This window comes from Podarcis muralis, chromosome 4 (genome assembly GCF_964188315.1).
Source record: "Podarcis muralis chromosome 4, rPodMur119.hap1.1, whole genome shotgun sequence".
Classification (NCBI taxonomy): domain Eukaryota; kingdom Metazoa; phylum Chordata; class Lepidosauria; order Squamata; family Lacertidae; genus Podarcis; species Podarcis muralis.
In genome coordinates this window covers 99,110,984-99,255,162 of record NC_135658.1, presented here as the reverse complement: position 1 = coordinate 99,255,162, position 144,179 = coordinate 99,110,984, and positions in this window count along the sequence as shown.

Here is a 144,179-nt window from a genome sequence, read left to right as displayed (position 1 = left end):
ACCCATGCATTCACCTGTTGTTGTTTAGTCGTGTCCGACTCTTCGTGACCCCATGGACCAGAGCACGCCAGGCACTCCTGTCTTCCACTGCCTCCCGCAATTTGGTCAAACTCATGCTGGTAGCTTCGAGAACACTATCCCACCATCTCGTCCTCTGTCGCCCCCTTCTCCTTGTGCCCTCCATCTTTCCCAACATGAGGGTCTTTTCCAGGGAGTCTTCTCTTCTCATGAGGTGGCCAAAGTCTTGGAGCCTCAGCTTCAGGATCTGTCCTTCCAGTGAGCACTCAGGCCTGATTTCCTTAAGAAAGGATAGGTTTGATCTTCTTGCAGTCCATGGGACTCTCAAGAGTCTCCTCCAGCACCATAATTCAAAAATGCATTCACCTGCACATGTGTAAATATCTGAAGCCAAGACTCGCAACCACAGCGTGTACTCTTGTAGGCTGCTACTAGCAGCATCCATCCACATGCCAAGCTTGAACAAGAACCAGTCTCTCTATGACTAGCCTTGCTTGCCTTCACTTGCAACAGGTCTTGGAGTTTACATTTCCACAGCAATTGTGGTGATGTGCTTTTAAACACATGCTGGCAACAGCACAAGGAGCGGAGGAAGACTTAGGGACCAAAAGAGGTTTGTGGTCAGATTGCCCAATGTCCTTCAATTTGCTTAACATAAGCTATTTGGGGAGGGGGGTTGAATTGAGGCCATGGTGCTCAGGATGCATTAAGCCTCTAGCCTAACTGGAAGTGGTTCTCTGAGGTCTCAGGAAGAGGTTGTCCACATCACCGGATACTTTTCACCGGCAATGCCATGAACTAAAACTGGGACATTCTGCCTGCCTAGCTTGTGCTCTGCCACTCAGCTAAAAAAGGGGTGGGGAAAGTTAAACACCATGGTGACCTTGATCCAGCCCTCCTCCTACAACTGCATTTGAGCAAAGATAAAGGCATCAGGAGATCTAATCATAAGTCTTGAGAGCTAATGAAGTGCAATGGTCAACATGTTCAAATTCCAGCTCAGCTATGACGTTCATTGTCTTTTAACCTTACCTTCCACACAGAGTTGATGGGATAGTGGAAAGGAGTATGGAGAAAACCAGGCACACCATGAGCTCCTAAGCTCCTTGGAGGAAGGGCAAAATATAAATATCACATATACATATACATATACATACACATGTAAGTTTTACATCTAACTTGGTTCTAAAAGGCGACACCATGGAAACCCTGATCTATCCTAATGCATCCCTCTCCGCTTAAGTCACCAGCATTTTAAATGCAGCCTTAACTTTCCATAAATACTGTATTTAAACTGAAATTTAATTACTGTACTTTATCAGAAGCTATGTGAAGGGTGAATAAAAGGAAAATCTCACACCAGGGAAGCATGATGCACAGCTTGCAGTGAACATGGCAAGCTCCCATGTTTCCAGTCAAATGAGCCAGCCACAGGTGTAGCTAGGAAGAGCAGGTGAACAAAATCAAATGCTATTATGATGGGGAATAAACACCATGCCTTTGCCCATAATGTATTCATCTCCTGGCACATTACAGCATCTGTTGCACAGGAAAAAAACCGGGCAGTGTTGCTTTTTCTGTTCATTTTAGAGAAAAGCAGTTGGCTTCAGTTGGGCAGCCCAATGGTACCATTTTTGGAAGCCCTGGGTGGCCTTTTAAAACAATGTGCTCATGTCAAGTGAATGCAGCAGCAAAGGAGAGGAGTCACTTCCTGGAGCTACCTGGAGCTAAATGCAACTTCAATTCCTTGGCTAGCATCTGCTCCCTGTTTGTGGTCTGACGTTTACAATGCAATCTTATGCATGTCTGCTGAGAAGCAGGCAAGCCCCATTGAGTTCAGTGGGTCTTATTCTAATTGTGCATAGGTTTGCAGCCTTGGTCAAGTCAGATCAGTGGGGACGGAGTGTGGTGGTTCTGGCACTGATGCACGATTGGCATCAAACTGTTCCCCAATGGGTGTCTGTAGGCTCCATCAAGCTTCTGGAGCTTTCTCCACCCCAGTGTCATTTACTCTTAATTAAGGCCTCCAAAATTTCAAAAATAAGGTTAGGGACAATCCTGTGCACTTTTTATTCCTCATACCAACATCCATTATCTTGGTGCCCTTCTCTCACTGAAACACAACCTGCTGAAAGTTCACCTTGGCCTTCTGTAGGTCACATTCCTTGACTCTGAAACTCCTCCCTAGCTGTGGCTTCTGAAGCAACATCTTTTAATAAACCGATTCTAACTGTTTTCTTAATAGTTTAGGGCAGCTTAACTGCTCGATCAAGCTTTGTTTTGCAATGGATATGATTGTACTTGTGAAAAAACCGCAGCTCAAAGACATACCCCATTTACTCTCTGGATAAACAGTTTTGGTGGGTTGGAGGAAGGGAGGCTCCTAGACTTCAATGCACATGTGCACACTAAGCATTTTCCAAAAAGCATCCCCAAAGGCAAAGCTGAGAGGAAACAGGGACAGCATTTTGCCAGGGATAAAGCAGCAAGGAGCTGCTTGCACGAAATAAGGACAATTCGCCTGTGATTGGTTACTCCCTCTGCCCCCAAATATGGCCACATCATCATCCATAAGCTACCAGTTCTCATGATCTGTGTGGGATGAAGCAGAAATGCCTTTTTGCTTGCTGGCCTCTTGGCCATTCACTTGTGTGCTGCTGCTGATTTATAAGATTTCTAACCTGTCCTTCATTGTGAGGTCCCAGGGCGGGTTTGAGGTTGACTCTGTGGCCAGAATACCTCAGTCAGTTTGAGACATAGAGCAGCAGTACTTACCCTTCCTAAATGCACAGCGGTTGGTTCATTTAGTTGGAAACATGGGAGAAGTGCCATCTTTACTTGCAAGCTGTGTGCCTTGGCTCCCTGAAGTGAGTACTTCATCTTTCAGATATGTAAGCAGAGTTGTATATGTATTTATTTATATGCTTTCGTAGATTTTCACGGGTACAGGAATGCAGGTTTTGGTGTCCTCGGGTATCTTCCCGTGTAAAAGTTGGGGTGTCTAGGCGACGTTTCGACGAGGTCTCACTCGTCATCTTCAGGCTGGTGCTTTCGGCTTCTTGTTACTGGAACAGAGCAGGGTCTCAGTGTTTGAGTTCCTATAAATACTGTTGAGGAGGTGTGGCCTCCTATGTTCTGGGCAGAGAGGAAGTTCCCAGGCTAGTGTGCCTTTTCTTCTTTTGTTCCTTAATTGCTTGAGGGATATCTTGAGTGATTTCTTGAGTGATATCCTGAGTACCACTTAGGTGGGTCATTAGGTGTGGATTAGTTGCTAAAGCCTTTGTGTCTTGACCTCTTGAACTTTGTGAAGAGTTTTTCTGAGAAGATGGGTGTACTACATTTAGTTGTGCTCTGGCTTGGCTTCGTGTATAGGGGCGAGCTGTGGTTTTGTGGCCTGTGCCAGCCAGATCTGTGTAGGGATTGCAGGGGGGTGCAGCATCCGGAGGTGCCACCATGGTTTGGCTACTGGATGGTGTCTGTAATTTATCTGTGGAGAGGGTCTGGGTTTGGGTCTGGTGTGGTTGATTGGTGATGGCGTTCTGTGTGCCTCTGGATCTGGTGTCAGTTTTTGTGGGGAGGGCTAATTTCCAGATGTCTGGCAAGCGGGATGTGTCGTCACGCTTGTTCATGTTGTGAGGGTGTTTCTCTATCTCGATGGCTTCCATGATTATTCTCTTGTGGTGATGTTCCATGTTAGAGAGCAATTTGGAAAAAGAAGAAAAAACTTCCTCTCTCTTCCAACACATGAAAGAAACAGGACACGAAATTAATTTTGCAGATTCCAAATTGCTCTCTAACATGGAACATCACCACAAGAGAATAATCATGGAAGCCATCGAGATAGAGAAACACCCTCACAACATGAACAAGCGTGACGACACATCCCGCTTGCCAGACATCTGGAAATTAGCCCTCCCCACAAAAACTGACACCAGATCCAGAGGCACACAGAACGCCATCACCAATCAACCACACCAGACCCAAACCCAGACCCTCTCCACAGATAAATTACAGACACCATCCAGTAGCCAAACCATGGTGGCACCTCCGGATGCTGCACCCCCCTGCAATCCCTACACAGATCTGGCTGGCACAGGCCACAAAACCACAGCTCGCCCCTATACACGAAGCCAAGCCAGAGCACAACTAAATGTAGTACACCCATCTTCTCAGAAAAACTCTTCACAAAGTTCAAGAGGTCAAGACACAAAGGCTTTAGCAACTAATCCACACCTAATGACCCACCTAAGTGGTACTCAGGATATCACTCAAGAAATCACTCAAGATATCCCTCAAGCAATTAAGGAACAAAAGAAGAAAAGGCACACTAGCCTGGGAACTTCCTCTCTGCCCAGAACATAGGAGGCCACACCTCCTCAACAGTATTTATAGGAACTCAAACACTGAGATCCTGCTCTGTTCCAGTAACAAGAAGCCGAAAGCACCAGCCTGAAGATGACGAGTGAGACCTCGTCGAAACGTCGCCTAGACACCCCAACTTTTACACGGGAAGATACCCGAGGACACCAAAACCTGCATTTATTTATATTTATCCACCAATGTGAATGCTGCCAGGCCATTTTAGATGCTCTGGTGTATAGCTTCTTAAATATTTCCTCTCTCTCTCTCTCTCTCTCTCATGCTTCTGTTTATTTCCCCAACAGAATGAAATGACTTGTATGCTTTTTTTGTAAATACGACTGTCCATGTATTTAAGCATACGATACAATCTGTGCAAGATAATTTTGAACAGAAGGTACTGCACATTTGCAATATGCCACACTAATGCAGGCACCTTCCATTTTCATTCCCTTCATTTTATTTGTGTGTTTGGTGGGGGGGGGGGGGTTAAAAGGGAAGGAAGGAAGGAAGGAAGGAAGGAAGGAAGGAAGGAAGGAAGGAAGGAAGGAAGGAAGGAAGGAAGGAAGGACTTGGATAATATGGAGATACATTTGAGTTGGACAAGAAGATTTGGGTCAGGAGGGAGGTTTTAAGTATGCTTTTGCCAAATCTTTGCCATTTTCTGATATCCCTGAGTAGTGAAAGTAACAACAACACCACAAACTGGGGCAGTTTGTTCATATGACAATACACAATTCCCCCTTGATGTGTCCCTGATTAAAAAAAAAACGCCCACCCCCTCATAAGCTGCTATTTGCACTGGCATGGAAGTGCCGGTTCCCTCAGGGCCTCACCTGGAGGGGCCCCTGGTCTTTGTGGGGCTGGTCTTCCCCCGCCCCAACTTTGGCATGGTGGGAGGAGGTGCTTCAGCCCCATCTTGCCACAACAACTGCTGAGGACATGCCTGCATGGCCCTATCGCCCATTATGGGGGTGTGAAGTGGCAGAACTTGGGAGCAGATATGAGGGAGAACTTCTTCCCTCTGCTCCGTTCTCTGGGGCCTCTGCAGCAGTCGGTGCTGGATTTCCCACCCTCCCTTCTTCCATTTTTGTTTACTGACTGCCTGGTGGTGAGGAGGCATGCCCTTGCTGGACCTTGCTCTTTAGCGCTCAATTGGAGCAAACGTCCATTCAGGTTTTCTGCAGATTTCCGTTTGTTCCTATTCGACTTTAAAGAGGAGGTTTTTGCAGGGGGCAGAAAAGGGGATATGTGATGGCCTGGGAATCTGATTCAGAAGCTGAACCTGAGGAGTCCCAGCCTGCACAGGAGTCCCTGCCTCCAGGGCCGACTGAGCTGGGGCAGGGCCTTGATTCTGAAGCGCCTGCACCTGTGCCGGATCCTCAGGAGCAGACACCAGATGTATCCACTCTGGCTCCGGAGGTGATTGAAGACCCATTGCCTGCAGATGCGCCTCTCCCAGCCCTGTCAGGGGAAGGTGAAGCTGCCCCTGGGTCCAGTAACCCTCCAGCCTCTCCGGAGCTGCAGAGGCTCAGGGCAGAGAGGCGGAGGGAACTGGTTTCTCCCAGTAATAATAATAATAATAATAATAATTTATTATTTATACCCCGCCCATCTGGCTGGGCCTCCCCAGCCACTCTGGGCGGCTTCCATAAAAACCAAAAATACAATAAAATATCACATGTTAAAAACTTCCCTGAACAGGGCTGCCTTAAGATGTCTCTTGAATGTCAGGTAGTTATTTATCACTTTGACATCTGCCGGAAGGGCGTTCCACAGGGTGGGCGCCACTACCGAGAAGGCCCTCTGCCTGGTTCCCTGTAGCTTTGCTTCTCGCAATGAGGGAACCGCCAGAAGGCCCTCGGCGCTGGATCTCAGCGTCCGGGCAGAATGATGGGGGTGGAGACGCTCCTTCAGGTATACTGGACCGAGGCCGTTTAGGGCTTTAAAGGTCAGCACCAACACTTTGAATTGTGCTCGGAAACGTACTGGGAGCCAATGCAGGTCTTTCAAGACCGGTGTTATATGGTCTCGGCGGCCGCTCCCAGTCACCAGTCTAGCTGCCGCATTCTGGATTAGTTGTAGTTTCCGAGTCACCTTCAAAGGTAGCCCCACGTAGAGTGCATTGCAGTAGTCCAAGCGGGAGATAACCAGAGCATGCACCACTCTGGCGAGACAGTCCGCAGGCAGATAGGGTCTCAGCCTACGTACCAGATGGAGCTGGTAAACAGCTGCCCTGGACACGGATTTGACCTGTGCCTCCATGGACAGCTGTGAGTCCAAAATGACTCCCAGGCTGCGCACCTGGTCCTTCAGGGGCACAGTTACCCCATTCAGGACCAGGGAATCCTCCACACCTGCCCGCCTCCTGTCCCCCAAAAACAGTACTTCTGTCTTGTCAGGATTCAACCTCAATCTGTTAGCCACCATCCATCCTCCAACCGCCTCCAGACACTCACACAGGACCTTCACCGCCTTCACTGGTTCTGATTTAAAAGAGAGGTAGAGCTGGGTATCATCCGCATACTGATGAACACCCAGCCCAAACCTCCTGATGATCTCTCCCAGCGGCTGCATGTAAATGTTGAAAAGCATGGGGGAGAGGACAGAACCCTGAGGCACCCCACAAGTGAGAGCCCAGGGGTCTGAACACTCATCCCCCACCACCACTTTCTGAACACGGCCCAGGAGGAAGGAGCGGAACCACTGTATAACAGTGCCCCCAGCTCCCAGCCCCTCAAGACGGTCCAGAAGGATGCTATGGTCGATGGTATCAAACGCCGCTGAGAGATCCAGCAGAACTAGGAAACAGCTCTCACCTTTGTCCCTAGCCCGCCGGAGATCATCAACCAGTGCGACCAAGGCAGTTTCAGTCCCATGATGAGGCCTGAATCCCGACTGGAAGGGATCCAAATGGTCCGCTTCTTCCAGGCGTGCCTGGAGTTGTTCGGCAACCGCTCGCTCAATCACCTTGCCCAGGAATGGAAGATTTGAGACTGGGCGATAGTTGGCCATCGTGGCCGCATCTAAAGATGGTTTTTTAAGAAGCGGTTTAATAACCGCCTCTTTCAGCGGGTCTGGGAAGGCTCCCTCACGGAGGGAAGCATTCACCACCCCACGAAGCCCATTGCCCAGTCCTTCCCGGCTAGCTTTTATAAGCCAGGATGGGCAAGGATCCAGGAGACAGGTGGTTGGTTTCACTCGTCCAAGCAGCCTGTCCACATCCTCGGAGGTAACAGATTGGAATTGATCCCACTCAACTTGACTAGACAGAACTCTAGCACTCTCCCGCCCCGGCCCTGCTCCCACGGTGGAGTCTACTTCTTCCCGAATCTGAGCGATTTTATCTGCAAAAAACTTTGCAAAATCATTGCAGGAGAACATGTGGCCCGTACTGGGCCCCGATGTTGCAGGTGGTTCCGCTAAATTGTGAACCACCTGAAAAAGTCTCCTGCTGCTGTTTTCTGCAGATGCAATAGAGGCGGTGAAGAAATTCTTCTTCGCCGTCGCTATCGCCACTTGGTAGGCTCGACGTTGAGCTCTAACCTGTGTCCGGTCAGATTCGGAATGAGTTCTCCGCCACCGGCGCTCTAGCCGTCTCAACGATTGTTTCATTGCCCTCAGATCCGTGGAAAACCACGGGGCTGTCCGGGCTCCATGCAATCGGAGAGGGCGCTTCGGAGCCAAACAGTCAATAGCCCTGGTTAACTCCACATTCCAGCGGGCCACCAGGGATAAAGCATCCCCTACCACTCTCTGGAAACCATTTGGATCCATTAAGTGGCGGGGGCGGACCATCCGAATTGGTCCCACCTCCCTGCAGAGGGGATGGGTCGCAGAGAAGTCCAGTTGCACCAGGAAGTGATCTGACCATGGCACTTCTTTCGTTTCGCTTTTACTTAGTGTCAGATCACCAACATCCATAGAGGTAAACACCAGGTCCAAGGCATGTCCACGGCTATGGGTTGGGCCAGACTTATTCAGGGACAGCCCCATGGAGGCCATGCTTTCCACGAAGTCCCGAGCGGCCCCTTGTAAGGTCGTGTCGGCATGGATGTTAAAATCCCCTAGGACGACCAAGCTAGGTGTCTCCAGGAGAACATCCGCCACGACCTGAAGCAGCTCGGGCAGGGAATCCTTGGTGCAGCGGGGAGGTCGGTACACCAAAAGGAATCCTGTACTGCCCCTATTGCCCAACTTCCAGAACATGCACTCAGAAAACTGGGTCTTCCCAACAGGACGCCTGGTGCAAACTAATGACTTCCTAAAAATCACTGCAACCCCCCCTCCCCGCCCACATGACCTGGGTTGCTGTGCGTAAGAGAAACCTGGTGGACAAGCAGCGGCAAGGACAGGCCCATCTGCTTCATCCAACCAGGTCTCTGTTATACATGCCAGGTCAAATCCTCCATCCATGATCAAGTCATGGATGGCAGTGGTCTTATGAATCATTGACCTGGCATTGCACAGCAGCACCTTCAGGTCATGTGGGTATCCCTTGCTGATTCTAGTATCCATCCGGTCAGGACCAGACCCGGAGGCAGGAATAGTCCTCAGACAACGACTAAACCTGCCTCCTCTGTAATGACAGGGTCTGGTCTTAGCGTAACTCCTCCTCCTACCCGTGATCACTGAGATCGGTTGTCCCAGTGCATCCCGCCCTGTGGAACATGCCCCAGCCATTTTATGGGCTGGGGCCCACTCCCCGGCAGCCCTGAACCCTCCCCCTAAAAACAAAATAACACCTTAAACAAACAAACAAAACCAATAAAACAATACAAACGAAAAATGTAAAAATTACAAAAACATCAAAATAAAAAAAATAATAATTCCCCAAGCCCAACCAACATCCATCCCACCCCCACCCCGCACATACCAAAAATCCAAAGAATTAAAAAACAAACAAAAAAAACACATTTTAAAACAGGCCAGGAGAGGCGGGTCACCTGTGGGCCGGGACCACCCCTGGCCTCAGAGGAGATAAAGGCCAGTCAGCCCAATCCCAGGTTGCGGGAGCAATGTCGTTGGAAACATGTTTCTGCCAGCACCCAGACCTGTTCTTCCGGAGTTCCTGACCACGCCCGGCTTCTTGCTTTGGACCCCGCTTCCCCCTTGGTGGACAGTCTCCAGACCCTTGACCCAGGACCAGACTCTGACCACGCCTCACGGCAACCCCCCCCCCGGGTCCAGCACAGGATAATTGGACATGGAGTTGTAAAGCACGGACCATGCCTGAAAAAGCAGAGGGAAAGTAAGTGTGGGCAAGCCCTAAGTTAGAGCCAGCAATTTCAATGGGTCTACTCTGAGTAAAACATTTCATGGAACGGAGGGGGAAAACACCACCCAGGACTACCTTGCAATGATATGTAACCCCAAAATTGCACCCACTGATATTCTAAGGAAATTCTAGTGCACTGAGAAAAATGCGGAAAACTTGCAGCCTCCTTTGCAGGGGAAGAAAGGTTACAAGAAATAGGATAGGTTTCAACATAAGAAGGAAGGTGCAGCAAGCTTGCTTTCTCCTTCTCTGGAGGGTAGGACTCAAAACGGTGGCTTCAAGTTACAAGAAAGGAGATTCCTATTAAACATCAGGAAGAACTTTCTAGCTGTAAGAGCAATTTGACGGTTGAACGGACTCCCATGAGAGATGGTGGACTCCCCTTCCTTGGAAGTTTTTGAGCAGAGGTTGGATGGCCATCTGTCATGGATGCTTTAGTTGAGATTCCTCCATGGAAGGGCTTTAGACTACATGACCCTCTACAATTCTATGATTTTATTACAGTGGTACCTTGGGTTAAGTACTTAATTCGTTCCAGAGGTCTGTTCTTAACCTGAAACTGTTCTTAACCTGAAACACCACTTTAGGGTATGCTACAACAGCTACAAGAATACTTATCGCAAAGTACTGGAAGGTGCAAGATTTACCCACTCTGGAAGAATGGCAGATCAAGATGATCGACTGTATGGGATTGGCAGAAATGACTGGCAGGATCCGAGACCAGGGAGAAGAGTCGGTGGAAGAAGATTGGAAGAAATTTAAGGACTGTTTACGGAAATATTGCAAAATTAATGAGTTTTGAATGATGCTGGATAGAAATTAAGGGGTTTATAGCTGTAATGAGATATGGGGGGGGGGAATAGGGTATAGAAACAGGTTAAATTTATGGATAAGGATTTGCTGAACTAACAATTTAAATTGGAATACAAGAAGGGGAGGTATGAGGAAGTCAGTGAACTATGTTATTGAAAAATCGGTATTGTGAAACTTATGTGTTTTTAAACCTTTTTGCTTTTTTCTTTTTTGATTCTTTTTTACTGTATTAAATTTGAAAACTTTAATAAATATCTTTTTTTTAAAAAAAAGAAACACCACTTTAGCTAATGGGGCCTCCCACTGCCACCGCGCCACCGCCACACGATTTCTGTTGTCATCCTGAAGCAAAGTTCTTAACCTGAGGTTAGCGGAGTCTGTAACCTGAAGCATCTGTAACCACTGTACCACTGTATTAGTTTTCCTCCCCTCCTTCCCCCCTGCTGGTTGATGCTTTCCTGGTTTTGTGGTTCATTTCCTGCTCTAGCTTTGAGCCAGGGATGGAGCCTATCAGAAGCTAAAATTTGTTGGGTTTCGGAAACCCATTTCTGCTTCTCTAACAGAACATGGATTTATCCCCCAGCTCATGGACCACCTTAGACAAGTGAGTGGGACCACCACTCAGTCAAATTTCAAAGGAACTTCGTATCCTCATTCTTGAAATTTTTTTTTTGAAGATGCGCTTCCAAGGAGCGCACGGGGAGTGTGCCTTCCCCAAAACTCTCTGTAGCTGCGGATCAGTTGGTTGTTGGTTTCAGCAAGGCTCTTTGAAGGCTCTGCAGTGGGAGAAATGCTTCTTTAAAAGGAGCACTTTCCCCTCTGCTGAGAAGCAGCTGCAAGAGGCGTTTTGGATACAAACTGCTTTCCTAGAAATAATCTTTCTCAAATACTCCAATTTTAACAGAGCATGTATTTTCCCCTCTCCGCTCCATGGAAAGCAGCTTGTATTTAAAGCACTGGAAGAAGTCCTTTGAATCTAAGTTGTTTCCTGCAATCACCCCAGCATGAGTTTTTATTTGCACTGGCGGCCAGAAAATTAAGAGCGAAATTTGTGGCTCAGCTCTGACTGTTCTCCTCTCTTGATACGGCTTATAGCTAACCAAATAAAATTATTACCTGCCTACCACCAGTTCCAAAGGGGAGCTCCCTAGCGCAGCTGATCCCAGCTTGTTGCCAGCGTCTCAGTTGAGCGGAGCTCTCTTCAAGCACCAAAAAACCAAGTTTTCACTGCACTTTGAAGCCCCGGCAATCAGCTGATATTCAGAGACTTAAAGCACCTTGCATAGCGCTTTGCAGCCAGTGCTGATCCTCTTACAAGTCGTGCCTGCAAATCCCATTTTGGCCCAGTCACGGCTGTAGCTACCCCACACTGCCTGTCATATATGGGCATGGTGAGTGTGGCTTGGCCAAAGTGGCCTGGCAGACCAAATGAGTAGACATTGGTGGGCCTAATCAGGCATGTGGGCTGGATGTTCCCCACTCCGATGTATAGGATTGCGCTGTTAAATCTTGAGATCCCCTGAAGAGTATAATGGCTCTGAAGCCAATGTGTCCCATGCTTCCCTCTTCCAAGATAAGTGCTCTTTCTGTCAGGCAAAATGCTAGTAGATGTCAGAAAAGGAAAGGAAAAAAAGCCTAGGCTGACCTTTATCATGTGCAGCTTGTACGGCAGATTTGGCAAGCCAGCAAACATCATTTTTGGTTTTATGGCAGTGGTGTCTTAAATAGTAAGAGATTTGGAGGAAATGGGGTGGGGAGGGAAAGGAGAGAGGGAGAGAAGGAACAACTGACCCCTGCTCAGCATTTACTTAAGCAGAATTGGCATTAATAGAGTATTCTGTCAAAAATTCAAGTTCAGGAAAATGGATTGCTTTGTCCGTAGCAGCCGCTATCTTAGCAGATTGCACTGTCACCGCTTCATGCAGAGAGCATTGCAACACCATTAGTGGACATAAATAATGCACAAGCTCTTATGTGGTACTCAGCTAAGTGCATGGAAACCTTGGGCTCCCGTTGTCAGAAATTCAATGGATTAGTACCTAGATTTATTTTAAGTCTGTAAAGCACTTTGTTCTTGACAGCGTTCAAAGTAGAAAGAGTGCTATCCTGAATGTGCATCTTAATACTGTCACTCCTGTCTTGTAAGAGCAGATGATATATAGCCTGCAATACAGCTTTTTAATATTTAAAACTTTTCACTCGGCAGATGCAAATGTATAGATATTAATAGAGATCTACAGCTGCTTTATTGATCTGGAAATGCAAAGGGGGGGGGAGGTTAGCCTGTAAGGTAGGATCTGTTAAAAGAACTGTAGCATTTACAGATTTCTCAAATATATAATGTTATGCAAATTGCAACCATAATGATTTATTCTCTTTCGATGTGCCCTGATGACAGAATCATCTGAAATATCACATGCAAATCTCCACCACTGCACAAATGACACCGGCTTCAGTTCTAAGTCTTGCACTGGTATAATGCCCTTGTATCTTTGCATTTATGCCTTGGTGTATCCATAAGGCTGTGTCTGGCTGACAGCATTACAAAATATATAGCTGATCCAAAGCCCTCAAGGTCCCCAGTACACCGGCACATTTCTTGTGCAAGCCCAGGTTCTCCATTCATTTCCCTCCTGATTCATGTCCTCTCTAGCAACTCCTTCGTGGTGAACACTTCTTTTCTTTCAAATCTAAGCTCAAAACCCACCTTTTCTGTGAAATCCCCAACAAGAAACAAAGAAGGCATGCAGATGCATTTGTCAGTGTTCATCCTTTTCTATCTGTTCCTTTGCCTCTGTTGTCCTTTGCTTCTGTTACCTTTGGCTGGGTCTAGACATAGCAAAGAAGCGTTTCAGTTAAAGCATTGCAAATTTAAACAGGGAAAACAGGTCAAGAAAAACGGGACTCCACATCGCCATCTGGTGGCACAATGTTGCATCACATATACAACACATGTCAATCGCTTTTTCTTTACCAGTCTATCTGAGTCCTTTGTTTACCCTGTCTCCACTCTCAAACCTACCTCTTACAAACCACAGATGAGAAAGTAAATCTTTGTCTGGGCTGTACCACTTCAGGCCATAGGTGGGGTCTCACGTGACTGACTGCTGCCTCGTAGAAAAGCAAAATCCCACTTATGGGGTGCGTGCTACTTTCATAGTGGGTGTTTTAATTTTATACGGTGTGCATAGTTTTGTGCGCGTGTTTGTATGAAGGAGTCTTCCACCACATCCACGCCATAGCACATCTATAGGACTTTTACAGTCACGGCTTCTCCAAAAGAACCCTGGGAACTGTAGTTTTCCCTTCACAGTGCTACAATTCACAGCACCCCTAACAAACTAGGGTCCCCGAGGTTCTTTGTGGAGGAGAGCTTTAAATGTATGGTGTGACCTGTTAACTGAAAATTTACAGTCTTGGCAAGTCTACCACATCTCCAGAGGACTATTCCACACCCTCCAACATTTATCTGATGAAAATAGGGACGTCCCATTCCATAATGATATTTTTACTATTTATACCCCACACATCTTTCTGGGTTTCCCCAGCCACTCTGGGCAGCTTGGCAACATATATAAAAACATAATAAAACAATAAGCATTTTAAAAATCTTCCCTGTACAGGATTACCTTCAGACGGCTCGGGAGTTGGATAACTCCTTACCCTCCAACATTTCTCCAGTGAAAATAGGGATATTCTAAGGAAAAGTGGGACATTCTGGGCTCAAATCAGAAACCGGGGCAGCTTCTTTAAACCAGGGAAGTCCATGGAAAATAGGGACACTTGGAAGGTCTGCTGTTCAGGCACACATATGCACCATTGATTACTACCCGGCTGAAGCCTGTGGTACTTATTAATAATAATAATAATAATAATAATAATAATAATAATAATAATAATAATTTATACCCCGCCCATCTGGCTGGGTTTCCCCATCCACTCTGGGCGGCTTCCAACTGAATATTATAAACAATACAGCACATGAAGGCATCCAGAAGAATTTTGAATCTTGATCACCACTGAAGGCTGCTCACTTCAGACTGCCAGACTCCAACACATGGAAAGGAGTGACCAGGTAAGGTAAAGGTAAGGTAAAGGACCCCTGGATGGCTAAGTCCAGTCTGGGGTTGCTCTGGGGTTGCGATGCTGATCTTGCTTTCAGGCTGAGGGAGCCAGCGTTTGTCCACAGAACAGTTTTCTGGGTCATGTGGCCAGCAGGACTAAGCCGCTTCTGGCACAACGGAACCAGGATAGGACAGAAGGGGTGGATCCAGTGACCACGGCCTTGCTCTCCCCCTCCATGTAATGAATGGGGCTTTGTTGTTTACGAGATCCAGACCTCAGTCAGAAGGCAGCTTAACTAGTGCCTCTCAAAATCACTCATCAGAAAGGAAGTGTTAGCTGCCCTGGAAGAAAAGGGGGTGGGGTGGGGTGGCAAATTGCAGGTCCTCTTCCATGCCCTCCCCACCAAAAAAAACATGTTCTGACTAGGAGCCTGCTCAGCAAAATTGAATAGCAAGTCTCACGATAACACTTTAATCAAATTGCAAAAGCAAACTTATACCTAAACATGCCTATCTCCAGGAGTGTTGCTGAACATTAAATGGAACCACAATGTTTGTTTTTTTAAAATCAGAACGTTTGATATATGTTCAAGAAATTGTTCTGCCACGGTGCAGCAATCGTTCCGTGGGCCTTTTTCTCTCCGCTCCCCCCCCCCCCCCCGCTTCTGGCCTCTGGATGTGCTGGAGAGTTAAGCACGATAATCCCCCATGCGTTTGAGAGGCTAACAGCCCCCTTTGTGTAGATTAAAAGCAGTTTTCTATTGACACCGGGGTGGTAATGCAAGAACAGCAATATCTCATGTGAAGGTCAATCTTTCACAATGCCACTAAGACATAAAATCTTCATTTGAAATAATAACAGTTACCTTTTCCCTTTGGCTGCATGCTCCATGAATTTCCACAGAAGTCATTGAACCAGCAGGCAATGAAGTATTCATTACTGAACCCTACAATATCAAAGTCACAATATGTGCGTCATTAATGCCCATCGGGAGGGGGGGGGTTTGAAACATACTAAGGATATATCAAAGTATGCACACGATAACCTTCACAAATAATGTATGTGGCCGTTATCTTCAAACGAGTTAATCTGCAGCACGTAAATTTAAACGGCTGGCGTTCCTAAACACATTTACTTGGAAGTAAGTCTTGTGGATTTCTTTGAGGGTTTTGTTTCAAATAGATGTTACAGCATACATGCTTCTGCACATTACTGGGACTAAAGGAACACTACAGCCTTTCTTTTCATGAGACTGAAGTGTTTGTCCCCTAGATTTCAACAGGCCTGGTTCACACATACACATATTTCACTTGCTTTCTCTCAACTGAGAGGAATGGGCACCTGTGAACTAACTCCACTTAAAAGGACCACATTGCAGGAGTTAAGAGTAGTAGGCTGGCAGCACTTAATTTTGCACTCATTATGTATCCATAACTAGCCCTAAGAGCTGGTTATTGCTATTTATTATATAGTTTAACAATGCCTAAAATAAATCATGGTCTCTGACTTTTGGCTTTACATGGGGAAGTTGTTTCTTTAATACACTCTGCACATGTTCTGTTTTTTTTATTACAACATCCTTTCCAGGACTTCATTCCTGTCACAGGAAACATTCCGAGTTGAGCCCTTGTTGAAGGCAAGCTTGTAGTAAGGCACAGCACCAATTCTGTGAATGAAGAGCAAATAACTGTAAGGTGGGGAAAGAAACCCTTTTGTTAAGTTATCCTACTACAGTTAGAGACTCTGGGCCTCAGTTGTGTTTTGTACTAAAATAAAACATTACGTTTATTTAGGAAGAAGTAGTATGCACCTGAGAACACCTCTGACTCTATTAGAACAAAGGTGTGTAACTATTTGGAGGAAGAAAAACTGTTTGTGAAGATTAGCAGAATTTCTCAGAAAGGCTATGGGTACATTTAAGTTGCCACCTTAAATGGAAAGTTGAGAGATGCTGTTCAGGAGAAATGGATAAGCAATTGTGAGGGAACAAAGGGAATTTCAGTGACAGTAGATTAATTTCCCATAAACGTCATCTAACATTTGAGGAGAATTTGTAGAACCTGGTCAGGTAAAATGATAACAAGATAACAGCTTAAATAATTTTAATAAGATTAGTGACATTTCTCCACACCCGGTTCTTTTTATGCAAGTGTGGCCAGCGCTGGAGTATGAGTGCTAATTTGAGCCTTCATCCTGAATTAGTGTGCAATCTGGGCCCCCAACCTGATGTTCTTTGGCTCCCAACTCCCTAAACTCCAGCCAGCATGGTTACATGGTCAGGGATGATGGGTGCCAGAATCCAACATCTGTAGGATCACAGGTTGCCACCCCTGCTCTACTGCCAAAGCAGGAAATGAGAGAAAGGGACAGGATATATTTTTGACCTCTTAAACAGCATGGCATGGCATGGTAATACAGTATCTAGTGTTGGACAGTATCTCTGATCACATATTCCGCCTGCTAGTGACATACTTTGCTTGTCTTATCCATCACTTACTTGCTCTGCTTGAATTGACCAAGCAAGAACCTTCAAATTTGTTTCAAAATGCTGCTTTAGGGGAAATTCAGTGGCAACTCTGATATCCCAGGTAGGAAGCCCAGCTACTAGGCCTGCTTTGTCCAATGTCCTGACATTGGTGTGTGGCCAATCAGTAGCAGCCTTTCCATTGGCCTGCATAGAATACAAAACTAAGAAGCATCATATGCCTTCATCTCTGCTCTGAATTTAAGGCATAATTTATCTCCAAGATTTTTAGTACACCATTTGGAGAGGGTTGTTTGTTTGTTTGCTTGTTTTTGATCAAGCAATTTATAAATCTTATAAATAATAAGATCTTCAGCAGAGAGAGACTTTTGTGGGTTCCCTTGCCATCTGAAGCAAGGTTTGTGGGTACCAGGCAGAGGACCTTCTCATACATGGAATGCTCCCCCTAGAACAGGGATGGGGAACCATCGGCCAGCCTGCCAGGGAGTCCAGTTTGGTCCATGAGGCCATTTCCTAACAGACTGTTGTTGTTGTTGTTGTTGTTGCTGCTGCTGCTGCTGCTGCTGCTGTTGTTGTTAGGGCTGGACTACCAAAGAGGGACAAGAATCTGTGTCACTAAAGACATTATCTGTGCAAGCCTTAGGGAAAGGTTATAGCTCAGGGGCAGATCAGGCATTGCATGCAGAAGTTCCCTGTCTGAAATCCTGGAGAGCTACTGCCAGTCATTGTAGGCAATAGCTAGATGGACCAGTGAGCTAACAGAGCATTAGGCAGCTTCCTAAGCCCTTGAGACCAGTGTTCAAAATCAACCAGGTGCCCACCGATCAGAAGGTCTGCGGTTCGAATCCCCGCAACGGGGTGAGCTCCCGTTGCTCGGTCTCAGCTCCTGCCCACCTAGCAGTTCGAAAGCAAACCAGTTCAAGTAGATAAATAGGTACCACTCCAGCGGGAAGGTAAACGGCATTTCCTTGCACTGCTCTGGTTTGCCAGAAGTGGCTTAGTCATGCTGGCCACATGACCCAGAAGCTGTCTGCGGACAAACACCAGCTCCCTCGGCCTATAGAGCGAGATGAGCGCAACAACCCCAGAGTTGTCCGCAACTGGACCTAATGGTCAGGGGTACCCTTACCTTTTTATCAACCACTTGTGACCAAGTGAAGGTACCCTAGAACAGGGATGGGGAACCATCGGCCAGCCTGCCAGGGAGTCCAGTTTGGTCCATGAGGCCATTTCCCCCAATCCATACCCAACCACCGATATCACTGGTGATGTCAGCTGATGGGCAAGAACTTCTCCTTTAAGCGAGCAGGTGAGTGAAAGAACAAAGGACTGTGTACAATGCAGCCTTCTATCTCTTGTCCCCCACAACCCACTTGAAGAACCATGGAGCTGCTTCGAAGAGTGCCTTTGCCAAGTGTTTTAAGACAGGCTGCTTGGACAGGAGCGTGGAGATTGAAAGCGTTTTTGCAAAATGGCTGTTTGAAATGGCCTCCCCCCACCTTCAAACAGCTCTTCTGCAAAGCACATTCACACAGCCCTCCCCCCCACTCATGTCTGAGGTTCCAGCAGCTAACATGGGAACACAGGGGCTGCCTTAAATCCCTTTGCAAACAGCAGAAGGGCTTTGAAGCCATTGCAGGTTTCCAAGTGCTCTACAGCCAACTGGCTATCCAGCGCTTGCAAACCCTGTACACATAGCTGCCAACCGTCCCTTATTTGGCGGGAAAGTCCCTTATCCCAGCACTGTGTCCCGCTGCTGTCCCTTATTGATGACGTCCCTTAAATTTCCCGGGTTTCAAAGGAAGCAGCTCCTCTCCCTCCCTTCCTGCCAGCCAGGGAGGAGGGAGGCGCCAACTGCGTTGCTTGGCTGTGTTGCTCACCCAATAAGGAGTCTAAGAACGACTGGGGGGTGGAGCTTGCATGCCTTGTGCCGATCAAATCAGCTGCGTTGCCTGGGGACTCGCCTTTGCTCAGCGCTTCCCAGCGGAAAGGTGACAGTGGTTTTCCTTGCTGCATCCCCTTTGCCGGGTTGCTGCGCTGTGGGAACCACCGCTTGAGGCTTCGTTTGGCTGCTGGCTGGGCTTTCTGCCTTTGGCTCAGAGGGGCTCAGAAGTTGAACATACCTGTGCTCCGAAAATCCCTTATTTTGGCTGCTGATCCCTTATTTTCGTGGCTGCTGGTCCCTTATTTTCAAATCTGTAAGTTGACAGCTATGCCTGTACAATACGTTTTGAATATGTGTAGGGTCACCCAGCTGTCTATCATGTGATATCGTAATGTCCAATCAGGCCCACTAGATTGATCCTGATAAGGATCAGGCCCATTCAGCGAAATAGGTTCCCCACCCCTGCAATAAACACATGCCCACCTGGCATCTATTTTGTTGACCATTCAGTGCCAGAAAACTGTTTCTTTTCACAGGCCTTTGTGTTTTATTTTATACCTACTGATTGCTTTTATTTGGCTTTTGAGCTCTTGCTGCCTTTTTTTAGTTTTATAATATTTTATTTTCCGTTTCTTGTAAGCTACCCTGGACATTTATATGGAAGGTGTAGAAATGTCCATAATATATAAATCAAATAATAAAAATGGTCCAGATATTTTTCCATAGAAACTGCCAAACCTCTTGATTGCAATAATGGACTCATTTTTCCTTATCCAAAGCAATGGATTTGTTAATGGGCAAAGAAGGAACTCAGTTGCCACTGCACAATTACTTGCTTATTTTCTTAAAAGGGAGAAACCAAATTCTAAACCTGTTTGGAAGAAACTTCTGAGAAACATTCCCTGTGAATCCTACTCAGTGCCAGGGAAAATACAGTTTACACAATCAGAGATGCGCCTTCTTTGCTAACACAACTTTTCCAGCATTACTTCATATCTGCCACCCATTTTGCAAGCATTTGAAATACATCTTGGACAATGTTATTTTTCTTGAAGAAGAGGTGCCGGAACTTACCATGAACACTTCCTTTATTCTCTTTTCATACAAATTAAAAGGTTTTAAGACAGGTGTTCAGATACAGATTTTGCTGTTGGCGTGTTTAGTGTCAATCTACACAAAGCGTATTTGCTGTGTCAGGAAGATTATGGACATCACATGGCAAGGCAAAGTCTCAAACAAAGATGTGCTCTCCCAAGTCCACGTTCCCAGTGTGTTCACACTCCTGTCTCAGTGGCATCTACGCTGACTTGGTGATGTCCACAGAATGGAAGATGGCAGAAATCCCAAGGAAGTGCTTTATGAGGAGCTGGCTTCAGGCACCAGGCTTGTTGGCAGATCAACTCATAATAATAATAATAATAATAATAATAATAATAATAATAATAATAATAATAATATATTATTATTATTTATACCCTGCCCATCTGGCTGAGTTTCCCCAGCCACTCTGGGCAGCTCCCAATCAAATGTTAAAAACAGTACAGCATTAAATATTAAAAACTTCCCTAAACAGGGCTGCCTTCAGATGTCTTTTAAAGATAGGATAGCTGCTTATTTCCTTCACATCTGAAGGGAGGGTGTTCCACAGGGCGGGCGCCACTACCAAGAAGGCCCTCTGTCTGGTTCCCTGTAACCTCACTTCTCGTGATAAGGGAACTGCCAGAAGGCCCTCGGTGCTGGATCTCAGTGTCCAGGCTGAACGATGGGGGTGGAGACGCTCCTTCAGGTATGTTATATATATATATAACATACTCTATGTTATAAAGATGTCTGTAAACGTGACATAAAGGCTGGCAACATTAACAACACCATATGGGAATCCCTTGCAGATGACCACAGCACCTGGAGTGAGTCAGGTCATGTAGACACAGCAAAGACCAGAAGAGGAATGACTGCTGGGAGGAGCACAGAGAGAAGAAACACCATGGTGTATCTGTAACAGCAAAACCGGACCCCTTCATCTGCCCCAACTGCAATGAAACATGTCTCTCCTGTATCAGTCTCTGCAACAGGTGCTGTAACTCTCCAACAGTTTGCCTTTCCCCCAACTGCACAGTCTTCCATTGTCTCTCAAGACAGAAGGATGCCAGCAACAAGAAGGATGTGAAAGAAAATAAGACCTAGCAGTAAATTAGAATGGATCTGGATTACAGGGTTTCCAGATAAAACATTACAGGGCACGTCACAATCAAACACAAACACTTCTGAATTCCACTGTGCTCTTTCATTGAAATTGTCAGCAACTAAACCCAATGCACTTCACTTTCTAAAAGCAAGTTCCAATATGTTTAATGAGGTTTACTCCCAGGTAAACATGCACAGGATTGAAATCTTTAGGCTACAGTCCTATGGACGCTTAAGGGTTATTAAGTGCAATGGGTGGTGTTCAACCAAGTTTTACTCTGACTAGAACAATTGAAAGGAATGATTGTAAGTTATGCCCACTAATTCCAATGGGTCTACTCTGAATAACATTTAGCTGAATGTTACCCAGTGGGTCTAAATTCTGAGGAAAGCTCTGTAGGTGCGGGTTGTCCAGTGCTTAAGTGGCTGGATGAGGCCCATACAATTTATGGCCCGTACATTTACCATGGAGATTTTGCAACTGCAATTTGAGATACTTCATAGCCCAATTTTTCTCCACTACGTTAATGTGCCATTTGGGGGATATTATTAAAACAAGATGAAATGCTTGTGATTTGTGACATCACTTTTTAGAGTCTAATCCACAACCCGGTTAATGCTTGTATTATGATGATTTAGCCCAATTGGCACCAGTGTTTATGTCTCTGTGACACAATTATCTTAAATCCAACTATTCTGGTTTATCTGGCTTGGGAATTAGGTTGCTGAACCCTGAATGAACAGTTAAGAACCATCGTATAGTGCATCATGCTGGGTTTAAAACCAGGTTTTCAGTTTAATATGATTTACACATCTTATTGTTATTTTAGTAAGAAATTGTGAGATGGAAATCATACCTTGTCCCGTCTTGTGGGGTTTCGACATTTAAAAAATTACACATTTAAAACAATAGGTGGCGCTTTTCCCCTTCAATGATTGCTTTTTATCAGTTACTTGTGCTACTGGCAATGGGTATTCACGGGGATTTTTGAATATTTGGCATAAATATACAAAATAATAATAATAATAATAATAATAATAATAATAATAATAATAATAATAATAATAATAATAATATATTTTTGTCATACTTTTAAATTCACTCTGCTGAATGGAAAGGCTATTTTTCTGCACTGTCTCCCTCTCTCTACAGTGTACTTTTATAATGTACTGTTAATTCACTGTTAAGATTACAAATAACAGGACTTTTGCAAATTATTGCCCAGCCCTTTTGGAGGCTGTACAGTGACAACAAATTAGCACCACGCCATTATAAAACCCTGAAGGTCTTAAGGGGCAACTGAGCAACGTGGAGCGTGCATATATATTGTTATTAACCCTGAAACCATTTTCCAGATCCTACATGCACAAAATTCCGCTTGAGTTTGCCAACCCCACAGGAGCAAAGTGACCACATATGCATGGCCAAAAAACAAGAACTCCATCCCTGAGAGGGAGGAAAGAGGACACAGATTTGAAGGGGGTAAGCAGCAAATGCTTATATATAATTTTAGATAAAAATTTAGTAAATGGTATTGTTGCAAGTAAATGGTATTGTTGCAAGGGACGCGGGTGGCGCTGTGGGTTAAACCACAGAGCCTAGGGCTTGCCGAGCAGAAGGTCGGTGGTTCGAATCCCCGCGACGGGGTGAGCTCCCGTTGCTCGGTCCCTGCTCCTGCCAACCTAGCAGTTCTAAAGCACATCAAAGTGCAAGTAGATAAATAGGTACAGCTCCGGCGGGAAGGTAAACGGCGTTTCCGTGCGCTGCTCTGGTTCGCCAGAAGTGGCTTAGTCATGCTGGCCACATGACCTAGAAGCTGTACACTGGCTCCCTCGGCCAATAAAGCGAGATGAGCGCCACAACCCCAGAGTCGGCCACGACTGGACCTAATGGTCAGGGGTCCCTTTACCTTTACCTTATTGTTGCAAGCCACCCCTGTCTCCAAGCAGTGCTGGACTCCAGAGGTACCAGACAATAACCAAGCATTCCTGTTTCTTTCAGAATTAGGGACAGTGGAGACCGAATACCCTCCCAGTGTCCCTATTTTCCAGGGACGCTCCCGGAATTGTGAAAGCCACCCTGGCTTCTGATTTGACCCTTGAATGTCCTCGCCACCTGGCGAACCACATCTGGGGTGCTGACTCGGTGTCAGTCATTCTGCCCAAAGCAAAGCCCAAATGGCAGGAAGGCATTCTTATATGCAACGGCTGCAGCTCGGACTTGGGTGGCAAAGGGGTGGAAGGAAGAAGAAGTCCCGACAATAATAATACAAGAATTTGCTGATATGGCACAGTTGACAAATAGCCTGAGAGGCAGTTAAAAACAAAAATTTATGGGAAAGTGGGATAGGTATAAGATATATGTTCAAGAACACAGCAAAGGTTCGCTATCTATGCTAGCATTTGATTGACGTTGGAGAGAGACTGAGTTGAGAAATAAGACCAAGGGTACATATTGATATAAGAATGTATTAGACAAAATGTAAAGAAATACAGTGGTACCTCAGGATCCGTTCCGGAGCCCTGTTCGCATCCTGAAGCGAACGCAATCGGTATCCGCGTGTCTGTGCATGCACAGGTCACGTTTCGCCGCTTCCGCACATTCGTGTGACGCCATTTTGATCGTCTGCACATGCATGCACGGCGAAACCCGGAAGTAACGGACTCTGTTACTTCCGGGTCACCGCGGAGCGCAACCCCAAAATACTTAACTTGAAGCACATTTATCCCAAGGTATGACGGTATACAATAATAAGAGTACATTCAATTGTAAAAAAGGAATATACAATGGGGTAGACAGGAAGTCCAAAGTGTTGGTACAGATATGACTTTGGAATAGTTTTTTGCCCTTGTTTTTTTTCCCCTTTCCTTTTTTGTTATCTTTAGGTATATAAACTCTGTATATAAATTTTGTATACATGTTGAAAATTATATGATAATAAGCATTGTATTGTCATATGATATTCTTTACCGATGTAACATAATAATAATAATAATAATAATAATAATAATAATAATAATAATAATAATTTATTATTTGTACCCCGCCCATGTGGCTGGGTTTCCCCAGCCACTCTGGGCGGCTTCCATAGAAACCAAAAAACACTAAAATATCATACATTAAAAACTTCCCTGAACAGGGCTGCCTTAAGATGTCTTCTGAATGTCAGGTAGTCGTTTTGACATCTGATGGGAGGGCGTTCCACAGGGCGGGCGCCACTACCGAAAAGGCCCTCTGCCTGGTTCCCTGTAGCTTTGCTTCTCGCAATGAGGGAACCGCCAGAAGGCCCTCGGCGCTGGACCTCAGCGTCCGGGCAGAACTATGGGGGTGGAGACGCTCCTTCAGGTATACTGGGCCGAGGCCGTTTAGGGCTTTAAAGGTCAACACCAGCACTTTGAATTGTGCTCGGAAACGTACTGGGAGCCAATGTAGGTCTTTCAAGATGTGGTCTCGGCGGCCGCCCCCAGTCACCAGTCTAGCTGCCGCATTCTGGATTAGCTGTAGTTTCCGAGTCACCTTCAAAGGTAGCCCCACGTAGAGCGCATTGCAGTAGTCCAAGCGGGAGATAACTAGAGCATGCACCACTCTGGCGAGACAGTCCACGGGCAGGTAGGGTCTCAGCCTGCGTACCAGGTGGAGTTGGTAGACAGCTGCCCTGGATACAGAATTGACCTGCGCCTCCATGGACAGCTGTGAGTCCAAAATGACTCCCAGGCTACGCACCTGGTCCTTCAGGGGCACAGTTACCCTATTCAGGACCAGGGAGTCCTCCACACCAGCCCGCCCCCTGTCCCCCAAAAACAGTACTTCTGTCTTGTCAGGATTCAGCTTCAATCCATTAGCCGCCATCCATCCTCCAACCGCCTCCAGGCACTCACACAGGACCTTCACCGCCTTCACTGGTTCTGATTTGAAAGAGAGGTAGAGCTGGGTATCATCTGCATATTGATGGACACCCAGTCCAAATCCCCTGATGATCTCTCCCAGTGGCTTCATATAGATGTTAAAAAGCATGGGGGAGAGGACGGAACCCTGAGGCACCCCACAAGTGAGGGCCCAAGGGTCTGAACACTCATCCCCCACCACCACTTTCTGAACACGGCCCAGGAGGAAGGAGCGAAACCACTGTATAACAGTGCCCCCAGCTCCCAACCCCTCTAGACGGTCCAGAAGGATGTTATGGTCGATTGTATCAAAGGCTGCTGAGAGATCCAGCAGAACTAGGAAACAACTCTCACCTTTGTCCCTAGCTCGCTGGAGATCATCAACCAGTGCGACCAAGGCATAAGAACGTTAATAAATAATTAAAATGGCCAAAAAAAAAAAAATGGCACTTACCAGCGCTAGATCGAGCACTTTTTAGATGCAGACTTTGCTGCACTGTTCCGACACCCATTTCTGCCTTCAAATATACACACATGCACACAGGGGTGTCACCTGGAGCAGATCACTTCACCCTGCTCTATGGCAGGGCTGCCCCTTTCTATTGGATCTCAGAGATAGGAGATCTCATGTTGCATCTTTAGGCCTGGAGATGCAACATGGTAGGCCTGCAGTTGATGGTACAGGACTTGGGTGTGTGCTTAGTCTGACTATTAAAGGTAAAGGTAAAGGTACCCCTGCCCGTACGGGCCAGTCTTGCCAGACTCTAGGGTTGTGCGCCCATCTCACTCAAGAGGCCGGGGGCCAGCGCTGTCCGGAGACACTTCCGGGTCACGTGGCCAGCATGACATCGCTGCTCTCGCGAGCCAGAGCCGCACACGGAAACGCCGTTTACCTTCCCGCTAGTAAGCGGTCCCTATTTATCTACTTGCACCCGGAGGTGCTTTCAAACTGCTAGGTTGGCAGGCGCTGGGACTGAACGACAGGAGCGCACCCCGCCGCGGAGATTCGAACCGCCGACCTTTCGATCGGCAAGCCCTAGGCGCTGAGGCTTTTACCCACAGCGCCACCCGTGTCCCAGTCTGACTATTACAGGTCCCCTAATTCTGCAGCCTCTGGAGTAGCAACCTTCAGATGTTTCTCAAGGATGCTGTCTTCCTTAGCTTCAGTCCATGGTGGGGTCGGTCCTCTTCATTCTTCAAGGATGTGTGTCCTACATCTAGTTCTGAGGCTGGGAGCAAGTTGGTTCTCGCAACTTGTATGTATCCATAATATTCTCAGCCACTCTGGTTTCTGAGAAGTATAGAAAGCCTTGTCTTGCTATATATTGCTCTTGTTGACAAGGTAAAAACCAAACTATAATCTTCCATAACTTTAAAAAGTTGAATCAAATCACTCCAAAATCATCTTCCAGTATGAACTCATTTACATGTTTTCTTGATGTTGTAAATAACAACATCTTATTTTATATTTACACAATAGTCTGCATAACTATTATTTTAGCAAGGTTGGATGATTTGACTAATATTAAATATGTATGAATTTTCCATGCTGTTCCCTAGAGGCCTTCAGAAACAATATGCATTTCAATAGACTGATAAGCAAAGTTTAAATGTAAAGGCAAAGCCCTTAAGAATCCTGCAACTTTGGCGCTTTTGGTTTAATTGTTAACCTCTAATTTTCACCTCAAATAAACATTTAATAAATAATTATTACTGTAGGGTTTGCAAAGTTAAGTAAATTAATTGTAATCCCCCCCCACAACAGACTAACAGTTCTGCATCTGCCTTGATAAATATGACATGATTGATCTTAAGAGTATTGACTTTTTACAACCCCATTCATGCTGATGAATTAAAAATTTTTTCCATGAAGCTGTCCAAGTAAACTATTTACTGTAGCTTTAAAATCTAAAATCTTTCCAACTGTGGCTTTAAACTGAGGTTACTGGCAGCATTGGCAGCAAATAAATTGTGATTAACATATTAACAACATTAAGTAAATTATATGATACAGAGAAACCATTGCTGTTCTATATTACTTGCAGTTATCTCCCAGTGTACACCAGAAGGATCATGGATGGCCTGTTAACACAGCTTATTTGGCTATTGACAACATTACTTAGACTTTTCTTCAACTTGGTGGCTGCTTCTGTATCAACAGTGTGTGGTTTTAGCTGCTTTGAACACTCAGCGCAGCATCATAGACCTGGAGGAAGATGTTTTGCTGATGGGGACACACCAGGCACAATGTACCCTAATAAGGAAGGCACAACACCTCCTCCATTCCCTGTTAAGAAGACTATTACAGACATCAGATGGAGGCTTTTTCTCATGATCATCAAAAACCTTTTCTCTTCACCTCTCTCCTCCTCATTTTCTTTAAAAGCCTGAATAAGAGTTCTGGAAAACTCAAAACCTTCGTGACTTTTTATTTGGGCCTATTAACAGCTTTGCTCCTTGGTGCCTCCATAGAAGCTGGGGCGGAAGTGCCTTTGTACAACTTCAGCTAGTGTCCCAGCTGCGTGTTTCCCTGGATGAGGTAGGTCTGCCTTCTGTCACATATGCTTTGAGCATAACCTAGGGTTGCCATATTTCAAGAAGTAAAAATCCAGACACAGTTGCTGAGCTCTTTTTTTGTTGTTGTTTTTTGTTTTGCAAACGTCCAAAATTGCTGAGCTTCCACCAGGGAACACACAAGATATCCCAGACAATTACTATTACTGGTACATTCCAGTTGATATGGTGACCTTAGCATAACCAGCTTAGATTACTCCAGAACGCTCTATATGGGGCTACTTTGAGTAGCATTTGTCAACCTCAGCTATTGCAAAATTGGATTTTGTTCAATCTATGCTAGCTTCCAGTATTGTCTGATCGCAATTCAAAATGCCAGTCATTGCCTATAAAGCCCTGAATGGTTTGGAGCCAGGATATTTGAAGGGCTGCCTACTCCCACATGGATGTGGAGTAGCCACTGTATCCTTTCACGCTCTATCCTAGATCCAGAAAACAAACACTATTAACTTCCAATTGCTTGTAAACAGACATGTGCAACAACCAGTAGCCCTGGAAGAGGATAGACAACTCCTTCAAATACCACATCACCTAGTTCAATTGGGCCCAGAAGAGGTTAATAACTAAATCATGGAGACACCTCTGAATTGGCTGTACCTAGAGAAAGTTGCCATCACTCACCAGGAGTCTTGAACCAACTGCATCTCTGTACCATGATGGCAGAATTTGGAAATTTTTACAGAGCATCAACAACTTGGCCTAAACTTTTGTGAACTATCAGATTATCACACCTCCTTTTTGCAATCTCTCTTACTACAAACAACTCTACATTTCATTGGAAAGCATAGTGTCCAAGATATTATAAAAAAAACTCGCCTCAGGGATCTTATGTGTCTGGAATCAATAGTGTGTTATACCATTTTTGTTACTCTATGTTATATAAGCCACACTCAGGTGCTGAAAAAATCCAATAGTGATAATTTAATTTCTGTTGGTGATCTGCAATACTCTATGGAGCATCTTTTTGATATTAGCTCTATTACACTTATACAAGTTGAAATAAAGAGGCACTCCTATAGCAGGCAACAAATCCATTAGCACTCTATCATAAGCTCAGAAAGGTGCTTCACACAACTCACAGTTCTCTGCCAGCTGTGCCAACTGGCTCCAAACTGTTATTTCCTCTCTTACCAATAGATGGAAAGAGCCACCTCTTCAAATGCCGATGCCCGTTACATCCTGAGGCTGGAGAAGGATTCGCAGAACATCTCCTGTCATTACCTCTGTTGATGAAACATCAGCTAATCATCCTGGACTACCAACAAACCATCAGATTTACAAATGGCCTCCTAGCATGTATAGCACCTGCTTAGTTGCCCCAAATGGGGCTCATCAAAAGGCTCACAGAAAAATAAAATCAAAATTAATAATGAATGCATAGAATACTATTAAATTAGCCCCAGTCATTATGGGCAGCAGAAACTTAGATTGGAGAGCTGGGTTCTTTTCAAGGACACATCTAGGCAAAATCACTAGTGGGGGGTACAGAGCAGTGGCGTAGCGTGGGTTGTCAGCACCCGGGGCAAGGCAAGTAATTTGCGCCCCCTAACCCGTGGATTTGCGCCCCCTAACCCGTGGATTTGCGCCCCCTAACCTGTGGATTTGCCCTAACCCCAGATGTTGCGCCCGGTGCGGCCGGCCCCCCCTGCACCCCCCACGCTACGCCACTGGTACAGAGGGATGGTGCCCTAGGTAGAGTCTTGGGGGTCAGAAATAGACGCTTGGGGAGCCTCATTAGGTCTCTAGGCCTGAGGTTCTACACCTTGGGTCTCTTCTTCCCTCTCACCATCACCCCTTCCCCAAGCTTTCTTCTTCCAGCCTCTGGGCCCTGATTCAACTCTAGCCACACACATTCTTCATCACATCTAAAGAAGCACCCAGCTAATTTTGAGGGCCCAGATAAACACTGCAGTGTAAATTTGGGTGCACATCCAAACAGGTATCAACTCTGTGCCACCTTGTGCATATGGGTCTTCCTTATTACATTTGGACCATGAAGTCTACAGTTCCCAGCAAACAATGTTCCATGTCCAGTGGGTTAGAGCAGGTTTCATGGTATCGTTTTTTTCTATGAATTCAGGCAAAGTATTTTTAACTTCACATCTTCAGCTGAACCATATTAAACATTAGCTTCTGCATTGGTCCATTTTGCATTGCCTCCCTACCCCCATCCTGCTTCAAAAGACAAAAAAACAAACTCTCAGTATGTCAATCACAGTTTAGAAGAAATGCAATGTGACCCGTATATACATCTGATTATGTAGATTGCATGTAGACAAAGGGGATTTTTCCAGTAAAATCTCCTAAACAGAAGCTCAAGTTTATTTGTATGATGGATGTGGCAAAGGGAGGGGGAGAAAATAAAATTTGAGGTGACTCCAATGTGAGCCAAGTCATGTAATGAACCTATAAAATGCTTAGTGAGAGGCAGTCAGGCTTGCAGATGTGTTTACAAAAAGGAATGTTCTGGTTTCATATTTATTATGAGCTTCCACTGATTTAAGACTACTATATATTGAAACCTAATAAACAGCCCGTTATTTACATAGGCTTCAGCATAACACAATCTAACACAAAAGCTCTCCAGGACTGCATTATAGACAGAAGGCAATATAGCAAATAAAACATAAAGAAAAGCCCATAGAATTCAACATATACTGTAGTTCAGAAGCAGTATTGGGCGGGGGGGGGGGGAGTGAAAATCAATACCCTGAGAAAATAATAATATGAAGCTAGAATTCTTTAGTGTCTTTCAGTCAGTGTACTCTAGTTGCTGACAACCATCAAAGAGATGCATTTCCATAATATTTCAATAATAGGTTCAGGCAGCGATATCACAGATACTTAGTCTGTGTACAGACTTCATGTTTTTTAAACTTCTAAATATATGTGTAGAGTATAACTCCCTGGGGCCCTTTCTCTCTGAATTTACCAGTTTTGTGAAACAAAGCTGAACAGTAAGTTTTAACCGTGTTCCTTATTCCCTTTGCAAAGCAAGGAGAATCATCTTTTTCCACCTCTGACTTTCTCTCAGTCTGCTTATAATCTAAACGCACCGAGTGTTACCTAACATGTTGTCACCATTTATACATTAAAGGTAAAGGTAAAGGTACCCCTGCCCGTACGGGCCAGTCTTGACAGACTCTACGGTTGTGCGCCCATCTCACTCTATAGGCCGGGAGCCAGCGCTGTCCGCAGACACTTCCGGGTCACGTGGCCAGCGTGACAAGCTGCATCTGGCGAGCCAGCGCAGCGCACGGAAACGCCGTTTACCTTCCCGCTGGTAAGCGATCCCTATTTATCTACTTGCACCCGGGGGTGCTTTCGAACTGCTAGGTTGGCAGGCGCTGGGACCAAGCAGCGGGAGCTCACCCCGTTGCGGGGATTCGAAATGCCGACCATGCGATCGGCAAGTCCTAGGCGCTGAGGTTTTACCATTGCATTCCCTTACTCCCTTACTCATTAATATTATTGGGACACAGTTGTTGTTTTTTTAAAAAAATGAAGGACACTTGACTGAGCAGGAGAGACAGGACCCTGAACCAGTGCTTTTTCTCAAGAAAAATAGGTGCTGGAAATCACCATGAAGTCGTTGCAGTAAGTCGCCAGGTGACTTGGGTCAGCCTTGAACAGATGCCAGTTTTACAACAGCTGCATTCACCACTTGCAGAGAGGTGCTAAAAACAAGTTGTCTCCCTAGCTGGTTTGGGGGTCAACCCTGGTTCTGGTGCAGGTGCCCTTGTCTCCTTCATTCGCTTAGACTCAGGTAGATGGCTAGAGCAACTTGGAAGGGGTCTTGTGTAAACATTCTTGCATGCATGGTAGAGGCCTAGCTGGAAAGCTTCAAGCCCACTGCTGCTACACAGGAGATGGTTTGAAGAAAAGGAAATCTGAATTGGCCCTGCCCCGTAACTTGACCAATTGCTGCTTGGAGCGGCTAGCAGCTAGCTGGAGTCATAGATCTTTCAAAAAGTGTAGACTCACACATGCTGGCCAGCTTCCATTTTGTCTTGAAATGTTCATTTTGGGCTTCTCAGAAGTATGTGAAAGCAAGGAGTGGGTGGGGGAAGCACTGGCCCACAATGACGCCCACCTGAGAGGTACCAGAACTGCACTCTGGCACGCTCCAGCCAAAAAGAAGCACTGCCCTGAACAGAAAAATAAATACTGTAATGTCCTACAGGGTTATATGGTACTGCTTATGCCTCTGGCTATGATTGGTTGACAAGCTGGCCTTTCATAGCAGGTCCAGGTACTCAAATGGATCCGCAGCTGCTATTGGATTAGTCCCCTGTCAGTCCAAAAGTATCTTCTTGCCACTTGTTGAGCTGCCAGGAGAAGACAAGCAGAAGGTTTTTGCCAAAGGCCTTTGCTGACAAGGTCCGGATGCTGGAGAGAAACACATTCCTTGCTTGGTGCTTCCCAGACACAACTGGTTAGCTGCTGTTGGAACCTGGGTCACTTTGAGACAATGTGCTTATTGAGCATTCATCCTGATTTGTTTGCTGGGAGGTCATATCCAGGCACTTCCATACAGCACTTCTTTGTGGACCTAGTGCAGCTTCCACATACAAACATTTTGCAGTGTCCACACAATATTATCAAAATGACATCTCATATTCCCCACCACCATTTATTCTGGATTTATAATTTCCACTGGCATTTTTATTTATCCAGTTTTCCGTGGGAACAGTAGATCTGGATTAAACAAGGAAATGATACGGTATTTCGATGAGGATAATACTGTGTGGACACTATGTAAAACTCCCATGCATGAACAAAATTGTGCCGTGTGGAACTAGATTCTGAGCTAGATGTAACTTTGGCTTTATACAGCAGAACTCATCTTCAGTACTCCTGCACACAGCTTTGATACAGTGGCTTCACTTGACTTCCCTTTTTACATTTTATCAAGCTGGATATCTCCTTGAAATAGGCTAGGATTTGAAACAAGAGACACACCAAATCAGTAAATGAGGTTATATTGCTAATTACCATACTGTCTTCCACTACCTCTACTGTGTTACAATTTTTTAATTTTTTTTAAAAAGCCAAAAAAACAAAGTGACTTCCACTTTATCACGTAGATGAAACAGTTATCTTTCAGGGTTTGAAATTTCTGTGATCTTTATGCTTAATAAGCTCAGTAAAAGGCATTCAAATTACATCACTTTTGTCTTAGAAGTTAAATTGGGAAATATTGCATTCTCCGATATGATAAACTCGGTAGAAGATAAATTATCATGAGAAATAGTTTTAATTGATTTACCATAATAAAAGTTAGGCGACTTTGAAGTGCAAATGACACATTAAAATGAATCTACAGTATGTTGATAATAAAGTGGTTTCTTTGTTAATGGAATTACTGACAGCGCAGTTGCTTACAGGAGAGCCGTCTATTGTTAAGTTGGAAGCATTGATGGGAACCAAAGATACAGAGTATTTAAATTCAAGTGTAGCTCTTTAGCTACTGTTTAGATTCCAGCAGCGCTAGCTCGAAATGCAGCGCTTAAGTAACCAACAAGTGCTCATGATAAGAGTTGGTTTTGATAGACACCCTCCAAGACGAAACAAGCTCTGTATCCTTGAATCCATTTTATCTGTGCTCTGCATTAGAGTGTAAACTCTGGAGTTCAAGTCTTGACTCTGCCATGAACACAACAAGGGGCTGCCAAATCTCTTAATATGAATCATGAACACTCCTAGTACTGGGGATAATAGTACCGGCCTACTTTGTAGGATTGCAATGAAGATTGCATGCTCGCAGAACATTGCTGTTATTGCTATTCACCACTGGTCCTGATCTTGCAATTGAACTGTTATGCTGTAGTGGAAGAAAGACAGGAGACAGATGTGTTGGCCTGCAAGCAGCCCACAACTATATGAAGCAACTCAGCCAATAAGATACTTCACAAAAATGAATTGGATGACTAATAGAAAGATAATCAAGTATAGCAGAGCAGGGCAAGTGAAGATGATCCCATTGCCATGTGCGGGATTTAGACTTGAAAAGAGGAATGATCAGTAACTCAGTTCCTACCCACTGACTTGCGGTAGTGAGCTTAACCTCTGCCAATTTATGTATTTATCTATTAAATGTGTATTTCCCCCACCCCCAAGCAGCCCTGGGTGGCAAACATCGAAATGCCAAAATAGTACAACTCAAGATAAAATATTTAAAACACTTTAAAACAAGTTAAACCCATCTAAAACATATTGAACATCTCAAAACACTTACAAACAATCACATGCTCTTGCAGCTATTCATTTCACGGTTGCCATGGCCAGTATCTAGCAGGCATTAAATGCCAAAGTAAACAGGAATGCTTTTAAGGTTCTCTTGAAAGTCAGTAATGAGGAAGTTGCCAGGAAGGGCCATTCCGCAAACGGAGAACTACCACCAAGGCATTTTGCAGTTTGCCAACTGAGCCACAGCCAAAGGCCCCCCATGCTGATCATAGGGCCCGAGTTGGATGATACTGTGGGACAATCTTGCCAATCAGAAGGTCGGCAGTTCGAATCCCCGAGAAGGGGTGAGCTCCCGTTGCTCAGTCCCAGCTCCTGTCAACCTAGCAGTTCAAAAGCACAGCAAAAAGTGCAAGTAGATAAATAGGTACCACTCTGGTGGGATGGTAAACGGCGTTTCCATGCGCTGCTTTGGTTTTGGTGTTCCGTTGCACCAGAAGCGGCTTAGTCATGCTGGCCACATGACCCAGGAAAACTGTCTGTGGACAAACGCCGGCTCCCTCGGCCTGTAAAGCGAGATGCGCGCTGCAACCCCAGAGTCGTCCGCAACTGGACTTAACTGTCAGGGGTCCTTTGCCTTTTTTTTATACACCAGTATTAACACCTTGAATTGGGCTTGGTAGCTTACTGGTAGCCAGCACAGAGCTTTCAGAATCAGTGACACATGCTGGGCTGCCCCACCTGCCAACCCAGCAGCTACATTCTGCAACAGCTGTAGCCTCTGGACCTTCTTCAAGGGCAGCCCCATGGACAGCACATTACAGTAGTCAAGTGTGAGGTCTCTAGAGCACAGACAACTGAGGCCAGGCTATCCCATTCCAGAAATCAACATCACTGGTCAACTAGCCTAGTTTGGGTATCCACACTTTTAGCCACAGATGGGACTCCAGTGACAAGCTGGAATCCAGGAGTACTCCCAGACAATGAATTTTGTTCTTCCAGGAGGAGTGCAGCCCTCCCAAGGCAGGTCTTACACCTACTTTCCAGACACAAGAATCACCCACCCACAACACTTCTGTCTTATCAGAATTCAGCTGCAGGTTATTAGCCTCAATCTACCCCATCACTGCTTCCAGACACTCATGCAAAGTCTTCATAGGCTTTCTTGATTCAGATACAATGGAGAAACAAGGCTGTCTGTCATCAGCATCCTGATGGTGCTGTGCTCCAAATTCCTGTATGACAGCTCCCAACAGTTTCATATAGATGTTAAATAGCATAGGAGATAGGATGGACTGTTGCAGGTTTCAAAAGCCATGTGGCCAAGCTACAATTTCCCAATACTTTCTGGTGATGATCATGCAGGCAGGAGTGGAATACAGTTCCTCCAACTTCTATCCCTCTAAGTTATTCCAGAAGGACAATGGTGTCGAAAGCTGCTGAGACACCAAGGGGAACCAACAGAGTCACACTCTCCCTGTCTCTCTCCCAGGAGAGGGTATCAAGGAGGGCAACCACAGCTGTTTGAACACCAAAACTGGGCCCGAAGACAGAATGAAATCTGTAGAGATCATGGGATCTGTTTGGGCACATAAAGCCCTTTAAGAGTCCCACCAGGAGATCATGGGTGCCCCTTTCATTTTTCACTGTTTCCTACAATAAACAGTAAAGTTTTAATGAATAATTCAGATTCTATGACTGAGCCATGAGATTTCCTATAGCCGCAAGATCTTAGGACAAGGTGGACTGTCAGTTGTGCCTGCGATACATCACAAGGCATAAACTTATGCTAGTGCTGTATACAGATATGCCAGCACAAATGGTTCTGACTGTGGTGTCAAAACCAATTTTCACAAGTGGTTCCCACTCTGATCCTTAACATTTGCAAAAGAGCATCCATCTGGAATGCCAGCATCATTCATGTCATGGCTTCTGACACCGTACCAGAAATGCAATAGATTTGCCCTTCATCCTCAGGTTTTACATCAGGGCCCTAAGTGACTCTAGTGCCTGAAGAGGCACTTAGGTTTATGATACTGTGTGATACACTGTAACAAATATTCAATAGATGCAATAGATACTTTTCTAATTATCCAACTTTGTGGATAATTATCACTGTTGTGTTGCTTTTTCGCTTTGTTTTTGCAGTCATTTCCAAAGCAGAATTGGGGATTCCAACATTCCAAATGTTTTGATAGAAATAGTAGGATTTCAAACAGTCCTTCTTCCTTCCCATCTTCCCATTACTTTCTTTGTGTTACTATGTGGAACTCATTTTGGCTGCTTGGCCCCCCCCTTTTTTTAACAGCTTTTCTTTCCCAAATACACATCTACACATCCCTGATGCATTCATATATATATATATATATATATATATATATATATATATATATGCTTTCGTAGATTTTCACGGGTACAGGAATGCAGGTTTTGGTGTCCTCGGGTGTCTTCCCGTGTAAAAGTTGGGGTGTCTAGGCGACGTTTCGACGAGGTCTCACTCGTCATCTTCAGGCTGGTGCTTTCGGCTTCTTGTTACTGGAACAGAGCAGGATCTCAGTGTTTGAGTTCCTATAAATACTGTTGAGGAGGTGTGGCCTCTAATGTTCTTGGGCAGAGAGGAAGTTCCCAGGCTAGTGTGCCTTTTCTTCTTTTGTTTCTTAATTACTTGAGGGATATCTTGAGTGATTTCTTGAGTTGTATCCTGAGTACCACTTAGGTGGGTCATTAGGTGTGGATTAGTTGCTAAAGCCTTTGTGTCTTGACCTCTTGAACTTTGTGAAGAGTTTTTCTGGGAAGATGGTTGTACTGCATTTTGTTGTGCTCTGGCTTGGCTTCGTGTATAGGGGCGAGCTGTGGTTTTGTGGTCTGTGCCAGCCAGATCTGTGTAGGGATTGCAGGGGGGTGCAGCATCCGGAGGTGCCACCAGACCCTCTCCACAGATGAATTACAGATACCATCCAGTAGCCAAACCATGGTGGCACCTCCGGATGCTGCACCCCCCTGCAATCCCTACACAGATCTGGCTGGCACAGACCACAAAACCACAGCTCGCCCCTATACACGAAGCCAAGCCAGAGCACAACAAAATGCAGTACAACCATCTTCCCAGAAAAACTCTTCACAAAGTTCAAGAGGTCAAGACACAAAGGCTTTAGCAACTAATCCACACCTAATGACCCACCTAAGTGGTACTCAGGATACAACTCAAGAAATCACTCAAGATATCCCTCAAGTAATTAAGAAACAAAAGAAGAAAAGGCACACTAGCCTGGGAACTTCCTCTCTGCCCAAGAACATTAGAGGCCACACCTCCTCAACAGTATTTATAGGAACTCAAACACTGAGATCCTGCTCTGTTCCAGTAACAAGAAGCCGAAAGCACCAGCCTGAAGATGACGAGTGAGACCTCGTCGAAACGTCGCCTAGACACCCCAACTTTTACACGGGAAGACACCCGAGGACACCAAAACCTGCATATATATATATATATATATATATATATATATATATATATATTCACACACACACACACACACACACACACACACACACACTGTAGACTATAGCCTTTCAAATGTAAACAGAAAGTTTACATAAAGTTTCATGATGTATTTCCTTCCTAATTGGCTTTGCAATATTATTTTGTAACTTTCTTTTGAATTTTGTGTCCCACTTTAATTCCCAACTTCTTTAAAAAAGAGAGAGAGTGAGTGAGATGGGCAAATATAGTTAACCAGCTAGAAATACCAGTGTGTCTGCAATTATCCTTTTAAAACCACTCATGTATCCCAGATGCTTTCAGCAGGAAAGGCTCATATCTGATTTTTAGTACCTGTTTAAACAAAAATAGATGTTTATCTCTTTAAAAATTTGCCAGGATGCTGTCACTTCCCCATTTACTAATGTTATGTTGTGACAGAATGTGTCAGCATCTCACAGAAATGAAAAGAGATATAGTCCTCTATTTAGTGAAGCTGAAAAATATGTCGTCATCAATTCAGTGAAAAGCATCTTCCCATCTGCAAATGTGGGCAACTACAGGGATTCTAAGAGCCCGGTTTTTCTTAATGCTGTAAAGGAATTTAAGAGTACCATTAAAGTCACCCTCTTCCCTTTCCCAGCATTGCTCATACTCAACATCAGGGTATTTGCTTACTAAAATGACAGCAACATATGGGTCAGTTCCCTGTCTGAATGAGGTTTCCTATGGGAAGATATCGCTAGCTGACTGTGGTAGTTAGCAGCAACTTGTACATGCTACCTTCTTGGTCACCTTGAGTTTCTGCCATGTTCTTTGACTCAGAGCAGCAGAGAACTAAGAAGAAAGTGTTAAAAACACCTCTCAGCACATGACTATAGCTGCTGTCAGAATGGCAAAATGGTACAGTCAACTAGAGGCTTCACACCACATGGACTCTTGTGTGAATTGCCCCCATTTTAGATATGTGGTCAGTAGACCAGGGGTCAACAAACTTTTTCAGCGGGGGGCTGGTCCACTGTGCCTCAGACCCTGTGGAGGGCCGGACTATATTTTGAAAAAAATAATGAACAAATTCCTATGCCCCACAAATAAAATAAAAAGCACACATTCTAATGTAAAAACACCAGGCAGGCCCCACAAATAACCCAGAGATGCATTTTAAATAAAAGGACACATTCTACTCATGTAAAAACACGCTGATTCCCGGACCGTCCGCAGGCCAGATTTAAAAGGTGATTGGGCCGGATCCAGCCCCCGGGCCTTAAGTTGCCTACCCATGCAGTAGACTTATACATCACTCAAGACTGCAGGTAAAGGTCAAAAGTTTGAAAACCACTGAACACTGGGGAAACCAAGGGTAGCAGGTAGCTCCCTGCCCATCCTAAACTAAAGCTGATTTATACAGGGCATGGATCATAGGTAAAACTCTTCCCCATATAAACCATCAATGTGCACTCAGCCATATTTAAATGCACTTATCATGTGTGCACTGATAAGCCCATTCACATGTAATGTGTGTCTGCCAAGGAGACCCCCCAACTTGGCCACTGTTTGCTGACATGCCATTATGTACACAGAATTTGCTTGGGTATCATTTCACACTTTATTATCACTTCATTACTCAGAGCACAAAGACTTGTCGCAAGTGAATATGTGAACTGAGATAGTTGACAAATATTGCACTTGTGATGGCATTAGGCGAGGCAAAGGTTCTGCCTGCAATGGCTCATTCGCACATGCAAGGCATCACTTCGTGGCCTCACAAAAATCCCACTGATTATAAATGCTGGAAATGGAAGAAAGTGAGGCATGAAGTTTGCTGACACTTTCATTCCGCAAGACAATTCTTCAGATGGCTAATTAGGAACCTTCCCAAATCACTTGCAGTATTATACAGTTGCATAATCCCAACCACATCAGCCAAGATCTGCTCGATGGCGGAACAACCTGATTTTCCATAGAAATAATTTTTCAGTATGAGAATAAAGCAATTTGGTTGAAGTTGTGATGGGAAATCTGAACCACAGCTATTAATGCTGGAGCTTTCAAATGTCCATCTCTGCCTCTAGTATATCTTCCCAGCTCTCACCTGGATCTCATCTACAACTTCTGGTTTGCTTTCACCCAAGTCAGTTTAATCTAAAATACTATGAAGTATTGGTTTATTCTTTGAAGTAGACAATGATATATGCAATTAGGATAATATTGGTTATATATGTATTGTTTTTCATTTATGACTTCATGTTTAAAAACATTTACATCTGCCAAGCATGGCTCCACAGAGCTAGAGCAAACTGGTCTTCAATCATACCTTGTTTTTTATATGCCTGTTGTCTTTGTCCATGGAGTTTTCTTGGCAAGGATACTGGAGTGGCTTGCCGGTTCCTCCTCCAGGTGGATCATGTTTGGTCGAAACTCTCCACTATGACCTGTTCATCTTGTGTGCCCTGCTCGGCGTAGTTCATAGCTTCTCTGAGTTCTTCAAGCCCCTTCGCCACGGCAAGGCAGTGATCCATGAAGGGGATCATACCTAGGACCCATAATTGCCACTCTTGCCTGGAAAAAAAGGCAAGAGGCTGCGACCTCGGATACCAGACAGAAGGTCTCTTTCTGTCTTGATTTTACAAAATAACACAAAGCATGTGCAAGGTATTCTAAACAAAGATAAGCCTTGTAATGTCAGTAATATAAACCACCCTGGACTCTGTGCTTATTATCTGAGGAACTTCTTCATGTGCCTCCTCCACATGAAGTCCAGAGGGTGGCAACACAAGAATGGGCCTTCTCTGTAGTGGATCCCTGTTTGTGGAATGTTCTCCCCAGGGACGTTTGCCTGGCACCTTCATTATATATATTTTAGGCACCAAGCAAAAACCTGGCACTCTTATCTCAGAATATCCAGATGTAGGGGATGTGTTAACGCAAGACATGAGACCAAGCACTTTGAAATTTAACTCATTGTTTACATGATAAAAAGGTAAAGGTACCCCTGCCCATACGGGCCAGTCTTGACAGACTCTAGGGTTGTGTGCCCATCTCACTTAAGAGGCCGGGGGCCAGCGCTGTCCGGAGACACTTCCGGGTCACGTGGCCAGCGTGACAAAGCTGCATCTGGCGAGCCAGCGCAGCACACGGAAACGCCGTTTACCTTCCCGCTAGTAAGCGGTCCCTATTTATCTACTTGCACCCAGGGGTGCTTTCGAACTGCTAGGTTGGCAGGTGCTGGGACCGAGCAACGGGAGCTGACCCCGCCGTGGGGATTCGAACCGCCGACCTTTCGATCGGCAAGCCCTAGGCGCTGAGGCTTTTACCCACAGCGCCACCCGCATCCTTTTTTTGATATCACCAACCAAAAAAACCCGTCCTTTCCCTTGTTATGATGTCACTGCAAAAAGAAAAGGGATTGACACAGCAGAGGGCCTTTCCACTTTGAGGAGCATAGATTGGCATATTTGCCACCAACATGGTGGCTCTTAATTTTTCCTGGTGCACTTTACCTTTGTGATGGCACAGAATTTGGGAATTACTGGAGCATAATCAAGAGCAGGCAGGATCAGGAAGAGAACAAAACTGTTTGTGTCTCTGCAATGAGTGTCGGTTGTGGCTGCATAATGCATGGTTGAAGTGCAGGCAGGAGGTGGCAGGGCTGGGTGTGGAAAACCTCCGGGCACAATTCTGATTCACATATTTCATACTTTATCACGAGCACTCCTAGGCTACAGCAACCTCTGATTCTCTCTCTCTCACACACACACACCAACAAATGCAAAGAAATGCAGAGCCAAGGTCACTGTATACCAAATTGCTCAAAAACAAACACTTGGGGATTTAGGATATTTATTCACTGACCCTGAAATGTCAGCTTGACACAGCTACTAATGGAGCATACCTCTCTGCAAAGTTATTCCTCTACGCAAAGGTGCCACCAACTGTGAGAAGGCACCCGAGGTGCCTCCTGGAAACAATCTGCATATGTTATTTTATTGCTAGGTCTCATAAATCAACATTATAGGGAGGGGGAAATGAGTAGAATTTCATACTATTTTAGAACCAGGGGAGGACCAGAATGACACATTCTTGAGGGCCCCATGACACCAGCAGCATACTGCTTAAACTTTTAACTGTTTTATTGTGAGTGTGCTAACCTAATGAAGGTAAAAGAGAAGGAAGCAAGTGCTAATTTATCAACTAGATAATTAGTGTGTAAATGGAGTAGACCATCTAATACAATTTCTTAAAAAATATACATTTCTGGTTACATTCCTGTCATTTGGGGAAGCCAAATTTATGTGGTATTCAACCATCACCAGGGATAATCTCTGGGACATTTCTGGAGGCTGATGAAGATTTGGTTCTGCCAAGTATTCTTTTGTGCTACTGCTACTATTACTACTATAGGGACGTGGGTCGCACTGTGGTTTAAACCACTGTGCCGCTTGGACTTGCCGATCGGAAGGTTGGTGGTTTGAGGCCCTGTAATGGGGTGAGCTCCCATTGTTCAGTCCCAGCTCCTCCCCACCTAGCAGTGCAAGTAGATAAATAGGTACTGCTCCGGTGGGAAGGTAAATGGCATTTCCATGTGCTGCTCTGGCTTCGCCAGAAATGGCTTAATCATGCTGGCCACATGACCTGGAAAAACTGTCTGCAGAAGCAGACAAACGCTGGCTCCCTTGGCCTGTAAAGCGAGATGAGCACCACAACTCCAGAGTCGTTCGTGACTGGACTTAATTGTCAGGGGTCCCTTTACCTTTACTATTACTACTACTACAGCCTGAATATTAAGTTCTACATTTTCTAAACCTATTATGCATCCTGATTCTTGCACCTAGAATGCCAGTCTCTCAATCTATTTGACCCATGGATGTGAATAAGAAACGAGTCTTAAAAGGACAGGTGGAGCATTGCATGTCTCTGCTATTTATTGAATCACCATAAAGAATGCATGCAGGCATGCCCCAATGTCTCATTAATGCAATCCATGGGGAAGACGCATATCCCAGAGTTAGAGCACATAGATTAAGAAGCATATTCAATATTAGACACCTAACCTCCTATTTTAAAAACAGAACTGAGGCTTATGCCTACCAAACTCTTGGAGAGCTGCTACTGGTCAAAATAAGTGCTTAACTAGGATGGGCCAATGGTCTGATTTGGAATAAGCCAGCCTCATGTGTTCCAAAGTCCAAGGTGTCTTCTCAACTTCTTCTTGTGTGTCTGCTGTATGCTAGATCTTTCTTTTGATTTGCAGGATCATATTCCCAGTCCAGTTGAGAATGACAGCTACATATGCAATTTTTCCCAAGAACAACTAATGAGGGCGAAGACGTTTTAAGCTACTTGTACAAATTAGTTATTGTCCATTCTTTCAATTTAAAATGGAGACATGCACTAATTGCTTTATTATCAGGCAATACTGTGATTCTATTATGTTGTGGTGAGCTTTCAAGGTTGTCAATTCCAGATAGCATTGTTCTTTATCTCAACTATTATTTCAAGACAATGTGACAGGCTGAACACACACACACAAATGCATAATACTATGTGTCTCAGCAGCTGGGTGGTTAACATGCATCCTAATCACATGCTCATGCACAGTCATCCCTCCTCACATGGTTAGTTAAGCCCCATTTATAATGCCTGGGTAGGGCTTTAGTATTCTGAATATTCCATTTAGTTAACATGGCTAACAGTCACTGATAGCTCTGTTGTCTGTATGAATCTGACATATATATTGAGTCCAGCCATTACATATACTTAAGATCCACTGACTTGAATAGGACAAACAGCACAGTTCCAAGCGAGTCTATTCAGAAGTAAGCCCCATTCAATTCAGGTGTGCATAGGGTGGCAGCTTTAAATCCTTTTAACTGATTATTATCACTACTATTTTTACTGCTGCCGCTACTATTAATAGCCTGCCCTTCACCAAATGGTTCCAGGCTGGGTTACAAAAATATCACAATTTAAAACAAATACAAGTTACTTGAAGATCATAAAATAAAACCACAAAAGAACTATGGCAAAAGTATATGATGAGCAAAAGCATGGCACTGCACAACAGCAGGCTGACCTCTTTAACGTTAGCCTGGATTCAAACTGACATGCAAAATAATAATTATAGATATGCTAAAGGTAAAGGGATCCCTGACCATTAGGTCCAGGCGTGGCCGACTCTGGGGTTGCGGCGCTCATCTCGTTTTATTGGCCGAGGGAGCCGGCATACAGCTTCCGGGTCATGTGGCCAGCATGACTAAGCCGCTTCTGGCAAACCAGAGCAGCACACGGAAACACCGTTTACCTTCCTGCCGGAGCGGTACCTATTTATCTACTTGCACTTTGATGTGCTTTCGAACTGCTAGGTTGGCAGGAGCAGGGACCAAGCAACGGGAGCTCACCCCGTCGCAGGGATTTGAACCACTGACCTTCTGATCAGCAAGTCCTAGGCTCTGTGGTTTAACCCACAGTGCCACCTGTGTCCCATAGATATGCTACCCTTGTGAAAATTGCATATCTGCTTTTGCAGAGAAGTGTTTTGGAAACAGAAGGGCGTACCACAAAGGAAGGAATATAACACAGTGCTCCAGTTACTGAACAGAGCGTGGCTATTTCAAGAACACCATTCCTTAGCTTCTGCTGGAGCCTGGAGCCTGTGTGGGTCTTTTTCAAAAATTAGCTAGGTTGTGACGGTTAGCAGAAATAAACTGAGTGCTGAGGCATAACAACAAAATTGTATGCTGATAACCACCAGTGATGAGTCATGCTATGACTGGGTAAGAACCAAAATAATGGGGTCATGCTCCCATCCCATGTTTCCCAGAACCACAAATGTGATTGAATCACTTAATTTTCACAGCCTGTTTTGAACTCCTGGCACAAGGCGCTTATATGCATTGCTTATTTTAAGTGTGTTTGGATTGCTGGTATTTATATAATAATGTGGCTTGGGGTGGGGGTTGTGTATTGGATGAACATTTAAATGCTGCCCGATCATTTTTAGATCCTGACTTCGGTTTGTAGAGAGAAAGAAAAAACACAAACTACTTAGAATAGTGGAAAACATAGGGGTAAGAAATGTTATAATCCCGCTCTGTTCAGTGTATGGGAAGCATTTAGTTAATCCTGTCACCAGAAATAAAGAGGTACATCTTTCAAAAGTCATTCCTAGCGGTATAAAATCCAACAGGGAAACATTGGTGAAATGAACTGCAACAAGTAGAACTGCTATGATTTTGATACAAATCTCTAAACTGACATCTTGCTAAGAACACTGGTTTTTCAAGGAAGGCATTTTGTGACTGTTTCATAATATTATTCTGTGTATCTGACATCATTCTTATCTATGGGGAAATTGCACCAAATCTCTGATGAACAAGAATGTAGTGGCATAAATACTGGTGTTCAGCCCCCTACCTTAAGAAATGTGACTGATTTTAATGAAATTATCTTTGCTTTCCAATGAAATTCCACTGAATGGAGTTTGGATCTGTTGTATCTTACACCAGTATAACTTGTAGAGATGGAGGAAAAATTCAGTTTCATCCACATTTTAATGTGAACCAATGCAGTTTCATAGAATCATAGATCTGTAGAGTTGGCAGGGCTCCCGAGAGTAGGGGTCCCTGCAATGCAGGGATCTCAACTAAAGCATCCATGACAGATGTCCATCCAACTTCTGCTTTTAAACCTCCAGTAAAGAAGAGTCCACCACCATCCAGTGAAGTTCATTCCACTGTCAAACAGCTCTTACTGTCAGAAAGTTATTCTTGGTGTTCAGCTGGAATCTCCTTTCTTGTAACTTGAATCCATTGGTTCGTGTACTACCCTCCAGAGCAGGAGAAAACAAGCTTGCTCCATCTTCCATGTGACAGCCCTTTAGATATTTGAAGGTGGCTCTCTTCTCGGTCTCCTCTTTATCAGGCTAAAGATACCCAACTCCCTCAACCATTCCTCATAAGGCTTGGTTTCCAGACCCTTGATCATCTTGGTTGCCCTCCTTTGTACATGTTCCAGCTGGTCACTAACCTTCTTAATTTGTGTTGCCCAGAACCACAGTACTATAGGTGTGGTCTGGCCAAGGCATTTTTTACACATTTGCTGGCTTTAATTAAGTCAGCAACTATATTCCCCTTATTAGTCCTGCCCATCAGGTTTCAAGTTAAAAAAGAGAAACAAGGCCAGGTCCCCTTCTTGCCAGCTTCCTGTACCCCAAGACAGTCAGGTGTTTCCACACTGGGAAAGCCTAGTTTTTATTTCTAGCCCAGAAAGAAAACTGAACACACATCAAATCAGTATTTAAGCTTCTAGAAGATGACAAACCATGTTAATGAATCCTTATTCCCTTGAGGTTCATTATTTCTGTGGAAAGAATGCCTTGTTTGCAAAGGCATTTTTTTTCTGCCTGACCTTCAGTTCAGAAGCTCTGCCCACCTCTCAAGCAATCATTAAGTATACCTCTTTGCTCTTTATGTATCTTCCTGGCAAACTGAGTTAACAAGTTTAGCATTACTGCAATGCACTGCCCAGCCAATGCAAAGATACCACTTAGTATATGTTTGCTACTTAAGTAGAATCCTTGTTCATTTCCTTCCTTTGTTTTGATTTGCTTGTGCAAATTTGCCTGGTTAGAAAGTATCAGTTGCATTCATTTCCCAAAAGGCCATTTATTTATAGCCCTACCTAAGCTATTTGCTCAGTAGGTTCCGTGCTAAATTGAATGTTGTAACTGAGTAGTGGGTTACCTGTATATAGTGGCTCAAATTTTAGGAGACCAGAACTCAAAATATGTAGTCCAACTCTAGCACAGGGTTATTGTGTTAGAGTTGAAATAAGTGTTGAAGGCTGCAATCTTCCACACACTGACTTGGTAGAGAGAAGAGTAAGTGCCACAGTTTTTAACAACAACAAAAAGAGGTCTGGTACTGCATACCTTTGAGTACCCTCTGAAAAAAGCATTGCTTTTATATTTGTTGGAAGCCACCCAAAATCTGAATATCATATAAATACTATAATAGATAATTAATTTCATTGATAGGCTTAAATAGTAGATAATTAATGGTGACCAGGTTCCTTGAAAGAGCACCTGTACAGACCTGTAAAATGGCTTAGACCATCTGGATAAATTCTACTTATGTCACCAGACCCCACAAAATATCATTGGGCTGTAATCGAAAAATGGGCATTTTCTCCTATTAGCCCTGTATTATGAAATGCCCTTCCCTCTGCTAGACTTAAAGCAGCAACCACTGAACATATCTCCCCACCCCTAGCTTTCCTTGACCCATAAGATCAGACCCTGTTTTATTCGCTTGAGTCCCCCGAAATTGTGTTTTATTGTTTTATATGCTTTTCTACTACTCATTTGAGGATCTTGGAGAATCTCGTTTTCTACCTCCGCCCCCTTTCAAATCCCCATCTTTCCTCACAAACAGTGTGTGGGTTATTTGAAAAGTTTGAGAAAACATGTTTTAAAGCCCTAAAAATAAGTGCCAGAAAAATAATAAAAAAGGAAGAAAGGAATTTATTACACTTTTAAAAGGATATTATCACTTAACAAGTATCTTGACAAATGTTCAGTCATGACTAATAAAATAAGATTAACCATATGAATTGCAGCATTTTTTTCTCAATCCTCAATAGCATTTGAGCTGTAAAGTATAGAATCAATATTTAGTGTAAATAAGAAATTCTCTTTCATTGTTCCTGTGACGCATACTCGACATTTTGAAGGTAAGGAGAATAAAGTTGCAGGAAGCCACAATAATCCTTCCTGTAAATTTTTTTTACTGCAGAGAATATTGGACAGACATCAGTCTAATTAAGTCATTTCGGTTGTGTTTCCTGGATTTCCTTGGCAGTGACACCCTGTCATCTTACAGTGGCCCCAAGGCATTCCAGGAAGAGTGGTCATCAGGAAGTTACTACGGGTTCTCTTCACAGATATCGTGCCAGCTATACTTCCTGAAATATTCAGTAAGGTAAGGAGCAATCCTGGCCAAGTTCCTGGCCAAGTTGTGGGAATGTTGAGGGTGGCAGGAGAGGGTATATGGAATTATTAATATCCTTCCTAACGTGCTAGCAAGTTTCTTTATATAGAAGAGTTACATTCCACTTCTTACGCAGCAGAAAACTGGTTGCAGACTCGTGTGAGCCTCTTAAGGCAATTAACAATTCAATCTGGCTTGGCCAGATTGAGACATGTTCTATTATTCCTGGTAAGACCCCTTTTACCCCTCCTGAAAGAATGAAGACACCACAGTCTTATTCATAAGTAACAAAAAGTAGTTTTACTCATGATCAGGCAGAGCCCATGTGATCCCTGAAGGCAGGCTTTAGGCTTAAAGTTACAAACATGTACAAACAGGTTTACCCCATATGGGAGATAACCTGGGGGACAGCCCAGATGAATCAGGAAGTTCGCAGCACAAAAAGAAGATCAGAGAGAGAGAGAGGTGGCTTCGTGACTTGGCCTTTTACCAGGTCTGGAAAGGTCCCGCCCACCTACTAGTCACATGCAAGGAAGGATGCTCCAGCCAGGTATAACAAGAAGTTCAACTGACTGGACCAACATCCCTTGCATGACCACTCTAGCAAAGCAGGTAATGTTTTAAATCCTCACCTGGGACTTTCCTTCCCTGACAGCGCCATGACACTTGTCTGCTGCTGCTGCTGCTGCTGCTGCTGCTGCTGTTGTTGTTGTAGCAGTAGTAGTAGTATTGGGTTAGAACAAATTTCAGTTTTGAAAGCATCTAAAACAAATTACAGTCCCACAGATAGGTTGGCTCTGACTTGGCTCTGATTCAGGAAACCTTCCTCCTGTTAGCTGCAGTTGGGAATTAAAGAACCAAGAGGAGTCATACCCAGGTCTCACCAAGAGCAGCACACACGGAAGGAGGAAAAACAAGTCATTTGCTATAAGTATATAAACTAGCAGGTATTTTTTATGTTCTGGGAGAAAACTATAATATACAATTTATTCAGTGGAACCATCAAACACCCCTTTTCTCCTCATATGTTCCCATGTCAGAATAATTCCATGAGACTGAACCTTCTGTTTATCCAATTTTCTGCTTATTAGTAAGCCTGGAAATTCTCAGGACATTTCAGTAAATGAGGCTAACCAACGCCTGATGCATAACATTGAGATAAAAGCTGCAGGAGTGTTAAGGCAGATCTAAATGATGTTTAAGCCACAGATGAAATGTTTCATCCCAGCAAGGACCATAGAGAAGATTAAGCGTGACCACATGAAATGGTGACAATGGGCATAAAGTGTTTGGGACACTTATAGCTGGTGTTAACACAATGTAAAAGCAACAGGAGAACTCCAAACACTTATGTAGAAGGAAACAAAAGTATCTCCAAGAGCCCGGAGAGGATAAAGACTAGCCAACATCTTTTACTGCCAACAGATAGGGACTTGTTTGCTTTAAGTAAAAACTTCACTTATTTGCACAGCTAAGTGTCTGTGACTTATTCTAGCCTAAGTATTTCCATGGGAAACATTTGTTTAAAGACGGATGAGGATAGATTCAAAATCTAACCAAGTTTGAATGTGCTCAGTAACAATTGCCATTATGCTTAACTCCCTCTTCCATATTTCTCTTCCAAGCCACTCTATCCTCTATCAATAACCTTTTGCTATTGTTATAAATAATTGAAAGGTGATGGTTAATAAATATATATTACGAGATCTGTTGTTTCAGGAAAAAAGAGTAACGATTGCCCTGCATTGACAATATTGATAAGGCTTATTATAAAATTAATTATAAAATTAAATTAAAATTATAAAATCTAATGCTGTAGCTTAGATCCTAAGAACCAGGGGCAGAGTTCCAAGTGGGATGATATATTTCTACTGGTGTTCAGTACAGCCAACCTATGTTCAATACAGCTTGAAGTGTCTTAGTCCTGGCCTTGGAAAAATGTGGACAGGTGTGTCAGTTTCAGTTTCTTTTAGCATCACATATATTTACAACTAAAGTGCAGTTAACCAGATTTCTACTTCAGTTTGCATTAAATAAAAAGTCCTCACTTTTAAAAAAAGTCAGTAATTTAGTGCCCATTTATTCTATGCATTTGTGCAAGCATCTTCCATAAATGGACTGCATTTTTGTATGTTATTTTCATTAAAAATTGCATTTTTATGTAGACTTTCCCCTAATGTTCACATTTTTGGCTGAGGAAACCACATTGCAAAATTCAGAATTTCAAAGGAGAGTTGTGTTTCAGTTTTCATATTGTTTCAGGAAGTGCAAATCAGTTAGGCTCGTGTTAAAATGTGAACTAAACTGATTTTCTTCCCCCATCCATCTTTGTATGGGTCAATGGAATGAATAACTATTGAAAAATTGAGGGGGACTTTCCCCCTGAATCTGAGGCTCATAATACCCTAGGGTGAAAGCACACTCTGGCTCACTCAGTACAAACTCCACTCTAAACCAGGGCACATATCTTCATTTTCCATCTTTTTTCCTCTGTGGTCCAAATTAATGCACAGCAGCCCTGAATATTCAAACTGAAATGTAACTCAAGACAGATACTCTGCACTAAAGGCAAGCTATTTTTTTCTTCACATCATCAAACCAATATTTTATCTTGCAGAGATACAAGACATTATTGTTTAGCATGTTGTAATTTACACAACAAAACAAATGTTAGCACCCATGTCAGCCTCCTCTATCTGATAATCAAATGTTTTCACATTGAATAGGATTATACAAGCAGTGTGATTTGAATAATTAAATATATTTGTTTAAATAAACATAAAATAGGGGGTTGTTATTTTTAAGGGAGAAAAAGAGACAGCTGCCGTGTCAGTGTATAAAAAAAAGAGAGATCATTATCACCGTATACTGAAGGAGTAAAGGAGAATGAAAACCAACAGTTCTGCCATAATTATTTCATTCGGATATATATGTGGAGGGATGAAAGTGGGAGATCAGTAACAGATTGCTAGCGAAACAGAGAGTGTGCTCAAGCAGTTGAAGGCGATAACGTTTCAGAAAAGGAAAAGTCGAAATGCCTCAGAAAACATAAGTAAGCTAAGCATTTCTCTCTGTGACTTGAGGCAGGGCACCAGCAAAAAGAAAAAAGAAAAGGTAAAATGTACATTTTGTCAATTCAGTGCACAGTCATTGATCTCTGTTGAGTGTTGAGCCTAATGAGGCAAATAGAATAACATCATAATGGTTCTTTCATATGTGCAAAGTCTAGGCTTCAACTGTGGTGCAGAACTAAGCCACAGCTCATAAATAAAGGGACAGCCTTTGGAATGAAGAGAGAACTCTCGCTTCAAATGAACATGTGCAAGCGTCAGTCCCTGGAAAGGATGCTTATTGGCACCACACAAACACGTACGCACACCCAAACTCAACCCTCGCTTCTTTAATGTCACCATTAAAAGATGACACAAATATTTAATATTCACAAATATTAAAGCCGCCAGATATATTTCACAGACAGCTATAATGGCTGCTGTAATGTTAACAATTCCTTATTAATTTTTGTAGACAACAAGCCACTTGCTCAGGGAAATACACTGATTTGAACAGCACTAACTCAGGAACAAATTACTTCCACATCACAGCCTTCATCCTAGGGATATTGGGTTCACTGTGTTGTAGGTGAAAATCTCTGAAATGTTTTCCCGTTTGAGTTGCAATGTTTTAGTAGATAAGGCAATGGGTTTGAAGCAGAAGCCCATGGAGCGATCTCAGACTAATTGTCTCAAGGTTCCAACCTTCTTCTCAGAGCTTATAGTGAAAGGAATACAATTCCAGTGGAAGGAGCCAGAATCCAGAAGCTCAAGGCTGGGGTTACCAATATGAACCAATGTTCTGATTGTATATGAGGCAACTTCCTGTATTCCTAAAATTACAAGATGTGCTTGGTTATGATAACAGGAAACTTTACATTTGGGCCAGGCTGGTACCCAAAGTGAATGCCCCATTTGCTGCACTGAGCTCTTGGGAGAAACAGCTGCTGCAAATTTAATAAGTCTGTAAAAGATGAAAGTTCACTGGCCCTTTTTTGGTGGCTTCCATCAGTTACAAAAGAACCAGACATGGGAATTTACTGGCCTGGCAAACAAAACCATTTATGTATCAATGACTCGCAAACAATTGGACATTATCTCATCCCAATTCCCCTCTGATTTACTTTTGCAAAACACTTATTTTCCTCAGGCTGCCACTTGCATTATTACTTTTATTGTACTGAGGTTTAGAGGGGGGGACACACTCTAATGAGGGTTATTATAGACCTGTATAGAAGCAACATGAATATTCATGCTGAGGATGCTATTACAGAACTTGAAAAGTATTGTTCTGTTTTGATAGTTCATTGTTTCAAACTCTTCCTTAAATGATAGCTTAGTGGCAACCAATGGTCTAGGGGAATTTGATATATTAATCCTGACCTTTCTCTGAAAGAAAATTAGAAAATGTATATTTATCAGGCTCAGTACAATTTGCAAAGCCAAGAAGAGTTGAAGCGTTTCTTTTTTACAGAAGGCAATCTATAGTAGCACTACAATGGGATTACAGTGCAGGAGGCCACTGTGTACTCTTTCCTCATAGGGCAATAGATATTGCTTGTAAGTGCGTCTTATGCCCCTCATTTCCATTACCACATTTTGTGATTGTAAGGAAATAAATAAATGATATATGAGAGGAAGATACCAATGATATAGGCCACATCTGCACTACATATTTGAAGCACTGCGATAACACATTAACAGTTGTGTCTTCCCCCAAAGAATCCAGGTAGTTTGTTGAGGGTTGAGTTGTTAGGAGACCCCTAATTACCTCTCAGTGGTACAATTTCCAGAGTTTGCTGTATAGAGGGTTAAGCCACATGGGAATTGTAGGTCTGTAAGGGGAATAGGGACGCGGGTGGCACTGTGGGTTAAACCACAGAGCCTAGTACTTGCTGATCAGAAGGTCGGCGGTTCGAATCCCCACGACGGGGTGTGCTCCCGTTGCTCGGTCCCTGCTCCTGCCAACCTAGCAGTTTGAAAGCACATCAAAGTGCAAGTAGATAAATAGGTACCGTTCCGGCGGGAAGGTAAACAGCATTTCCGTGCACTGCTCTGGTTCGCCAGAAGCAGTTTAGTCATGCTGGCCACATGACCCAGAAGCTGTACGCCGGTTCCCTCGGCCAATAAAGCGAGATGAGCGCCGCAACCCCAGAATCGGCCACGACTGGACCTAATGGTCAGGGGTCCCTTTACCTTTACCTCTCAGCACCTTTAACAAACTACTATTCCCATAATTCTTTGAGGGGAATCTTTGAGTCGCATTCTAGTGCTTTAAATAAGTAGGGTGGATGGGGCCACAGAGGTGGAATTGTATACTTTTTCAGGTATACTGTTCCGCATGCCTAAATTACCTTCACAAGTACCATTAACTATGAACTCTGTTAACTAGCACAAAATGTTGGCATAGGTTTGGAGTATATCTGCCTTGGGGGGGTATTAACCACAAATCCCTATTTGATGTGTCTTGGCGTCAGTTGGGGATGGTAACACAGAACCCAGGTTTTGTGGCACAAACCTAGCTGAAAACTTTGGCTTAGGTTAGCGGGAGGACAGATTGGGAGTTTGCAGCTAATGGAGCTCTATCCATATAGGGTAACACAAGTCACATGCCCCAGCACCTCTGCCCCAAATCTTCCTGCACTGAGCCCTGGTTCCCAGTCACAGGACGGGATAGAAGTTTGTTCAGCCAAACTGAAGGGATGCATACAATATCCCTTCAGATCTTTTCACTCAATCCAGATGTGAAGCCTTTCTGCCAATATAATGAATGAGCACCTGAACAGGGTTGTTATGGGTGTAAAGGGGGACTCCGAAAATCAGCCTTTAGTTCAGTTTAGAAGCAGCAGCAGACAGAGCAGAAGATGACATATATCTGGTGAAATAAGAGGAACACTTCCAGTATTTTGTGATTTGGGCAAAATTAGCTGATAATTTACTCCCCAAAATCCAAAGATAATATGAAAGTGGTATACTATACTACCTATGAGAGCATCATTATTTGGGGAGGGGGCATTGGAAGAGTATGTTTTCCTTAAAGAACAAAATGCATATGGTATATATGCTTCCGCAGGGCCTGCAAGACAGAGCTGTTCCACCAGGCCTTTGGTCAGGGCGCAGCCTGACCCCCTCCTCTGGCAATCTGCACAGAATTTTGCTTGATGGTTGCCATTAATTTGATTTTAATTTGATCTAATTAATTTTATAATGAATGTTTTTAGAATGTTGGACTATTTTGTTTGTTGTTAGCCGCCCTGAGCCCAGCTTCGGCTGGGGAGGGCGGGATATAAATAAAATTTATTATTATTATTATTATTATTATTATTATTATGTACGTACATCAAATGCTGAACCAGCATTCTTCATTAAGTGCTTAGAATCTATTCCATTCTAATTTCAAAAGAGTCCAAATTGGTCAATGCTCAAGGTGCCCCATAAACTCTCTCCTACTGGCCAAATGATTAGAGAAAACTGAATATGCTGGGTTGATGGAGGCTTGAGGTCTTTCTTTGGCAGACTGAAAAATTGGACATTTTTATTTGCAAATAGATATTTGCTGATGGTCTGCTGTGTCATAGATGGAGTAACTGCAGCTATTTAGGACATATCATTAGGAATCTACATTTAATTATTTGCAAGATGCGAGGAATAATGGTCAGTAGCTTAGCTTTTATTTTATTTTTCTAAACATGTTTAATGTTATCCCTTCACACTTGTGTATGATAATTTTGATATCAAGTCCTGCACCTAAAGCAGGAAACATAATATTAACTATTCACAATTACTACAGTTGCTTTTCAATATTATAGTGCTATATCTAAGTGGGACCAACCATTACTTAAGGGGGCAAGCCACATTATGATAATCTTTCCTGGGCTGACTTACAAAGTCAGTTTTCTCATGCTGAGTAAAATTAACTGAATACTGCCCAGACTGTCTGGTTTTAGTGATACTGTTTTTCAGTTCCAGACTGGGACAAATACTACAAATCCTCAATTCATGCCTCCCCAGCCTGCTTGTAGCAGTCTGCAGCTGCCTTGACTCAATCTGGATTTGGCACAGATTGGCACAGGTTGCCCCAATTTGGTTTGGGAATTGGACAAATCGGTTGCGCAACCCACAGTCCACACCAGATTTTCTGCTTCTGACTGTGCTACAGGTGCAGAAGAATGCCAGAAACATCACCTTTGCCCAGGGAGAGCACAATCTCTGAAGCTCTGTTCAGAACATCAGTGTGTTCAACAAGCATGCAATAGAGACCATGGGGATTGAGGAGCCTCTTTTTGTTATGGAGGTTCCCTCTGTGTTTTAAAAACATTGGAAACCACAAATACAGGTGCTCCCTGCTCCACAAGGTCACCCTAAAACTTGGGGACAGTTACATGAAGGCCAAACGGGGACAGAGCTAACATGCTCATGCAGTCTCACTTGCATGGTTAGTGAACATGCTGGTTGAAGAAAGGTTGATTGACTGGGCAAAGGAATCTGTGAGTAAAGAAGAGTTTGGATTTGATATCCCGCTTTATCACTACCCGAAGGAGTCTCAAAGCAGCTAACATTCTCCTTTCCCTTCTTCCTCCACAACAAACACTCTGTGAGGTGAGTGAGGCTGAGAGACTTCAGAGAAGTGTGACTGGCCCAAGGTCACCCAGCAACTGCATGTGGAAGAGCGGGGAAGCGAACCCGGTTCACCAGATTACGAGTCCACCGCTCTTGACCATTGCACCACACTGGCTCAAGGGGAACATGGGATGCAATCTTAAGGGATACTCGGCAATTGTCTTTTCATCGTTCTAAAACAAGGTGGGGATACATGTTGCTCTCCTAATGCTGTCAGACTACAGCCAAGCTGTCTGAGGCTAATGTGACTTTGAATCAAAGAATAATAAAATTGTAGAGCTGGAAGGGACATCAGGAGTTGGACAGGAATCAAGGAACATCTGAAGGCCAGAGTTTCTAGAACTTGATGAAGCAAGTAAATCTCCAGGTAGGACTCAGAAATGTACGTTTCTGAGTAAAATGCTCTATTGCCTTTAATTCGGGAATAGGGAGGTATTATGAGAATACTTGAGCCTAGGGCTTGCTGATCAGAAGGTCGGTGGTTTGAATCCCCATGACGGGGTGAGCTCCTGTCGCTCTGTCCCAGCTCCTGCCAACCTAGCAGTTCGAAAGCACGTGAAAGTGCAAGTAGATAAATAGGTACCGTTCTGGCAGGAAGGTAAACAGTGTTTCCATGCGCTGCTCTGGTTTCGCCAGAAACAGCTTGGACATGCTGGCCACATGACCCGGAAGCTGTACATCGGTTCCCTCAACCAGTAAAGCGAGATGAGCGCCACAACCCCAGAGTCGTTCACGACTGGACTTAACAGTCAGGGGTCCTTTAGGTTTACCTTTATGAGAATACTGGGTTAGGCTTATGCATCAAGGGTGGTCATTAATGAGGAAGCTTCATTTTTAGAAGCAGAATGTCTCTAGGAACAAACAAAGGGGGATGGATGCTGCAGTGATAGCTCATGTATGCATGTGGTGGAGGCAGCAATGTGCGGCCAGTGAGCACAAAGCTGCCTTCATCAGGATGTGTATGGTGTTGGTGGCAAGTGAGGGGAGCTGCAGAGCAACATGTATCTGCAGACATGCCCCTGCCACCCCAGAGCCCCCCCCCCCCAAAAAAATTCTGCCACCTCATCCCGCCAGCCCCATCCTGATGAGCACAGGCTCGCCACCATCAAGAGGAGGCGGGTGTCCCCACCTCCCTCACAAGGCTCACTACTGGACCACTGGCTTTGCTACCTGCCTGTGAGCTTCCAGAGGCATCTGGCTGACTGTGTTCAGAATTTGTATATTCTAGACTAGAGAGATCTTGGTTTGCTCCAGTAAAACTTTATGTTGTTATAGTTAGCAAACCCTTCAATAACAATTTGAAAAACAGGTTATCAGGAAGCCTTTGATGCTGATAGTATTTTGCAACACAAGCACTCACAGTGGCAGCTTATACTTGACAAGTGGGACATAAAAACCCCAAACTACCTAGCAAACCTGCACCCCTCAGCCTGGATTCTGAGGCAATAAATGGACTCATGAGATCAATCATAAGCTCAGATTGGCTACTTTTCTTCTTGGTTTTGCCCGCATTTTTGGCATTCTGTTTTCTCCTGTTGAAAACTGTATAATGTGGAACTATAATGACCTTATAGTCAAAGTGACTTTTCTATGCATTGAAATTGTTGATTTCAGAGGATGACTAAGTACAGAATCCCATCTCCTTGAAATTTGTTTCCAGGATGTTAACTGCAAAGCAAGTTATATATAGCAGAAAATGCATGCTTAATTTGTGCAGAAATCATGGTGTGATGAATACAATTAAAAGCCTCAGAGGGAATAATTATATTACTGCATAAAGCTGGTGGATCTGAAATTGCTTGGTGCTTGGACTTTAAATCGGCCTGTGCTCCTGTTGGGAAAGTCATTCACGGTAGCAACAAAAGTGCAGTCGGAAACAGGAAAGTTTTTTCAAAGTCATGGAAGAAGAATTTATAGTCCATGGCCTCCACAGTCAGAAGCTACAAAGTGTAGTTCGTAAAAGAAAGGAAAAAGGGAAAGGAAGGACAAGTGCAGTACTGATTAACTATATTGCCATAAATACCATTTTTAAAAACCTCATAATTTTGTAATTGTAAATAATGATTCTATAAAGACTTTTCCAGCTTTTGATCATGCCAAACATCCCAGTCCACACCCAATTAAATTGAGGCCCAGTTCTAACAAAGAATGCCTGTAGCTCATTGGCAGAACATCCCCGGGCCTGACTAGGAAAGAGTCCTGCCTCCCAGATCCACTGCAAGGCTATGCAAGATAAGACTGTGCTGGATTAACTACTTTGATACAATGCATCTTCCTAAGTTCCTACCCTTGAAAGGGTTGGGTGTAAGTCAGTCCAGCAAAAGTGGCGCCTCAACTACAGGATCTTTACCAGCCGGTATCTGATGGTTGTGAAGACTTGTGTTTCCTGTCATTTCTCCCTGTCGCTTCTTAAGCCGAATGGAGGACCACATTGGCTCTGACAGAGCACATGGTCAGCCCCACCTGTGCTAATGCCCTGGCACACCCAGCACCATCGAGAAGAGCTGTAAGGACACCATTGTTGGAAGGGCAGCTCTGCAGCTTTATCCAACTATGCTGCCTGCAATCGTGTTGTATCACAGAGTAAATTAAACTATGCATTGCAGTGAAGGAGGATAAAAGTCAGTATAAAGGTAAAGGGACCCCTGACCATTAAGTCCAGTCGCAGACGACTCTGAGGTTGCGGCACTCATCTTGCTTTACTGGCCGAAGGAGCCGGCGTTTGTCTGCAGACGGTTTTTCCAGGTCATGTGGCCAGCATGACTAAGCCGCTTCTGGCGAAACCAGAGCAGCACACGGAAACGCCGTTTACCTTCCCGCCGGAGCAGTACCTATTTATCTACTTGCACTTTGATGTGCTTTTGAACTGCTAGGTTGGCAGCAGCTGGGACAGAGCAATGGGAGCTCACCCCCTCATGGGGATTCGAACCACCAACCTTCTGATCAGCAAGCCCTAGGCTCTGTGGTTTAGACCAGAGCGCCACCCGTGTCCCTATAAAAATCAGTATAGGGGTGGCTTTTTTTAATAATAAAAAGGCAACTCTGTGTCTACCACAATATGCACTTCTTTCCTTAAAGAGAAATGCAGGAAAACAGCAACAATGAATGGCTCTAAACAATATGAATTGGACCCAATTTAATCTTGTTGACTCAACCAGGTAATATGGTGGACCTCTGAAGTACAGAGCATTTGCCTCATACCTCAAGTAAGAGTCACTACGCACATCCTAGTATTAAACACATATGTGAGTTTTCCACAGTGTACTTAAGAAATAAGCCCCGTTTGTTTGTTTTAAAAAACCATACCGCTATTCCTACACAAATAATAGCGTGGTCCACAACAATCATACATAAAAGCATCGAGAGAGAGAAAATGAGTTAGAAAATAACTACTACCAAAAGTTATTCAAATATATTCTATTTCATATGCTGGGGAGTGCAGATGAAAAGCATGAAGCTGCCCTAAATATTCAGATAGCATAAATAACTTGCATTTTAATATCGTACAATACCAAATAAAGTGAGGATTCAACCATGAGTGAACAGTTTCTGGCACCACAGATGTAGTATGTGAAATGGACCTAGATTGGCATGCTTCTGTTGCAGCTATCAAACTCCACCCTAGGTTATCCCTTGAGAGACCTTTTAGCCCTTTTTAACACCCCCCAGACTTTTTGACCTACAGTTGTCTTATTCTTTTGGCAAGCTTTAGGCAGGCTGTTAGATTTATGGTTTGCTCTAATAGAATAAATTAACATATCAGAGTTAAATCCAACGTAGTCTTTCCATTTCCACAATGGCTTCTGTTTGTGCAACATAACTTCTCCTCCCTCTCCTTCACCTGTGAACCCCCTCCCCCCCAAAAAAAAACCCCTGCTCTGGGGTTACTCCCAACCCTCTGAAGCAGATCTGGAGGGGGCATCAGGAGGAGAGAGGGAGGGAAAGTTCTGTTGCACAAGTGGAACAGGTCAACTTGGTGGACACAACCCTGAGTGACTTTCAGCATACCAAAGGTGGAGGGGGGAGAGATGAGGAGCACAAGTAATGGAAATTATGGGGGAGAAATGCCAAAATTGTGCTAGCTAGGAATGTTTTGATCCAGCAGAATCAAGGTGATAAAAGCTCTTGGAAAAAGAAATTGTAAAGCAATTTACTTTGAAAGACGGGACCATGTGGTTTCTCCCGGGAAGCATTTTGTGAAGAAGTATTGTTTCTGTCTCTCTCCCCCCCCCCCCCCCCCGCAATGTCCATCCTTGCGTCCCCAAATTCTGCTAGAATCCACAGCATATAGCCTATTGAATTCCATTTGATGGGTGTAAAGCACTAAACCTGGGGACTTATTTTCACCAAATCTCTGTTGGATATGCACTTGGTTCTTTTTACCTTCTCTAACCAAATCTCTGGCTACTGTCTTAAATACAGGTTCTAGTGCTTTGGTGAACCCAATATGGTTGTCATATTCTGCAACCCATACTTCTCATTAAGGAAATCAAAAGATTAGCACTCGTGACATACCATTTTTGAACCCTGAAACTTCTTCAGATCTACAATTTCCAACTTTGCAGTATGCACTTCCTTGCTAGATTAATCCTCTCGCTACTGCCTTTTATATTGTCTATTGTCTTAAGAATTGCCACAAATTAGCTTATTCATATACTTTTCTACATCCTTTCTGGGTCACACTCTAGCCATCCACGTTTTTTTCTTATTCTGCTCCGAGCCTGTTGGACGTGATTCTCAGGAGGCAAGGAAGGTGTAACACATACAGTTTTGTTCCAGCCCATTTGATTCAAATCTATTTTACCCCTGCACTCTTTGAACAAAAAAAGAGGATGAAAGTCCCCAAGTGCATTGTACTGTCCACTTTCCCGCTTTCTGTTTCTTAATCTTTCTACATATCTTCACAGCAGACAAACCTTCAAACAAAATGCAGTCCTTAGAGAGAGATGAGTCGAGATTAGCATGTGCAATGTCCATATAATCACTGTTTTATTCAACACCTTTGAATGGATAAATCTTGCGTCCAATGGGACTGTGAGAAAAGGAGAGCAAACAATGAATTCCAATCAGGCTGCAAAGCGCCACAAATAAAACAGTGACAAAATACAGCTTCCAATTAAGAAAATATAAATGCAGCCAAATCTCCACAAACTCGGTGTAAGATTAATTTCCATAACAGTTGACACTTTTCCTGGTAATTCAAAAACTACACAAATATATTTAAAATATGAACACTTCTATAGTCAAGTATCAATTACCGTAACCTAATAGCTCTGTGTCATTTTCTGAGGTGTACAGCTCATAGAGAAGGGTAGGAAGGGAGAAGAGCCTAGAAGGAAGAAGATTTTGCAGTCTGATATCGCAGGAGGCAGGACGTGGGTGGCGCTATGGTCTAAACCACAGAGCCTAGGGCTTTCCGATCGGAAGGTCAGCGGTTCAAATCCCCGCGACGGGGGGAGCTCCCATTGCTCAGTCCCAGCTCCTGCCCACCTAGCAGTTTGAAAGCACGTCAAAGTGCAGGTAGATAAATAGGTACCGCTCCGGCGGGAAGGTAAACAGTGTTTCCGTGCGCTGCTTTGGTTCGCCAGAAGCAGCTTAGTCATGATGGCCACATGACCTGGAAGCTGTCTGTGGACATACGCCAGCTCCCTTGGCCTATAGAGCAAGATGAGCACACAACCCTAGAGTCGTCTGTGACTGGACCTAACAGTCAGGGGTACCTTTACCTTTATCGCAGGAGGCAGGTAATGTTATGTGGGCCTATTCTCTGTCCTGCCACAGCTCAATGGCTGGTCAGCTTTTATTCCTTTCCTTCTTCAACACCAGACTTATCTCTCCCACAGGAACTACTGGGAGATGTGGGTGATTTTGAAGTATACTAAGGAAATAAAATAAACAAATACTTTATTTGTAGCCCTGTGGTAGTTTCCCCATACCAAGATCAATCCTGCCTCTGAGAGGTACTCTTAGCAGAAGACAAAGTGTGGATTTAAGAGTCAAAGAAAGCAGCACGGATTTTTCCTCCTGAGATTTAAGGTAACTTTCCAGCTCGTAATAAAAGTATTTAAAGGTTTCTCTTGACCATGATCTCAACAAATGTAGACAAGCCTAATAAGGCCTGGCTAGCCTCTTATCTCAGGGATGGGAAACCAGTGATTCCAAATGTTATTGAACTCCAAAGTCCCATCAGCTCCAGCCAGATTGGTCAATGGTCAAGGATGATGGGAGTAGTAGCTAACCCCTGCATGATCCGCAGTGTTTCCCAAACGTTTTTGGGCAACGGCACACCTGTTTACCGGAAAAAAATCTCGCGGCACACCACCATTAAAGCCCCGCCCCCGTGACGTCATTCGGGGAGCCGGCGGCCCGGGCCTGAGCTGGAAGGAGAGGCGGTGCTTTTCGGCACAAGGCAATCGGCCTGGAATTGTTTCCCGCGCGCTGCGAAAGGGAACAGCTGCGGTCGCGCGAACCCTCCGGCGCTGGGAGGGGAAAGGGCGGAGTCGCAGAGCACCAGCTGGCCGAGCGGTTGCGCGCAGCGTTGCGCTTTTGGAGAGCGTGCGGCTGCTGCTAGGGGATCCGGGGACGTGAGCAGGCCTGGCCCGACCCGGGTTGAAGGAGGACAAGCCGGCAGCGCGCCAAGTGAGTTCGGTTGCGCACGACGGCCCCCGCTCCCCCCACCCCCGCCGGATCCTCGCCGCCGCCGCCTCTCGCCCGCCTCCCTCCCACGGCACACCACCCGATGTCTCACGGCACAGTAGTGTGCCGCGGAACACCGGTTGGGAAACACTGATCTACAGGAATCCTTTTATATCCCATGAACTATCATCATCTTGCTCCCAGTAGTATCCCCACCCCCCCACCAGCCACCCAAGGACCATCTTGTCCTTAGGATGGAGAAATACCTCTGACTTCTAAATAAATAACTGTTTCACTTTTTGTTATAGCATTTTGTAATCAATGTTTGTTGTGAACATTTGGCTGTGAGGCACAACTGCCGAGGGGTTGAGACTTGGAGAAGTCTGGATATATATTCCCCCCCCCCCCATATAACTGAGACGCAGATGCAGAACTGGGTGTTCTTAGAGCAGCAGAAGCAGGGCCAGTAGGACAGAGCATCTTTCCACCTGTCCCCCAGATATGCTTCACTGACCTCTCCAGCTCAAAAGAAAAGTGGGATTTGTGAGACGGGCCACTCTTACCTGACCAAATCTTAAGCCGCAAATTTCCCCGCCAGTTTTAGGGAACTGGAACATGGCAACCCCAGATGTGTTCCAGTATTCAATCCAATTCATTTTTTAAAAATATTGACAATGTAAGCTTTCTCCAGAGTTAATCTTGGAGCTATTTGCCTGGAAACAACTTTCCCCCAGACTGCACTCTCTCCTTAACTCCAATTCTATTAATCATGCTACAAATCCCCCTTTTCAAATGGAGTCTGCAGTGGTAGAGCCTAAAAATATGTTTACAACATGATTCAGTTAACTGAACAAACTGTCCTTATTGCAGAAACCTGTATTCCCATAAACGTTGTTGTGACTTAGTCTTATCTTTTGTAACCACACATTACTTGCCCTCTTCCTGGTCTTCATTAGGTCCAGCTGCTGAGCCGTAGGAAATTCATTTCTAGCAATAGCATCTGTCTCATTGGCAACCCCTGCTTTCACTTCGCTTGGCTCATGCTGCAATTGTCTTCAGGCTGTGAAATGATTAGGATGCTGATGTGATATCTTGTTCACTTGGAAAGGATACCATTGCTTTTAGCAAACTTGTGATGTGTACTCAGAGATATTCTGGCAATTTTCTCCCTAGAATGTGGTCAGCAAGAAAGAAAGCAATATTGCTTCATCCCTCTTCAAACACAGGCTCTTATCTTCCTTTGCATTTTTTTCAGAACAAGTTCACAGGAAACAAATGTGAAAGATGCCCATCTCAGGGCTGGGTAACTTTATGCACATAAGGGATGATCCATAACCACTTGCTGCTTCCTTCCATTCAGCTCCCAGCTGTGATGTTTCACATATGGGATTCCTCGTACCTGTTAAGCTCCCTCCTGTGTACAGAATTTGGCAGGATTTGTTACATAACACATTTGTACCTATGCCAGTTCACTAGATATTTGAGTCAACCCAATTTATGGAAAGCATGTAATTTGAGCTGGTCTTGGGGTTTAAGTGGATTCAATTTCATCCCCTTCTGTGTTGGAAAATGCTGTCAAGTGATATATTGATATGAAAATGTATCTACCAAGAAAGGTATGGAGTAGACTTCACCTTCATGGATTCCTATGCCCCTGCTATCATTTATTTATTCCTTTGCAATCTGGTAAACTGCTCTGATTAGGCAGGAAGGAATTGCATTAGACATTTCTAGAAGCCTTCAGAAATTTGGACTTCCGGGGGTAATCTGTGGCTTCTCATGCTGGTCCTTATTTGCCTGACTCCTGGTCTCTGCTTGCACATATCTTGCATCCCAACTACCCTAGGAACCAACTCTTGGGGGTCAAGGTCCCTTTGACTCCCCTCAATATTTGAGGGAACCAGGACCCCCACATTTGATGGACATTGACATTCAAATGGTGTGCATGTGTCACATCTTGTGTTTGATTATGCAGGATGGGGCTTACCTGGCCCCCCATATTTTATTCTAGTTGGCCCCCCTCCAACTACCTATGTCATAGTAATAATCTCCACCTGTATTCCAGCAATTCATTTCCTGCGATATCAGAATGTTTCTCTCCCAGTATTCTAGTACCCTGTTTCTTCTTCCTTAGCTATTTTGTTCTTCTACTTCTTTAAGTTGGAGATTTTTCAGCATTGGTATCAGCCTTGGTCTTGACCTAAGTCGACCAGTAGAGCTACAGTATACTTGGGATTTCTATCGAGAGAGAGAGTGGGAGAGGGAGAGAGGGAGAGAGAGAGAGAGAGAGAGAGAGAGAGAATGAATATTCCCGGTGCTTGGGCCCACAGCTGAGACCCTCAAACATGCCATTGATAGAAATTAATCATGAGGGCTGCACTAGATGTTCCCCCATTATTATTTCTGGATTGAAAAGTACTAATTTCCCTCAAACATTTACACTGACCATTTGAAAACCATGTTTGTTGCCATTTCACCCTTTTTATTTGTGCTTAACCCTCAATAGGCGATCCCAGCAAATCATGAGACCATATATCCAATTTTATTTGGCTGCATACTGAAATCACTGAGAAAAAGTTAAGCCAATACAGTGAGGGCAATGCTCCTGGAATAAATTAACAAGAAATGTGATAATCTACCTGACTAGATGAATCCTACAGGAGCTGTCATCACAAAATCAAAATGAGGTGACATTTTTTTGGCTGAACATGTTTGTGGGAACACTTAATTTGCCAGCTTATATTTATCAGTCATGTTCCCAGAATCAGCTTGGAGCATTTGCCTGATTCTTTGCATAGACTCAGTTTCTTCAAATTCCCCAGTAGATTCTTGTCCTGTTCTGCTGCACATCTATTAAATAGGGCACACATTTTTCTTTGTAAAGCAGAAATTTTTAATCTGACTGTGAAGCTAAATCAGTGGGTGTTAAAAGAAACTACCTCCTGGTGAAAAAAAGAAATGCCAGAATAATTGAGGTTTATGACTTCAGAGATGGGGGAGGGGGGCTTGTTCACATAGCCAGGATTAGTCTTGATCAGATAGATTCCTATAATTTTAGGAAGCTTGCTACAACAGAAAATGACAAATGATGTCATCATTTTCAAAGTACAAAACAATCAAACATTCAGCAACACTCTCCACCCACAAGTTGTCCTTTTACAACAAATTTGTTATCCATTCTACTTATTATAAAGTGAGAAGAAAGAAAAACTGAGGTAAGTGAAGTAGGCAGTGGAAACACAGACTCACCAAATGAGCACCGAGAGCATCTGAATTTGGATAGGTCAATTTATCTGTAATGGACAGTCCCTGCTCTCCTTTGTACACATCAAAATTTAAATTTAGACACCGACTTTCATCCAAAGATCACAGGGTGTATAAAAATACAATACATAGCATAATGACAAATAAAATAATAACACCACAAACGCACACACAGAGAGAGTTTAAAAGGCCATAAACAAGTTATTTAAGTTCTGCGTGAAAGCTGGAACCCTTTTTCAGAATTTTCAACGGTCTTTGTTTCATTATGAATGTCATGTTTCTGCATTTCTGCAATTCTGACTGTAAGGTATGCAAAACCTTGTTAACAGATTGCTCCTTATTTAATCCTACAAAGCCACTATCATCTGGATCCAACATTGCTATAAAGGTCATATGGTTATGTTGCACTAGTTACTTTGACAGCCTTCAAAGTAAGCAGTTATGTGCTGGAACAGAAAGTCTTAGAATCCAGCAAATTAGTTCTTATTTCAACCAATAAAGATGGCAATCATTCTGCAAGCCTGTTTTCCCAACTTAGAAACAAAAATTTATTTTGGGCTCCTGTCATTTGTAAGATAGTTTCTTAATGGGTTTCACTTCTGCAAATTTGTCTAGCAAAGCAAAAGCAGCAGAAGTGGGAACGAGGCTGCTCCCATTCTTGGCAGTAGCACAAAATGTATGCATAGCATCCCCTGGTGCCTCTTCATCCCCTTTTATTATTATTGCTACTAGTACAGATGTTTTGCAGCCAGTTCTTCCAACTACTGAACCAGTGCCAGACCCTCCTGGTGGGAATGGGATGTGTGCCAGCAAAGAAGTGTCAGGATCATAATCTGGGACTTGTAAAATTCACCTTTCTTCAAAAAGTTTCATAAAAACCATGAGACACTGACGTCAAAGAAGGTTGGTGCTGCTACTCAGTTAGTTTTTCTTTCTAAGTGCAAATCGCATGCACTTAATACTGCTGTAGAAATAATAGGTTAAGACCTGAAGCAACTGGAACTAATCCTGTTTTTTCTTACAGAGTGTAGAGCCATGGCCAGATTATAATGGTGGAATAGGTAAAATTGCATCATGACCCATGTGAGCAGTGGGCCCAGACTCTGAGCTTCCTTAAAAAATAAAAAAGCCTCTGGTCCTCTGAGAAGACTATAAAGCAAAATGTGCAGGGATACTTCTAAGCTATATCTGTGAGTTACGTTAACCTGACTGCTCCAACCTTTCAGTTAGTCAATGAATGAAGTGAGAACTGTGATGATTTCAAAAAGTTAAAAATGTGAAACCACATGATCATGAGGACTATTCTTAGTCCTCAAATGCTCCCACCATGATAAATTTGTTCATTGTTAAGATCCACAATAATTATTTTGTGGTACCCTTATTTAGTGTGCTCCTTTTGTGGGAAGGGGGTCCCTGTTTTGGGAAGTGCACCAGGGCCCACAATCACCTTAACCCAAAGTTGGGTACCTCACAATTTCTTCTCAATGCAGACATTCAGAAACGTACTGTCAAGGTCTGTGGCACTTGAGGATCACAGGCAAAACAGGCAACTAAACCACAAGACAAGCAAATAACATAAAGGACCTTTGCTACCCCACCTTCTTCTCTTATTCTTCTGGCAATGGGTGTCCATGGCAGGGGTCACCAACAGAGGCTGATATTCCTGTGGCAGCCATGAAAGGTCTCAAGTCTCTAAAATCCACAATGCACAAGAGAGTGTTTGCCATTCCTGCTCTGTTTGCATTGGCTAGACCTCTCCTATTTTGAACATGCCCCCTTATAGATGCTCATATTTCATTGGATACCAATATTGGACACCCATCCTTCTGTTCTGAACAGAGGCAGAGGCACTTTAGCCACAAGACAAACCAGAAGGTTGCCTACGGTGGCAAAATTGGGAATTGCCTGGTGTCATTGTCCATTATCATTATATCCTCTGCATGTTTATTTATTAAAATTGTTAGTTGCTTTATCTTGCCCGGGGCAACCCAAAGCAACTTACAACCAAACAAATAGACATTAAAGATATATTAAATAAAGATATATTAAAACCACAATGATAGTGAAATACAGAAGAAACATCCCACTAGCTTCTAAAAGGCCACAGATTAAGGCCAGAGGCCTGCCAACTGAGATATTGCGGGACTTCTCTGTGAGGGAGCCTTTTCTGTGGTGGTGCCATGGAGTTGGGGCTATGGAGACTGTATGCTAATATGTCAATCATGGAACCAATTGTTTAAAGCAGAGCTGGCGAACCTGTGGGCCTCTAGTGGTTGCAGGATTACAAATCCCTGCATCCCTGACTATTGGCCATGATAGCTGGGCCTGATAGAATTATATAATTCAGCAGCATCTGGAGAGCACCAAGTTAAAGTGTCCCTCCAATGAAGCATATTACAGATGCAGAATGTCCCAAATATTTCCCCTCAAGCTTTAGCAGTCTTGTTTATTCAAGCCAACCCGTTTATAGATGCAAAACTGAGATTTGCTTTTTAAAAAATTTAAGAGCTGTGAGTGTCCATAAATCAGTTATGACAATCATTGTCAAAGCAATCAATGAGCGAGGAATCTGCATTAATTCAAATAATATTGATAGCCACACGAGCTTGCATCAGTCTTCTGTGAAAAATGAGACATCTTCTTAAAAAAAATCAATATTTTCCCATTTATGTCACTCACTCGAAGTGTATCAATAATACATTACTTTGTACCTTGAGTGTCGGTGGCCTTTGAGATGCTGAGGGATCTTAACAGTCATATTTAAGGAAAGCGGAGAGGGGGGGAAGATATTCAAACAATGAGTTGCTAAAAAGCCTAAGGGTCCCATATTACTGTCCTCTGGTGTGTGTGTGTGTGTGTGTGTGTGTGTGTGTGTGTGCACGTGCTAACTAAAATATGTATGTGGAGCATTACTGGCTGAATGTATTATTTATAATTCATCCCTCAATCAGAGCGGCTTGTACTGTCTCTTTGTTGGAACCTGTTAAAGAGCAAGGCGAACATCCAAACTCACTAGTGACATCCTTATCTCTTCCTGGCCCATGTGAGCAGAAAAGTTATACAGGTGTGCACACTGTATGGCAAAAGAAGAAGAAGAAATACAAGTTGCAGAATTACAGCATCCATTCATCACAAAAGAAACATTTTAATTGGTTATAGGTGGAAAATATCTACTTGACAGTCAGTTTCTCACTTTTCACATAAGTGCTTTGCTGCTTGGATGCCTAATCTTGTTTAGTATAGGGAAAGTAATTTGACATGAAAGTACCTCGATGGCTGCCGAAAATTAATTGCCAATTAAAAAAGAAAAATGTTTGTGCTACTCTATAAACAAGCCAACATATAAACCTTTCAGTCTTGTTCCTTTATTTATGTCTTTGTAGATCTGGTTTCAAGCTATTTGCATACAATTTACAAATTCACATTATAATTCTCCAGTATATTTATGATTTTATAGTTGTATATATTTTACCTCAATGAAAAATATTTATTTCTGTGTACTGCTGTTGCTTATTATTTAACAAAAACATTTCATTACATTTGATAGTTTATGTGTCTTCTTTAGAATGAGACATTTTTATTTCTAAGTCTCAGAAGAGATTGTTTTTAGCTTATAAGTAACAAAAAGCAGGGTTTCCCCCCCTAACTTTTTAGCTTTCATAAGCTTTGAAGGTAAATACAGGCATGACCAACATATTAAGAAAGGTTTAAATTCCATGTTCCCTTCATACACATAAGCCACATGAAGTCTGGAAGTTTCTTCTAGTTCTTTCCTATTAAAAAGTTCTGAAATTCAAAAACAGAAGGCTCAAAAATATGACAATTCTAATACTTACAAATTTCCAAATTACCATGCTGCAGATATTTTTCGATCGTACAACTACAGTTCACTCTGCTAAGTACAATAACAGGATACCAGCTTTGCCCTGGAAACAAGTAGAGATGCCATTGAAGTTTGAAAAATCAGAATATGAATTCTGAAGGCTCATGAGACGCACCTTCAATACAAAGCTGAGTGTTATGGCCCAGAGTTAGGAATTTCCGGCATATACACAAAATTCAGACCCCCATTTCCTATGAAGCAGCAGTTCCAGTGGGGATGGGGCACCTCAGGCCTGGACAGATAAAACTGGCCACCCAAACCACTCTACCAGGCCCTCAGAACTTTCCCCTGCCACACCCTACTGGCCCTCACGTTTTTTTTGCCTGAGTGGAATAGGTCCTTCAACTCTGATAATGCCTCTTGCATACCTGGATGAAGGACAGAGGGGGTGTGGGTGTGGGTGGGTGTGGGTGTTGTAGAGAGGTCCAAAGGTAAATTTCATATTCATTGCCCCACCAGCCTCTGCCTCTAGCCCTGCCCACTACTGGTATGTTGGCCCTGGAAAAGAGCCCAGAAGGAAATGCAGTTTCAGACTGCAAAAAGTTCTCCACTCCCGAGCTACAGCATAACCTATGGCCATGAAAATGTCTCAGTGATTGACATGCCATTTTCCAAGGTCTGACGCTTGCAGGTCTCAAGTGACAAACTAGCAGTCCTTGGAATAGGTATTTAATCTCTTTGCTTCACAGCCTCAGGGTAGCAGCCCTCTGAAGAGTGTCACCTCCCCTCCTCAAATGGCAAGAAGCCAGATGAAACTTCCTTCTCTTATCATCTTGTTAACCACCACAAATACTCACATCTCTTCCTTTTTGAACTGCCTTGTTGGTAGTCTCTTCCTTGGGTTCCATCTCACCATAATGCATCCATCTCCTTGATGTCATTTGTTCACTGGCTGATGGCCATTGGTAACAGCAGCTTAGGCCCCCAACTCTCAACGGTCTTTTTTTTTATAGTATTTTTATTAATTTTCCAACATATATTAAACACAATACAATACACAATACACAAACAAACAGACCCATAAACACGTATAATTTCAAAACCTTCTTTTCATAAATCTTACTTCTCCGACTTCCCCATACTTCCCCTTTCTGCATCCCTATTTCAAAATTTCTTCAGCAAATCCTTACTTAATTTAACTAATTACTCATTTTTTTCCCTCCTCTCTTACATAATCATTTACAGCTGTAATCCTCTTTTTTTCATTACCCTTGACATTTTAACACTCATTAATTTTATAACAGTTCTTGAGATAAACTTTAAACTTCTTCCAATCTTCTTCCACCGTCTCTTTTCCTTGGTCACGAATTCTGCCAGTCATCTCAGCCAGTCCCATGTAGTCAATCACCTTCGTCTGCCATTCTTCCAGCGTGGGTAGTTCTTGTGTCTTCCAATACTTTGCTAAAAGGACCCTTGCTGCTGTAGTAGCATACATAAAAAACGTCCTATCTTTCTTTGACACCAATTGGCCGACCATGCCCAGGAGAAAAGCCTCTGGTTTCTTGTAAAAGGTACATTTAAGTACCTTCTTTATTTCATTATAGATCATTTCCCAGAAGGCCTTAATCTTCGGGCATGTCCACCAAAGGTGATAGAAAGTACCTTCAGTTTCATTACATTTCCAGCATTTATTGTTGGGCAAATGATAAATTTTAGCAAGCTTGACTGGGGTCATGTACCACCTATAAATCATTTTCATAATATTCTCTCTTAAGGCATTACATGCCGTAAACTTTATACCGGTGGTCCATAACTGTTCCCAGTCAGCAAACATAATGTTATGACCAATGTCTCCAACTCTCAACGGTCTTAAAGGAGGTGGCTGCTCATAGCTCCCTGTGAGTCTCAGTGGTACTCCCATGGCAGCTTTGTGGGTTCATGCAGCGGTCTAGGATCACACACAAGTATTGATTGCCGCAACCATTTCTGGCCACTCCATGGCCAGTGCTTGGAATTGAGCAAAGTTCCCCAAACTAGTTCAAAAATCTCTGAAGTCACTTGAAAGTAAAGGGACTCCTGACCATTAGGTCTAGTCGTGACCGACTCTGGGGTTGCGGTGCTCATCTCGCTTTACTGGTCGAGGGAACCGGCGTACAGCTTCCGGGTCATGTGGCCAGCATGACTAAGTCGCTTCTGGCGAACCAGAGCAGCGCATGGAAACGCCGTTTACCTTCCTGCCACAGCGATACCTATTTATCTACTTGCACTTTGATGTGCTTTCGAACTGCTAGGTTGGCAGGAGCTGGGACTGAACAACAGGAGCTCACCCCGTCCCAAGGAATCGAACTGCTGACCTTCTGATCAGCAAGCCCTAGGCTCTGTGGTTTAGACCACAGCGCCACCCGCTGTGGAAAGTAGTTCCCATAATTTCCAGGTTAATTAAAGACAAATTGACTTCATTTTGGGGTAGAACTTTGAATGCTTTCTAGTTCATCTTCATGTTCATTCCCTCCATTTCCACCCCAAAATGCAAGAGAACCAGACTTTTAGCTTTCATATTTTCCCCCAATGAAATATCGATTGGACATCTATACAGAAAGACAGAAAGCAAAACATGGAGGCAAATACTTGTCAGGTATGGGCAGGTATGGGCCACTGCTGTTGCTAAGGGTGCTTGGTATCTTAATCACTTATACTAAGCAATTGGAAGGAAGGAAGGTGAGGCATTTCCTGTATCTTCCCTGCTGAGAGGTTAATACTCTTCCAACAGGAACACAAGTACATGTACAGTAACAAAGCAAATGACATCAGAAGGTACAACACCAAGCAATTCACAGAGCCAAGAAATTATCGTTCCCCTTTTCTGTCTAATTCAGAAAGGCAAAAGTGTTAACATTGGCTGACCTAATTTATTGAAGGGGAACTGAGATTAGGAAATCAGTTTCCTAATAGGTTATTGATGGTGTTTCTCTAGGTCATCTGATTTGGTGTGTCAACTGATGTTATATGTTAATAGTAGTTTGCCTCCACTAGTAACCTAGCCACCACATTCTGCACCAGCTGCAGCCTCTAGGTCAGCCTCCAGGGTCACCCCACATACAGCACACTGCAGTAATTCTGCCATGAGGTTTCCAGTGCATGCACAATAATGTGCTATGACCCTTCTGTGAAGTATTCCTTGACGAGTATCAGCAAATGGTCAGCTGACACACAAGAGCCTAACCTGACCAAATCAGGTGACCCACTAGGGCAGTGTTTCCCAACCTTGGGCCTCCAGCTGTTTTTGAACTACAATTCCCATCATCCCTGACCACTGGTCTTGCTAGCTAGGGATGATGGGAGTTGTAGTCCAAAAACAGCTGGAGGCCCAAGGTTGGGAAACACTGCACTAGGGCACCAATGTGTAGGCTTTGTTACTGAGACAAGGTTAGATATAGAAAGGGGAAACTTTGCCTTGAAAGTAGTCATGAGCTAGGGGGCAGTTCCAATCCTGACTACAGGGTTTAAGCCTCCATTTACGGCTGTGAAGGGGAGGCCTATGATGTAACTGGGTTTCCCTTCTGAGTCGCTTTGTTACAGAAAAACCTAAAAAGGTGAGACATGCAGGCAATGTGATCTCGGGGCAATCTTCACAAGAACTAATCAGATCCCATCAATAACCTATTAGGAAACTGATTTCCTAATCTCGGTTCCCCTTCAATAAATTAGGTCAGCAAATGTTAACATTTTTGCCTCTCTGAATAACATAGGAAAGGGGGGATAATTTCTTTTCTCTGTGAATTGCTTGGTGTTGCCCCCTCCAATGTCTTAGGATGCTATTCTGTCCCCACTTTTCTACTGATATATTTCTCTCTTTTTCTGCAGATATTTTGTTGGCCTCTGTTGTATTGATTGTGGCTGCTGAAGGAGAAGGAGACTTCTGATTGTGTTCTGCTTGGGAGATTGTTAATGCAGAGCAAAGCTAGAGATGCTAAGCAGGTCACTGGACAGTCTTTCATAAATATTCAGTAGGAACAAACATCGTGAAAGACACTAATGCTGATAGAATTCACAGATATGCTAAGTAAGAATAAAGCATTTCCTGCAGAGAACTCCTGTTGAGACTATATGGCCTTCTGCTTTAATGAAGTTATACTATCGCCTAATGGAAAATGATGTCAACATCTTCCTTCCATACCATGTACTTTAATCCTTAAAAGATATATATTTTATCAAGTACATAAATTACTGGGATGATCAAGTGCTGAGCTAAGCTGTTAGCATGGCTTGTAATATAGTTCCCTTTGGCCGCAAGTGGATTTCTATCGAAATATATAAAACAAATATCTCATTTCAAGAATCAGAGCTATTTTTCATTGCAAAGCCAAGTTACTTCTTCCACTTGTTAGATACTATTCGAAAAGGCTCAGCTCTGCTTCTCAAGCTGTTACATATCTTACACGCTAGTTCCAGGATTGCATATTTGCCACAATCTAATGTGACCAAAGATAGAACCGAAGGTGGCAATATGCAGATCAGAGCAGGCTTGATTCCCAGTAGCTTCTGTTCTTTCATGGCGGAAATAAACAGGGTGCAAGATTCTTGGAGAATCCAACAGTCTTGCAGGTAGAGTTGGAAAAGAGGCAGAACTTGCTTCTCCCAAGAACTGCAATCACCAGGGACGTGGTTTGCATGTTCAGACCCAGAGACCTCCCCCCCCCCCAATAAATTCACACTTGACTCAAATTTTAGTTTTGGTTTTTGGCAGAATTTAGGCCACAACTTTATTGATTACAGAAAGTGAGTGATTGTAAATGCTCTGGTTCGACTAGCTCACTGCACCCTTGCAGGTAGCGCTGACTCAGAGCTCTATCATAGTTCAGCCAAGGGTGAACATCTGAGGTAGGTAGAAGGCCTGGGTACTGGCTATGTCCACTCCCCAGATGCTCCCCTGGTCTCAGGCATGGGCACAACTCCCTCTCGGGGGTTGATCAAATCAAGTTGAGTCCCCGGATTCCTTTAACAGAATACCCTTCACATAGGGATGGCGAGACCACTCTCCAATCCCTACCACCCGAACCATTGCCTATCCGCAACCTTACAAGTTGTGACGATTTGCTATGCAGCAGGAGAAACCCAAATGGCAACAGCCAATCAGCCAATCAACCTGCTGTGCCCCTGTCCCAAAGACAGATGACACATGACGGCATAGCAAGGTCAATTGCACAAAGCCCTAAAAATAGGGAGAGGTGGGCGGGTGTTCCAAATGCACATGCATGGGTATAGGTCCCTCAATCTGTTTAGACTGCACCCCATTGGCCAGATTGAACCCAACATTGAGGGACCTACCAATCGGGTGTTGTGGCTAACCAATCCAACCCACCCACAACACAGGAGGTCAGTCTCCAGGTCTCACTGCAATACATGCCCTCTTTTAGGGAGGACACAATTACACACTAGATATGCATACATGTCCCAGGAACATCCAGGAACAATGCTTTGCTCTGGGTACAGCCTTATGGCAGATATAGCCTAGCAAGGCATGGAGTTCAGTAAAACCCATACGGTAGAATTTACACAGGAGGCAGATCATTCAAACCCATTCTCTATCACTGTCTGCATTATTCTGGAGAGTAAAGTTTTGGTTTTTAAAAGCCTTACTAGTTTCAATTTATATTGACTCTTTAAAGTTACCTCAAGCTTTCAATGGTGATGTTTTAATAGCTGCTTCTATGTTCCTATTTGGTTTCTGAAGTCATTCTTATATAATGTAATTATGATCTTGTTTTAGTATAATTTTATAGGATGTCACCTTGAGCTTTTAGTAGAAAGATGACTAATAAATGCAGGAATGAATTAATATATCCTATCCCAAACGTGACCCTATAAACATCTCCCATAGAAGCCAATGGGAGCCACAAATTTCTGAGGAGGAGAATAAACCTACAACCACTCAGAGTGCAGTAAAAGGGGGTATTAAAGAGACCTTTGCTTGTGTCTCAAGTCCTGCAGGAGAAAGCATCTGAGATGCTCAGTGAGGAGGGAGACAGTGGTGTGCAAGCAGAAACTCAGATGAAAACTGCTAGCTGCACTTTACAGGCCAGTTCACAGCACTTTTGAAGTGTGCATCAACTCTCCTTCAGGTCATTGTAACCTGTCCTCCTGTAGTGTTAACTGCATAGCAGGTATTCTGTGGCCTTTTGATATTCATGAAATATCATTAGCCAGCACTGTTCCTCTGTTGGCAGTCACATAACTATAGCCACACAGTGAATCCCAAATTGGACATCTGCTCTCAGTTCATCCTGAAAGCATTTGCTCAGCAGAACTCAAAGAACTACACTGGAGATTAAAACAGGAACGCATTAATTCAAACATAACCCATCCTTTGTCTTTTTGATCTTGTACGGAGCTACTAGAACAAAGACGGCAAAACATAACTAGACAGCTTCACATATACACCCTTCTTCCCATTGATGGGAAGCTCTCTAGGCTGTCTTTAAATGGGTCAGCTATGTCTGGAGGTTGGGAGAGAAAGGATTAGAAGCTGATGGTGTTCTTGTAATAGCCCTTCTGTTTACGAATATGTAGACTGAGCAAGTATTAGAAGGGTTCGGAAGCAAGCACACAGGCCTTGAAATATTAATAGTAGCACCAGTGTAGTGGCCAGCACACAAATCATGAAGTATAACAATAAACAAACCTATAATTCTGTCCCCTTCGACACATTCCAGTGCACCAATTTCAGATCCATGGATTTGGTAATCTAGGAGATTGGAGCTATCCACAAATTAGTCATTAACATAGCACACAAACCCCAAATACCCACATCACAGAAAGCCTAAAAGAGTGGAGCACTTTGCGCAGAGTGGCATAAGAGAACTGTGTAGCATATTAGCTAGAATGAAATCTTCCCTCAGCCACTAAGTCAGCAGCTGCCAGCACACCATCATCTCTCAACCGCCGTCTCTCACTTCCCCTTTGCAGAATAGGATGGTGATACTGGCCTATTTTGAAGGGTTGTTTCAGCATTGCTTCAAAACACTTAGGTTGCAATCCTAAACACATGTAGAAGGGGGCAAGTACCAATGAACACAATCAGGCTTTACTTCTAATTGATGGTTTGCATGTTCAGACCCAGAAACCTCCCCCCCCCAATAAAAACACATGTGACTTAAATTTTAGTTTGGTTTTTGGCAGAATTTAGGCCACAACTTTATTACCGGTAATTACAGAAAGTGAGTGGTTGCACAGGCTCTGGTTTGACTAGCTCCCTGCACCCTTGCAGGTAGCGCTGACCCAGAGCTCTATCATAGGTCAGCCAAGGGTGAACACCTGAGGTAGGTAGAAAGCCCAGGTACTGGCTATGTCCACTCCCCAGATGCTCCCCTGGACTCAGGCATGGGCACAACCCCCTCTCGGGGGTTGACCAAACCAAGTTGAGTCCCTGGATTCCTTTAATGGAATACCCTTCACATAGGGATGGCGAGACCATTCCCCCATCCCCATCACCTGAACCAGTGTCTATTACAGTGTCCTTACAAGTTGTGATGATTTGCTACATGGCAGGCAAAACCCAAATGGCAACAGCCAATCAGCCAAATGGGGGAAATTCCTGCCGTGCCCCTGTCCCAATGACAGACGACACATGGTGGTATAGCAAGATCAATCGCAAAATGCCCTAAATATAGGGAGAGGTGGGCGGGTGTTCCGATGCACGAGCCAAAAGAGGAAGCTCTGGGTCACGTGCATGGGTTTATATAGGTCCCTTGATTCTTTGAGACAGCACCCCATTGGCCAGATTAAACCCAGCAATGAGGGACCTACCAGTCAGCTGTTGTGGCTGTCCAATATACCCACCCACAACAAGAAGGTCAGTTTCCAGGTCTCACCACAACACGTGCCCTCTTTTAGGGAGGACACGCTTTGTCAACACTCGCATCAGCCAATATTAGCATCATTGTCAATAGTCAGGGAGAAGGTAGTCCAGCAGCGTCTGTAAAGCCACAAGTTTTACAGATCTCTGGTCCAAAATGAAGGACATAGAATATAGAGCTGCAATGAATACTGATCACTTTTTAAGATTTGCCAAAAGTGTTTGGTTTTACCACTCAGGTTCAGAACATAATGGTTTAACCCCATTTTGGGGGGAAATTGAGCATGTAGTAGAACGACAAAATTTGAAAGTTTACAAATTGCCAGCTGTCAAATACTAAAAACAATGCACGTTATCTATCAAATGCTGTCTGCCCCAAACCACATCCTTTCTCCAAACATTAATATATATTTTACACCATCCTTCATCCAAACTGATTCCAAGGCAGTTTACAACAATATAAATAAAAAAATAAAATGAAGGCAGCCATTGAAGCTCTCTTAAGAGCAATGAAATATGATCCAAACAAGCTTTACCAGTTGAAATTCTGGAAGCTGTAGTTGAACTATCTTCACAGACAGCCCCACGTATAGCACATTGCAGTAATCCAACGGGAGTTTACAAGGCGTAAATAGCCATGACTAGTCTATCTGTGCCAGGAGTGGTTGCCAGTGAAGCTGTTAAAAGATGTAATGGCAAGGGCCATAGCTCAGTGTCAGAATATCTGACAAAAGACTCCCAGCATCTCCAAGCAGGGTTGGGAATGTCCTGTCTGCAATCATTGACAGCCACTTCCAGTCAGTAAAGACATTACTGAGCTAGAGAGCCAGTGTGGTGTAGTGGTTAAGAGCGGTAGTCTCGTAATCTGGGGAACCGGGTTCGCGTCTCCGCTCCTCCACATGCAGCTGCTGGGTGACCTTGGACCAGTCACACTTCTCTGAAGTCTCTCAGCCCCACTCACCTCACAGTTGTGGGGGAGGAAGGGAAAGGAGAATGTTAGCCGCTTTGAGACTCCTTAAAGGGAGTGAAAGGCGGGATATCAAATCCAAACTCTTCTTCTTCTTCTAGATGGATCAACTGTCTGGTTTAGTGTAAGGCACCTCCACTCCACCGATGCCACTGGGGCCTCTACAGTCAAAGAAAGATGGGTTGCGTTAAAAGAATGTAAAAAAAAACTTACACGTAGACCAATGTGCTTTCAGTATTCTGAGAAAGTACCTCTCTGAGTTGCAAACATAGTTGCTCTGTTATGGGGGCCCAGAGTTCGTTCCCTCTTGCTTTGTTGTTATGCTTGTCAACATAAACGAAAGGTCAACGTGACAAAATGTATTGGTTCATCTCTCTTTGTACATAACGATGTAAAGGGAAACTTGAAGCATAGTCCCATGTGCCGAAAGAAATGCTAAACAGATTTTCCTTAGTGACAAACATAGCTTCATTTACACCGTATGAGAGCCATCCTACAAAAGCAGTCCTAGACTTTCCTGGGACTAATATGAATCTGTTTATAATATGATTAGGCAGGCAAAGCACTCTTAAAGTGCTCTATCATTTGTTCTGCGACTGCTATACTGCTGTAGTGGGACCTCTTAGACTTCTAGTGGGTTGAAATAGCAATACTTACATGTGTATCTTATCTCTTAAAATGAAGACACACTTTGCCCACTGGCTTCGAATATGATACCAGCGCAACAAATACGAACAGATTCTTTTTTTATTAGCTGTAATTTTCTAACTCAAACAGGGGCATTCCACTGGAATCTCTGAAATCCCTGAATGCATTATTCAAAATGCACTTCCCCTCCCCCCCCAACCCTTTCTTTTCCCTCAACACTTATGAGATCAAAGAGAAGAATTTAATGCACATTTGTGACCATTTAGAATATACTTTCAAGGGGAGGCGTTACTGAGGGACTATCAAATAGAGTTCTATACAAAAAAAAATATGGCTAGGATTTCTGGAGACTTCTAGATTTGCATTTTCTTTGTAGTTTCATTAACATAATTGGAAAACAGATTTAATTAGTGTCTTAGCACTATTCATGTTGTTTTCTTTTCAGACTTGGGAGGATAGCGAGCAATAAGGTACTGACACAGCAATTTTGACACTCCATACATGTATGGGACGCGGGTGGCGCTGTGGGTAAAACCTCAGCGCCTAGGGCTTGCCGATCGCATGGTCGGCGGTTCGAATCCCCGCTGCGGGGTGCGCTCCCGCTGCTCGGTCCCAGCGCCTGCCAACCTAGCAGTTCGAAAGCACCCCCAGGTGCAAGTAGATAAATAGGGACCGCTTACTAGCGGGAAGGTAAACGGCGTTTCCGTGTGCGGCTCTGGCTCACCAGAGTAGCTTTGTCACGCTGGCCACGTGACCCGGAAGTGTCTGCGGACAGCGCTGGCTCCCGGCCTCTAGAGTGAGATGAGCGCACAACCCTAGAGTCTGTCAAGACTGGCCCGTACGGGCAGGGGTACCTTTACTTTACATTTTCATAGTATTCCCCCCCACCGCCCAATATAGGACTCAATACATTGACCAAACTCCTTCACACATTTCCTCAGGAACCTCCTGCTACCACTTCACATGCACCTGCAGCAGTGTGGGAGTTCCTTTATCTGTTGTGTGATTCCACATGGCTACAGTAGGTCTGTGAATATCTGACCCAAACAGGTGGGGCATGCTGTCTGGGCATTCCATACCCAATCGTTGTCAGGATAGTAATGCTCAAATGGTTAGCCATGTCAATGCTGGTTGGCAGACCTTCTCAGAAGTTGCAGCTTCAGATGAGAAAGTTCTTTTTCTATACAGCTTCTAATTCATCTCAAACATCCTTGGCTGGAATACATACGGAAATGGTGGTATGAAGTCAGTTATAAACTCAGGGAGAAGGTGTTGGTGGGCAATGAAGAAATGAGTATTAAAAAATGAGGATTCCTGGATGCCAAGATCCAAGTTTGGTGCAAGGATTCTTTGGTGAGAGAACCCCAACAGAGATTTAAAATCACAAAATAAGCAGCAAAGTAAAGTGTGGAAATGTAGGCTTTTAGACCTTTAAAATATACCCTTCCTTGTTCCTTTCCGAAGTTTCCCACTTCCCCTAACATAAAAAGAATACCACACTTTTAGTAAGTTAAAAATGGTTTACTTACAAACTCTCCAAAGGTCAGATTCATATGCTTTTCCATACAGCATTCAGAAAAGGTTGAATAGGCAGTAAAACTTGGTTTAGTTCCAAAGTGGTGAAAGTTCCTAAATTATTGTTATAGGAGCTCAAGAGAGGCTTGTTAGAGCCATGTGGTCTGAGCTGAGCATGTGGTCTCAGACCTCACACATTAAGCTTCTCAGGTAGACTGAGGGACAACAATAGGCCTGATTACCTTTCTCTCAAGGTGTGAGAGAGTGAAATCTTACTCTGTTGCATTAACCCCTTCATGCATTAATTAGACATAAGCATGTTGGTTATGTGAGGCTGGTTATCCCACAAAAAGAGCATTCACACCAGTGACAAGTTGCTTAGACTAAGGCATTAGCTCTGAGACGGGGCCTTTATAAGGTTTGGTGTGTTGGGATTGGCCCTTGGCAACAGCTGACAGGTTTAGGTACTACAGCCAAGATGGAGCCCTTGAAGCGTAAGGCACTGCCTTTCAGGCCATGTCAAAGCATGAGTGTCAAATGGTATAAGGATTAGACTAATCCACGGTAGAAAAGGTTATCAATGTCTACTAATCTTGCTGGCTTTGTACCACCTCCAAAATCAGCAGCAGAATGCCCATGTGCTCAAGTTCTGCTTGTGGATTTCCCATAGGCAACTGATTGACTACTTTGGTAAATAGGATGCTAGATTAAATAGGCTGGCCATTGTGAGGAATAGGCCATTGGTCCAATCCGGCAGGGCTCTTTTTATGTTAAGGCAAAACAACACACCATTTCCCCCAACACTGTTAATTCCTTACTCGGTTCTCTCTCTCTTTTTTTTTACATTTTAGCTTTTATTCCTAATTTTTCTCTTTACTGCTGAAAATGAAGAAGTGCAGGATTAAATGACTACAGGGAAATGGGAAAGGGATATCTGTCTCTGACCTCCAGGCCACCAATTCATATCAGGCCAAGTAATTAGCAGCTGAAAATTGTACCATCTGTTGACTGTTTAGGGTTATGAGAGAGAGGTGATAGTTTTAGTTATATTACTAATGGACAAATTAATTTAGCCCATGCACCCTCATTTGATAGATGTCTGGAAGAGGGAAAGATTGCATCAAAATATATAAATGGATTCTGCCAAGAATGAATGAAAGGGGGAGACTGAAATGGAAGTACATAAGAAAATTATTGTTCTTAGTAGTGGTAACACTGTAGTATTCTTACACTCTTGATGAGACAAACGTATTTCCTCTGTGTTTTGCTTCAGGCTTCCAAAAAGCATCTGACTGGCAACTGAGAGAACAGGATGCCGGAGGAGATGATCTAGAAGGCTGTTCTTATGACTTCAGGGTGACTCTTCAGTCTAGGTGCCAGTCCAGCTGTAAGTCAATCATGCTTAAGTTCCACTGGACAAGTTAGTGGAAGCTAACATAAGCCCTAATGATTTGATTTAGTTATCAGCTTTAGTGATATATGGGGACGCGGGTGGCGCTGTGGGTAAAAGCCTCAGCGCCTAGGGCTTGCCGATCGAAAGGTCGGCGGTTCGAATCCCCGCGGCGGGGTGAGCTCCCATCGTTCGGTCCCAGCGCCTGCCAACCTAGCAGTTCGAAAGCACTCCTGGGTGCAAGTAGATAAATAGGGACCGATTACCAGCGGGAAGGTAAACGCCGTTCCGTGTGCTGCGCTGGCTCACCAGAGCAGCGATGTCACGCTGGCCACGTGACCCGGAAGTGTCTGCGGACAGCGCTGGCCCCCGGCCTATAGAGTGAGATGGGCGCCCAACCCTAGAGTCTGGCAAGAGTGGCCCGTACGGGCAGGGGTACCTTTACCTTTACCTTTAGTGATATTTAGCTCTGCCTCATTCAAACTTATAGCCTCCTGTTGTTTTGGACTATACACCCCATCATTCTTGACCAAGAGGCAGGGGGTGATGAGAGTTGGAGTTCCAAACATCTGGAGGCCACCGGATTGCAGAAAGCTGCTTTAGCTGATTGTGGCGGCTGTTGTGGTTGTGGTTGTGGTTGTTGTTGTTGTTACACTTATTGTTATTATTATTACTCCCCTCTGGGCTACTACTTTACATGTATATTGTGCATTTATTACACCACTTAGCTCTATGTTACAAGGGAAACTTTCTTAAATATAGTGGGACAATCCCTTCAAGAAGGAGCAAACAGCCCCACAGTAATTCTTGTTTTTAAAAAAGCAAAGTTTGGGGGCTGTTACATGTTTCGCTTGTAATGCATAGTTCACACCAGTCAGGTGGCTTTGTGATTCGGTGGCAGAGTTCATCTCTCACCCCAAGGGTCCTCAATGGGATTTTCCCAGGTTCGGAGCAAACAGAGCAATAGAACAAGCGATGGCAAATGTATTCTACAGCATGAGCTCAACAAATGCAAATACAAATGCAGAATTGTTTTCTTCTAATTTTATGATAATGGATTCAACTTATTGAGAAGGCATAATCTTAACACCAATAATGCTTTTAGTAAGGGGCTGGATGTCAAATCATGAAAGTAATTCTGTAAGCCATGTGTTACTTTTAAATGAGGCAGATAATATATTCTGAACCTGCTATATGTCTTGCTGTAGCTCTTCTCAAGCATATACTTCTGTTCCTGTTCTGTTCTCTTTATAAAGCAAGGCCGATATCCAATGAAGACACAGCGTGAATCATGCCTGGAAAGAGCAGCAGAGACCCAGCGGCGGAGCTAGCTGCTCCGGCACCCAGAGCCACACACATGCCGTGCACCCAGGGGTGGGGCGATCACGCCCGGGGTGTGTGTTCCGGCATGGTGGCAATTGTGCTGGGGGGGTGCCATCCACTGCGGTGGCGATCGGATTTTGTCACCCCCCTCAGGGATGACACTCAGGGTGAACTGACCCCTTCCTAAGCCCCTGGAGAGACCTAAGTGTGGTTAAGCCCTGATATTACCAATTGTATTAAATTAAAGCAATATGCTTCACAACCATCTAGAGTCCTCTAAAGTATGACACCCACAGGTGCCAACATTCCTGCCAGCAACGCCTGTGTTCTTCTTCACTGAAGGCTAGAAGTCTGTGCCCTTATATATGTGTGAAAATATTGATATTGATACATTGGAAGGACAAAAATATGGTCTCTTTCAATCAATGGATAGATGACGTGACAACTCTTCAAACTCATGAACAAATAGCTTTCAGACGAAAGATGTATGAACAAATTTAACAGTGCTTGGAAAGTATTTATTGAAATCATAGTGACACACAAATCAATGTATATTTGAGGGGGGAAATAAGTTATTCTATTTATATATGTGTTATATTGTTCTGTAATCTTAATTATCTTTATTGTCATATTGTTATTGTTGGTCTCCTCTGCCTTTTAAAATGTTGTTTTCTTTCTTTTGCTTTCTTACTCATTGTAATATTCTTAATAAAAATTTAAATGATAAAAAAAATGAAAAGGCTATAAGTCATGGGCTAAAAAGACAGGTCCTCTTATAGATCAGTAGCCAGTTATAAAAAGAGAGAGGAGCAGCAATAAATAGATTCCCAATGGGAGGGTGTAAGAAAGGGAGTCCAAGCATCTGTGCTTTTTAACTTGATCATAAATGATCTGGAGATGTGAGTGAGTAGTGAGGTGCCCAAGTTTAGCTTCAAGGTTTTATAAAGCCAAAGGGATAGCAAAGACATCTATAAAGATCTCTCCAAACTGGGTAAATGGGCATTTAAATAGCTAATGCATAGCACACTGAGGCAAACAAAACCCCTAACTTCACATACAAGCTGATGGGATCCAAACTGGCAGTGACTAACCAGGAGAAATATATTGGAATCAACATGGATAGCTCATTGAAAATATTGGTCCAGTTATAGATGTAATGAAAAATGCACATTCCATGTTAGGGATCATTAGGAAAGAAACTGAAAGTAAAACTGAAAATAATATTTTTACTCAAATCTATGATACTAGCAGCCTTGGAAAATTATGTGTAGTTCTGGTCACCCTATCACAAAAAAAGATATTGTAATAGATAGTGGAAATGGTGCAGAATAAGTGCAGAAAATGATCGACCAAATAAAAAAGAAAGAAAAGGTGAAATGTTTGTCTAGAGAACAGAGAGAAGTGCTTTTCCCTCTCTCTAAATACTAGAACATGGAAGAAGAAAAAGAGGAGTTTGGATTTGATATCCCGCTGTATCACTACCCGAAGGAGTCTCAAAGCAGCTAACAATCTCTTTTCCCTTCCTCCCCCACAACAAACACTCTGTGAGGTGAGTGGGGCTGAGAGGCTTCACAGAAGTGTGACTGGCCCAAGGTCACCCAGCAGCTGCATGTGGAGGAGCGGGGAAGCGAACCCAGTTCCCCAGATTACGAGACTACTGCTCTTAATCACTACACCACACATGGAGTCGGCAAATGAAGTTGAACCATAGAAGATTCTGGTGCTTTTTTTCCTGGGGGGCGCAGGGGTACGCATACCCCTAAATATTTTGTGAATCTAAGTTTGGCCTCACTGAGGGGCAGTATTTCAATATGAGAAGGAAAATGAGAGAACACCTAAACATTTTTTAGGGGGGGAAACACTGGAAGATTCAAGACAGATGAATGATCGTATTTCTTTATGCAGCAGGCATTAAACTATGGAGTTTGTTACTGCAGGACATAGCAAACTTGGATGCAAACTTGGATGGGTTTAAAGGTGGTTTGGACAGATTCACAGAGGAGAAGGCTGTCAATGACTACTATGATTCAGCACCCCAGAATAAGAAGCAGCATGCTATTGAATACCACTTTCTGGGAAGCAACAGCACTCATGTCCTGGTTGGGGACCTCTCATACAGATCTGGTTGGCCACTGTAGGGAATAGGTTGCTAGACTTTGTATCACCTTGGATTGAATCATCAGGGCTCTTCTTATGTACAGTGGTACCTTGGTTCTCAAACCTAATCCATTCCGAAAGTCCATTTGACTCCTGAAACCATTCGAAAACCAAGGCGCCACTTCCGATTGGCTGCAGGAGCTTCCTGCACTCAAGCAGAAGTTCCTAAAAAACATTCACAAACTGTAACACTTATTTCTGGGTTTGCGGCATTCAGGAGCCGGTTTGTTCGGCAACTAAGCCTTTCGAGAACCAAGGTACCATTGTGCTTGTGTCCTGGACTCAAGAGGCCATTGGTGCAGGGCACACATTACAAACTAGCATGTGTATGTAATAATTAGACCTGACCCCATTTACCCTGGAAAGATGGACAAAATACATTTCATGGCACAATCTGAGGTTTCCATTCCCCACAAGGCAGTTGGGTGAGATTTAAGGGGCCTTAAAGAAAAAGGGTTAGAATCCAAGATCTGATTGGCACTAGAGACACCCAATAAAAAGTACTGGTGTGTTTGACATAGGTGGGAAAGATGCAATGCTGGTTGCCATATGGCTGATGCTTCCATTAATATTATTTCTGAATGCTCTTGATCACAACTGAATAACATTATATATAGTGGATTGAACTACAATCCATTCCCTTTATTGCTTATGACTATAAGCTGTGTGTGATGAAACCAGCAATAAAAAAACCCCTTTCCGTTGGTACACCTCTTGGAAGGCAGCCAAGGTATTTATTGCTATTCGGGCAATTAATGGCTTTATTGATCTCTTGTTTTCCCCTAGTAAACAGTGGATAAGCCATTTATTTTTATTCCTTAGTTGTAATTAATGCAAGTAGAGTTTGACTGATATTTGCTAGTATAGCACTTTCTGGATGAGAGAACATTTTGTTTTTCACAACAACTCTGCGATGGAACAAACTCGTTACAAATAAAGCATATCTGTTCATTATGTTTCCAAATAGAATACAACCGTACTACCAGTCTGAACATGAATATGAACTTGGTTTTTCATTGCTATGGTGCTGGTGGAACCCAAACCACATCTTCCAGTTCTCCACACAAGTTCAAAGATTATAGATGGAGACCATATTCTCAGGGTAAAATAACTGCCACAAGCCAGATTATATATACGCTAAGAGAGCAATCCAATGCCAAGTTCAACTGAGACCAGCAGTTTAGGATGCAGTGGATCTCCAGCTCAGCCAGCTAATTCCTGGCTCAGATAGCATTAAGTCCCAAATCCCGGCTCAGCTGGAGATTTGCTGACAAAACTTGCTCAACTGGCTGAGCTGATGCCGGCTAAGCCAAGGCTTGTATAAGCCCCCAGAAAAGAGGTGTGCTGGGAGTTGGGCAGGGACAGGACCAGACTTTGACTGGATCCTAAGCCCATTCAGCTTGGTCACTATTTTAAAAGCTTGTTTTAGACAAAGAAGCAGCAACAGCAGACCCACTGCTGAACAAGGTTTGGATCTGGTGTAACTACACGGCAGTTAACTAACACCAGAATGCTTTACGCCAGCCTCTTGCAGAAGATGCACAGAAAGAAGAGCCTCAGATGATGGTCACAGGGTCCAGGTCGGTTCATGTGGAGAGAGGTGGTCCTTGAGGTATGCCAGATGGAGCCAGAAGGATTACATGGCAGGGACATCTTCCTACCACTCTCTGCTTCTTTGTATATTCTTTGTAAATATACTAAATACCATTTTTCACACTGGGGACAAATATAGACAGTGACTGACCTCCATTTTGGGGGCCCCCAAGCTTTAACTGTTATGGGGCCCCCCTTTGCAACCAGCAACGAGGTCTGGGTAACCCCTGTCATCTTCTTCAGTGGGGTTGTACCATGACAGATCACAACTCTGTGCTACTGACACTCAAACTTTGGGATGATACACAACAACAAAATAATCAGTTTGAATCATGACTCAAATTGGGTCTATTGGGACCCAAAAAGTTGTTTCCAGGGCCCTTCTGGGATTAGAAGCCCTGGAGCCTAAGCTTCATTAGTTTCATAGTAGATTTTCCCTTGAATATGGGTTTAGGAATCCCTTGTTGTTGCAAAACAACCTTCGGTTCCAACCTTCGATAACCAAGTCTGTACTATTGAAGCTGACTACACAATGTTAACCACGATCAATACATAACCTGTAGTTTCTTGAGAAAAAACACCTGGTTTGCTTCAGTTTTCTCCTCAAACCAGCTTCCATCTGATTTGAAAATCCAAGCTGGACAGCTGTCGTTGGACAGCTGTTGCACATGCACAGATGGCAGCTTAACTGAATAGGAGTTGGGGGAGTTAAATGCTTGGGGTCCTGTCCATTGGGTGAAGACACCCCAGCCCCCATTCTGGTGTGTACAGCAACTGCAAATGAGACACGAAACATGCAGCAGTGAAGGGACAATTGTGTTTTAAGATGCTATTGTGTATACAGCCCAAAATTCAAATTCAGCTTTTGAATCTGCTAAAGTGGTCAAGCAGCAAGAGTGTGCTGAATAGTCACTCCCAGTACGTTTCCAAGCACAATTCAAAGTGTTGGTGCTGACCTTTAAAGTCCTAAACGGCCTCGGTCCAGTATATCTGAAGGAGCGTCTCCTCCCCCATCGTTCTGCCCGGACACTGAGGTCCAGCGCCGAGGGCCTTCTGGCGGTTCCCTCATTGCGAGAAGCAAAGCTACAGGGAATCAGGCAGAGGGCCTTCTCGGTAGTCACACCCGCCCTGTGGAACGCCCTCCCACCAGATGTCAAAGCGATAAACAACTACCTGACATTCAGAAGACATCTGAAGGCAGCCCTGTTCAGGGAAGTTTTTAATATGTGACATTTTAGTGTATTTTTTCATCTTGTTGGAAGCCGCCCAGAGTGGCTGGGGAAACCCAGCCAGATGGGTGGGGTACAAATTATTATTATTATTATCATCACTATTTTTGTTTCTGACAAATGAACTGATGCCTGGTTTGGCCATTTGGAAAATCCAGACCTTATGAAAATATCAAACCTTGCAAAATGATGATTAAGTGTTGCGTTTGATTTCAACACCCCACCTAAACTAGAGTGCCGAGCGCAACTGGGCTGTAATTTGTGGTGACTGTACTGAACAGGGCTGGCTCAAGACATTTTGGCACCTGAGGCGAACCACAAAATGGGGGTGGCACCAGGGAAGCAGGGGTGAGTGAAGATATACACCTGAAAAAAGAGGGAATAAAGATATATATCAGGAACAAGGGTGGGAGATGACCAGCAGGACCTCCTATTTCCCAAGATGCCACTGTAGAGGCAGCGTGGGATGGGGGGCTGTGGATCCTGCCACCTGAGATGGTTGCCTCGCTTTGACTCATGGATGGGCTGGCCCTGGTACTGAAAGGTTGAAATAATTACCTGTATTTTAGGGAAATCTGTTTTTCTGCTGTTCCGAGCTCAGCGACAAAAGCAGTCAAATACATCATAATTCCATGCTTTGCTGGTGCATAGTACTACTTACCTCTTCTGGCCCAGTTTCACCTCAGCTTCTACTGGAAACTCCAAGAATTCTTTGAAATTGTGATGGGTGGAAGCCCTTTCAATTTGTTGAATTGCTGGGTTTCATTTTGCAGGGAGAGGAAGAAAGAGGAAGTAACAAAGAAAAGGGAAATTTCCATTCATGCCAAGCCAACACTTGGAGAAAAGATGTCTGTGAAGAACGTTGTTTCGTTTGCAGACTTGGGCCCACCTTTCCGTTTGTTTAGCTATTAAAAATATGCAACCATACACCATTCCCGGCTCCTATTGCCTCTCCCTTTAGATGCATGCTGGCAGAGAATCATTATAATCAGTGCAAAGATACAAAGTCACAATCAGAGAGGAATTCTTGTTTACAGTAGAGGAGACCACACACTGTGATAGTTTGCATTAGAATCACAGCGGGGGAAGCATGAAAGGCTGGAGCATAAAAATAGATATGGGACTTTTCGGGTTTTCTCAAGTACCTGTCCAGTTATGATACAATCGTAAAATATTATAATTTCCTCCCCAGGTCCATTATTGCCGCTACACTGCCTACACAATCCCTTGATTTCCCGAGACTTCTGACCACCACAACAGGATACACGGCAGAAGCTGCCTGAAAGGCATTTTCTATTTTTCGCACGACAGCTGGAGGATGGGGATGTGCTTGGCTACAGAGAGAACAGGCTCATGGAATACGCGGAAATAGATCAAAAGCGCACAGCGAAAGTATTATGTCAGAGCAAGGTTATCCCTTCAGGTGATTAAAAAAAAGGTTAGCCTAAATGCAAAAACAAATCCCTGAAAGGAGTTTGAGGTGGGCGGGAGGGAAATCACCTGAAGCTTTCATTCTAATCTCAGGAAAAAGGAATGTTTTAATGTGGGGAAAGGGGACTCAAAGTCGCTTTAAAATCTAGCAACTATTCTCCAGAGATATACCAACTCAGAACGTAGCTCTAATAATCCATACAGCTGCTGAAATTTATTAGTCTTTTTTAAAGAAAAAAAGAACTATTATTAACATGCTAAGCTTTAGGCTATTTAAATTTTCTGAGGAAATCTGAGTAAGGAGGTATACAGGATCAGAAGGCTGCCTTCTTTAACTTTGTTCATGAACAAAGCTCTGTCAACCTGGTAATGAATATCTTCTGATTCTTTTTCTTTCTTTTTCAGGAGAAAGCACGTTATTTATTATCTGTAATGTTTCATCACCTATGTGAGGAATTTCCTGAAATACCCACTTTTTAAAAAATGTGGGAAAGATGTTTTATACTTTGTAAAGTGCTTTTTTAAACCATCAAAACAATTAAAATGTCACAATAAAGTAGAATAAGAGAAGAGAGAATACTTAAATATTCATCTACAGATCTTCTTCTTAACTCGGTCACCAGTATGAGGGGGGAAAACCTGGATAAATAGCTTCGTTTTCAGCTAGTGCCAGGAAGTAATCAATGTTGGCACTAGATGAACCTCAGGTGGGAGAAAATTTGATAGCTGAGGTGCCACTACAGAAAAGACCCTATTCTTGGACACCTCAATGTGGATGGCTTTTAAGTAGGGGAAGGCGACACACCAAACTGGGCAGGCCTTGCCAATACGTCCCTCTTCCTCCTTCAATTTCAGACCCTCCAAATGTCCCTATTTTCAAGGGACAGTCCCAGATTTAGAGAAGCCATCCTAGTTTCTGATATGATCCCAGAATGTCCCACTTTTCCTTAGGACGTCCCTATTTTTATCAGAGAAACATTGGAGGGTATAGTAGGATGTCTATTTTCCTCAGAGGGTATGGAGTTATGCAAGCTCCAAGACAAGGAGATAAGTACTTATACAACCTTTAGAAGACATCTGATGTTTGTACACTGCCTGTCTACATGGCTCCAATTACACACACACACCGTTCTGAGATAATTTTTTTCTACTTTTTTACTAAGAGATTGCTCTCTGAAGCTATGTTTAGTTTTCAAGTGATCAGAATAATAGATTCTGAGATATTACAGGGGGAATTCTGTGAAATTGAATGGGAGGACAGATTTTATATCTGTGTCTAAAGGCATCTGTGTCTGGGTAAGATTATGGTTTCCACAGTAAACCAACCTACCAAGTTTGAACTGAAATATGTTTTAAGCACCTCTGACATGTTTAGAATTCCAAACGCAGGTTACTGTGCAAAGTTTGTGTGTAGAATTTGAAAACAAATGTTTATAACCACCATGCCAATGATGGTTAAGATTTTATATTTAAAAATTTCGTTTTATTCTCAAGTTTTTTTGCAGAACATTTTAATATATTCTTGCTTTATTTGCTCTTATAATTATGTTTATTTTAAATTTTATTGGCCTGGTTCACATGAAACACCAGACCATAGTTAATATAAACTGAGGTTCATAAATCAACAACAAACCATGGCTTTGTTAATCTTTTAAAAAGCCATGGTTATTTTCAGTGGTCTGGGTTTGGGTAAACAAGTTAAACCATGGCTTACAAATTATGACATAGTGTTACATGTGAACCAGACTATTGCTTACTTGTTTTTTATCATGTCAAGTGGCAAGAAAATGATGGATTGATTAATATGAAAACAAGTTAAGCTTTCAGTTAGCATCTGTTTTTATGGAAAGTTGCTGCATCAGCACACTATTCACTGTCCAGCAAATCAACACATCAACGCTGTGTTCAAAGGGCTGCGTCCAGCTTGAGATTTTGTTCTTGGGTACCTGAGTAACAAATACACAGTTACTTCATCAGTTGTCTATGGTCCATTAGTGTATTATTAGGCATATCACTTTTTAAAATATGCAAAAGCAGTTCCCCAGTTTCCTAGCCATCCCTTCCAAGTATTTTTTAAGAGAAACACACTTGACAGTGTATGAAGATGCCCTCCATAACTGATGCTGCACTCATGTATTCTACCCAAGTACCAAATGTCAGGTGTGAAGTGATGCTTAAACTGAAGGACAGTGTGACCTGTATTTCAGTTAACTCCAGCAGATTCTGCAAAGTTAAGTGCCAGAGTAATGCAGGGAATTTGGGTCCATCTAATTGCCATAATAATATATTTACATGGATGTGTTGTGGCTTTGCTAGGAGTGCCATACCTTACACAATGCAGGGATGATTAGACCTGCAGTCCAACAACATCTGGAGGGTAACAGCTTCCCAATCCCTATCTTAACAGAAACATTTCTGTAGAATCAGTGGGGTTGTTTTTTAAAGAGACAGATTGCTAGGATTCTCCCCAAATCTTTAAGTACCACAGAGGCATCTTACTGCTTGACAAAACCTTTGGCAGCAAATTTGCTGAATCTTAAAAACAAACTAATTCTTTTGCGAGGCAGAAGGAGCAAAGCATGCAAAAGAATGAAAATTTAATATATATATAATTCTAAAAGAGCACCTAGCAGGTTGCAGTAATTAGGGTTGTGCACCATCCGTGGGAGTTGAAATACAGTGGTACCTCGGGTTACATACGCTTCAGGTTACATAAGCTACAGGTTGCTGACTCCGCTAACCCAGAAATAGTACCTTGGGTTAAGAACTTTGCTTCAGGATGAGAACAGAAATCATGCGGCAGCAGTGGGAGGCCCCATTAGCTAAAGTGGTGCTTCAGGTTAAGAACAGTTTCAGGTTAAGTACGGACCTCCGGAACGAATTAAGTACCTAACCTGAGGTACCACTGTACAATAATATCTGGAGGACCACAGGCTTCCCTTATCTGTTTCAAGCATCTATCTTCCCCCACCTATAATATAGGAAGCAGCTTCCCTACACTACAGGTCTGCTGTAAGGCAGATCTGCACAACTTGTGACCCACCAAGTCAAATGCAGCACACACCAGCCACATGTTATGGGTCTGCCAGATGTTTGCAGGTACACTTTTTTTTTCATTTTTGTATCAGCAGCAAAAACAAAAAGCTTATTTAGCCCTGTTGTCTCCCCCTCCCCCAGATGTTTGGCTTGGTGCATCACAGGCTATGCATATCTGTCCAGGTTATTAACATATGTATGTGAGTGAAATTGCCACATAAACACTATTCATTCTTGATAACCTGCCCTTCCTGGTGGCATAGATACTGACTGGATGCAGATAAGTCTATACCTGAAAAGACTGCCTCTTCCCATACAAACTGACCCAGACCCTGCGCTTGTCGTCTTCATCTGAAGCCCTTCCTTATGTCCCTTCTGTCCGCAGCGAAGTCAAAACAAAGAGTCCTCACAGTAAATGAATAAAACTTTACTGAGGCAAAACATACTTCTTTACAAATGCATAATGTAGGAGAGAAAGGTTAAACAGAAGATTAGACTAGAGAGCACACACTGAGCCCATTTGTATTTATCCGTTCTGGCTCCATGTGTCTTCCTGTAAAAGATACAATATTTGTGCAAGGAATGAGTCAGAGGATGAGTCAGAGTGAGCCAGCTAGCTGAATGAGTCTGCATTTTTCAGCATTTTTCAACACTTTCTACACTTTACTGCTTCTGCTCTCAAATTGTCACATGACATCTTCTCCCTGAAAGGTTCAGAGGGTGATAACATGAGAATGGGCCTTTTCTGTGGTGGCTCCCCATCTGTGGGATGCTTTCCCCAGAGAGGCTCGTCTGGTGCCGCCATTACATGAATTTAGGCACTGGGCAAAAATTTTACTCTTTACACAGGCCTTTGGCCATTAAATATTTTATGGCCTGTTAAATGGGCCGGTGTGTGTGTTGTTATGATTATTTTACTATTTTGCTGTGTATTATTATGGTCTGTATTGTGTTTCTATTATTATGCTGTGTAAATTATGTTCTTAATGTTGTACGCCACCCTGGGATCTTTGGCTATGGGCAGTACAGGCGTTCCCCCACTTGAGCCCAATAGACTTGATTCAAACCAGGAAATAGTGTGAGAGAGCTAGAGAGTTTTCGTGGCTCGTGAGGAGACCCTCCCTGAAGCCTGAAGAGAACTTCAGGAAGCCCCCAAGATACCAGAGGTGCAGCAGGTCTTTGTATAGTCTGCTCATTCTTCTGCCTAGCAGCTGATGTGTACAGTAGTGTAGCAACAGCCATTCTTCTGCACGTCCTCCAGCCTCCAACTGCCCCCAGAGCTTCAATTCTAGTTGGAGCGTTGTGTGGAGAGATAGTGGGAGAGAAAGCTGGAGCTCAGGGAAAAACCTGGGTGTTCAGAGGCTTTTTAGAGGGTTCTCCCCACTCATGCAATGTTCACTTACGCGAGCAAGGGCCCAGAAGGTAACCCCCACTTAAGTAGAGGGGAGCACCTGTATATAAATTGAAATCATCATCATCATGCTTGATCTTTTGAAGAGCAGCCCCTGATGCAAAGGTTAGCTAGTTCTAAAAGTAATTTGTGAAATGGCATGAGGATCTGCTGATCAAAGCAGGAAAAGTCAGAAATTTCACTGAAGATGCCTCAAGCAGGCTTAATCCTGACCAATATCTCAATCAGCAGTCATGGAACAAAAGTAATAATAAGGTGCCATTGGAGACTGGGCCTTTTCTGCAGTGGCTCCTCATTTGTAGAATGCTCTCCCCAGGGAAACTCACCTGGCACCTTCATTACATACCTTTAGGCACCAGGCGAAAATGTTTCTCTATAACCAGGCCTTTGGCTGTTGAAGATTCTATGGCTTTTTACATGTGTTTGTGGGAGGGTGGTTATTAGTTTGTTTTATTATGTATTTTGTGTTCTCATTTTGTATTTTTATGTTGTGAACTGCCCTGTGGTCTTCAGATGAAGGGTGGTATATTATTATTATTATTATTATTATTATTATTATTATTATTATTATTACTACTACTACTACTACTACTACTGTGGTACCTCGGGTTACATACACTTCAGGTTACACACTCCGCTAACCCAGAAATAGGGCTTCAGGTTAAGAACTTTGCTTCAGGATAAGAACAGAAATTGGGCTCCGGCAGCGCAGCGGCAGCGGGAGGCCCCATTAGCTAAAGTGGTGCTTCAGGTTAAGAACAGTTTCAGGTTGAGAACGGACCTCTGGAACGAATTAAGTACTTAACCTGAGGTAAAACATTATTATTATTATTATTATTATTATTATTATTATTATTATTACTACTACTACTACAACTACTACTACTTTTACTATTATTACATTTTTATTTTTATTCTTATCCCAGCTGGAACACTATAAAATCTAACCCGTGGCATATTAATAAAGGAATTGCATTTGGAAATTCCAGATCCCTATGGCTGCCAACCAGGGGTGAAGGGAAGCAATATTTTCTACACTGTTGACATGGCTAAATGGAAATAATTCATCCAGCACATTAGAAGAGGTACATAACAATATTTCTGATCATTCATTAAAAACCCTCAGACTAATATATTTCTTTGCCACTGCACAGCTATGCATGATTTCTCATTGTTCCATACTCAGCACCGTAACCTCAGAGTCCAATTTCAAATGCTAGCAAGCAACAATAGAAAAGCTTAAATTCTGTAGATAGCTAAATAAATTAAACATGCCACAACATCTAATTGCCCATAGAACAAGTAAAATTAGATTCACATAAGCAATATTTCTATGCTGCACTAGCTACCCTAATTGCTTGTGTAGAGAAGGATTATTACTTGGCAAAAGCCGGGCTCTAAAGTACTCAGCTTTTTAGGAAAGGACCCTGAGGAGTTCTGCAAGCAGCACTCACATACTGCTTTTTTTCTCCTAATACCAGCCATGTAATAAAATATACTTAATCGTTCAAATGAACTATAGTCGTAATGCAAGTGCTGGTTCATAAAAAAACCTCAGCTTAAGAACATCTGGGGTTCTGGAGTTCATGGTTATTTCAAAATCCAGAATGCTATACTCTGCTCAGCCAGGATCCAAAGAACTATGTTAAGCACACCCTATGGCACAAGTAAGGGACGCGGGTGGCGCTGTGGGTTAAACCACAGAGCCTAGGACTTGCCAATCAGAAGGTTGGCAGTTTGAATCCCCACGACGGGGTGAGCTCCCGTTGCTCAGTCCCTGCTCCTGCCAACCTAGCAGTTCAAAAGCATGTCAAAGTGCAAGTAGATAAATAGGTACCGCTCCGGCGGGAAGGTAAACGGCGTTTCCGAGCGCTGCTCTGGTTCACCAGAAGCGGCTTAGTCATGCTGGCCACATGACCCGGAAGCTGTACGCCGGTTCCCTCAGCCAATAAAGCGAGATGAGCGCCGCAACCCCAGAGTCGGCCATGACTGGACCTAATGGTCAGGGGTCCCTTTAACTTTTATGGCACAGGCATGCTTAGTGGGGGGTTTTTACAAACACCTATTGCTGGGTGGGGGATACAACATCTAGAACCCCTCCATCCTATGAGATCAAAATATTTTCGAAACTCCCCATGTCTTTTAAGTTATTTTAAGGTTTGCTCCTCAACCATATAGAACCAGTTGTATGCTTCTTGTCCCCACATCCTTATCTTGAAAGAAATCGGGATTTAAAATTTAAAGCACAAAAGCAAAATAATGCTCACTTAACTTCTGGCTTTTCGTCTCACCTTCCCAAACCGGTAGAAGCACATGGAACCTTTGATCCCTCAAATTCTCTTCCTTCCAATTCACTTGAGACTCATGTTGCGTGTATCCCGTGATGGTCAATGCCACAAATTCTGCACCTGATGGACAATTCAGGGAAGCAGGCAATGGATGCTGACCTGTTAGATGAAATGGGCACGACCCTGCCTTCCTCAGCCTGCCAGTCCCCTCGTTCCTTCCTTCTTACTCACAGCAAATCTGGGGCATGGTTGTGGGAGTCAGCTACCTCCATCTTAGTCTCAGTCTTGCCCTTGTAGGATTTGGAGAAGAAGAGAAGAAGAAGAAGAAGAAGAAGGGTTTGGATTTGATATCCCGCCTTTCACTCCCTTTAAGGAGTCTCAAATCGGCTAACATTCTCCCTTCCCTTCCTCCCCCATGACAAACACTCTGTGAAGTGAGTGAGGCTGGGAGACTTCAAATAAGTGTGACTGGCCCAAGGTCACCCAGCAGCTGCATGTGGAGGAGCGGAGACGTGAACCCGGTTCACCAGATTACGAGTCCACTGCTCTTAACCACTACACCACACTGGCTTCCAGAGAAAAGAATGGAGGCAATTAATTGGCTTTGCCTGTCATTGGCTCTGATGCCATTTACCATAGGGCTCCCTGCCTTTCCTCCCATCAATCCTGGTGAGCACACAGGGGATTAGTAATATTCTCCTCACCGCTTGCAAGCATGATTTTCAACTACTTCCCATTTGCATGTTCATCACTTGATGACTACATCCAGTTGTGACTTGCTGAGCTGCCGCAAATCAAACATGATAGCTAAATCTTCATGAAAATCTTAACACACATATCCTAAAACAAAATGGAGTAGCCACGAAATTCAGTTGCCGATCAAGACCTGGTTCACATTTGTATATTTGACAGCTGGTAGTTGAACTGGCTGGATTGACAAGAAATAGATGCAAGCTGGCATATAAGAGTTCTGTCTCTTTTGCAGATTTGTGATGGTCCATTCATAGATGGAAGTCATAACTGGAAAGTATAGTTATTAAATGATGGGCATGCATGCATGAACCAGCCCCAAGTTTATTGGGTTTTTTAGAGGCGTTTTTTTAAAAAAAAAATCTCATACCTGGTGAATAAGAAACCAGATAATTGAGTTACATGCTAAATAACTACTTAATAGTCATCTTTATTAACTCCTTAAAATGCTATTTATGGAAGGAAAAATGACCTAGCTTAATCAATGAATATAACAATTTTGGTAAAAATATAGGAGCTGTAAATACAATTGAATTTGTATTTCTACTTTTGGTAGTTTGCTTTTTAGATTACTATAGCTGACTATTTTTCGTACATCAGCTGCTTCCCAAGACAAAATGGTAGGGTGTGATTGAATACTATACTAAAAATCATTCTTATCAGATTACTGCTATCCCAGAACAGGGAAATTTGTCATAGAATAACTTAATTAGAGTAATTTGTCTCATTTAAATCACGATAGGTAGACCTGATCAAATATCAAGAAATAGTATTTATCAAATAAATTGAGGGGGAAATTGAGAAATACAGGAAATAATATTTTCCAAATGTTATTAATCTCAGTGCCTGTATGTAGACAGATGAAGGCTCATCTGGAGAGCACAGTCTCTCAATGGAAAGTAAGAGAACCACACAAAAAAGAGATTATTCTGCGTGTTTTCCCTCAACAGTTAATGGGAAACTGGATCCGACTGAAGTAAAATCTAAGTTTCCCTAGACTATATTGACTGATTCTGTGCAATTCAGGGATATTTTTCAAGTGGGGCCAGGATCTGTCTCTATATGTGCCTTACAACATGGGATACAACAGCAATAAAGCATCAGCTGGATAATTTCCAGTGGAGAAGCAATGGGCAGGGGAGGGTTCTGAACATGGGCTTCCCCCATGAACCCACCTCCACTCCACCCAAACACACTTCCAGTTCTAGAGCCTGATTGCGGGTAAACAGTTGTGGGGCAAGCTTGCAAGGGGAAAGCCAATGGATGGAGAAAGGCTTCAGCACCTTCTTCCGTTCTATCACTTCTCCCGCAGGAAATAACTTTCCATGCCACCTTTTCACTACAGTGGTACCTCTGGTTACATACTTAATTCATTCCAGAGGTCCGTTCTTAACCTGAAACTGTTCTTAACCTGAAGCACCACTTTAGCTAATGGGGCTCCCCGCTACTGCCGCACCACTGCCACAAGATATCTGTTCTCATCCTGAAGCAAAGTTCTTAACCCGAGGTACTATTTCTGGGTTAGCGGAGTCTGTAACCTGAAGCGTATGTAACCCGAGGTACCACTGTACTGTTCGGCAGCGACCTAAAGTCATGGCCTGACAACGATGCAGCTCCCCCCCTAACTGGTGGGTTTTCTTGACACTGGTGTGGTCAGTGGTGCTACTCAGTGGTATATGTTTGTAATAATGATTTGCATGGCAGCACACCTGTGAGCTATTGATGTTGCAGCACACCTGTATTTTAACAATGTAACTAATTAGAGGTGGAGTTTACCTGCTGCTCCGAATGCAGCGATGTGATAGGGTAATTGATTATTTTGAAAACTGAATTTAAGCTGACCAAATGCTTTGTATTCTGCTGGCTGGTTTAGAGTGGTGAGTTGCAGCTGTTTGATTATTATTTAAAATAAAAGATAAGCCAAGATACTGCAAGTTTTTATTCCATCACCCCAGTCGCTGCACAAACTCAGTTGGCGAAGAAAGTCCAACACTAACTTCCTCCACTCCAAATGTCTTCAAAAAACCAGAGTTTGGGAGCTTCCTTATGAATGCCCAAAGTACAACTTGCCCACACTTTATCTCAAGGCACAATGTGGGAAAAGGGGCTCCGTTTGGCTTGCCGAATCACAAATTATCCAGGGCTGTATTAGGACAATGAAAAATTCTGTAAGTGCAACTGATGTTAGTTGGGACATCTGCCCAAGGTCAGCAATCTCACATTCCTTCCAATAGTACAGCAAAATATTGTTATTATTTTGTAAATACATAATATATGAGCACATCCAAGTAGAGATTTAGACATTTTCATCTGAGTTTATGATTATTTGAAAGCTACTGAAAAGAAACCATCCACATTGTATGTGTGCCTCTAAATTACAAAGACAATTACACAGTTTAAGATAAACACAATAAAAGTCTAATTTTTGCAACTGGAGAGGTTTCTCCTTAATTGCTTCTAATCATTCCCAAAGAAAGAAAAATGAATAGAATTGCTAATGGCATAAGAATATTTTACCATTCATCAAGAATAATAAATGATTAGAGATTTCTGTACACACTGTACTAATTTTAATATAATTTTCTGCTTAAACATGATAACATGCTCTGAGGAAAGAATTAGAGAAATTAAGGATGTTGCATTGCAAAGAAAAGAACTTACTTCCACTGTGTAAATCTGGTGTAGGGGATGTCCTCCGCAGTTAAAACTCTTGGGCTTGATCGTTCAATTATGGCATATAGGAGTAGTTCACTGAGAATAATTTGTAAAAGGTCCGTACACTTTTTAAAAAGAAACCATCAAAACGTCCCTATTTCACTTTCTGTTTATTTATTTATTTTTGTCAACAGGATAACTGAGAAGTAACTTCTACACACCTACCTGGGAGTAAGTCCCTTTTAACTCCTGGGGCCTTTCTTCTGAGTAGACCTGTATATTTGATTCCACTGTCAGACGCAGAACTTGAGAGACATACGGATAACTTACAGAGAAATAGAAAAGGCACAAATCAAAAGTTAACCGTCAGAATACATTTTATCCCATCTCCTGAGATTAGAAATTTCTATCTTGCAATGAAGAAGAAAAGTTACTTTTGGAACCTCACATTGGATTAACATGTCACTCCCTTACCTCCTTCATCTTTCAACAAGTCCAGAAAATTATATGTCTCTTCAATTCCACCCCCAACCTTATGCTTACTATTGGAAGTCAGTTAGGTCCTCCTTATCCAGATTGTGGAAATCACACTTGATTTCTCCCTTACTCAGTTATGCTGTTGTTATCTAGTAACCAGAAGGAACACATGCCTATCTGACTACTTCTCCTCATCTCTCAAACATGCACACCTGTACCTACCTCCCCACCATGTGTGACACACACACACAAATGGATACATCCTTCCATCTATCTCTGCCAAAGTGAATCTTTTGCATGTGCACGCCCAGAATGAAGCCCAGCCCGACAGTCAGGAAAGGCCCTTTATGTGGCAACGTGTGTGATGAGTACGCAACAAATGGTCAAGAGCGGGGTGCCATTGCCGCTCCCTCCACCTTCACCATCGGCAGTCAAGAACAGCTTTCAGGGGCAAAACAAGCAAGTCAACATCAGCAGCCCACGGCTGGAAGCCAACAACCAGTCAGGATGAGTCTTTGTCCCGCTCCCCTGGCAATCAGGAATACCTCTGGGCTAGCTGACATCACACAACAAAGACGCAAGACCAAGACGCCATCCCCTTTTCCTTCTCATCCACCAACACTCAAGAAAGAAAGAAAGTCATGGCCGGCGGCACGTGGCTAGCAGCCAACAAACAACCAAGCCCAGGGGCTTGTCACTCCTCTCCTACATGAGGAAAGCCCCTTCATGGGGCCAAGCAGCAAGCAAGCTGCTCCTCTCCCCAGTCTTTCCACTGCGCACTGGTGTGTACTGGTGAGGAGAAGCATGAGAAATGAGCGGGCACTGTCACATTAATGTAAGTTGAGTTCCAGGGCACTGTGGGCCTTCCTTATGTCATGGACCCTCAGCTGGTATCCTAGCTGGCCCGCAACTGCCATTAGCCATGGGATGAGCATGGCTTCTCTTTATCACACCCTTCCCCAAAGCAGTTCAGGGTGTCCCATGTGGGGTTAATCTACCTCATGAGAAGAGAAAACTCCCTGGAAAAGACCCCGATGGGCCTTTTGAGGGCACAAGGAGAAGGGGACGACAGAGGACGAGATGGTGGGACAGTGTTCTTGAAGCTACCAGCATGAGTTTGACCAAACTGCGGGAGGCAGTGGAAGACAGGAGTGCCTGGCGTGCTCTGGTCCCTGGGGTCACAAAGAGTCGGACACGACTAAATGACTAAACAACAACAAACAACAATCCTGACAACAACCCTGTGGTGAAGCTTAGAATGATGAGAGGTAATGAGTGGTGCTGGACAGCCCAGTGAGCATGGAGCCTTGAGGGTGCCACAGGGGAAGTCACAACAATGTTGCAGAATGGAAGGGAAGAGGTGAGGGTGCTGAATTTTGGTGTCACACAGGGCACCATGGAAATTTGAGACCTCAAGGTCCGCCACTGCTTATCTTACTGTGGAAAATAGCTCCATTTGGATTTATTATTCTATGTTAAATATTTTAGAAACTGTACATCTCTAAAATCCCAGAAAAGTACCTCTCAGCCTTAGGTTATCAGTGAAATTGTTCTGGGAGATAAATTCTCCCCTTGCTTAACAAACAGCCTAGCTTACTTCTCCAAGCCTTTTGATATGCAAGTCGAAAAACACACATAGGAGATGGCTTTCTATGACTCCAGGGTTTGTGATAAAGTTCTTAATTAGCTGGAATTGATCACTTCCAGAGGGATAATAAGCATGTATAGTCCTCAAGTGTCCTTTGGATGGGAGGAGAACAAAGAGGTAACACTAGATTTGATCAGCATCAGGGGTTCTTTCCACAAAGCACTTCTTTGTGGGGGGAGGGATGGTGGCTGTAAGGAGGAGCCTCACCAAACAGCAACTGGATGTAAAGTAGTCCGTTGATAGCTGTGACAAAGCAGGCACATTGAGAGGGGATCTCGCAGATGCACAGATGCTAATCTATACACAGGGAAGCACATGGGGATTAATTCTGCTGCCAGTACAAATGGCTTCTGCAGAAAGGGACAGAGATACCTATTCAGGACCTGGGGTTAGGAATGCTTGCGGAATTAAGAGGTCTGTAAATTCTGATGCAAACGGACCTCATCCAAATTGACCTCATCCTTCTGGACAAAACGTGCAGATTGGAATCTGCACATTCCTTGGATTGTGTACCTCTCCCAATTTTGCAATACATTTCCTGGCTAATTTTCTTTAGGATGTAACACATTCTTAAATGCACACATTGAAATAAAAACCCTCTCTTTTATCTACGATGAAATGTGTATTTAAATATGCATGTAAACAGTTTGTGTGTGAGAGAGGGTGTGTGCAGATTAATGCAGAAACAGGATAGAATGGACCTCCGAATGAACTTCTATGAAACTGACGCAGGTCCAGAAACAGTCTGAGCTCTTCATTCCTGGAGCTCCTGCAGGGTGCAAATGCCACCTAACATCTGATCAGCACCTTCAGCGGAAGGCCCTTGGGGCATTGTTCCAAGGACTGGGGCTGTAGAACAATAGTTTCTCTCTGTACTCCCATGGTAGCCATCAGAGGGAGCTGCTGGCCATCCATCACACCAGATGTCCAGAGGGGAATACTGGAATAAACAATTCAGAAAGGGTCACATGGCCCAAGGGACAATGGGATCCTGCCTTTTAGAGGTGGCTTTGGGCTGGTTGATTAATCTGAGCAAGTTGTTAGCAGTGGTTAAACAGCGCCAGTTAGACCAATGTATAGGAAAGCTCTGGAAATATATATGTAGTTCAATAAAAGAGCTTCGTGACCAACACAGTAAAATATTAATATTTAAAGCCATTGTATGCCTTTATCTCCTGCTGATAATGGTATTCTTTAAAAGAGCTGTAAGAGACATTATGAACAGATGGTAGCTGGTTTTGCTTTATCCTGCATCTCTTCAAATCTGCCACAGAACCTCACCATTCATTAATCTTCCATAGGCTTCAGTAGTGCAGCAACTAAATCACACACACACACACAGAGAGAGAGAGAGAGAGAGAGAGAGAGAGAGAGAGAGAGAGAGAGCATAGTGCTGCTGTCAGGCTCAAAATTAAACCACAGTGCACCATGCCAAGTCTTTTCACCAAACTCCGCTATAAAACAGTTAGAAAAATAAACATTTCATTTGGCACTTGACCCAAGAGCACTCACTCTTGGAAGGGGAGGCAGCCATTACATTTCGGGCATCACACAGCTGATAATCAAAAGGCCAAATAAAAAAGCGGGGAGGACCATTGCTAAATTCTCCCCCAATTTCATTATAGAATGCTCGCCACAATAGTTATTGTTCTTGTGCAAATCCAGTTTGATTTAATAGGTCTCGAGGAAGAGGCGTATTTGGGTCCTGTTTCTATCCCCTCCCCATCTTTTTCTACCTCCATTTGAAGCAATAAGAGTTAAAAATATACTTTCAGTATTTGCATTAAGGTATTAATGGAAATACATTTTGAGCAGGAGATTTTAATAACATAGTGGCTTTCAAAACATAGAACATTATATACAGAGGGATTGATCTCTATATTGTCACACAGAAAAATGTGCACACAGTCTTCTACATTGGTTGTACTTGGACGTCAAGATAAACAACATTTCATTGTCATGGAATTGAGTCTAACCTATGCCTAGGTTTCCAAAGGCCCCTGCTTCCTTCTTCTCCTCAAACTGTGAGGAGATTGGAAGCTTCCATTTCCATTTTAAATGAGCCACAAGCCCTGTTCAGCTATTCCAAAAATGAATGAATGCGTAAAGTGTGTTGAGCATTGAGGAAAAAGATTTGAAGGGAATTTGTAAATGTGACTGACTGAACATGCTTAGAGTCCTCCCTGCAATAAGACATGCTAACCACACAGGGAGGCTTGCAAGAATGTTCAGGTGTGGCGCAGGCAGAACAGGGATATTAAACACACAGCAAGCTCATACACATTCTGCACACTTTATGCCATCCCATGTTCATTGAACATCTGTTGTTTAGTCGTTTAGTCGTGTCCGACTCTTCGTGACCCCATGGACCAGAGCATGCCAGGCACTCCTGTCTTCCATTGCCTCCTGCAGTTTGGTCAAACTCATGTTTGTAGCTTCGAGAACCCTGTCCAACCATCTCATCCTCTGTCGTCCCCTTCTCCTTGTGCCCTCCATCTTTCCCAGCATCAGGGTCTTTTCCAGGGGGTCTTCTCTTCTCATGAGGTGGCCAAAGTATTGGAGCCTCAGCTTCACGATCTGTCCTTCCAGTGAGCACTCAGGGCTGATTTCCTTCAGAATGGATAGGTTTGATCTTCTTGCAGTCCATGGGACTCTCAAGAGCCTCCTCCAGCACCATAATTCAAAAGCATCAATTTTTGGGGGATCAGCCTTCTTTATGGTCCAGCTCTCACTTCCATACATCACTACTGGGAAAACCATAGCTTTAACTTTATGGACCTTTGTTGGCAAGGTGATGTCTCTGCTTTTTAAGATGCTGTCTAGGTTTGTCATTGCTTTTCTCCCATCTAAACAGGACCAAAAGCACGATGGAACCCTAAACCGTGGTTAATCTTAACTATGGCTTGCTGAAGCTGGCTTGTTTGAAATAAAGCATAGTTCAGGTTAGCCACAGTTTTCCAGGTTCAGAGGACACGACAAGGTATGGCTTCAGGGGGTGGGAAACAGAAGCAAAATTTATGAACTCCTTGCACAGAGGAGCTGCAGTTTGTGAGCCTGGGGGAAGAATGGTGTTATAGATTTGGGGGGGGGGCCTCCCTAAACCCTAGAAATTAATAAATGCTAGAATTTTGATTATTTGGGGTATGATGGAAGAATACAAGCTGCAAAGGAATTCCTGGGCTAGCCTATGCAAAAGCTAGGGCCATTAAGGAGCAATATGGGGTCATTGAGGGACATTGGCAAGGTAAGAGAACTGTCTTTCCTCCTTGCCCTGAGGCTGGGTTTGGAAGGTTGCCAGGCTCACTGGGTGTGCAGTGACAGGAGAAGAGAGTCTTTAGAAAGGGTTGCTGGGAAGAAGAGGAAGGAATAAGGTCTGGGATCCATCTAGGGCAGGCTGGCTGAAGGCTGACTTGGACTCCTTGGCTGCACTGCTGTGGAGTATAAGCCCCTCTCGAAATGGCCATGCTGTAAGATCTGGAGTCCCTCCATGCAGACTGAAGATGTAAATAGGTGAATAAGTCATATTTCTTAAAGCTGCAACAGTCTCCGCTGTGTCTCAGTTCTCCAAAGGACCACAAACCCTGAGTGAGCGAGGGAAGCTGTTGTTGGGGGCAGGTCCAGTGCATATTTCCCTTCCATACATTGGTTCTAAGCAGAGTAACTAACTTCTATATGGGACTTACATAGAAGTCTGCTGATTGTGAATACTCAGCAGTAGACACAGAATGTACCAGACACCAAGAGTGTACTCTATTACATCAGCATTTAACATACATTTGCCATCAGATGTTCCTCAAATCCAAGAAACGGCATGCTACACTGATTTGAGAGTAGAAGGATCCTTTCTTTCTTGATTCTTTCTTTCCTTTGTTTTTCTGTGGAAAAAAAAGATTACATTTTTAGTTCACAAAGTTTTATTGACTAATCTCATCATTATCTTTCAAATGCAAATTTGAGGTTTTAATTTAGAAGTGGTGCTATCTTTTAATTGCATCAGTTTTAGTGGAGAATTAGTATTACTATGTAATCTCTATAATCTCTATAATTATGGAGATTTCTGCAGTGGGAATCATGAAGCTTCAGATATACTGTATCTGGGTTTCTCCATTTACTTCTACACTTAACTACTCCAGGTACTGGAGGTGATGTAACAGTGCGCGAAAAGAAGGGTCACTGGAAATTAACTGAGGGTTGCTAATATTTCAGAACAGCTTTCCAAATAATGATTAATTTAGGGTGATGTGCAATTCTACATTACAGGTTACAGAACATTTTCAATGCAGAGAACATCATTCAAATGTCTAAAATGTCATTTTATTCTGTAGCTATTATTTGCTGATATACCTTTGTTGGTATATTCTTGGTACACATTTACACAAGGATTGCACCATGATGGCAGCAACGCCTAAGATCTTGTCTGTGTGGATGAATCACTTCAGATCTTCCACTACAGACAGTACCTTCAGGTCACCCTCACGTTCGTTTCATATATTCCACTGCTGGTAATGTGTGTAACATCCCTTGATTCTCATCACAACTTGTTAATTCACAGCTGAATGTGTGAATCGACACCACAGATGAACATTGTGCTTGAGTTAAAGGGAGACAAGATGGAGGCAAGACATATATTCTGTGAATGGTTATGGCTGTAATTCAGACAGGTTATTCTTGTCAACATGAGGTCATTATTGCTATTATTTATTTATTACTGTAATCATGCTAGAGTAATGTGAGCAAAGAGTCAGTTTATCATTGTCCATAACTGAGACTGGGCATTGGATCAGTGCATCTCTTGCCGCACTTGTTTGAGCTATAAAGGAAAAACAAAGTTCCAGGTCATCCGCACTTTGAAAATGTGGTAGACCCCGCTCCGTATTTTCACACAGACGTTAGCATGGGAAGGCACAGTTGTTAAACTCTCACCATTATCAACTCCCGCCCGGAAACCAATGTCCCCACTGTAGAAGGACATGTGGATCCAGAATTGGCCTCCACAGTCACTTATGGACTCACTGTTAAAACCCTGTTTATGGAAGACAATCTTACTCGGCTACGAGTGATCGCCAAAGAAGAAGAGTATGGGTGATAACATCAAACCTTGTGGAACTGCACACCAGAGAACCCATGGGACTGTGCAACATCCCCAAAGGACCATCTTCTGGAGCCAGCTGTCCAGGCTTCAGCAGAACCACCACAAAGCAGTGCCTCTGGCTCTTCGGCTGGTTGGTCACTCCAGAAGGACACCATGGCCAATGGTATCAAAAGCTGTTGAGATGCCAAGGAGTATCAGCGAGATGCCAAAACTAGAAAATCTTTCTCATCCAACATTTTCTGGAGTGGTCAGGAAGTATAATAATCTTCATAATCTGTATAGACTGAACTATATAAATGCATCTTAAGAAGCTGTGCTTAACTTGTTTCCTCTTTCCTCAAGCATCATGACTTCTAGATTGTAAACCTGGGGGAAGGGACTTTCTTAGTACTGATTTATGCATACTACTCTGAGAAGAGGCATCAAACACCATAAATAAGCAAATAAATGTGGGTAAAAACATCACAACAGTCTGAATATACAATAGTAACCCTGTGATGAGAAAATGACTTGGTAAACTACTGCAGGTGTGCATTGTAATGGACCTTCTCCATCTATCCGCTCCTCCCAGTAAAGCGGGAATTTTCTTAAATTCTTAAGTAAGTGAGTATTTTGCTACAATGGATTGACAGAGAGTGACAAAATAATGATGAAATTACTGCTTCTTGCTATTTTCGAACCAACATTAACAGAGTTCTTGCGCACTACACAGCTTAGGCAATTTCAGAACAGAATAAGAAGGAGCAGCATCTTTATTTTTATGTTTCCCAGCATATAGGGTGATGTGATTCCAATAGCTTTAAAATGATTTTTGCCTAAACTGCCCATTCTGGAGAAATGTGTGTTTGCCACCAAAAGGTGGGTGCCCCCCCCCCCACTCCCCATCATGTTCATCTATTCTCTACCAAGGAAATGTGGGTCGGTGTCATCTGTGCGTCTTTCTATAACATATCATATGGGTCTTTCTGGCATTATATTTTACACCTACAGGGCAGCCTGCAGGTATTTGATAAGCATTCTGGTGTTGCAATCTGCATTGGTCTGCAAAGAATTATCTGGCCAACCACAGCTGGGGGAAGGGGCACAGTGGAAGAGGCTAGACGTTGCATGCAACCCCCCCCCCCCCCAATTCCAACCCTGGCATCTCCAGGCTAATAATAATAATAATATACCCCACCCATCTGACTGGGTTTCCCCAGCCACTCTGCCAGCTTCCAACAAAATATTAAAATACAATAGTCCTTCAGATATTAAAAGCTTCCCTAAACAGGCCTGCCTTCAGATGTCTTCTAAAAGTCTGGTACAGCGGTACCTCAGGTTAAGTACTTAATTTGTTCCGGAGGTCCGTTCTTAACCTGAAACTGTTCTTAACCTGAAACACCACTTTAGCTAATGGGGCCTCCTGCTGCCACCACACCGCCAGAGCATGATTTCTGTTCTCATCCTGAAGCAAAGTTCTTAACCCGAGGTACTATTTCTGGGTTAGCAGAGTCTGTAACCTGAAGCGTCTGTAACCCAAGGTACCACTGTAGTTATTTTTTCCTTTGACATCTGGTGGGAGGGAGTTCCACAGGGCGGGTGCCACTACCGAGAAGGCTCTCTGCCTGGTTCCCAGCAACTTCGCTTCTTGCAGGGAGGGAACCGCCAGGAGGCCCTCAGAGCTGGACCTCAGAGCAGAACGATTGGGGTGGAGATGCTCCTTCAGGTATGCTGGACCGAGGCCGTTTAGGCAGCGCTAGGAGAGAATCCTGCCTGAAATCAAGCCACTGCTAGTCAGTATAGACAATGCTGAATAAGAAGGGCCAATGGTCTGCCTCAGAGTAACAGTCGTTTGCTTAGGAAGTGGCAAATTGCCCGACCCTGATTTACAGTCCCCAGTTCAGTGGCTTCTTACAGATTTCCAAGTGCCGGCTGAAATTTAAACAATTAAAGGTTAATCAAAGACAAACTGTTTTGAAAAGAGATCATAGCACGATAGTACATTTATCTACTAATTGTCTGAAGCTAAATTCACAGAAAGCTTTTTTGTTGTTGTTGCATTCTGTTATCTGACTGCGGGCAATGAATTTCTAGTTGTTTGTTCTGGTAATAATCAATTTACGCATCAGGTTGCTTAGATGAGGCATCATTAGAAAAGCCTGATAAACGTGCACGATAGCATTATAGCAGCATTTTATCTTTGCAGTAGGGTGTATGCTGAGGGTAGCTTTGTGTGCACGGCTGCCACACTAAGAAGCGGGGGCACAGATGTGTATCCCAGACAGAACTGTGCTCCAGAAAAAGAGGTGGTCAGTAGAGATGGTCTCTTTGTCTGGAGAATGGTCTGGAAAGGAATTTTGCCGCAGAAACTGAGCCCGTCACTACCTGTGACATTTTATAATAGAATCAGTGCTAAGTGAAGGATTCACAGTGATGAAGCACATACAATCGAACACAGCATTACTTACAAACATCCTTCAGACATGTTAAATGCAAAAAAAGAGGTTCGCTTTCTTTCTTTTCTTCCTGCAACTCAAATGAATGAACATGTCAGCAATCTTTTTTCATATGATTAAAATGTAGAAGGAGCGTTAGGCAGGCTGGATAAAACTTCCCAAGGTTGCTGGGTCCAGTCCACAAGCTACCAGCCATCCCTGTTCTAAAGGTGTGCCTGTCAAATTTAAGGTAGGGATACAGAATTTCAGACTCAGGGGACAAACACAGCATTATTATTATTATTATTATTATTATTATTATTATTATTATTTACACACACCTTTTCCCCTGAAAAGGTGGCTTACAGAAAAAAAGAACAGCTAAACATATAGGAAAAAGCATTTTTTTAAACCCCTGATAGAATTAAAACAATATACATATATAAAATACATTAAAACCATAATTACAATAAACAAGCATGGCACCAGCTCCTTCATTAAAAGCAGTCAGTTCCCAAAAGCCTGTTGGAACAAGAAGGTCTTCATTTGCAGGCAGGCAGGACAGCAAGGAGGGAGCCACTCTAGCTTCTCCAGGGAGGGAGTTCCCAAGTCTAGGACCAGTCTCCAGTCTGGCCCTTTGGATTCTTCCTTGGGCCACTCATTCTCCTGAGCCACATCCCTCACCAGCCCAGATTTGCCTTGGTTGTTTTTGCCTGGCTGCAATGTGTTTGTAAACACTGATAAAGCCTCTTGCTTATCTGCGTGGAGAATGGAGAGGTTTGCTTGTGCGCATATGTAGACATTTGCTTTCTGTGCAAAGGTTTTATTAATTGATTGATTGGATTGGATTTGCATACCGCCCTTTCTCTTAAACTCTTGGGGCAGTTCACAGCATAAAGGTAAAGGTAAAGGTACCCCTGCCCGTACGGGCCAGTCTTGCCAGACTCTAGGGTTGTGCGCTCATCTCACTCTATAGGCCGGGAGCCAGCGCTGTCCGCAGACATTTCCGGGTCACGTGGCCAGCGTGACAAGCTGCATCTGGCGAGCCAGCGCAGCACACGGAACGCCGTTTACCTTCCCGCTGGTAAGCGGTCCCTATTTATCTACTTGCACCCGGGGGTGCTTTTGAACTGCTAGGTTGGCAGGCGCTGGGACCGAACGACGGGAGCTCACCCCGCCGCGGGGATTCGAACCGTCGACCATGTGATCAGCAAGTCCTAGGCACTGAGGTTTTACCCACAGCGCCACCCGCGTCCCTTCACAGCATAAAAATACACAATAAAACCACAAAGTACACAAGAACAAAGCAAGAATCCCTCCTGCTCCCACAAACACATTTAAAAGGACAAAAGACTGTTAACCTTGAGTAGGCAATGCGGCCAGTCCAGGAAACAGCGTGTTTTTACATGAGTAGAATGGGTCCTTTTATTTAAATGCATCTCTGGGTTAGTTGTGGGGCCTGCCTGGTGTTTTACATGAGTAGAATGTGTGCTTTTATTTAAAATGCATCTCTGGGTTATTTGTGGGGCCTAGGAATACGTTCATATTTTTTTCAAAATGTAGTCTGGCCCCCCACAAGGTCTGAGGGACAGTGGACCAGCCCCCTGCTGAAAAAGTTTGCTGAACCCTGCTGATAATCATACAAAGTCCTCCCACCTAAAAATGTAAAAGGAAGAGAGACGGATTCTCCTTGCCAGATATGAGATTATATTTTGAGGAGTCTTGTCTTTGATGGTTAAAAGAATGGATACCGTTGAAAAATGGTTCAGAACTAGATCTTGAAGGACATGATAATAGATTTGGTTGGCACGCTTATTTGTGGTATGACAAGGTTAAAGTTCATAAAGCTTTTTTGAATCATGTCATAAGGAAGCCAGTGTATCAAGTATGGGACAAATATATATAAAAAATTGAGGCACACGAAGAAGGGCCTCAGAGGGTGGGTAGGCTCATATGTAGAGAAGCGTTCCTTAAGGTATTGTGGTCGAGCCATTTAAGGCCTTATAGGCATAGCTATCAACGTTTCCCTTTTTTTAAGGGAAATTCCCTTATTCCGAATAGGATTTCCCTTAAAAAAAGAGGAAAGGTGACAGCTATGCTTATAGGTCAAAACCAGCACTTTGAATTGGGCTTGGAAACTAATTGGCAGCCAGTGCAGTTGGACCAGGATAAGTGTAAAATGCTCAAACTGTCTTGCCACTGCATAGGACTTTCCACTGGCATGGAACTTCTGGAAGGTTGTCTAGAAACAAATGTGGCCTCAGGCTAAGAATGGTTCTCCACTCCTGATTTAAATGGGGCGGGTGGGAATTGTAACACAGGAATTTAAGGCAAAAAAGGCGGAGCCAGTCATTACAAGTTATGACCCTGTGGCAGGCAAGCTGGCCCTTTGTTTTGGTTCAGACTTAGAAGAACCCTTCAGGAGGCTCTTTGCCTCCTCTTGTTCCCTGCTCAGACAATATGCCTTGACAAAACTATAACTAAGAGTAATTTTGATTCGACTGAAGACTAAGAGGCTAAGACGAAGTTTCCACTACAAAGGGGGTTTGCAAGGAAGGAAATGAATCGATATTCTTCCCACCGGAAGCTTCTGGCTTGCAGATATTAGCCTTTCAGCTGCTCACACACACAAAACGACCTTTTTTTTCTGCTCACTTGAACAGAATTGCATTGCTCTTTCAAAAGATTTAACCACCACCACCACCACCCCGTGCTGCCTAAAATATGAGGTACAATGTTTCCTGTAATGTATGCACAGTGAGTCTATACAAATAATGGAAGTTTTGTCAGCTGATTGAATTAAGTAGCACTCTAAGAATACTTGAGTTATAGCATAGCTAATGAGTAGCTGGATATTCGACACATGAGAAGGGCACAGGGCAACAGCAGAAAGTGCTAGTCTGCTTATATATGCCACTCTGGCAGCTTAAAGATAGCATCTTTGCAGTTGGGGCGGGGAAAAGTGCAGCATATGCTGTATTTATAGCAGATGCTGCTCTTTGGTAAAGGTATTTTTTGCTACCAGGCACTCCTATGGATGCACAGTTGCTATAAAGAAGCCACTGCACACCAGAACCCAAGTTCAATTAGCACTAAAGCTCTGGCTCCAAGGTGCCTTGTGGACAGATCAGTAGAAATATGTTCAGCAAAATCATTTTGAAACGAAGCAGTTTGGAGATGCTAAATGAATATAAAAGCTGAATTTTAAAGGCAGTGGGTTGCTCCCCCCCCCCCCCATGCCCTCAGCCCAAACAACAGCCAAAGAAAATAATATCAAAGAAATTTTCAGGGAGAGCATCAGCAAGGAATTGCAGCCATCCAAAGATACAGAAGGAGAGAAACAGAATTCGTCAGTTGGCAAAGGGGCTAATTGTAAACAAGACCATTCTACATTCACACTAATTGCCAGAGAATGAGAGAGAGGGGAAATCAAACTGAAAAGTTGGGGGAGCTTGCGCAGGTATCACAAGCCATCAAGTCATTTTCAAACTGCATAATAGTGGAACATAACACAGGCAAGTCACAAACCCTTCAAGTATCTTTAGTCCAGGCAAAATATAACCCGCAGAAGGGAGCGCTGAGATAACAGGATGGTATCACAACATCACAAGTGGGTCAGAAAATCAAGAAACACAGAAAATACCCATGTGCAAGTTCTGCACACAGGGATCCCTCACAATGGATAAGGCTGCAAAACTATCTTCCCCCACTCTCATCCACCATGGGTTTTGCTGTTGTCAGATTTATGTAACTTCAAAGCACCACACTAAACATGTACAGAGCATAAACATTTCATAACTGGTAAGCTACTCTGCTAAGTGAGGCCATTGTGTTCTTTTGTGCACTGACACAGCAATTGCGATCCTATGCTCTTTTATTCAATGTTAGTTGCTTATTATTGACCATCAATGGCTGAATGGCTACAAATTATGAATATAACATAAGAGCTCTGTTGGGTCAGGACAGCATCTGGTCTGTTCTCACAATGGCAAGTCCAGAAGCCGGACCTGAGCCCAGTAAGTACAAACATATAAATTTTGAAGGGCAAGGATTTCAGATCAAGGTGTACGTGTGTAAGAATCTTCCTGGTTAAAGGCACCAGTTTTATTTTTACATCAAATTTGGAGAAGGCAATGGGGAAAGGTGGGCTGCAATGCTACAGTATACCTTCTGCTCACCCACTGCTGCAAATATATGAACTGGTTTTCTTTGTGGTGCAGATCTGTGTTGAACCCATTCTTGTCGATGAGGTCTGCAGCACACTTTGCTAGCTGTCATCACCACTGTATGCTCATCGAAACTCAAGCACGTGGCCCGCTTGCTGCATCGCAATGCAGCAGCTGGCAACCCGTTCATAGGAATAGGCCCTATGCATCTCTTCCCATCCAGAAGTCGCTTTGTAGTGAGAAAACACTCTTCTAAATCAGCTCATCCAATGTCATCAGTTCATATTAGAAGCCAGGCTCAGTGCTAACATTGGCACTGTATGGAACTGCTGGCTATAAATCTGTTTTCAACCAGCTGAGCAACATCTGTAAAATAAGTCACAGTTGATGTGAAGGATCTTTGCTTACTCCCATTTTAGTCTATTTATATTATCATGCTTTTATTAGTTTCCCTGCTGTCTAACAAACTCCAGGTAATACAAGACACTGCTGAGAAAATTCTGTCACTGCATCTGACAGAACAAGCACGAGACGTTTTTCCAGGGCTGGATGGCTGGAGGATCTGTGCTTCCTGCATACTGGACTTTATAATTCCCCCAGCAAAGTTAATGGGTGTTAAATGTGTACACTGAGAGCAATTGAAAACTATTATACCTGTTAACAGTGAAATCCCCTTGTACTGTATGAACCACTTATCACAGCAGTTTGTGAGCGACAGCAATAAAGAAAAAGGGGTAACCTGGTTAACAATATATTTTGAAAAATACAACACTTTGTAACTTGCCTTCTAAAGAGCAATCCATTTGTAAGACAGAAACCCTTAAATTTACTATTTGAGGTAATATGGACAGAGAAAGTGGTTTATGTCTGAGTAACAAGATTTAAGAGGGAACATTTCTGGAATGCTGTTATTATGAGGGTGGCAGTACTACTGAAATGTTTGTGTGCTTACTTTCAGCCCTCTTTTTCATTAAAATGTTCATTTGGCAATTTGCATACCCCTTTCCCTAAAGAAAGGAATATTAAGCTAGTGATTAAGCTCCTACTGATGATATAGGATAAGCTCATTATATGTATGTCTGCAGTAAGAATTGCTAAGAAAAGAAAAACCAACTCAACAACCCTATTACAAAATTAAATAAACAAAAACTGTAGGTTTTGATAACCCCAGCAATTCTTTTATCAAGCAAAGTGGATTGTACTTTATGCATTTCTCAATATCCATTTAAGTACCCAGAATATGAACACTTGTTTGGGTTTTGAGAAACAAAATTAATCACTTAGGAATGAAAAAGAAATAACATTCTCTTTATTACATGTATTTACTTCCCCTTTGATGTTTGTGTCAGATTTGCTCATTTAAAAAAAATAATAATCCCACAACAGTCATTACAATTATTCAAGTTCAGACAGCAGATGAAATGAAACTAGATTCTTTCTTCTTTGAAGATCTGTTAGTTTTGTGTAGGTTTTTGAATAAATGTTCTAAAACACACTCTTTAGAAATAAAATACAGCAAAAGGAGGGCAAATCAACAACATGGGAATAGTCTTACATCAAAAAGTGAGGCAGCCACTCTTCTGTTGTATACTTTTTTCTCACCACAAGGTACTCTTTGTAGAACTCTCAAGAAGACTTTTTTATTTTTAAAAAAATCTAATTATATTCTGATGATCCTAATGAGATGTGAATACAAGGGAAGTGATTACTTCAAAGTGCAACAGCTTTTGGGGTACGTTTTGACACACACAGCAAAGTAACATGGGGTTGGCAACGTCAACCCATTCACAACATTGGCAGGTTTACTGATGACAACAATTGAAGCAACGCTACAACTGGCAGGTGGATGCCAGCCAGTAGCCATTTTAAATTTCCCACAATGCCCCAGTGATTTTTATTTTGTGTATTTAAGGCATTTATATACTACTATGCATAATGTCAGCCTCGAGGGTGCTTTACAATGCAAAATAAAAACCATCGCAATAGAAAACATAATTTCTTAACTGAACCTAAAGAAAATATGCTGAGTATGAAACATGGGTACAGAGCTCCATAACAGGAACACATCCCCTCCAACATTTCTCCAATGAAAATAGGGACACCCCATTCCATAATGATAATTTTACTATTTATATCCCCCCCCACACACACACACCTTAGTGGGTTGCCCTAGCCACTTGGGGCAGCTTCCAACATATATATAAATATAACAAAATGTTAAACATTTAAAAAAACTTCCCTATACAAGATTACCTTCAGATGGCTCGGGGGTTGGGTAACTCCATACCCTCTAACATGTCTCCAATTAAAATAGGGGCATCCTAAGGAAAAGTGGGGCATTCCAGGATCAAAACAGAAACCGGAACAGCTTCTCTAAATCAGGGACATCCTTGAAAATAGGGGCACTTGGAGAGACTGGGAGCAGCCCTCTCCTTTGTTGCCACCTGCTTGATATCTGGTGTGGCGGCGGCGACATTGTGTGAAGCGACTCAATGGAAGATCTGAATATTTGTGCAGCTGAATATGCGGGAATGCAGCTCTCATGTTCTCCAGATCTCAAGCCATGAGCCGGCATTTGGGATTAAGCTTGGTTCAAGAAGTTCATCGTCCAGCAGTTCCCAGTCATGTTCTTCTGGGAAGCCTCTAAGAAGGATATGAAAGAAGCAACCTAGTGAAATGTTTCTCACATTGAGGGGGGGGGGCAGGGTAACAAATTTGTGACACAGATAGGATTAACTACCAGTATAAGTTAAAGTGGGCCCTGATATAACAAGGGAGAGAGCTGCATTTTAAAAGGTCTTTAGTAGGTTGACATGTTTTACTTGTGGTCAGTAAGCATGGTCACAAGCAGAGCCGTCTTTCCCATTGGGCTTACTGGCGCATTGCGCCAGGGCACCGGCCTCTCAGGGGTGCCCCAGCAAGTGGGGGTGTTGTGCGGCTTTGCCGGTGGCCTCCCCTTTTCCTCCTGCACACCTGCCAGCTGTGCCCCATCAACCATATGGCTGGCAGACATGCAGCTTCCATCCCAAGCTTCTGCGGTCACACGTGCTTTAAATATGTTTGCTTTGTAACTTTGCAGAGAGAAAAAAATCACCGTGAATAAATAGCATGAATGCCAAAGGGGTTCATTCTTTTCAATTAGAAAGCCCATGCAAAGGATCTGTATGAGCTGGGAAGAGATTGGCAGCTTATCTCAACTGACCTCTGTGACATGCACTCATGTTATGATGTTTAACATGCTCATCCTTCAGACCACAGCCAGCCATAACTCTCTGCTATAAAACAAAACACATGCCAACTTTACTAGGCTTTTTGTAGAAGCACATATTCATGCTCTACTATCTGACTGTAAAAAAATTTAATTACTGATGTGTTGACGATGTGTTATACAAGTCGCCCAGTCAGCAAAACAAAACTTCTTTAATGAACTCTTTACAACGCATTTTCTGAACAAAACCAGCCTTTTGACAATAATGGCAAACATATATATGCAATAATGAACAGGCTGGTGAAGTTCCACAAACATCTGAATATAGAAAAAGGATAAAATTCTTTGAATGAATTATTTAGCTCTAGTTATAAGCTCTGCATTATAATAACAGCAGCCTGATCTTCAAGGAATTGTGCATAGATTAAAAAATGGGCATGATTAGGAAAACCTTGTGTTTGAACCATGTAGCCCTTATTTTAAATATTTTATTGTTATTTTCCCTTGTTCCATCATTATTTCTTTTGCAGTTCTAAATCTAACCTATAGCATTTCACGGGTAAAAACAATCAGCATTCATAGCATACCCTTGTCTTGAATTGCGAGGTCACTAGTGTGAAGTAGGCAGGAAGTATTTCCTTATTAGCCTCCATTTTCTGGACTTGGGTGTGCATGTTACATTGTTCAAGACTGCAATTCTATACAAGGTTACTTTGAAGTTGAACAAGGTAGGAAACATACCTCAAAACAATCATCTGCAGCATCAGGCTGCTCATTTTTGGGCTTCAGTAAAGCAAATAATTTAATTAGACAGTGACTATATGATATTGAGCGACAAAATAATTTGGCCACAATAAGGAAATTTTGTCCATGGTATGATTATTTTCCATCTAGTCATTTTGACACGTTGGCACTCTATTTGCAAAATTTCACAATTCCAAAATACAGACGGGCTTTTACTTTCACAAGATTGAATATATTGCCTTCGGCTGTATTTGAGGGTCGATTTCTAAAAATTCCACTGGAAAAAAACAGTTATGTCCATGTGGAGATGGCAGTATTGAGTCAGTGGCTCATGTGCCTTTGGCTTGCACTCTTTATGAAGATTTGAGAACTGAGGTTATTACCCCTCTATGATTGTCCATGCCAGGTCACTCAACCATTGCTACTGTGTCCTTTCTTCTAGCAGATCAAGATAAACAGGTGACAGCAAAAACTGGGGGGGGGGGGAATTAGCAGGGCCAATTAGAATAAGATCTATTATTTGATTATTTATGTAAACCTCCAAAATGTATTTTGTATTGTTAAGTTTTTACCTCTATCTTCAGTACATTTTATTTTATTTTATTGCTATGGCTAGTGGCTTCTTCAGCTGCTCATTTCTGAATTCTATAGTATGGAAAATAATTCAATCCTAGTCTAGTAAGGGGTGTTGGGGAGGGGTAGTACCTCTAGTGAGGGGCATGTCCTGCTCCTTCTGGGGTAGTTTTCCACCTGAACTCAGCTCTCACCTGTGGCTCCAAGAAGCTGTCAGCATGCAACAGTGCCCACATTCTGGGAACCGCTTCAGCTGGCTGGCTAAACCAAATGAGGGTAGCTGATGGGTCTCAAACCCACAGTGTGTTAGGGGCTTCCCCTGCCTATCCAGCAGATTGAGCAGATGAGACTTAATAGCATGTCCAACGCTCAAGAAGGCGGTTTCTGCACATCTGTAGAGGGAAGTGAGGGGCAGATGGGGCTTGTCCACCTGGGAAGGTGGCCCCTCCAGAAGAAGGAAAACTCTGATTCTAAACCTCCGCTGCATTGTGGGATATCTTCAGGAGAGGAAAAGGCTAAGGAGTAAACCCTACACAAATCCAGAATAGAGTCCCTAAGCTGCTGGATGGCACCTTGTACACTTCCTTCTAGCCACTCCTGCAGTCAAGTTGGTGGCAAACGTATTGCTCTGCTTTCCTTTGGACCACATCAGCGAGGCCCAGAGGAAGGTCTTGTTGTCTGGGCTACCCACGATGTCCGCACATGTTGCCCAGGCCTGTACCTTAGGGAAGTACAATGACCATGACTTCATCACCCAGAGGCACACTGCATTGTCTCTTGAGACAGATGGATGCCAATGATAAGTCTAGTCATGGTCAGAGCATATATTATGTGTGTCACTGAGATTTTAATTAAAGCAGCCTCTCTGTGGCAACTGATCACTATCAGCCTTCCCCAATGCCCACCATAATGGCTTGGAAACATTCACCAGGTGTAACAGACTGCTCACACTTTGAGCCTCTGTTTCCTGTTTGCTTGTGGCCACAGCAAAGTGCTTGAGGTGACTCTCAGTGCGATCAGATTCTATTACAGCGGTACCTCAGGTTATATACGCTTTAGGTTAGAGACTCCGCTAACCCAGAAATAGTATCTCAGGTTAAGAACTTTGCTTCAGGGTGAGAACAGAAATCATGCTCCGGCGGCGCAGCAGCAGCAGGAGGCCCCATTAGCTAAAGTGGTGCTTCAGGTTAAGAACAGTTTCAGGTTAAGCACGGACCTCCAGAACGAATTAAGTACTTAACCTGAGGTACCACTGTATAGCAGATATGGGAATATCATAAGAGGTGATATGATAGCCATGTTCAAATATATAAAAGGATGTCACATAGAGGAGGGAGAAAGGTTGTTTTCTGCTGCTCCAGAGAAGCGGACACGGAGCAATGGATCCAAACTACAAGAAAGAAGATTCCACCTAAACATTAGGAAGAACTTCCTGACAGTAAGAGCTGTTCGACAGTGGAATTTGCTGCCAAGGAGTGTGGTGGAGTCTCCGTCTTTGGAGGTCTTTAAGCAGAGGCTTGACAACCATATGTCAGGAGTGCTCTGATGGTGTTTCCTGCTTGGCGGGGGGTTGGACTCGATGGCCCTTGTGGTCTCTTCCAACTCTATGATTCTATGATTCTATAAGGGCGCCTTATCAGAGAAACTTGAGCACTTGACATTTGGGTCAGTTTCCTGAGTTGCAGCTTCACTTGATTATCGCCCAAACACACATGCTCTCCACTGTGAGGTTAACAGGAGCTCCCAGGGCAGGTGGAAACAGTATGTGGAAAAGGATTAAACTCCACTTCCCAACCGCTTTTCCAAATAAATCTTGAGTTTCCACATGGGCCCAGCCGCCTTGACGGTAAACATGAAAACGTTGGGAGATCTGATCACAGGTCTCTGGCACCTCATCTGGCTTGGCCCTCAGTCTCGCTTTCCCACCTGCAGGAGTGTGAACTGGACATGAGGTCTTGTCTCGGCCTGGCTGAGTTCTTGACCCCCAACTCCCTTCCCTTGTATTGCATAACTTCTTGACCCCCAACTCCCACCTTGATGAAAGATACTGGAGAGCAATTTCCAGTGAATGCTTTGAACGACCGTTTCAGGTTCATTAGTCTTTGTTATTTAAACATGTGTCTCAGAGAAAGGTAGCGTGTCTCACCTTGCATCAGGTTTCACATTTGTAGGAGGAAGGAGTGACTTGCAAGGTTATTTAAAGCCTTGTTTGGGTGTCACCCCCTCATGGGATTAACTTTGGCTGAGGGGGAGGATGGGCCACACCCACTAATCTCGACATCTGATGGTTGATAGACACCGGCCGTGGCAACTGTGAAATGAATAACTGCGGGGATGTGATTGCTTCAAAGCGTTTTTAGATGTTCAGGATGCTTTCTAGTGGTTTAAAAATGCTTCTTACATGCTTAAAATATGATTTTAATTTCAAATTGTAACAGTTTTAACATTTTGATGTTTGCCACCCTGGGCTCCTTTGTGAGGAAGAGCGGAGTTCAATAAATTCAATAAAATGAGCAAACAAACAAAAGCACCATTTCCTTTGTATGTGTTGTACAAAAGTCCTGGTGTAGGAAAGAGATGAGTTCATTTGTTTGTTTTAAAGTGCGGCTCCACCAACTTAAAAAGGTTTTGGAATTCCTGTAGAGTTGCTAAAGCTTATTGTTGGAGCTGCAATCCAGCCCCTCTGAATGAATCTCCCATTTCTCTTATTTATTTCTACAGTCTGAAATTTGTCACCTGACAATACATCATCAGAAAGCACAGTATTGATCCTGAGAGAGCCATCCTGCTGAATGTAACATTAGAGTCTTACATGCCTGCGCTTTCCCTTTCTTCTACACCCTGAGCTCATTGGCAGGTGAAATATTTACTGCCTGATGTGCATAAACTCAGATTGGCAATGCACATTCTTACAGTATCATCTTCACAGTGTGGGAAATGATTAATTTATCCGAGTGCTCATTTCAGTTTCTCCAGTCATGTCTCAAGATTCGGTAGGAAATCTCTGTATCTTTTGTCTGCCTTTACAAAGACTCGGCAGAGATTTAACTTGACAACAACACTCCAAATTGATATTCTCTATGCAAAATCTGTCAATACAAAAACAACACAATTTTTATACAGCGAGAAGCAAAACAGAATAAGTTAGCAGAGCAATCCAGCTCCTCATAAAATATACTTCAATATTTCTCTGCGGGATTTAGATGGGGATGAATTGAAGCAACAGTTCACATGGTATTTTGCATATGATAACCTTATCTTATGCTAAGCTTAGGAAATGAGGAGGTGGCATGTACCTGGATGCTTATTATTTGAGGCCTGCAAAGTCAAGTGGTAGATTGCATGTATGAATTAGCCATTTCAGATACCAGCGTCACCGACAGACTTGTTACATCAGAGCAGATGCAATTGTTTTCAGAGGATGGAGTTCACACATTCAGATGAAACGCATTGAATAATTACCCAGTAATGTATGTGCATGCATGGATTTAACCTATTTAGCTGATACGATATTGAGTTTCCATACCCAATAGTCTGTAGGATTACTTATGAATATATTTATATAGCCCTTATTTATTTGGCCAAGGCCTAACATAGGCCAAAGGAACTAGAGGATGAAAAGGCAAGAACTATGAGCCCTACCAGGCTTTTACATGCTTAGACTTTAAGCTAAACCTTGACTATCTCACAAGTTCGATACTGTGCTGTGTTGATTTATATCAGCTACATGTAAAATATGGATGGACCTAAGGAGAAATTCACCAAAGCAAATCCAGATCAAATGTCCCCAACTCTCCTTTGCAATGCCATCTACGTGATAAGAGTTCAGGTTCAACTTAAATGTTACCTCCATATTATGTCTCATATTCCTAGGCTGCTTATATGTCTGCGTATGTGGTTCAGCCATGTCAGGTGGTTCTGACCAATAGGACAATCCAATACACAAGAAGCTGGCATAAAGCAAGCCACGTATAAATTAAGCTGTCACAAAATACATGAGATCCAAACTCCATTCAGAAGCAGGTCTGCTGCTGGTCGAGGAGGCCTAAGTCTGGCAAAGAGAAAGCAGGCCTTTAAAACAGTGTTTGGGTTACACCACCCTTTCTTCTGGCTTTCCACTGGGTTGGTTGCCTGGTCATGTGACTGAGCTGAGCAGGCTTAGAATCGTAGAATTGTAGAGTTGGAAGAGACCCCAAAAGTCATTTAGTCCAACACCCTGCAATGCAGGAATCCCAACAAAAGCAGATGGCCATCCAACCTTTGCTTAAAAACCTTAAAGGAAGGAGAGTTCACCACCTCTAATGGGAGTCTGCTCCACTGTCAAACAGCTCTTACTGTCCGAAAGCTCTTCTTTTCTTGTAACTTGAATCCATGGGTTCAGGTCCTAGCCTCTGGAGCAGGAGAAAACAAGCTTGCTCCATTCGCCATGTAACAGCCCTTGAGATATTTGAAGGTCCTCTCTGTCTCCTCTTTTCCAGGCTGAGCATACCCAGTTCCTCCAAGTGTTCCTCATAAGTTCCAGACCCTTGATCAGTTTGGTCACCCTCCCCTGCATACACTCCAGCTTGTCAACATCCTTCTTAAATTGTGGCATCCAGACACACTATTCTAGGTGTGGTTTGACCAAGTCAGGATGGAGCGGTACTATTACTTCCCTTTATCAGAACACTATACTTGATGATGCCTAGAATACATAGCTGTCAAGTGTCCCTTATTTGAAGGGACAGTCCCTTATTCCAGTGCCATATCCCGCTGCTGTCCCTTATTGATGGATGTCCCTTAAATGTCCCTTAAATGATGTCCCTTAAATTTCAAAGGAAGCAGCTCCTCTCCCTCCCTCCCTGCCGGCCAGGGAGGAGGGAGGCTCCAACTGTGTTGCTCACCCAATAAGAAGTCTAAGAACGACTGGGGGGTGGAGCTTGCATGCCTTGTGTGTGGCTAGTTAATGCAAGCTGAGGGGTTTTTTGAATGCTGGACGCCATTTTGTTGCACGTGCTGCTGCAAACTTTGCAGTGCAAAGCCAGGCCGGGGAGCCATCTTAAGTTGAGGCTGCATAGGCCTTGTGGTGCATGTGATTCAGATTCTATTCAGTTGAACCTCTGGTTACAACGTTGGTTGGACAGTGTTCTCGAAGCTACCAGCATGAGTTTGACCAGACTGCAGGAGGACAGGAAGACTGGAGTGCCTGGAACAGGTGAGGCTGCAGGTCCCTTATTTTGGCTGCTGGTCCCTTATTTTCAAGGCTGCTGGTCCCTTATTTTCAAATCTGTAAGTTGACAGCTATGCCTAGAATAGCAGCTCTAGGATCCAGACTAAGTCTCCCCACTCTGGTCCCACGTCCAGGATGGTCCCCAGAGGCAGGAGCTTACATTGCTTAAGATCTGCCAGACTTGGTTTAGCTGGCTGGGTCCCGGATGAACTGAGTTGAAGGTGCTCTGCTGGCATATCTTCAGCTGAGCCAAGGATAAGGGAGTTAAGATAGCATAGCCCACCTGCAGCAGAAACCTTTCTGCTCAGCCAGAGATTTGCTGGATCCTAATCTCACTCATCTCAGCATCACTCATCCCATCACTCACTCATCCCAGCTATAGGATTGCTCCCTATGTTTGCAAGGGATGGTGGATCTGTTTGGCATTGTTCAGAATGTAGCAATCCACTTAGATTTTCATTTTATGTGTGTTTTTAGCAATCTAGGGGCACCAATGAGGACATTCTCTAGATCAGGCCTTAGAAAAAGTTAATGCAAAACAATTGGGGCAATAATGGGGCAATTCAGGGCTATTTTTTCATATTGCAGGACAGCAAATAGTGGTGAGAGCCACCTCTCTGTGAGAAAGAAAGCAGGTTTGAGGTTATTGGAGAGAGGATGATCATTTACCAAATTGTGCATGAAAAGGCTCCACAATGCCTGGGCAGAAATACCTTTTTTTACTTGGGAAAGGGAGTAGTAGTATCAGGGAAGATAAACTCACAAAGCATAATTGTTGAGTTTATTCAAGCGTTTGAGATATACAGAGGAATTTCCAAATGTGTATCTGGTGCAGTTGGGAGGGGTTTGTGCAACAGGCATAACAGGAAGCCACAGACGAAAACATTTTATTGCGGAGCTATGTATAGGCTACTTGATGTTGTAAATGGACTAGCCTGGATTACAGAGCAGTAATAATTTGTATTTGAGCTTTCAAAATTAGTGTTATATAAAAAAGCTGCCTAGCATTGTTCCTATGCAGCTCATGAGAGGCAGCTTGATTGAAGCTTTAATAAAATTAACACTACTTTCTTGACTTACTTTCCTCTTTTCTTCTTAATCTTCTCTTCAAGATTAAACTCATCAGCACTTGACAAAAACTGCAAATAACAGCCAGATGCAGGAGTTGGCTTTATCTTTTTATGCAAGTATGTGGTGCTAATTAGTGCAAATTGATTAAACTTTAATTGCCTGATCCATGGCTAATTAATATTTATAAGATGAATGAGTAAGAAAACCAGACATTTATTAAAACACTTTAATGATTTTTCATATGTTTTGACAAAGCAAAGCAAATAGATGTTAAGAGTCAAAGGGAGCCAGACATGATGACTTCACTGTATCTCTGCTCTGTTTTTCCCATCTTAGAAGTCACTTTGGGGGGGGTCGTTTTTCTTCTCACCATCACCCTGCTCATCATTCTCTACCTGCCAACAAGCCCTATTATGGGCCTGTCACATGTTAAATTGTACAGTGAAACCTGCTATAATATGTACGCATTAATATGTACATATGTAATCTAACCCATGATTGCATCGCATGAAACCTTATTGTAAGTCACCCAGAGAACCTGTATAATTGGGCGGCGTATAAATATTGTAAATACATGAATAAAATATTGCTATCGACAATAGTGGGGCAGAGTTGTCCCCGACACCAGCATCACTGGGGCTTACTTGGATGGGCCTGGGGCCAAGGTGGGGCTGCATTTGTCCGCATGGTGCGCCCCATGACCCTAGCTCACCACCGTCCCAACCCCACCCAGGTGTCACCAGGGGTGAGAGGGTGACATTGCGCTACCTCATGTGCTGCTAGTGGCTGTTGAGGATCCAAATGTTTGTCCCATTTTCCCCATATACATGCTTTCACCCCAAGATGTTATTTGAACTAGTAAATGGCAGAATTCAGAAAACACAACTTTAGTCTGTGTTACCAATCATTTAAAATAAAAATGGTTGAGAAGGTCTTTGAACCTCATTCAATCCCAAACATGCGCTCATGCCTGCACACTCACCCACCCACCCCCGTGTTTTAAAATCATTTCTTTTCAGGAGAAATTTCAACAAATTGCTTTCAGCCTCATCCTATTACACCAAATGATAAATTGATACTTGTTAGAGTAAACAACCAGTTAACATCATTAGCAGTGAAATCTTATGCATATTTTCAACTGTGTTTAATAGGGATAACTCCCAGGACAGTGGGAGCTAAAGGCTGTGGTTCTCTGCACATTCACCTGGGAGCAAATCTTGATGGTGATCTGCAGAAAACCCGAATAGCTGTTTGCTCCAAATCAGCTTTAAAGAGCAGGTTTCATGGGGAAAGGGTGCTTGGACACAGAGCTTTAACACGTGGACCTGTGTTTGGAAAGAGCAGGGCTAATATTAACTGTGGATAAGCCGTTACTGAACTTAGTGAGACATCTCTAAACAAAGATGCATAGGATCAAGGTGCATGTCTTCTAAAACTTTCTAAATTGAGCTAGATAGAAGCTAACTTGTTGACTCTGTTGAGATGACAAGAGCTATGACAAAGTGTCATAAAGGCATAGATTTCGGCAAATTTTATATGCATATACACACACACTTAAAATGTAAGGTGACAAAGAGATGTCATATGTGAGAAGAGATTGCTTTACCGTTTTAGTTTTAAAAACATAACTAAGGCCAAAAATATACACTGCACAATCTTCGTGAATTTCTGAAGCCTGAGCATCATGTCTCTGGTGTAAAACAGCCATTGAACGGACTGGGTAGGTTGCAAGGGAGTGGCGGTGGGCTGGTGGCTTTTCTTAACCCTTCTGCACCCACCACTTTCCCCCCAGTTCCAGATGCATGGTAGCCATGGGAACATGCCTCAGATATCCTAGTGCAAGAGCAACTAGGAAGACTTGCAGCAGCTCAGAAAACTGGTGAATTGACCAAGGATCCTGCCACCTCCTCTTGCCTGCTGCTCCTCCTCTGCAAATCTTCCCCCTCCCAAAGAATTTAGTTTAACTCTGGATCAGTTTAACCAAAAATCAGTTCAAACAGAAATCATTTTAAAAGCTGCTCTATGAACAATGCAAACTTACTAAGAAGTCTCTGTTAAGGTTTCTCTTTGAAATGAAGCTCAGAAAAAAAGGGATCGCTGACTGTTTCCAGGAGAGGAAACGCCCGTTTGAATTGTTTGCAGGAAGTCTTTATAAGAATAATTTCTCATTTGTTGGAAATAATATATGCCATCTCTGACACTAGCATCAGTATGACCTAGCCAGTATTATCTATAGATTTATATAGCCAGGGACTAACCATGCCCAATTGATTTTCACAAGTTTTTCACAAAGTTTCTGATATGGCATTCTGTGCCACCCATCTTCACTCTGTGACTCCCCGAATGTCATTCCCTGGAGACTGATTCTGCAACTGAAAAGTTACACGAGTCCCCCAAACAGAGCAGAACATGAATGATTCAAATGATGCCTGATAAGTATGGCAGAGAGTGTCCTCCCTAAAAAAGGGCACGTGTTGCGGTGAGACCTGGAGACTGACCTCCTGGTTGTGGGTGGGTATATTGGACAGCCACAACACCTGACTGGTAGGTCTCTCATTGCTGGCTTTGATCTGGCCAATGGGGAGCTGTTTAAATGGATCAAGGGACCTATATATACTTGTGCACGTGACCCAGAGCTTCCTCTTTCGGCTCGTGCATCATGCCCACCTCTCCCTATATTTAGGGCCTTTTGCAACTGACCTTGCTATGCTGCCGTGTGTCGTCTGTCCTTGGGACAGGGGCACGCCAGGAATTTTCCCCACTTGGCTGATTTGCTGTTGCCATTTGGGTTTCACCTGCTCTGTAGCAAATCGTCACAACTTGTAAGGTTGTGGATAGGCACTGGTTCAGGTGATAGGGATCGGAGAACGGTCTCACCATCCCTATGTGAAGGGTATTCCGTTAAAGGAATGCAGGGGCTCAACTTGGTTTGACCAACCCCCGAGAGAGGGTTGTGCTCATGCCTGAGTCCAGGGGAGCATCTGGGGAGTGGACACATCCTGTACCCGGGCTTTCTACCTACCTCAGGTGTTCACCATTGGCTGACCTATGATAGAGCTCTGGGTCAGCGCTACCTGCAAGGGTGCAGGGAGCTAGTCAAACCAGAGCCTATGCAACCACTCACTTTTCTGTAATCAATAAAGTTGTGGCCTAAGGGGGGAGGTATCTGGGTCTGAACACACAGTAAGACATTTCTCTATACAAATATATAACTGTGCCTAATTTGTACATTTACTTACTTTATTCAGCCACTTGCTGTTTTCTCATTAGCAACTTTTCTCCTAGATTGGAAGTATAGTCACCCAAAATGGGACGGTTATAAACCATTCTAAATAAAATGGGCGTTTTGCCTATAGCAAGGTTCCAGTTTTAAAACTGCAATAATTGCAGCATTGCAGCTTTAGTTAGGTGAACTGCATAGTTCACATTAGTCAATGAAACTTGCCTCAAGAATAAAGGAATTAATATTACATTTCACTTTTGTACATGTGTCTACAAAGTGGCAGGCTTGGGTCGCTTGATCTTCTAAAACCTGTTTGGGCATGCTTAGAATCATTTAGAATGCCGTATTGTATTCCAAAATGGAGAGGAACATTTTGGAACCCAAAATCATATTCTAAACCAGGTGATGACAGACTACAATGACATCACTAGTTAAAGCTAATATGAGTACCAGAATTCTCTTTCGATGCATTTTTTAAAATTTCATACTTGGAGTGCTTAATGCAGGAATGCTATGTTGCACAAGAAAATCAATCACAATGTTAAACAAACCTGCTGATGAAACAATAAAAACACAAGGACTAAAATATTTACAATGGGGGGGGGGGAGATGTGTATGGTAGACAAAACAATATACCCCTTAATTCTCCCCCAGCCCCGAACACACACCTTTTAAAGAAATGGAATAATAAATTATAGAACACACTTCCACTCTCTGAGAACCAGCTATCACTTTGGATAAGCTTGTTCTATTCATTTTATTTTCCCTCGATGTAACAATTAAATGGATCTATGGAGAACTGTATGGGACCCTCGAGGTCATAGTGGGTATGTTTCTCCAGTTTGCCCACGCTGTGCTAGGAAAAAAACTGTTCTCAAAGCCAGCAGCAGCAGCAGCAGCAGAAAGAAAAATGCATTAAAGAGGATGGGGGGGGGTGGAGAGAGTCTAGAGCGCCTGTGAATTTATGAGAAGTGTATCACAAAGACAAATATTTCAGCCCTGCAATTCCATTCGGCCTTTTCAGCCGTGTGTCCATAGCAAGTCAACGGCTAAATTGAAAAATCAATTCCAATTTAAATTATTGGAATAAAGAACACCAGGAGTCAGAGATAAAATGGCTTTGTTCTCTGAGATCCTTTTTAATTGGAAAGTTATTTCTTCAGGGTATTCTAATGGTTCTGAGGGAAGGCTGCAAAATAAAGTTGATCAGCTGGGGGAAGGTTAATAGCTAATGTGCATTTCTAGCTACTCAGTGGGCTCCGGTCTTTATGATAGCCCCCATCATAATGTGTAAAGACCCACAATACTAAATCATCTTGATACATGCAAGTTACAATATATTTTCCTCTATCTTCCAAGAAATCATTTAAGGACATAATCTTGGCATCTTCATATTACCTTGGCAGGCGCTACAGAAGAGTACGTTGCCGGGACTATGATTTCACAGAGGTCATCTGCCTAAAATACTGAAGGCTTTGAGCTAAAGGGAACATTTGGAATTGACATGAGAGTCTTGCATAGGTTGCGTGTGTGTGTAAAAGGGGGGGGGGGACCTGTATATACCACACAAGTTGAGGGAAATTTTTCTTTTAATTGCAAGTGAAACCAGCAATGTTATTGCCAAGGAAGAACATAACTCTGAAGCCAGTTCTAGAAAGGATGTTATTTATCTTTACAAAGAGTTATTGGGCAAGGAGGTAATCACATAGGCACCATTTAGGAAAGGAAGACAGTTGTCCTTTCCCACTTTCAGAACAAACACAATTATTCCCTCTGGCTCTCAGGACCCTCTGCAGGCCACACCCCTTATCAGCCCTGCTCTGGCTTCCCTTCAGTGCTGTTGCTGAGGGAAAATGTCCATTCAGTAGAGAGGAAATGTCCATTTGCAGGTATGGTTTGAATCCAAACCACACCTGCAAATGGACTTGAAAGAGTCTTACAGCAAGTTCCTTTGAAGGCACAAGTTTCAGGCCAATCTGCTGACCAGTGGTCATAATGAGTCCCTTTGAAGTTTACACCCCTCAAAGGAGACAGATCCCCTCGCCCCCATATTAAACTTTCCCCCCTCCCTGTCACCTTTACTCAGTCAAAAAGCTATGCCACACACAGGATGGGTGAGCGAGGCACTGGACAGACTAAGGCTCACTGGTAGTTCCTGGCCGTATCATTTGAGAAAAGCTGGTTTAGATGAAAAGAAAAGGAAGTTGTGTTGGCCCATAAGGAAAAACTAACATCCATATAAGATAACTAAAATATTACAGAAGAGGGTACAAGCTTCCAAGTTCTCCAGAACCCTTCATCAGACTGGCTTATAGATGCAGACTTTGTTTGGCTGTATATACTGATATTTCGAATGGGTTTATACAAATGGGAACTGATGTATAAAGACTGATGTTTATAAGTTAAGATTGGTTATATAAAATGAACTAAATATAATAATGAACTAAATACAATAAGGTCAAAAATTGGGGACAAGAACTTGTTGAACCAAATAAATGGAATTGGAATACAAGAAGGGGAGGTGTGGGGAAGTCTTGGAAATATGTTATTGAAAATAAGGTTTAAACGTTGAATGTTTTTAAATTTTTTTCTCTGTTTTTTCTTTTTCTTTCCTTTTTCTGGATTTTTTGAAAATTTTAATAAATATGTTTTTTAGGAAAACGAATGGGTTTATACAGAATATAGTAGGTTATTATTTATGTATTAGCATAAATAATAACCATACAGTATATATCTTGCCATATATTGTACGATGTTTTGTCTCTTTCTTTTTTTTCCTTCCCCCATTTATCTTGTACAGTTGAAAACTTTAAAATATTAATAATAATAGGGAAAAGAGATGTGAGGCAGAACGCAGCAGACACAGAACATGTAGTAGGCATTCAAATGAGGCTTTTTAAAGGGCCATACAAATATCAGGTTGCACCAAGGCCTACTGGGAATGTCTGCTTCCTCATGTCTAGAATTACTGAAACCAGCTGCTAACCAAGTCTATCCATATGCACAACATGCAGTAGGTGGAAAACAGGACTAGTGGCCGAATCTGAATCAGTCCCAATGCTGCCAAGTGATACCAGTGTGGACAGCTCAGGAAGCAGTGCCTTGGGGCTTATCCCTTCCCTGTCCCTGAAACTATCCATAGTGTGCTTTCGGCAAGTGGAAATAGGATGGAGAAATTCGACTCAGGTCTCAGTGGAAGCCAAATCTATCCAATTTATGGTTTGCAAAACAATATGAGAACTGAAACACAGCCATCCTTCTAAATCCACACTTGATCTGAACATTCCTATGCAGTTCGCCAACCAAAAGTGTGTCTATTAGGGGATAGTGTGTGTAAAAAGGAATACATTGCTAAAAATAACAACAACAAAGTATTATATTGGGGGAAATGCTAGCAAAAATGTGTTCATTAATAAAAAACTGCATATACGGTAAAATTGTTTTGGGGAGAAATTTGCACCAAAAAGTTGCTGAAATTTCATGAAATATTTAAAAAATAATAATCACAAAATGTAGATAACAGACTAATATAGGAAAAATAAGAAACTGAGAGAAGTTAAACTGACAGCTGCTTCTATCCCTGGGCAGAACACAGAGCTCTGCTGATGGAGTAGCGCTAGCATCATTCTGTGGGCAGAGGCTGGTGGACCTCTTCTGTGCTGGGTATTTCTCTGGCCCATCCAACCTCTCCTAGGTCCTGGGTCAAGGGTCTGAACTGTGTCCTTAGTCATAACCAACCTAATTCCTCTGATTTCAGTGATTCTGTTCTAAGTATGAATTGAGTCAGATACAACCTACCGCATTTTCCCCTCCCAGACGAACCTAGTAAAGAATAAGAGGAGGGCAACCAAGATGATCAAGGGTCTGGAAACTAAGCCCTATGAGGAGCGCTTGAAGGAGCTGGGTATGTTTAGCCTGGAAAAGAGGCGACTGAGAGGAGATGTGATAGCCACCTTCAAATATCTCAAGGGCTGCCACATATGGAGGAGGGAGCAAGTTTGTTTTCTCCTCTTCTGGAGGGTAGAACTTGAACCAATGGCTTCAAGTTGCAAGAAAGGAGATTCTGACTAAATGTTCAGAAAAAAACTTTCTGACAGTTAAGAGCTGTTCAGCAGCAGAACAGACTCCCATGAGGGGTGGTGGCCTCTCCTTCCTTGGAAGTTTTTTAACAGAGGTTGGGTGGCCATCTGTCATGAATGGTTTAGCTGAGATTCCTGGACTCAGGAATCTGGGGGTTGGACTAGATGACCATCGGGTCCCTTGCAACTCTAAGGTTCTATGACCTTACTGGATGTCCTCTTCCTCACAAAAATCATCTTACCTCCCCCAACTATTGAAATCTGAAATGATGATGGAGGAATATAGAAGCAAACTATGTGCAGACATGGAAGGAAATACGTTTAAGAATATGCAAGAGATCATAGTTGCTCTTTAAGTCCATTGCTTTCAGTAGGACATGAGTTGTGCTTCGTAATGGGACTTGTTGCACTTAGCTTTTTATAGAATGTACCCATGAGATTTAAATACGACAAAAGAGGGTGTATGTGTAAATCTTATCCAGTATGAATAATACACCAAATGTGGAAAATATTATTGTTCGGTAGTCTTTAGATCAGGCTAACCTTTACTCTGGTGGAGGAAAAAATCCCTTAAAAATCTATTTGGGGCAGCTGTAGATTAGAAGATTTAAATGGGCATTTAATTTGAAATTAATAAAACAGTTATGGTATGTGTTAAGAAAAGTTACTGAGGTTTGCTTAGTATATTTAATTAGTGTAAAAGAGATAAATCTCGTTGCCATGTAATGAACTCAGAAGTGCAGATACAGTAAGTGTGTACTCACGTTCCTATTATTAATGCATTAAACTTGTAAGAATGTTTAGGAATTTAATTAGCATTTAATAAGATAGCTATAGCAAATTACAGTAGTTAGATGTTAAATGTAAATTAATGTTTTTAGTATTTAATTGATATTAACTAATTAATTACTGTTTATTACATGGCAACGAGATTTATCTTTTTATAGTTATTAAATCTAAATTAAAAAGTGGTATTTAAAGCAGGCTCCACTCAATTAAAATAAATATATTCTGAGTTTGGGACATCCATCAGTTTTGTCCATGGAGGAGCTGGGGATCATTTGATATATTTGTGCAAAGTTCATATTATGCTTTTAAGAATGGATTCAGCAAACATGGATAGCTTCACTATCCTCACGGGTACGTTTTACTTGGATCAGACCCCCTAATCCATATAGCAGAAACAGAAAGTGGTCCAGAGATTCTTCCACATAGCATCGGCATGCACACATCTTGCTGCATGCAAAATTCTTTGACAAAAAAAGACTTCTTGTTGTCAATACCTGTCAAGGGGAGTCAAGTAAGTGGGTGCCCCGAATTCATGTCTGCAAATAGTCCTTTGTCTGTTTGCCTATGGCTATGGATCATTTTATTGCATGGGCAAGCAAGCTAATATACAATACATTCTTGCAGGCTAGCAATGTGTGCTTGTTGGTAATGTTGCTAGAACCACTGCCCTGCCCTGCAGGGTTGGGTTTTTTTGGCAGATTCTGAGAGAGATCCATGAGTGAAAACACCTTTGCGTATACTAATAACCCCTACTACTTTTATTAAAAACTTACACTTTGCACACCAAGGATGATTTGTGCATGTTTACCAATGTTCAAAACAGCAATTAACCTAAGCGTAAAGTGGAAATACATGTAAACATACTGTAGATAAACAGTGTTAAGGAGCCATGGACTTCTAGCTTATGGCTATTGTGTGTCCCCATCTGTTTCCTAATGTAGTTTGCTACTTAAAACATTGCTGTATTTGCAAAAACACTGTAGCGTGTAAAGCATAAATCACCACTTGCCATTAATAGAAAATATTGAAAGTTCTAAGCTCATATGACGATGGCACCACACTCAGACTGCAAAATTCAATGCCAGTTGAATTCTAAAACTGAATTCAGTAAAGCTGGATTGTAAACAACCATTTTGCAGGGTTCTTTCCGTACGTTTCTGTCTCTAAGCCATCTCGTAGTCAATAGCTTTCTTCATGCCATGCTGAAGACTTGGCACATTGATGGAACTCTTCCATGGTTGAAGATATATATATATAGGCACAGAGAGACAAAAAGTCTATGCAATATTCTACATATTTAGAGAGAATAGTTCAGTGCTAGACCATGGGCCGTGCATGCAGAAGGTCACAGGTTTGATCCTTAGTATCTCCAGTTCAAAGGATCAGATTGCAGGTAATATCAAAAAATATATCTTGAGACCCTGAAGAGCTGTTGGTACTCAGAGTAGACAATCCTAGCCTAGTTGAGTGAACAATCTGGCATGGCATGGTGTGAAACAGCTTTCTGTGTTCCTAGTCATGGTGGTGATTATAGCTGTGATCAAAATAATTCATTGTGGCAAGTACCATTTCAACTGTACATTAGGATTGTTAGATCAGGTTCCAAGTAACTACCTCACCAGTTCTTTGCAACCCTGAGTCTTACGATATCTCAAGCAGCAGCTTTCATGGGGTCTAGCAAGCGTCTTTTGAAACAGAGGGGATTTCAGTTTGTGGTATTGCGTGGGGTCTAGCATGTTCAAAGACAAAGAAAACAAAATCCCATGTTTGAGGTGTGCTGAAGCACAGATGTGTCACTATATGTAAAGGTCACTTTGAAAAGTTGGGTGTGTGTTGGTCAAGGAGAATCTTAGCAGTTCTAGTGAGTCACAAACTACACATGATGTTAATCATGTATAGCCTTGAATTACTGTACATCTTTGTGGTTCTGTTTTAAAGGAGTCTCCCAGCCTGCATTTCCAGTGAGAGAGACCTGTGTTGTGGGAGAATACATTTTAACCCTTCTTTTCCCACTAATTCTCCATGTCCAAATCACCCTGCTGGTGAATAAATATGAATATACCTGCATAGGGTCTCTCTCTCTCTCTCTCTCTCTCTCTCTCTCTCTCTCTCTCTCTCTCTCTCATACACATATGATCTAATCGGCAAGGTGTGGGAAACTACATGTGATTAAAATCATACGTTGTTTGAGCCTCTGAACACTTAAAAGCAGCAGAGAAAACCAGAGAAAACGCCAAGCAGTGTTGATCAAATTGAAAATACCACGGCAAGCATTGTAATTAATGTGTTTCCAGAACGTGGCTTGCTCTCTGAGTGTCATTCCCTAGGTTATTACAGATGGAATTAGAGTGTCCTTTCACTGTCAAACTGATATATACTGCTGGAGCAGTGCTGAAGTAAAAGTCCCATTCCACATGCCTTTACAGGATTTAAACATCTGCTGAATCCCATTTATTTCTCTCCTTGTCATCTGGAAATAGATGCACATCTCAGAAAGGTTTTGGTTTGAAGTGAATAGTCTCCATTTCATGTTGCAATATTTTGGTTTTCTGTGTGCTTTTGTTCTGTTTGTGTTTTCTATGTTAAAGAAGGGGAATTAACTCCTGTAATGTTCATATATGCATGTGGTAATAGCAGCAAGCCTTTAAATTCAAGCATCACATTTGTGGGACCTACTTCCCAAATAGATGGATACAGATTCAGATACACACACATACACTTCTAGTAAACTGAAATGTATTCACTAATGTGAAGAGAATTCTAATTATAAGAATGAGAGCTAGTAAAACATAATGGTCATAACCAGTCATTTTACTCAAAAGTAAATCCCACTGCAGGGACGCGGTTGGCACTGTGGGTTAAACCACAGAGCCTAGGACTTGCTGATCAGAAGGTCGGCAGTTCGAATCCCCGCGATGGGATGAGCTCCCGTTGCTCAGTCCCTGCTCCTGCCAACCTAGCAGTTCAAAAGCACGTCAAAGTGCAAGGAGATAAATAGGTACCGCTCCGGCAGGAAGGTAAACGCCGTTTCCGTGCGCTGCTCTGGTTCGGCAGAAGCAGCTTAGTCATGCTGGCCACATGACCCGGAAGCTGTACGCCGGCTCCCTCGGCCAATAAAGCGAGATGAGCGCCGCAACCCCAGAGTCGGCCACGACTGGACCTAATGGTCAGGGGTCCCTTTACCTTTAAATCCCACTGCATTTAATGGGGCTTTCAGGTAACGTTGCACAGGATTGCGGCCTGAGTGATTCACATCTTAGCTCCATCACCAACTGACAAGGTGGCCTTTAAGCAATCAAACCCATCTCAGCTTCAGCCTCCCATCTGCAATATAGGGATGGTGATACTGACCTATTTGGCTGTCAAGAAAAGGGGAAACCAATTAGGAATCATTACAACATAAAGCTACTGTATCAGGTAGACCTTTCACATGTTTCTTAACAGAACTGTTACACTTCTAGGGCTGGTTCACGTGTGAATCTAAATCACATTATTTCTTCACCCTTGATGAATGTCAAGTGAATGTGTGTGGACTCCCTCCATCAGGGGACACAAAAAATTGACTGTGGTGTTCCATGACAACAAAGCTGCAGCCGAAAAGATTATCTTTCTAATCCAAACGCTGATATCAGATTCAACCCATACCTACCCCACTCTTGGTGTCCATTTTCCTCTGCTCCTTTCTTCCTCAAGACTCCTTTCCTTTCACCTCCTTTCTCCTCAAAAGCAACTTTCTTTGCACATGGCCCATCTCCTTCTGCCACCATACCTGCTTCTACAAGACATTCATGTTTCCCACTCCGCCTCCCAACCCGCCCTGCCAACTTTCCCTTCCTTCTGCATGCCTGACACCTTTGTTTTCTGAGCAGCTGGAATGTTTGTGAATATTCTATGCCACCACACTAGCTCAACAAATTAGAGGCATCATTACCAAACATGCAACGTATTACCACGACCCGTTTCCCCATATGGGCCGCCACTAGATGGTACGGCCACCTAATCAGCACTAATGTGTGAATCTGTCTTTAACAATATCATAGCACTAAACTCACATCCCAACCAACCATCAGATTCTGCAGTTTGCTAGCCAACATTGCCATAACACTATTACCTTCCTACTATCATTCTGCACAGTATTGCCACTCGTCTTCCCACCGCAGGGGCAGGGAAGACGCTTGTCAACACTGTATGCTAGAATGCCTCCATCTTACCTGTGAGAGGAGGAATGTTCTGGTGGTGGCGCAAGTGGCAAAGTAGGCAAGAGTGCTGCCTCTTGCTCTTCCACCGCCTGAAGCGAGTGCTCCAGGCCACCTCTTCCATGGCCAGCTCTGCCTATGTTGTCATTTGAACTGGCAGGAGGCTGTTGCATCTTGTCCTGATTATTATTATTTTTTTATTCAAAATTATAACAAGACATATTATCCAGAAACATATCATCCTTGTTCCCACACACACACAAAACCCACCCACCCCACCCCACCTCCCGACTTCCCTCAGTTCCAGTCTTTGGTTTCTCTAAGAATGCTGTTTTCTGCATGTTACAAAGTTGTATAGATCCTCAAACTATTTAGCTGATTATTATCAATAAAAAGTTTGTGAATGTTTATTCAAAACCTGCCAAGGAGTCCAGTTCGCTTTGTTGCTTCTTCAGATACTTTGTAAAGGGTTCCCATTCATCCTTAAAGTCACAGTTATCCTTGTCCCGTAGCTTATATGTCAGTTTTGCCAGTTCTGCATAGTCCATCAATTTTTCTTGCCATGATTCTTTAGTTGGGGTTTCTTCAGTCTTCCATCCTTGTGCTACCAGAACTCTCGTGGCTGTTGTCGCATACATGAAGATATTTTTCAACTTTTTTGGCAGGTCTTTCCCTACAATCCCCAACAAAAATGCCTCAGGTTTTTAAACAAATGTTAAATGGAACATTTTCTTCAATTCGTTGTATATCATTTCCCAAAAATTTTTAATTACCTTACAATCCCACCACACATCTTCTCCTGATTATTTGTCTGCTTTTTAATGCTACCTGCTGTAGTAAGAAGGAATACAGACTGGTTGCATCAGGTAAGAATCACAAAGAATCAGGGGCAGGAACAGACCTCAGCTGCCTCACCTCCAACTTTATCTACAATTTTAAAGTTATGGCACAAATCTCTCAAGTTTCAACCTGGCCGTTCTGCCACAGAAATTGAGAGTCACTTTATGCTTTTCATTAGCAGGCAACAGTGGTTAGATGGCTCAGTTTGCTATTATGAAAATAGCATTGTCCAAAGAATTCAATGATAATTGTACATTTTCTGAGAAGTCCAAAAAAATAAATTAAAAACCACAGCAACTCGACAAGGTCAAGCTGATGTAGGTAAACCAAGGAGGCAACCTGAAAAGGAAGATGCAGGAGATGTTTTCGTGTTGTTTAATGCAATTTACTTAATGCATGGCATTCTAGCTATTGATTAAATGTATTTCCTGCTTTTGGAAAATTATTAAGATAATGGAGATAGGCAATCATGTGATCTTAGTTGAAGAGGCAGGTGCTTTATTGGAAACTATATTAATGTTTTGTGAAATTCCATCCCCTCCCCTATATCTGCAATCAAATTAAAGGCCTGGAGGAGCATGCTATTCAACAGCTGAATAAGGGGTAGATCTGTGACAGTAAAAGCTAAATTCAATTCTTTTCTTTTTTTTAAAAAAAAAGAACATCAGTTTCGGTACAAAGTTACGGAAAAATCTAAACTTGAAGAGAGTGTTGGAAATGGGAAATGGACCTATCCCTTCTTAACTGGCTGCAGCATTGAGTCATCAAGGAGAGTTCTCCACAAAATTGAGAATATGTTTCATAAAAAAATCTATGATTTATTTCAGTTATTTGCCTAACCTGAAACAATTTTTAAGGCACAGAGTGATTTCCAAGTGTGTCCAGAGCAGGGGTAGGCAACCTAAGGCCCGGGGGCCGGATGCGGCCCAATCGCCTTCTCAATCCGGCCTGCAGACGGTCCGGGAATCAGCGTGTTTTTACATGAGTAGAATGTGTCCTTTTATTTAAAATGCATCTCTGGGTTATTAGTGGGGCCTGCCTGGTGTTTTTACATGAGTAGAATGTGTGCTTTTATTTGAAATGCACCTCTGGGTTATTTGTGGGGCATAGGAATTCGTATATTTATTTCTTTTTTCAAAATATAGTCCGGCCCACCACATGGTCTGAGGGACAGTGGACCAGCCCACAGCTGAAAAAGGTTGCTGACCTCTGCTTCAGAGTGTTGAGGGATCCTCTGGATCAGACATCTTGTGGCACATGATGGATTTCATCCATATAACTTTTTTTTAATAGAAAAAATAAGTTCTCAAAAACATGCTTACTAAATGCTTGCCATAAAATAATAATAATAATAAATAAATAAATAAATAAATAAATAAATAAATAAATAAATAAATAAATAATTTTATTTATACCCCGCCCTCCTTGGCCAAAACCGGGCTCAGGTGGCTAACACCAATAAAATTACAATAAAACGTAATAGGAAAAAAACTGATTTTCTTGGAAGTTGGGGAGGAGGTATGCCCCCATCATTCCGCTTTGGTGCTGAGAGAATCTCCACCCCAGATTCCAGGAAGAAGGAGGTCTCAGAGGTATTTGTAAGGCATATATGATGCTGAGTCCTGCCTCAGATTTGACACTGCAATTGTGTTTTCTCCAGGTCGGTCTTTACTGTAATATTAAAAGCATGAGTCTCAGTCCAGGAAGAGGAAGTGATGTTTCACCTGCTCTGGGAAGCTATTGTTAATGGCAAGCTAGAATATAAAACCATGATTTGAAGTTGACTTCATATCCTGACTTGTACCAACCCCTTCATTATTTAAAAAAGCTTCCTCTTTTGAAGTCAAATGTGACTGGGTTGGACCTCCTTGACAATGGACCACTTACATGTACACTGAATTTGATAGCGCCATGGTTACATCTTTCATCATTTCAGTTTAAAAAATGCACTAGGCACAAACATTTCTTTGTTGAACTGTGATAAATGTGTAAAGGCAATGTTGACAGGTTCTGGCTTTGTGTACGAAATCATTTTTGTTCTCATATTCTTGAAAGGAACAGATATTTTTAACAAAAAAAAATGAGGACATATGACAACTTGGTGACATGTTGAAATTAGTGCTGAAATGAACTGGACATTTTGAATTCACACTCTGAGTCTGGGGGCTTGTGATTAAGGAAAGATCTTCCATGACCCTTATGAAGTTACCATTCACATAATATATCCTGTGTGTAGCAAGTGGGCGTGGAAGAGTCTTAAGATTTGTGTGTGCAACCAGCTGTGTAATGGACATTAGCACAGGCATCAACATTTGAACCACATCTGAGAAATTCTGGTATTAGGGGGTTTGCCTGATTGGCTTGTATCATGTTTATAAAATGTCCAACCACATGCTTGCAGTCATAACTTCTGCACTGGCCCCAATTGCTCTGAAACTGGCAATCTCCCTATCTCCTAATTAGGCTTAATGGTGCAGTACCAGGGTTATTATGGAATCACAGAACTGTAGAGTTTGAAGGGACCACAAGGGTCATCTAGTCCACCTACAATGCAGGAAGCTTTTGCCCAACTTGGGCTTAAACCCAGGACTCTGAGATGAAGAGTTTCATCTCTACTGGCTGAGCTATCCCAGGGTCGTTAAATGCCAAGAAGCCACTAAGCGCCAATCAAAGCCAGATGAATACCATGATATAACACCCACTAAGCAGTGCCTAAAAAGTAGAGACATCACCTTGCCAACAAAGGTCCGTATAGTAAAAGCTATGGTTTTCCCAGTTGTGATGTATGGAAGTGAGAGCTGGACCATAAAGAAGGCTGGTCGCCGAAGAATTGATGCTTTTGAATTATGGTGCTGGAGGAGACTCTTGAGAGTCCCATGGACTGCAAGAAGATCAAACGCATCCATTCTTAAGGAAATCAGCCCTGAGTGCTCACTGGAAGGACAGATCCTGAAGCTGAGGCTCCAATACTTTGGCCACCTCATGAGAAGAGAAGACTCCCTGGAAAAAACCCTGATGTTGGGAAAGATGGAGGGCACAAGGAGAAGGGGATGACAGAGGACGAGATGGTTGGATAGTGTTCTCGAAGCTACCAGCATGAGTTTGACCAAACTGTGGGAAGCAGTGGAAGACAGGCGTGCCTGGCGTGCTCTGGTCCATGGGGTCACGAAGAGTCGGACACGACAAAACAACTAAACAACAACAACAAAGCAATGCTTTGTCTCCAGTGTTTAATGCTTAGAAAAGGAAATTGATGTTTTTTATTTAGCACATACAGCCTGGTAGAACAACCCAAACCACATCCAAAGCCTGGTTGTTTATAGTGACTGGGGCAGAAGGAGTCAGGCTATGTCAGCTGAGAGCTACTGCAACAACCCAATGCCATCAGCATTGCTAGCTCAGCATTCAAGGCTTTCTATGGGCTACCAGAAACGGGAAGCCTGGTGGGTGTACCTTCACAATCCCACACTAAAAATAACAATTCACCATGTCAAAATTAGGCTTTTTTACAGAGCTCTCCGAAATCAACTGATATAGCTGCACACACACACAAATGCAACCTTCACAATAAATTCATAAATCTTTCTTAAAATTCAAATTTGCATTAATAAAACTAACAATGTATGCTAATAATAATCTGCACTAAGCAAGAAATATAGCGAATGTTAAGCTTCAGAGACTGGCGAAGGAGCAACTACCGTGTGGGTGCTAAGGCCCCCTTGTGAGGCCAGGTGCTGTACGCTTGGAGGAAACAAACTGCAATTCTGCAACCAAGGTTTACAAAAATGCATGTGCTAAGGGAAAGTGTGCATAAAGATGGATATATTAGCGAAAGGAACATTTTAAAATCCATTATAATATTTTTTTTTTGTGCACACTAAAATGCTGATTAATTTTCATGAGATTTTAAAAATAAATAAATCACAAATTGCTGCAAAATGTGAAGAACTGAATGCAAGGTTGGAAATTTGAAAAACTTAAAAATTGGCAGATCCTTCTCTCCTTAGTGAAGGAATGCCTCTATCGGATCCAAACCTTCCCCATCCCAGCCTGGTGCAAATTGAGTTTGGTTATTTTTATTTTTTTAAAAAATAATTGGCAGAGCAATCCAATCAAATTGAATGATATTATTCACCAAGCAAGACATAGGCAAATATGGTCTCGTTAAGCAATTTAAAGATGGAGAGTTTTCTATGTGAATTACAGTGAAAGCACCACAGTGAACAAACCAAAAACCTCAGAGTTCATTGGGTTGGTAGCCGAAATTACTTACCAGACGGGCTCAAGCAGAAGGTACCGTATTGGCCCGGATATAAGCCGCACCTTTAAAATTCGGAGGGGGGGGGAGAGAGAAAAAAGACAATACTTGAATATAAGCCGCTCCCTTAAAATTCTGCAGGCACTCACACTCGTTCCGTTTTACCATATGTCTGTTTCAGCAGTGATATCGTAAAAGCCAATTTTTGTAAGGTCACAAATTTAAGCCACACTAACTTTTCACGGCCAGAATTTGGAAGAAAAAAAGTGAGGCTTATATTCAGGCCAATACGGTAACAGGATAGCCCTGCTCTTGTGAGGATTCTCTGCTAGTTTAAATGTTTATTTGCTATATAAATGGCTCTCGTATGGCAAAGTAATTCAGATTCTTATACTGCCACCTTGCCACTTGAACATGGGGTGGTGGTAGTTGTTTTGCGGTACAATAACCTCCCAAACCTTTTGAAACCACTCTTGCAAAAGCATTTCCTTCACAGAAGTCCACACCACTTATCCAATCAGCAACCACTCACAAAATTCTTCCTACCTTACATTTCAACAACATATCCCATATGTTCCACAACTGTACCAACTTAAAAGAAATTGCACTTTAGAAACTAGCTGGTGGTTGTATTCTGGTACATATTTTTTAGTGCGACAAACACTGAAAGAACTTGTCCTTTCAAAGCCTTTTAAGCATGGAAGGAATAAAAGGACAACAGCCACTGGGTGCTATTTTGCAAATGGGAGAGCACACTGGGGTGCAATAAGACACTATAAATACGGGAAAATGAAGCTAATCTGCAAATGACCTATGGCTGAGAATACAGATGAAATTTAAAATTATGAACAAAATTGTGTGAGTATGTGTGTGTCCGTCCCAATACAATAAGATAAGAAATGAGGAGCTAAGGATTGTGCTGGATGAAAAAGTAATCTGGCACCTATCAGCTACTGTGGAGATTAAATTGTTATATTGCAGGAGACAAAAATGCCACACCATTTCACCTGTCATCTGTTATGGGTCTCCCCAAGGAAGCGGGACCTTCCCTGTTTGCTTCTTCTCTATCTTGCCGCAGAGGAGGAATTGGAGTAAGGAATGCAGTGTCATCAAAGGTCTATAAAAGTCTGACCTTCAAGCTGATAGATTTGAAGCAATAAAAGGCTTCCAGAGCACCTGATGTATAAACATAAAGGGAAGGTTTAAGGACAACCCCCTTTAGTTTACAATGTGCAATTGGGGTGAGATTAGGTTTCAAAATAGCCCAGGGACTAGCAGCTCTTGTAAAGCCAGGGTCCAAATTTTGCTTGGAAATCCAGACTGGAGGAGTGATGGACCTTGGAAGAGACAGGTATAAAAGAGATAAGTTATCAGGAAGGAGATAAATAGCACTTAAATATAATGAATGGTGATAGGTAACTACCAAATTTTCATCAGATGTGGTAAAAAAGTTATGCAGGGAAATCAACAACTTAAAAAAATAATAATACAAGTAATCGTATATTTCAGCCTCTACTGATTTTGAATATGATGCTCGTCTTGTAACAAAACTGGTTGTTCTGCATCAAATCAGAAAGATGTGAGTAAAACTGAACTAGCATTAAGGCTGGACCAATGAAAATAAACAGGCTAAGGATTCTCCATGACACCAGGTGTTTATATGGAGCCTGGGAGGTATAATGGATCCAGAGCTGGATTTGGAACTGGGAAGAGCTGAACTTAAATCTTTACAGGTTCCCTGAGCCGCTTCAGCTGATTGATTGCCGCCTATTCTACCTTGCAAGGTTTTTTGGGGATTAGAGGAAAAGAATAACCCTTTGTATGCTGTCCTAAGCCTTAGAGGAAATGGGTGGTATTAGTATAATAGATAAATGATAACTATTTCTCTTATTTCCAAGGTAAATTCTAGAAGCAAGGAGCCCAATTACTTTTACATGACTCCAACACAACTAGATGGGATCTTTGATTTTGTCCCAGAAATGCAAGCGATAAAAACCTAAGCTGATGTCATATTCGATAGCTAATGGTTGTTATATTTCTGTTTTTTGCATTCCATTTTTTTGGCATCTCCATATACTTTACCAACATAATTTCCCACACAGGCTTGAAGCACATTTGTGCCATGGAGGAACAGTGCGACCAAGGACTGATTTATTTGTGTTAATGTGTTCCTATCTTTCTGCCATCAGGGAGCTCAAGGCAGCATGCATGTGGTTTTCAGGTCCTGACTCATCCAATCACTGACCAGAGTCAGGCTCCAGCAAAGTTGCTACATTACAGTGGTACCTCGGGTTACATACGCTTCAGGTTACAGACTCCGCTAACCCAGAAATAGTACCTCGGGTTAAGAACTTTGCTTCAGGATGAGAACAGAAATCATGCTCCGGCATGCGCAGCAGCAGCAGGAAGCCCCATTAGCTAAAGTGGTGTTTCAGGTTAAGAACAGTTTCAGGTTAAGAACGGACCTCCAGAACGAATTAAGTACTTAACCCGAGGTACCACTGTATGTGCCTTCAGACCATTTCCTGAAAAGGGGAAATCTGTGCCTAGGGGAGATCGTTATAGAATTGGGGTGATTAAATGCTACTGCATGCAAAACAAAAAATCCTCTATGTGGGAAAGGAAAGAACGGGGAAAGGGTTGTAGTAGCTTAAAGGTCATACTGCCAAGTCAGCTCTCTTTGTGTAGGAGAACCTCAACCTGAAAACTAAAATGATACAGTCTAATGTGGTCCTGGTTCAGCATTTGAATGAGGGCCAAACTACACATCACACATCAACACATAGTGCACAGCTCTCACCTTTGTTTAATCAATTATAGGCCTGCAGGAGGGGCGATTGTTATGGGGACTGCAGTGCATGGAGGGGGGAGATGAATCTCTGAAAACTACCCCCTGTGCAGCTATGAGGCTTTGGAAGTAAGTTTCACAGGGAGCTTCCCACCCCTAAACTATGTACGTTTGTTTGGGAATGGGATTGTTCCTGGGGAGCGGATGGATAAACCTCAGCTCTCTACCTGCTAAACAGCACACTCCATCCCCCAGCGTCAATCAATCAATCAATCAATCAATCAGTAAAACATAGCTGAATGCTACACATTAAACACATTACAGTGGTGCCTCGCAAGACGAAAAGAATCCGTTCCGCGATTCTCTTCGTCTAGCGGTTTTTTCGTCTTGCGAAGCAACCCTATTAGCGGCTAAGCGGACTAGCGCTATTAGTGGTTTAGCGGCTATTAAAGGATTAGCGGCTAAGCTGCTAAAAGGCTATTAGTGGTTTAGCGGCTTAGAAAAAGGGGGGGAAGCGGGGGGGAAATCGCAAGACTAGCAAGACGTTTCGTCTTGTGAAGCAAGCCC